General features: G+C 37.9%; 9 protein-coding genes across 10 annotated transcripts; 4 read left to right on the forward strand and 5 right to left on the reverse strand.

Annotated features, from left to right (window-relative positions):
* The first annotated feature begins 841 nt into the window (after nucleotides 1-841).
* LOC134823763 (radial spoke head 10 homolog B-like) lies at nucleotides 842-50855 on the forward strand. Of its 2 annotated transcripts, XM_063835316.1 has the most exons (21): nucleotides 842-1037; nucleotides 1326-1401; nucleotides 1648-1716; nucleotides 2416-2589; nucleotides 2756-2962; nucleotides 3217-3301; nucleotides 3520-3642; nucleotides 11200-11315; nucleotides 24632-24709; nucleotides 33635-33736; nucleotides 37773-37842; nucleotides 38626-38749; nucleotides 40453-40535; nucleotides 42095-42216; nucleotides 44835-45050; nucleotides 45298-45426; nucleotides 45705-45746; nucleotides 46717-46798; nucleotides 46918-47047; nucleotides 47269-47685; nucleotides 50663-50855. In XM_063835316.1, the coding sequence occupies exons 1-20, from the start codon at nucleotides 856-858 to the stop codon at nucleotides 47432-47434; spliced, it is 2376 nt and encodes a 791-aa protein (XP_063691386.1). In that variant the 5' UTR covers nucleotides 842-855; the 3' UTR covers nucleotides 47435-47685; nucleotides 50663-50855. The 2 variants fall into 2 exon arrangements, with proteins under 2 accessions (XP_063691386.1, XP_063691387.1); XM_063835317.1 differs by lacking the exon at nucleotides 45705-45746.
* On the reverse strand, nucleotides 3742-5562 carry LOC134823089 (G-protein coupled receptor 183-A-like). Its single transcript, XM_063834438.1, has 2 exons — nucleotides 5478-5562; nucleotides 3742-5241 (listed from the first exon to the last, which is right to left on the reverse strand). Exons 1-2 carry the CDS (start codon nucleotides 5560-5562, stop codon nucleotides 4262-4264), a joined length of 1065 nt encoding a protein of 354 aa, XP_063690508.1. The 3' UTR covers nucleotides 3742-4261.
* LOC134823647 (uncharacterized) lies at nucleotides 48826-50680 on the reverse strand. The gene is made up of 2 exons (XM_063835181.1): nucleotides 49068-50680; nucleotides 48826-48871 (listed from the first exon to the last, which is right to left on the reverse strand). Exons 1-2 carry the CDS (start codon nucleotides 50678-50680, stop codon nucleotides 48826-48828), a joined length of 1659 nt encoding a protein of 552 aa, XP_063691251.1.
* A 3843-nt stretch (nucleotides 50856-54698) lies between the features above and the next one.
* LOC134822818 (tetratricopeptide repeat protein 39C-like) lies at nucleotides 54699-72961 on the forward strand. The gene is made up of 18 exons (XM_063834084.1): nucleotides 54699-54793; nucleotides 55091-55139; nucleotides 55537-55671; nucleotides 60516-60597; nucleotides 61293-61388; nucleotides 61968-62102; nucleotides 62330-62395; nucleotides 63310-63457; nucleotides 63804-63874; nucleotides 64056-64156; nucleotides 64837-64930; nucleotides 65136-65190; nucleotides 65327-65379; nucleotides 66242-66357; nucleotides 71674-71803; nucleotides 72084-72181; nucleotides 72370-72474; nucleotides 72684-72961. Exons 1-18 carry the CDS (start codon nucleotides 54699-54701, stop codon nucleotides 72786-72788), a joined length of 1734 nt encoding a protein of 577 aa, XP_063690154.1. The 3' UTR covers nucleotides 72789-72961.
* A 9769-nt stretch (nucleotides 72962-82730) lies between these two features.
* On the forward strand, nucleotides 82731-85359 carry LOC134823392 (uncharacterized). The gene has a single exon (XM_063834848.1). It carries the CDS (start codon nucleotides 82761-82763, stop codon nucleotides 84429-84431), a length of 1671 nt encoding a protein of 556 aa, XP_063690918.1. The 5' UTR covers nucleotides 82731-82760; the 3' UTR covers nucleotides 84432-85359.
* Nucleotides 85360-91534: 6175 nt separating this feature from the next.
* Nucleotides 91535-109214, forward strand: LOC134823051 (PI-PLC X domain-containing protein 2-like). The gene is made up of 7 exons (XM_063834401.1): nucleotides 91535-92711; nucleotides 92846-92945; nucleotides 93323-93507; nucleotides 107797-107884; nucleotides 108076-108264; nucleotides 108573-108695; nucleotides 108865-109214. The coding sequence occupies exons 3-7, from the start codon at nucleotides 93491-93493 to the stop codon at nucleotides 108997-108999; spliced, it is 552 nt and encodes a 183-aa protein (XP_063690471.1). The 5' UTR covers nucleotides 91535-92711; nucleotides 92846-92945; nucleotides 93323-93490; the 3' UTR covers nucleotides 109000-109214.
* A 234-nt stretch (nucleotides 109215-109448) lies between these two features.
* On the reverse strand, nucleotides 109449-112425 carry LOC134823309 (transmembrane channel-like protein 7). Its single transcript, XM_063834730.1, has one exon. It carries the CDS (start codon nucleotides 112194-112196, stop codon nucleotides 109815-109817), a length of 2382 nt encoding a protein of 793 aa, XP_063690800.1. The 5' UTR covers nucleotides 112197-112425; the 3' UTR covers nucleotides 109449-109814.
* A 362-nt stretch (nucleotides 112426-112787) lies between these two features.
* On the reverse strand, nucleotides 112788-115635 carry LOC134823335 (transmembrane channel-like protein 7). The gene has a single exon (XM_063834762.1). The coding sequence runs from the start codon at nucleotides 115483-115485 to the stop codon at nucleotides 113227-113229; it is 2259 nt and encodes a 752-aa protein (XP_063690832.1). The 5' UTR covers nucleotides 115486-115635; the 3' UTR covers nucleotides 112788-113226.
* A 434-nt stretch (nucleotides 115636-116069) lies between these two features.
* Nucleotides 116070-118114, reverse strand: LOC134822530 (uncharacterized). Its single transcript, XM_063833630.1, has 6 exons — nucleotides 118051-118114; nucleotides 117785-117897; nucleotides 117340-117425; nucleotides 117131-117219; nucleotides 116842-116909; nucleotides 116070-116436 (listed from the first exon to the last, which is right to left on the reverse strand). The coding sequence occupies exons 1-6, from the start codon at nucleotides 118065-118067 to the stop codon at nucleotides 116273-116275; spliced, it is 537 nt and encodes a 178-aa protein (XP_063689700.1). The 5' UTR covers nucleotides 118068-118114; the 3' UTR covers nucleotides 116070-116272.
* Nucleotides 118115-131530: the final 13416 nt, after the last annotated feature.

The raw sequence follows: 131530 nt of genomic DNA on the forward strand, positions 1-131530 counted from the left end.
GTTCCTTGAGTGGCCGAAAACTTTGCCAATCCATCTTGTTGATGCATTGAATGTGTTCATTAGTCTATAACATTGGAAGTAGGCCATTGAAAATGTTGCAACAACATGCCCTGTTTTTCACCAGTACCTCAGAAGCAGGAACAAGCCAAGACCAAACTCTTTATCTCTGGGTCAAAGTCAGGAAAATTCATCTGGGTAACACTCATGTTGCAGCTATGCAGATTCACTCCATTGTTACCTGACCCATCATCAGTGACCTCAGTCCCTCAGCACCTATGCAGAATGCAAATGCTATCATGGTATGGTACGTTGATGACAGATCGACTAGTTTACTGTAAACTTAGTAATACAAAACATTTGTCAGTCCAGTCTGGCTGTACTGGTCTTTTCTGATTCAGTCAGTGCCCAGTATCCATTCTACGTATCATTCAATGACATAGCATTTACTATTTGACCCAGCAACTACAGCATATTCTAGTATTCTGTCCATATTTTTACCATTACCAACCTATGAACTGAGCATAAGAGTGGATGGCCCAATTTCATAACACCACCTGGGCCTACCAAATGGCTGATCACCAGTAAGGTTGATTTGGAGGTATGGATGACACATATGACCATTGGAGTATGGACATGTGTCAGGGATGGTATACTTGTAAGAATTAAATTGACAGGACTATCTATTGGAAATGGCAAAGATTACAATCTTCCCATGTGCAGATTTTGCTGATCAGACTTGAAATCACCTTTTCTAAAGGTTTTTCTAAAGGTTTCTTAAAAAGAAATCTTTGTGAGAAGCCAAAAGTCTAAAGTCGAAAATTATAATTAATTCAGAATTTCAATATCTTAGCAATTATGGCTAAGAGCAAAGCTTCTAAAGAACCACCAAAGGTCAAAGAAGAAGAAACTGTCACAGAAAGTGAAGAGCCAGCTCCAATTGAACAAGAAGCAGTTGAAGAAGAGCCATCAGCTATCACCCCTCCTATTATCCTTGAGACACCAATTGAGGCTCACTTAGCTCAAATTGTCATTGAAAGGTTAGTCTCTAAGTATAAAGTCGCAAGATTGACAGTCGATAGATGACTGCTCACACATACATTATTATAATAATATATATTATAGATATAATATATTATAAATATAATGTAGAATATACATTCTACTTAAATTATAAACATTTGAATTTGAGTCAACAATATCCTGTAATTGGCTAATTACACTTGTGTAACAATGTGGCTGTTGGAATACTCCGAAGTAAAATAAGTGTGAGATAAAAAATAATATCATAGAATTAGAGAATAATGAGCAAATATTCCGTTTTTCAGTTTCGGAGATGAAGAACAAGACCCTCTCTTCACTGGAGAAAGAACTGTGAAATATCATGGAGGTCATGTCTACACGGTAATAACTAACTGTGACTACTTAAACTTATTGACTGAACGATTTTAATTTGTTTCTTATACCCCTTTATAATTTTTGGTTCTTTTGAAACAATTAATTCAAGTGATTTTCCATAATCATTACGAACGAAAAATTCTTTTAAAATCAAAAGCGATAAATTAACATGTTAACATGGAATTTCCCTTTCATAGTATTATACATTATTGATATCAAGCTAAGACCTAAGTTGTTAAATCCCTCATTCAGGGTGAGTTTGAAGATGGTAAGATGGACGGTGAAGGGGAGTATACCTGGGCATATGGCTTAAAATATAAAGTGAGTTTAGAATTTTACCTATTATAGTTACTAGCAGGAACCCGTCTAAAGTGGTGTCAAGACTCAAGAGACTAAAATAATTATTACCTATTTAATTCGCGTTTTTGACACCACTTGGGGGTCCACATTTTGGGCACTAAAATTATTATTTTTGGGCACTAAAATTATTATTCCTTGGTCAATTTTTTATTTTTTTCATGCTGATTTGAAGACCATTAGAGCATTTGAATCAGTCAAAAAAGTTTAAGTTGTACATATCTTTTACCGTTTTTGCGGAAAGTCGTGTTAAAAAGTTGATGTCGTGGTGTCAGAGTTAATCATCACATATAGACAGCATGAGAGTAGGCCTGGCCATCTCGAAGTGATAAAATGGTACGGATATATATATATATATATATCGTCTCGCTTTATATATAGTAAGATAAGGTACCTAATACCTATTATAAATCAGAACCTCTCTATACCATGCCTCTTTAATACCATGTACCTCGATATACTGGGCCTCTACTTCACCCCAAATTTTAGTCAATTAGCCTGTATTGTATCAATGTATAGAAGTGATTACGGTGTCAATTAAAAACCTTTACTACTAAAGTTAACTCTCAAGATTCTAGAATCTTCTTTTTACAGAAAGTTGAAAAGTTTGCTGCCATGTACTAAATAGTAAATACTGATTACTGACAATAGCATATTATTCAGGGGGACTTTAGGAACAACGTTATTAGCGGTAGAGGCTGCTACATGTGGGGTGATGGTTCCGTGTACAAGGGTGAAGTAGAGGAGGGTTTCAGACATGGCAAGGGTTCCTTTTATTGTGCTGACAATCCCAGTATCTACTCCGGGGATTGGGTACATGGCAAACGGACTGGATCTGTAAGTATTTTTAACCTTTTATTAAAATTTGTAATATAGGTCATCATTGTTTGTTATCCTTAAGCCTTGAATTAGTAATTATTGTTTTTGGTAATTGTTTTCGTTGTATATAATTTTGGTAACTATAAAAATACCGTCTTTATTTTTACATTTTCATGCTTGACAGGGAAAGATTTGCTACGACAAGGACGAGCTATCGTACTACATTGGAGACTGGGTAGACAACAAGAAGTGTGGCAGAGGCTTCAGACAGTACCCAAGTGGAAGTACCTACGAGGGGGACTGGTTTGAGAACCTCCGGCATGGCCAGGGTACCATGCGCTGGGCAGGAACTGGCGAGTCTTATACAGGAGAGTGGAACATGGGCATTCAGGTTTTGAGGATCTCTTAATTAGTTAATTTTATTAGTTACACAATAAGCTAAACCGAGATATTATACAGAACAAAGAAGTAAAATCTTTACAAGTCTAATTCTGGGCTGAAGTGGGCTTGAACCCAGTAGTTCCACGTTAAGTTCATATCTGTCGCAGTCTTTGAAATATTCTTGAATTTTAATTAATTCAATTAGTCCAAACAATTCAGCCGTGAGTTATCATTTTGCTGTACTATTATAAGTTAACTACGCAGCACGGAGAAGGAACGCAAACGTGGGTGGTAGATACTAGCTCACAGCTGCCACTGAAGAATGAGTACAAAGGACAATGGGTGAATGGTATGTATAACAGTGCAGATTGTGGAATTTAACAACACTTCCTTTTAATGCACTAGAATTAGTTGGTTCAAAATATTTCATAATTTTAAAACATTTCGATTGAAGGTTTGATGCGTGTCTTGCCTCTTGATGGTGAGTAATGAGTATTAACTGAACTAACAATATGTCATTCTTGACATGTAACACCAATGATAACTAATTATGTTGACTTGACTCAGGGAAGCGCGATGGAGCTGGAATGTTCAACTATGCTAGTGGAGCGAGGTACGAGGGAGAGTGGAAGGACAATGCCAAGCATGGTTACGGAAAGTTCTTCTTCAAGGATGGAACCGTCTTCGCAGGTATTGGTCCGAAAATAAGCTTCTTGTTAGAGTTTTACAGTATAATTTACTTGCGCTTAGTTAATGAGAGTGGGGTAACCAGGAAAATAGCAAATTTTAAGATACATAATAAAATCGTTATTACATATTATACAGTCATCTAGCGAACTAGAAATATTTTAGAACAGTTAAAACGTTAGAAATTAAACGAAGACCACGGGTATTACATTAAGATAAGAAACGTACATACGGATAACAATTAAATCTACAACCACTCTTATAGCATGACATAATTGCAATTATAGAGTATGATTGACCTCCCGTGAAAATTATTAAGTAGTAGGCCGTAGAGGAGACGATTATCCATTGATGATTTCGCCCTGGCCAAAGGAGCAAAAATCCCAAAAGTGAATCAAATCGTCCCTTATTTGATATCATCTCTACCCCTACATCGTGAGCACTGACCACTATGTAAATAACTTATAGCACTAACCAATGTGTTGTTATATTTATATGGTTTACTTGCGACTGACTTAAGTTATCCTATCTGTATTGCTGTCTTTAAAAAACGTTTGTCTAACTCCGCTCCTTTGATCAGTCATCGGGCTTTTCAAGTATGTCTTATAAAATGTCATATTACCTAAACAAAGCTGCTGTTTCTCCGAAGATTATCTTCAGATTTAATATCCATCTCCACCGTATTAACAACCTTTAAAAAACTCTTTTGTACCTTTGGGGTATTGTACCTTGCCAAAATGGAACCTCTTGACCCGGTGCTGACATACAACGAGTTCCTTTTTATACCTCCACGTTTGAAGAAGATCTTCACTGCTCCCCTGAACTTCTCCATCCTACTGATGTAGATAAAAGGGTTGAGGGTGGCGTTCATTGACACACAGATCACATAGCAGACTGACCAGCTGTAATACTTGGAGAACGTGTCACCTCGTACGTTGAAGTTCTCGTAGATGTACAGAACCCAGATGATGAAAATAGGGAGGTTGAGGACAATGTAGGTCACCGTTATCAGGATAATAGTGATGGTTGCTTCCAGCTTCATGTTACGAACTGCACTGCTCAGAGTGGAGACTTTCAGCGAGGACAGCACACAGTAGCTTGATATGAAACAGCTAATGATGACGGGCACTATGGGGAATGCAAGCAGCACAGCCCCGTTAAATATCTCCAAGTTGGAGTACCAACCCGACCTTGTACTCTCCCAACAGTACGTGTCCTCCGGGGTGTACACAAAATATCCGTACTTGAATATAATGGGAACAGTGGACCACAGCACTAAATAACCGATATAAACCGACACAAATATCACGACCCTCTTAGTTTTGATCTGTCTGAGTGGGGAGATGAGGGAAATGGTGCGGGTGATGCTGAGAACCGCCACCAGGAACACAGACATGAAGGGGATGATGGCCCAGAGGATACCCCACCCGTAACAGAAGATACTGTTACCGTACCACATGGGCTGGCGGTGGTTGAGGTAGGAGATAGCAGTGGGGAGGCAGGTGGAGCAGGACAGGATGTCAACTAGGGTGATCAAGATGTAGAGGATGGTGGGCAGATCTTTACGGTGGTTGTGGAAGTAACGCAGTGCTACTAGGTTACCTGAGTGGATATGTTGTGTTATTGTACACGCACTGGGTATATCAATAATTATAAACGCAGTTGTTGAATTTTAGCCAAATTTTAAATGTTTTTTGGAATCATTGGTCATGTCAAGTTTTGGTATTTGAAATTTATGGATAGACCCAAGCAAATATACAAAAATGTTTTGATTCATACGGAAAATAGTCAGCTATTCCAAGTATTAAAAAGTAAATTTAATAAAAATATTATCATACCTGCTACGCCGACAGTTGCACAGAATATACAAACTGCAGCCAGAAAATAGTCTGCCTCTGTCGAGTGAGTGGATATTGACTCCATCTAAACAAGATAGGGTGGTTAAAACAGTAAGAAAACAGTAAGATGGAAGTGATAACTTCGTGTTATTATTTTATTGAGAGCTTAAAACACTTAGACTAAAAATAGCATTATTTTATGGACTTAGATAATATTATAAACCTTGCAGTCTCTGAATGCTTAAATTGCATGAGTAAATTATGAAGCATTTGATATTTTTTTCAAAAAATTTGCTGCTTATTAGAAAATAATCCAATACCGTACTATAATATTATAGAGTTATAGTAGGAGCAAAAACTGGTGAATAACGATTTTAAGTGGAGAAATTGAAATATAAACTTGAAATAGCAAAGAAACACCTTAATTTTTCGATTAGAGATTAAAAGTCGCTTTTGGCTCTGCTATTTATTTTAAAAGTGAAAAATGATACTAGATATCACGATTGTTTAATGTTTATGATCATCAATAATTGACGGAAGACTTAATATCCAATAATTATAAGTAGTAAAGCAGACATGAGACGGGATTATTCTGAAGTTCCAAATTAGCACAATGCTGACATATCTCATCAACACGACACTGTGAAAAATCGGAATAGTTATCTATAATAATAGATAATAAATAACATAGAATAGTTATCTATAATAATATGTCATAACATTCAATTCTATTAAATTATTTATGATAATGAATAATATAATACAATATCATCTATTATGATAGAAGTATAACATTGCTTTGATTTAATCTAAACAACAAAATTGAGAATAAAAAATCATCTAGTAACATAACTTAAATATATAGGTAATGCAGACTACAAGGTTAATCTGAATTAACGTAATGTCGACATATATCTTCAACACAACACCGCCGGGATTACTAGTTATATAGTAACAAAGTCGTGCAGTGAGCCTGAAATTGCATATTAACCCTGCTCCACGTGGTACTATGGAATACAGAGATTGTTCACGTGGTACTATGGAATATAGAGATTGTTCACGTGGTACTATGGAATTTAGACTTTGTATTTTCATATTATATCCAGAACGTTAGTCATAATATCACGTTATTATTTAGACGTGACTCGCATACGACAGATAATTGAAACGGAACAATTTCATGTTTGAATAACATGCAAAGTTTGCAAGCTAAGTCTAATTACGGAGGTCAGGGGAATTAATAAATTATTAGCCTGATTCAATGCAGAATATCAGAGATACAAGGTATAAATTAAGACTTGCCAGAAATGAGCAAAATTTGTAGACAGCTAAACCCTTAAAGCAACAAACGTCAAACAAGCACAGTATTACGAAGCCTATAGGGGAGACAAGAGGAGAAGAGGAGGAGAGGCTGGAGAGAGAAGAGGAGAAGAGGAGGAGAGGCTGGAGAGAGAAGGAGAGGCTGGGACAGGAGGTATATTATAGAATTAGTACGGTCTATGTCGTTAGTACTGCTGGTGAGCCTAACTTTCTGGGATGATTTCTGTGTAACCTCTTTACGTCTTCCTACGACGTTGATAATCTGTGTATTTAGCATTTTTGCTTGGTCACAATGTCTTAAAGCGGGTTTTATCAAGGATGTCCGTTGTGGCTTTGTGCTCAAAATTTCGCCACAAAAACCAACCAAGTTTACCAAGTAGCTTCTAATGATGATAAATACAGGAGGCCATAATAATATATCGGCAGTATTTTATCAAAATTATTCGAATTGTTATCATAACAATAATGAATCGTCATAAAAAAGTCATAAGATACGCAAATTTGGGGACTAATGAAGCAAACAAATCCTATACCGTAACAAAAATGACGTCAATGAAAGTCACCTCATTGAGTATCGACTATCGAGGAGGGCAACAAAAACCACTCACGTGCTGTTTGTGCTCGCTTACCGAAGAAAGCACACATGTCAAGTGTGAATTGGTAGCCACTGTTTAAAAAGACCCCAAAGGTATGATGGCCTGCATGGCGAATTGCTGAGTGAGTATTGCAGAAGCAGGAATTTGTTAGACAGTGCGTTAACATGCTTTTTGTTTAACAGACGCGGACGTTTGTGACTTCATTTTCCGGGCGTAAATTTTAAAGTTAGTGACCATTAACGGATTCAGAACGGAAAAATACTCAAAAATTGATAATAACGAGAGTTTTTGAATGACCATTGACTGGGCTGAGCTGCTGTATCTAGTTATTCTAGAATAAGAAATAATGCCGAGAAAATCAGCTGAGAGAATTTCAAACGTTTTGAATCTGTCGTCAAGTCAGAGGAGTTTTTGAAGTTAAATGAAACTTTTGGTGAAAACTGTCGTCAGGTCCGAACATCATCGTAAGTTCCTGGCGAAATTTTGATGAACAGGCTCACAATTATTATCACCAGTATGATTTGAACCAATCAGTTCCTTTCTTCTATTAGGTGACGAAAGGTACTTTGCTAGACTACTGCAAAAACTATTAACAAGATATTATAAATCTTGATGTTAACAAGTCTAACACTCTAACAATTAAAATCGCTTTTATCTAGTACTTTCAGCACTTTTCTTGAAAGTATGGTCCATTGTGGGGCACCGAATCTATCTGAATACCTTATACCTGAATACCTAATTCCTGAATAACTGAGTAAGAAGGCTACGTCCACCTACTGGCTGACGTCTATTAAAGTCCCTCTACTATCAAATATCAGGAATCTGACCATCAATATCAGTTAAAATTAAAACTAGGAACGTTATAACAGAGATATTATTGAATTCAATCTTTGCCACAGAAATTAAATATCGATAAACCAAACAAGTAATAAGTCAGTATGCCTTATCAATAGCACATTATAACAGTTATTGGAATAAACCAGTTAACACGCCTTGTAGTTTATATTGGAACGGTCGGTAAATACTCCAAGAAATATCATTTTCACGCGTGATTATAACTTTATAAGTGACGTTTATCAGAGCAAATTTGTCAGCTCAAAAGGGGAAGTATTGTGCCTCGCCGTATTGTTCGTTAGTCACATAAATAATGATGATCCAAATTGTAACGTGAGCGAAATTGCGGCGACTAATTTGTCATTTGTAAAGACTAAAGCGAAATATTGTAGAGGTAATCGATATATTTAATAAACATCATGGGCCGAGGGTTGCCCAGCAAAACTAAAACTTAAACAGGTTGCCCGTGAAACTGTGAAATTAAGTTTGGCGACTCTGCTCCCAACTGAAGCCAAAATCTATCATAAGATGTCTGCACTGGGCTTGTGGCATATTATGATACAAAAATACTTTTTCCTATATTATATTTATAGCAAGTAATCTAGGGAACTTTTGGGTGTTTTAAGCGCTACATTGTCTAACAAAATAGGGGGAGTTTCTGGAAATATCGCGAACAAGACAGGATATAAAGACAAAGGTTTCTCAAAATGCTTACAAGTAATTGTCCATGGTGTGACTATCGCAAACTAATTTGGCCTAGACAGAATTTGTGCGATATCTCGGGATATCTCCGTTATCACTGATTATGATGAATATAAGAAATTGCGTGATCTGTCATTAACATTTGTGGGTCTAAATATGTACATGTTAGGTAAACCTACAAATTCTTAGATTTTAAGTGGAACATCGGCATTTGCTTGCGTATTGTGTAATGTTCATAAAGTAGAACACAATATTATAACTGAGCAAATAAATTTTCCAAAAACCGAGTCAATGGATTTACTACAAACTTCGAATTGGCGTTTGATAAATTACTAACTTTTTTATTAATAAATACTTTACAGAAGAATGCTAGAAAGCAACTCAATCAGGGTTGCGCGACGGTGATTTGTATACAACTGGTGGCGTCTGAATTCATGAGGGGTAGCCAAAATTTAACTATAGCTAGGGTCAAACGTTTTTCATGACGTAATATCAAAAAATAGGAAAGTATAATTACTTTTTTTTAAATCAGGAAAAACACATCATGTTGAACATCCCAGAAAGTTTATTATTATTATTATCAGCTGGCAAAGTGATAATACTAAATGGAGTGACTTTTAATACTATCGATATTCGGGGGAAAAAAAACAAAAGAGGATGAATCTGGCAAATTAACAACTCGCAATCCCTCAAGAGATTGAAACTGAGTCACTTTAGTCACTTAAGATTCTACACAGTACACACAATGTGGTACAATGAGAACAATGTGTTGCAATCTAATGTTATAAAATTACTCAATAGAATACTCGCCAAGATTATATGCTTCACCATCTCAACAAACCCCTGGCTCTGTGAATCTGATCCTGCCCATCTGATTGTAAAACTTTCTATGAGGGTTATTCTACATTAATTATACATAATTCTACATTAATTATACATCTTGAATTGTCAAGAAACTCAGTGTTAGACATTAACCTGAATTATTTGTGAAAGGCAACGTTGTTGAATAGTTCAACCTGAGAGTACCAAAGAGTTTTAGGCAGGGTGGGAATCGCACTATTTACAAAATATTACAACTCAGCTCGTACTTTAAATTGCGCTATACAGTATACACTATACATTATATTATACAGGGTGGCCCAAAGGTAAAACTACCCACACGCAACCCTTTAATAACTCACGTTATTCGTGTCAGAATTTCTCAAAAATTTCAGAGAATATAGATATGGGTCAAACTTAGAATTTCTGAAAGTTTCGCAAAATTTCATTGATTACAGAGACCGTAGGAATTCTGACATAAATTAGAAATTCTGACATAAATTACGTGAGTTATTAAAAGGGTTGCGTGTGGGTAGTTATTTTTGGGCCACCATTATTATAATATAACCTTGCAGTATTGTAAAAAAGTAAAGGCACCCAAAGGAAATCAATGATTAAGGTTAATTGGAGTTCGTTAGAAAGTGGGGGTTTAACTGCAATATGAATAAGCAATGTGGCCAACTTGAATTATTATTATATTGAAATAGATCAAAAAAGAGTACACGATGTAACAGATTAACGGTGCATCAGCATTTCGTATTCGTAAACATAATAAAATTATAGCCTGATAAAAAAGAGGATTAAGAATGTACAGGTTATAACGTTCGATATTCAACCTATAGTCATTTCGGAAAAGCTGACTGATCGTATTATGATTTATTTTACCGCAGTCCATTCTTGAGAAAGACTTGAGGATAAATATTATTATATACCCGGCCAGTTGGTAATCTAGCTAGGCACACTTGGGGCACAAAATTGAAATTCCTGGGGCACAGTTGGGGCAAATAGTTACTTGGGGCACACTTGGGGCATAGTCGGGGCCAATACAGTTGGGGCATTTAAAAATATTATTTATCATCATGACAATGGTTATTCAATTCAAGCAGCAACTGTGCAGCTCCAATAAACGTGATATCCGTTACGATGCGCATAAAAATAAATGACATTAAATATTTTTAGACAAATTAATAAATGTTATTATCTGGCTGGCTGTTATTAACGACAACAAATATCTGAATAAGAATATTTTAAACACAACTGCAACCATGACACAAACAATCAGAACTTGGATTGTTTACTGAAAATTCTATTGAACTAAAACTATAACACTGCATTATGTGAATATCTGCGAGAACAATGAACTGAAGTATTTCCGTTACCTCCCACTGCAAATTGTAATCTACTAAAATATTTCAGTGATAAAAAATACAAGACAATTCAAAATATTGCAGGTAATTTCGAGAACGACAGTATTGTGGGAAGACCAGGCTCTCCAGATGTTGGGAAAATGATGAGAAGTGCTATTGTAACGGGGCGAGTCTCATCTCCTCTACAAAACGCAACTAAGGTATAATATTTTACTTTAAATACTTAGCATATATTACCCTCGGGGGTTTACGATCCAAAATTATAACATTAGCATATTAAAGATAATATAATATATGTTAATTGATATTTTACTGTGGCACATGCTTCGGAGCACATGGACGTTTTCAAGCAACCAAACAAATAATACTTCAAATTGAGTCCCTTAACAAACGGTTAACTACCTAAAAAGAAGCGCTCAGGAGACTGGATAAGCTGAACTTGCACTATACATATTTGTATAATCTATTCTTCTCAACAACTCAGGATGAAAGAACTGTTATAGCAATATCCACATTTACACGGGTCATCCGTCATGGTAATAATATATTCATATCATAAGGCTCACAGTCCTAAGGGTGACTGTATTAATTTGCAGTACAATGGGCCGGGAGGGGGCCTTAGTATCTGTAGATTATCTGCTCCTGGCACGGGAGAACTGAGAAGGAGAGCCTCCAAGATACGGGTCTATAGTTTTAATGTTTATAAATGATACGGTTAACAAAGAGAAACCCTGGCGAGATTATGAAGATACTCTGTCTCTTTGGTGTGGGACCCTCCTGGAAGAGGGTGCCAGGGAAATCTATGAGAATATGATGGGTGGAAAAGTGGAATGAAGTGGAATGAGGGGGAATTAATAAATGCCCGAATGCTGAAAGGATGATAACCAGAGATAATGAGGTAAAACTGTAAAACAGCACGAGAATTGGCATTAAGTCACTTGCACTCCGGTTTGATCCAGTTCCTTAGGCACAACATGACAATTGACAATAAGGCGCTTAGGGTGATTTGCAAAATTGACAATAGTTATATAGTAACTTGTTGGTAATATGTTGGTTGTCAAAGAGCTCGAGGTAATAAGAAAGTATTGCCCTCTTGGTCGTGCAATAGCTGGGCACTGTTCAAGAAAGTGCGAGACAGACGAATTGAGCTTTGTTGTTAGTTAATTCGACAAACATGATGTTCGAGCAACTTCCAATAGGAAAGTTAACTGGGCGTGGAATTTAATTGATTAATTGATTAATCGATTTAGAAACCCGTTTACCCGTAATGAACAATTGGTCTTAGGTTAGAGAGATGAATATTACAGATGAATATTACAATAAAGCTTTGTTCGTGAACAAAGCAGATGACAAAGAGAAACCCTTAATTTTAATTGAAGATGACGAGATTAAAAGAAAGTTCAATGAATCCTACAAAACAGGATGCGTGAGCAACTCAGTGCAAATTATACTTAGTTGATTATGCAATAAAATTAATTAATTGACTTGAGAAACCCGTTTACCCATAACATAAAAGCCATAAGAATTAGAAAAGCATTGGTTGAACTTGGATCATGGGTAGAAAACCTTGGTAAGGGTAACCTTGTTGCCTGCACAAGAGTAATTCTAACTGCACAGTGCACATCCACATTTTTTTATGAAAAGACTGATTTGAATCATATCTGCACAAAATTGTATGTTATCTGCACACTAAACTTTTCTAAAGACATGACTTCAATTTAAGTTGACAATGACGAGATTAAAAAATTTCAGCGAATCCTACAAAACATAATGCGTGAGCAACTTAGTGCAAATTATACTTAGTTGAGTCTAGAATTAATTAACTTTAGAAGCCCATTTATCCATTCGATAGTGTTGAAGAATTATCGAGGGGGCCAGAATTCAACGCTCCTCAATTAGTCGTAAGATTGTACTTGTCGAAATGTCGTACTTAACCCCTTGATAAGATTTAAGCATTTTTAATCAAATTATTATTAACTCATTATCTGTATCAAAGTGATCTAAGCAATTTTAAGGTAAATTTATGCATTTACATTATTTACACCACTCTTGACTCTCGCCCTGATTAGATAGTGATACTTGGTCCCACCCGCTAAATTAGTAATAGTTCACGGGCATCGAATTAGGGGATCAGTATGCATATCAAAAAACGTAGCAGGAAGGCATGGGGCCTCCCAAAAGGCAACCTTTGCTTATATCAACACAGTGGATATATTTTTGATTAGTGAATATTCTAGGCTGTGGTTATCTGTTTGGTGCCGTGTTTTCAGTCAATACGTTTACATTCATTATCAGCTGTATATATATATAACGGGATCAATAGAAATTTACCCAAGAAAACATGTATACTGTATGTAATAAACATTGGCTGAGCCTCCGCTTCCGTCTAATTTTAACTAGTTTTTGTAACTACTTGATCTTGGAAATGTGTTTAACCAAAAAAATAGCGGATTTGTTCCCACTAGGAACCGACCGGATTGGGGTTTTGGCTGCCGGACCGGATTCAGCCGGATTTGGATCTCAAATCCGGCAAGCCGGATTTTGCCGGACCGGAACCGGTGGTTTCAGAGTGAAATAAAAGGCAGCCGGATTTTGCCGGATTTTGCCGGAAAATTTCCTTCCTTTCCACGCCTAATCTTCATCGAGCACTTCTTGCAGCTTGCATAAGGGATCCCATTTTCTTCTGAGTAGAACAACCAGACGGACGATGTTTTAGATTTACTACTACTCGACTCGACTTAGGGCGGCTTCAACGTCCGAACAGATTCGGATTTTTTACAAATCTTCCTATCTACTACTAGACATTGCTTAAACAAGCAGTACGTAGCAGACACAATGTAACACGAGTAGACACGAGTCACGACACTAGACGAGTAATAATCAGAAATGATATCTAATTGGCATATGCTGCCAGACCCCACCCTGATTGAGCGCGTTTGTGCGAATTCCCTTTTTTCATGCAAGTCTGAGTATCATTGGGTCACGTGACTTACAACCAGAGGTGCTTAATAAGGTTGTTCGTAAGCAGGCACTGTCTAGTACAGTACTAATCACCGTCTGGCGTCTAGAGCTGAGTCACATGATTGCAGTAATGAGCTAATTAAACCCTGAACACGTGACCTTCATATTTCGTATTTCATAATCAGAAGATTAAATACTGCCAATTTTGCGATTATAGCCGGGGGCTAGCCCAGGGAGGTGGCCCAAAATATTTTCCGGTTTTTTATAAGTCCGCACCTACCCCTCGATACATTATTCTGTATTCTGGACTCAAGGTTTCCCCCGGTAATGCGATCTCGGAAGGCAGGCCTCCCCTTTGCAACACGAGCTCGGAAGCGGGAGCTCTCGATACAGGAGGTACGTCTCGAGAACGACTCGGACCGAAAACTTTTAAGTTAAAATTTTTCGAAGTTTTTCTGAAAACCACTTTTTTCCACGATTCAGGCTACCCTGTTCATTATTAGCCGAAAATATTTTTTCGGTTTTTCGAAGTCCCCACCTACCCCTCGATACACAATTTTGGACTCGAGGTTTCCCCTGGTAATGTGATCACGGAAGGCAGGCCTCCCCTTTGCAACACGAGCTCGGAAGCGGGAGCTCTCGATACAGGAGGTACGTCTCGAGAACGACTCGGACCGAAAAACTTCAAAGTCAAAATTTTTCAAAGTTTTTCTGAAAACCACTTTTTTCCACGATTCAGGCTACCCTGTTCATTATTAGCCGAAAATATTTTTTTGGTTTTTCGAAGTCCGCACCTACCCATCGATACACAATTCTGGACTCGAGGTTTCCCCCGGTAGTGTGATCTTGGAAGGCAGGCCTCCCCTTTGCAACACGAGCTCGGAAGCGGGAGCTCTCGATACAGGAGGTACGTCTCGAGAACGACTCGGACCGAAAAACTTCTAAGTCAAAATTTTTTTAAAGTTTTTCTTAAAACCACTTTTTTTCCACGATTCAGGCTACCCTGTTCATTATTAGCCGAAAATATTGTTTTGATTTTTTTTTCGGTAAAAAAAAACTGAAATCCGGCAAAAATCCGGCAAATTTTTTTCCAGCCGGAGCCGGAACCGGAACCGGATTTTGAAGCCGGATATCCGGCCGGAACCGGATTCAGCCGGATTTCCGGTCGGTTCCTAGTTCCCACCCATCAAAAAAATTGGATCGCTTTAATCCATAACATATCCTATTGTTGTGGAAGATCACAAGTCACTAACTCATGGGTAAAACCTTTTTACCCGGTAACAAAACAGCAAAATTGTTATTAGATTCAAGAGTGAAATCATTCTCGTTATGATCTGGACAATAATCTGGACAATATGTTCCCAGGTGATATCGTAACAATGAAACTTCAGTTTAAGTTAAGCTGCTCGCTTTTGCTCATTAAAATTCATGTTTAAACGCCAGCTATAATAATGACTACGAAGATCTTGAACTGAAAATCCAGATGGCTGATCTCTGACTGCAACTAAGCATGGTTGTTGCTAGATTACAATTGGTTGGAACAGATTGGAACAGGTCTGAAATAACTTAAATGAAAACGTTCAGAGAGTCAGAGGTAGTTCACTGCATCGGTGATGTTTAACTTCTACAAATTCCACAAATTCCATGTCGGTACGGAGAAATTTGTTGAGTTGTTGGCCATCACTGGCCTGTTTATTTACGACAAAGAGGAGACAACAAGTCAACAAATTTATTTTATTTAAACCGAGACAGTCCGCTATTCGTAATTGACTAATATGGGGATCTAGCAATTTACTATTCACATATTAGCCGATTAGGAAACCATTTTTTATGACGTATAATGCTGAGACCGAGTGCCTTATGTAATTGTATTGATAGAAGACGTGGTAAACTGTTGGTAAATGTATAATGATAGCAAATAATAATAAAATATTGTCGGTCAGTCGGGAAAACGTCAGCAAAGTTAAGTACAGATAATGGTACAGACAGGAAGTCATCTCAACGGACCTCAATCTTTAGCTCAAGTCTCTGTTGATGATACAGAACGTCATGATAGCTTGTAAAGTCATAAAGTGGACCCAGGCTTCCGATTGTTAAGCCAATTTAACGGTGCCTCAACAAGCCACCACAAACTTAGAAGACTAAAAGTAGACGTCCGACATGACATCAATGAATCATAATATATCGATATGTCTACAAACAAAGACTAAAGAAATAGCATGTTTGAAAGGTTTAATATCGATCAATACCGAAACGATAATTCCTCCAATTTAAAACTTCTTTTGCTATTGCACGTGTTCCTTAAGCTGGTACGTGTTCATTAAGCTCTTTTAAGCTGAAGCCGAAAGACCAAAGTTAATGTCTCCAAGACTAATGTTATATTAAAATCAATAAAGCTTCAGTAACTTGTATTAAGATAATATCACAATTAAACTTGTGATTGTCAACGTTTTAACGGTACAGCAACTGTAAGGGCTACAATTCATAGCTTATTTAAATAACTGGAAAGTGAAATCTGACAGTTAGAGTTACTGATCGTGCATTGAACCCCCTCACAACACACAAATAGTTAGTATAACTTGTAAGCAACAAATTGCACTGTCAGAAACAGCACGACAGATCGACGTCTGTCAGCAAGCAGCCGACCCTATTATAAATCTTAGAGTGGATAATAATATAAGATACCCTGAATATTCGATGCATGATACATGAATATATTAAACAGATTTATAACTAACTCAACTATCAGCTTAATATTGCTCTGGTTATGAGCGGACGGTAGCAAATGCGACCAAGGAAAAAAGTCCTGTCTAACGAACTCCAGAACTCTAGTAATTGATCCTGTTTTAATAGATTTAGACGGGATCGGATCACCACACTAATACCCGGCTGGTCTTGAAGGCCAGTTCAGTGTCCACAAAACTTTGAAAAAGAGTTAATGATTGCACACTCCGAGAAAAACATTAAACGCGTCACTGTAAGAATTTGATTTGTATTTATCAAGACAAATGTCTTTTTCAAGACAAGTGTCTTTAAATCAAAACAAATTTCATAAATGAAGGTGGTTGCTAAACATTAAAGTGAATTTAGAACAATGATGCGAGCTTCTTAATAACCGTTTTAATAACTTTTTATGTCGAGCCATGGTTAATCTAGTCATAAGTTTAACATGAAGTAAGATAAACGACTTTCGTTCCGAATGAAGCGTGGCCGTGGTGGCTAATAATTAAAGTGAAGTTAGAGCAATCGTGCGAGCTTCACTCAACTAATTTCTTAAAAACCGTTTTAATAACTCTTAGCTTTTGTCGACTGTCGAGCCATGGTTAATGTAGTCATAAGTTCAACACGTATCTAGATAGTCAAACCGACGCGAAACCCTATTTCTTAGTAATTTATTGATGAAGATAGCAAGCTTGACTGGCGGTCCTTTACTTTAAATACTGTTATGAAACATCGGTCATCAATAAGTTTTCTTACGAATGACCCCCAGGCCTTTTGCTTACCACTGACATGACCCCCATGCCAGGGCTCTTAATCATGCAGGGCCTAGTTAATTAGATTTCTTCTTCGAGATAAACTAGTGAAATATCTAGAATAGCAAGATCAAAACATTGTAATTATCTGCGACAAGACAAAAACTTGGGTAAAATATTTAGCAGCTTAAAAAAGCCAAGTCGGTGGTAAAGTAACGTCGCTAGAAATTTTACGTACAAACTGTGACAAGACGCAACTGGTACAAATTGAAATAGTCCGAAGTTCAGAAAAATGCCAGTATTACTTGCAGTGTAATAATTACACGATACACACTCAAATGGATATATTACTGACAAATATGTTCCATTTTCAGTAGCTGAGGAATTAACACTAGACATTTTAAAATTTGCGAATTTCAATCCGTTAGAAAAATGGCTGATACGCGGAGCCATATTTCCGGGTTGGTTTGGGGTCTGACTAAGAGCTCTCCTACGGTTAATAAGCTAATAATATTAGTAAATAATACTACTTCTACAAGGTACTAAACTACTACTGCTATTGTTCCATCCCACGGTTCTTTGCTATCATTGTTTCTATGTGGGAGTTCTCATGATGGCTTAAAGAAGTTGGATAATTCACACTTCCAAACCTTATGTTGACTCGCCTTTCCTACAGAAATAAAAATAAAACAAAAAATAATAATCCCACGGTGAAGTTAGTGATATAACTCTCTAGACCGTCTGGACTCGACCAATCACAATCCTCCAAACTACCAGCGTGGACAACATATTCCCAGACCTCCTAGTACTTCATCGCTTCTTCAGGTTGTGCATGATTGCACTTTTTATCGTATTAATTAAGGAGGACAGTCCAGGAAAATATTTCATATTACAAATGACACAGCTCATCATTAAGAGCTTCTGAGACAAATCAAATTTAAAATGGTTTAAAATTCTGTTGCCTGATCTGAGGCCTACGACTCTAAAGAGGATTTGTTTGTACTAGACAACTCGACGACCTTTCATATGAGGGATTGATAAAAACATGATAAATTTAGGAGAACTGTGAGAACATTGAATGAGTATTTGCACCTTCCCTCGAAAAAAATTGCAATCAAATTAGATGATGAGAATGCATGGTCATGGCAGTGCTACTGTAAATAGAAAAGTTGTGGTAAACGACAATACCTTATATTGGCTATTGGAATGAATTGAGGCAACTCCCTCCGCCATAGTTGTTAGCTTTTTATTAGTACAATGCTCTCTTTGAATTTTATAGCTCGCTTCAGCAAGCAGGATATATCATTCTTCAAATTAATTATTGTAACACCTAGCAGACTAGCACTATCAGAATGAAGATGCTTTAACAAGCGCAGAAAAATGCTGAAACATAAAAGTCTGATAACTTTAGATTGAAACGTATCCAATTGCCAACGCCGAATGAGATTCTTGACACTCATTCTTCAGGTTAACAATATGTGGGGTTCACAATAACTGCGCGACCTGGTCGTGACCTGCTTCGTGACCTGGTCGTGACCTGGTCGTGATCTGCTTCGTGACCAATACCAGGCCATACTCATTAAAACCACCATAACAATGCATTTAACATAAAAATAACAAGTTAGCATCAATCGCATATACCCGCTAGATGCTAGCACTGATGCATGCAAATACCCCCGCAAAATGTAGCACCCCTGCAAAATGTAGAAATATGTCAAATGGTATGGACGCGATCAAGGACACAACAGGAACCCTCTAATTAATTGCTGATCTTTAGCAGCCCTTCTGCTATTGAGCTATTGGTCAAACGGTGTGCTATTTGTTATACTAATTACTTCAAAAGAAGAAGAGGAGTTATTAGTGGTGCAGCAGGTTGTGGTCCTACAACTAATAATATAATATAGTTTCTGTTTTGAAATTTTCGATACTTTAAGAGGAGAACTGTGCGTGACCTCAAATAGGAATCTACTATTTTCAGTTATCAGAATCATCGTAATGTTAGAATGCAAATCTCCGATGAAAAGCATGAACGTACAACTTGTATCAAACTTTAATCTCAGGACCAATTAAAATTCATACCCAACGAAAATTTTCCTCAGTTAAGTGTAAATAGTCTTGTTAAGTAAATTTCAGTAAAACTAGGTTAATAAGGTCATGGAATTGGGTATTGATCAATGTCGAGATCTAACTGGCCCGTTGATAAATTGAAGCAGGATTAACAGGGCTGAACTTTGGTGTTTCACCGCAGCTACACATCTTACTATATATAAAGCGAGACGATATATATATATATTTATTTATCCGTGCCATTTAAATAATAATTACCTATTTAATTTGCGTTTTTGACACCACTTGGGGGTCCAAATTTTGGCTCTAAAATTCCTATTCCTTGGCCAATTTTTTATTTTTTCATGCTGATTTGAAGGCCATTAAAGCATTTGACCTAGTCAAAAAAGTTTCAGTAGTATATCTTTTACGGTTTTTGCGGAAAGTCCCGTTAAAGTTGATACCGTGGTGTCAGTAAAATGGTACGGATAAATAATAAATATATATCGTCTCGCTTTATATATAGTAAGATATAATGTAGTATAACAATTGTCACATGGGACGAATTATTCTGTAGCCGCTGAAATGCAACAAAATATAAGTTTATAGTGTGGTTGATGCACGAATCTCCTTCATAAAGTTTTGAGGAAGCTCAACTTCTAGAAAGACCATGTACATTGAACATCAGCTCTTCTCTATAATTCCATCCGTATCATGATATTGGGTGCAAAATTGAAAAGTCATTGGAACAACTAAAAAGGAACCTTGCAAGGCGACAGAATATCTGTTAAAACCGGGGTATTAGAAATCTACTCATCTAGCACAAAAAATCGGTCATCAGGTGATCAGAACTATAGCATGTACGTCGTACATCAAATATCTTAAACAATAATCTCAGAATGTGTGTGTGTCTGATCGTCTGTGCGTGTGTAATTTCCGGTCGGTTATATAGTTAAAAAACGGTAAGAGTTACGAGACTGGTTTTTTTCGGTATAGTGTCGACAAAACTCGGCCGCGTTGGTATGTGGTTTAATTGATGGTTTTGTACCACAAATGTTACATAAAAAGATAAAATGGCTTGAGCAGATTAATCAAGAAAACGGTAAGAGTTACGGGGCTCGCTCTCTCTCTCTCTCTCTCTCTCATTACTGCATAATATTATGTAGCGTTGTTATATATTACACGGTCATGTAATACTATAAACTCATTAGGGGAGGGAGAGCTCAAACGATCTGTTTGGACTGTAGAGAGAGTTTATACTTTCATACGACAATGTAATGCATGTTCACAAATATGATGGGCGGGTGTGGTGTTAAGGGTTAATTTCTATTGATTATTGTTTAAGATACTATTGTTTAAGACACCATTGGATACGTGAGCGCACTCCGAATAGAATTGCTCACTTAATGCGGGTTTTGATTCAACGGGTAATTACTCCTACCCTTTTTAACTGCGGCAGTGAAATCCCGGCCGAAGGCCGGGTTACACTAGTAACTCTATAAATGTACAGCATACTCAACAAGTAGATAACCCTTCTTATAATACACGTACTCTCCAGTAATTTGAAGTCAACAACATGAACTTCAAACAGAAAACCACACCCACAATCCAATCAGCCATGACTAGAAACTGATCACCTTACAAAGCTAGCTAACAACCACAAAGACTAACGAACAATTACGCAAAACCTGCGTGTTCCCATCAAATGAGGTGCCAGCCAGACTGTTTCCATGGTAACATGACCAAACTATGAAAGTATAAACTGCTCGCTGTAAACGTTCAAATGCACCTTACTGGCAAGTCTGATCAGTGATCGTGAATCGTGATTGTGCTAGAATTAGAACTGATCATTGGTTACCCGTGTGTGCGGTAGAGAAATGATCAGTTGACGACACAAGTTGAGAAGTTAAAGGACGGTGAGCTAGCTTGGAGATGTGTATTGTGTATTCACGTGGTATTAACACCTCGTGACCGCGAAAACGGGGGTTATATAATATAATATATTGTATTATCATCATGTTCTACTACAACTCCTCTTGCGATGGGTGTCTTAGTTATGTTGTGTTCCTTTTGTTTAATAATGGCTGGATTAGGAGGAGGCGGGGAGTTGTTTATAACTGAGGGGCAGGCTGTCGTGAGGTGTGTGGGGCCGGAACTGGGGGTGAAATTGGGAACTTTGTGACGACATTACCCACAAATAGTATTAGTCCAGCCTAAATAGTGTGGTAAATAGTGGATGACGAGTGGTGATAATGAAGTTTTGTAGCAGGATAATATCTCTGATATTATGTAAAGTTGTGACGGAAGGGTTCAGACAGGGCGGGATCCAGGCATTGTTAGTAGTACCTGGGTTTAGTCTGACACAAGGATCTATCATAATAGTAGTATTACTCAATACTCATAATATCTGGAAGGCTAGTGGTGGAAAATGGATATAGAGCCCGGAACTTAAACTCACTAGAAATCACTGTGAAAATGTGCAAATTAATTAAAATCTCCCTTGTGAGTTGTGCAAATGTGGTGTGGAGATGCGTAAATTATTCGAAAGCGAAGATTAAAGGTTGCAATTACCGATAGATTATCTATAATTAATTGAACGGTATATTAAATTATCACGACGTATCATTAGTGATCTAGTAAACGTCTGTTCCTCTCCTCTTGTGAACTTTTAATGAGAGATCTTCAAGTGGTCTTTACTAAGTTATTACTTATTAGCCTCAATACAAGGACTGTGAAACTTGACGTATCATAAAAAATTGAGGTATCATGACTTAAAGGTATCATGACTTAAAGGTATCATGACTAAAACTTGCCTTATCATGCCTTATCAAGTTTTAGAATTAGAAAAGTCTCTGTTTTCGCCATCATACTTGATCTCATCAAACGCTAAAAATATTAAAATATTGATGGTGTAAACTGTAAAGCGTCCCGATCCTTGGGTTAGTAAAGACATTATCTGTTACGCAGTATTATCAAAACTTCTAAACAACTCTAATCCTCTAATCTGAAATGAAATTTATACAAAATGAAAGTTAAAATATCGTTCATCGACTCATCTGTGTCATTATTTATAGTTACTTAGCTGTTTAATACTTGACTATTTGTCTAATCAACGTCTAATAATTAAAGTCTAATTGAGCCGGAGGATTGATGTATTCATTAGCATATTAACTGTTTACTAAGTTACTACTAGACTGTACAAGGTATTGAAATTTGCACAAAAAGTTCCAATTGAGACGAAATCACAAGAAAATCTATGCGAACATTGTCTAAAATAAACTTTCTGAGCCCTCACTTCACAAGTCTTGTAGTACCGGATGTTGTATGGTTTTTCGGTGATTATAATAATAAAATCATTAAGTTAAATTAATACTTATAACATCTGCAGTGCCCACCAGACTAGACCTAATTAAATAACAAAAAGAGATCCTGGTTCAAGTGAATAAGATACTACAGATCTGACACAGAGTTGTGATTTGTGGAGGTCTCCCCCTCCCTCTCTCTAGCCAGCATCATGTTGACGAAAACAGTTGGACGTATGACCAACTGTGCATTATATACTATTACTAATATAACGCTCATTTGATGATGAATTTCACCACTTATCTCCCGATCTAAAGAAAGCAAAAAGTAATCAAATTTTCATCTGTATGTCGAACAACAGCGCGCTGATCCCCTGAGCTGAACGCTGATTAATTGCTTGCTCTCAAAGTAGGTAGCTAAGTTCAACAACAGAGGCTGCATTAAAATGCGTGATATGACCTGCATATTATATAACACGACCGGCGGCACTGTGGAAATGTTTACTAAATACTAATGCTTTTAACAGCACTGTTAACTATACAGTAATTTTTATCGTATTACCATAATTACGATTCGATGCTCACTCTTGTCAGATATGTCGAAATAAAAGAGCCAATTAGCCAATAAGGGCACTTCCGTTAAATAGCAGGTAAAACAATTCAGAAATAATTGGTCAAAGATTAACTGTGGCAAAGAATTTAGGGCCTATTGACAGCAAATAGTGGAATATAGCCGGAAGCCTGAATGAGGCTTGAATGACAGTTGGTATTTCCAATGACTGCATGTATTAGAACAAGATAATAGACAATTATTACTCATTTAGACTTCTTTAAAGTCTCAGTGATTGTATATTTCAACAAATAGCATTTAATAGATATTTAACGTGAATTGTGTGCATGAACCGGTTCACCCATGCTCGGCACACGGTCCATGCACACAACGTCCACGCACGGTCGTGTGCCGACCGTGCACGGTGCATCGGGCCATTACCAAGTTGCCAAATACTCAATTAAACAATTTATCGAAAGATCGAAGAGAGTAATTTGTATGCCAATGCCTAAAATTTCCATAGTTCTATACATTTGTTGTAGAGTTCTAGTATCTAATATTTTAGTTACAAACTAGTACCTCGGTATTAAAGTGGACGTTCGCGTTATGTCGACAAACAATAAATATTGTACATACCTGCTCAGTATGCACTTCAAATGTCGACCGAATGTTTATTCTCACTCGTAAATCAATAAACTTGAGCCGATCAAATCTGAACGACTGCCTAAAATTTGTAACAGCGCTATTGTCAAGGCGAGACAAAAACAAGACTTAATCTAAATAAACAATTTCCTGACAAGTAGCGTTGTTTAAAAAACGAGAGCGTTTAAATAACAGATTCGAGCAGAAATGACTAAAACAGAGGAAAGAACAGGGGAGAGAAATGAATATATAATTACATCATACCTGTCAGGTCACACATGCCATCCCTTTAGAACTGTCGGCATCGACTGCTTTAAAAGTTATGAGGGCTGTTCTAAGTTGGGACATGATGTGATCACTTGATATTCACATATTTAATGTTAGTTTTCACTGGTAACTGTAAACTGGGAAAAATGGAAATTAGGCTAATGTGAACTTAAATGATATGTACGAGTGCTTGGTGTACGTTTATAAAAACTTTAATTACACCGACATTCTTTAAGCAAACTTCCTTATTATATAATTAATGATAACCCTTTCAGAAGAACCAAAGCTCGTTCCAATTAGACATCAAGAGTTTGATATCAGACGAGATATTCCATGACGAAGAGCTACAACAGGTCAGCAAAATTAATACTTGATAATATTTACTCACTGTATAACTATTGTGAACTTTGCAAGCATTAAATATATTATAAGAATTAAATATTATTGGATACGTCTTGTAAAGTTTGTAATTTCTGAGTTTAATATCAGTTTTTAAGATTTTAAATTTTTAAGATCAAAATTCCCTCGAAATTGAATTTTTAGTTGTTTCTGATAGAAGGGAGTGATATCTATCAGATGCTTTTGGTCCCATGGAAAAATATTATTCCTAGCCAAAATTATTATCGGTCAAAGGTCAGCACTTAAGTGTAGTTGTATTGCGCAAGCGATTTTCAATCACGTGTCCTGAAAATCGAGTCTAAAATCTTCTCCTACATTTTTTGAGCAATCACCTTGAAAAGTTGAAACTTTCAGGATATGTTCTAAGGACCATTTAGAAGATTCCATTCGATCAGAATTTTAAGATAGGCCTTTAGTTAGGGCAAGAGTTGATTTTTCTGTGAACAAATTCGTAACAAAGGTTTGTCTACTGGAATGTGTTGTCCATAGTCCCAGGAACCACAAAAAAAAACCGTCCAGCTGAAACTTTTGGGCAAAAATTTGTATAGTCATTTTTCTCCAGGAACCCATACGCCCCACCCCTAATATTGGTTATTCGGCTCCCGAAGGTCTTGAGATCTCCATAGGGGGTGCAAAATGACCGCAATGGCCACATTATGGCAGGCGAATGATAGTTTCAGAACAATTGGAGCTTTATTTTTCGAAATAAATGGAATTTTCGAAATTTTTCTCAATTTTATTGAAATTTCGAAAAAAAATACACCAAATTATTTTTAACGCTTATTTCAAATCTTACTCGGGAAATAACTTCAATTTACAAATATCAAGGTTAACTAACAAACAACAGATTATTGACCAACCCCCAGACAGCTCTTCGACGGTACATACTACTCTGGTTGAATGTCTTAAGTTATCCTACAGTGAGCCGATGATAATCACATTCGATTTTCCATTGTGGATTAAGGCCACCCGAATAGTACTGGAAACTGGGATGCCTATTGTGGTCAGGGTTGGGGGCTTCCACACTCTCACGAGTTTTCTTGGCTGCATAGGCTATATAATGGCAGACTCGGGTTTAGAGGAGCTCATCAAACTCGTGTATCCTGGAGACGTCACGCATATATCGGATGGAGGATCTTACTATAAAGCGTTGAGAGCCCACTTTCTGATCGACGCCGCTCTTTGTTGTTTCATTATAGAGGAAGAAGTTTACGACGATGAACTAGTAGACTTGGAAGGTTACATCAACAAATGTGTGAACGAAAATCTAGGTGTTAACTTTAAGACTAAATCTATTCAGGATCTATCAGAGAAAATAACTCTGCTTCTAAAGAACCTGTTTTCCAACAGTAGAACAGCAGCTCTATGGGTTACTTACCACAACATGATAACACTAGTAAAGGACTTCATAAGAGCAGAGAGGTTGCACGACTACAATATGCATTTATCAGCAGTAGCTTTGAAGCTGCCCTACTTCGCAGCAGCTGGGAGGGGACAGTATGCAAAAGCTTTAAGACTCATGTATTTGGAGCAGGATGTTATTTTTAAAGTCAAGTATGGGGCGTTTTTAAAGACCTTTAAAGTAACTGGGCTTCACACGGTTTGTTACAACGACCACGAGTGGGCCGGGGTGTGGACTGACCTCTCCATAGAGGGCAGCTAAATCTAGTGGTGGATTAACAAGTGGAAGGATGAGTAATCGTGAGTCCGCTCACAAGTTATGGGTGGCCACCCTGAATCAGATGGCTTTAATAAATCAGTCTTTTGGAGATTCATTAGCTAATTCATCGAAGCGAGGAGTACCAACTAAAGCTGCCATCCACTCAGATCTTACCAAGTCATCAATCAAGAAAAACTGTGATGTATTTGGAAAATTATTAACTTGGTTTAAAGTTACTGTCGACTTTACAGAGTCCGAAGATAAGACTAAGTTAATATCTTTTTCGACTGGTCTTATATCACAGCCTGGGAACGATGAGGTGAATCCCGAGGAATGTTTGGCCGTTGGGGCTGTCCTTCAACATGAGCTAGATGGGTTGACATTCATCGATAAGATAAGTATCAAAGGTAAAGCAAAGAACTTGACACAACTAAGAAAGCAGGTTAAAGTGAATAATAAAAGCGTTGCAGTCGATCCGTTGAAGTGTTTTAACCGTCTAGTCTTGGTTGCTGATAGAGAGACTTCAATAGAGGAATGCCTAACATACGAGTTAACTGTGATGCCGATGAGCTTATTTGATCAATATCAGATGATGAGGAAATCTAATAAGGCTGCTCTTGGTATTTATAAACCAATCTACACTTAAATCTTGCAGCTTCACGATCCCACTAGTCATTGATGGAGGTTGGCTAATTCACCAACTAAGCTCATTTAAAGGGTGTGACAATTATGGTGAGGTAGCAATGGAGTTCTTGAAGCTTATCCCTAAAAATCGGGATGTTACTGTGATTTTTGATGGATATGAGCCTTCTACTAAAGATCACGAGCACAAGAGGAGAGTAAAAGCGTTCTGTGCTAATATTGCTGTAAAGAAATCCACCTTTTGTACTGTCACCAAAACAACATTTCTGAGCAACAACAATAACAAAAAAGAACTGATCGACCTTATCTCAAGCATTTTTACTGTAAATGGTATTGAAGTGATCAGAGCTTGTAACGATGCTGATACTTTAATTGCAAAGAAAAGATTGGTAATGTCATTCCTTGGTGATGTTGAATTGAAGGCAGAGGATACCGATATAGTTCAAGTCTATTAGTACATCATTTCAACAGTGACCATCACAATGATATTTATCTAACAACGAAGAAGGGTACATATTCAATCAAAGAAATATCAAGTCATCTAGATCATAAAGAAAAGGAGATACTTCTTCTAATTCATAGTATTTCAGGTTGTGATAGCGTCAGTGGAGTGCAATGTTTGGTTTTAGCAAGGTTAAAGTGCTAAAGAAAGCTCTCGCCTTTGATGAGCAAGGTCAGTTGGCAACATTACTTTCGGTGAGAGAATCAAAAGAAAAGATTATTGAGGCAGGCCTCTGTTTCTTGCAGTACATTTATGGTGACAAAAAAAGACTCTTTCTGCTTTGAGATTCCTAGCATACAATAGGATGGTAGCGAAAAAGAGTCTCAATCCGAATAGGCTACCTCCAATAATAGCTTCAGCAACGGAGCACATCCTTAGAGCTTACTTACAGTACCATAACTGGGTCATGCTTAACGCTGACAGTCTGAATCCCCTTGACTACGGCTGGAAATTGGCTTCTGGTGGCACTTACGAACCAGTTGCAACAAAAGCTATAATTGCTCCAGAGTCTATTTTGAACCTTATATGTTGTAACTGTTCTGTCGATGTGGAACAGGCCTGTTTGACTTTCAGATGTTCATGTAGGAAATATGGCTTCAATTGTTTGCCAGCTTGTGGACGATGCCATGGTATGAACTGCACAAACATTAGACATGATGAACCTGAAGAACAAGCGAATTTTGATTAATATTAACTGTGTATTAATATTTGTCATGGTATTTACTGAGAATACACATTTTAGATTAACTGTATTTGTTATTTGTAGATGAGTTTTTAAATAGATTTGAAATAAGCGTTAAAAATAATTTGGTGTATTTTTTTTCAAAATTTCAATAAAATTGAGAAAAATTTCGAAAAATTCCATTTATTTCGAAAAATAAAGCTCCAATCGTTCTGAAACTATCATTCGCCTGCCATAATGTGGCCATTGCGGTCATTTTGCACCCCCTATGGAGATCTCAAGACCTTCGGGAGCCGAATAACCAATATTAGGGGTGGGGCGTATGGGTTTCTGGAGAAAAATGACTATAAAAATTTTTGCCCAAAAGTTTCAGCTGGACGGTTTTTTTTGGTGGTTCCAGGGACTATGGACAACACATTCCTGTAGACAAACCTTTGTTACGAATTTGTTCACAGATTGACCCATAAACAGCAATTCTTGCCCTAACTACTTAGAAAATTTTTTATTCGATTTTGAAAATCTTGGACCTCGTTTTTTGACGATTTTTCCAGGTCCAAGATTTTCAAAATCGAATTAAAAATTTTCTAAGGCCTATCTTAAAATTCTGATCGAATGGAATCTTCTAAATGGTCCTTAGAACATATCCTGAAAGTTTCAAGGTGATTGCTCAAAAAATGTAGGAGAAGATAGAATTTTAGACTCGATTTTCAGGGCGCACGATTGAAAATCGCTCGCGCCATACAATTACACATGAACGCTGACCTTTGACCGGCAATAAATTCGGCTAGGAACAATATTTTTCCATGGGACCTAAAAGCAGCAGATAGATATCACTCCCCTCTATGAGAAACAACTATAAAATCAATTTCGAGAGAAATTTCATAAAGACCCCCCCCCCCCCCCCCCCCCCTGCCCCCTTAGCAACTTATCTTGCCACGAGTATCGCCAGTGCTGAAAAGCAACACGATGGGAGTCTGTAGAGTAAGAAATGAAAAAACTACTTTAACAATCTTATTTTATCTGAAGGCCCTCGACCGTTTCATTAGTGATAAAGTAATAACGCTCTCGCATATTATGATGATATCAACCATTCGATACCTCGATGGTCTTCTAATCCGATTGCTTTCAAATACCCTGAAAAATATGTACTTAAAGCTAGAAAAGGAAATGCTCCATTTCGTACATATTGAAGCGAATACGTTTAAAAAGGCGCAAGAAACGCTTTTAACTTGCCAATGACTGGTTTAATCCTGAATCCGAAACTGAGCTTTTATTTGTGATTATTACCATGAAGTCATACCACTGACCGGAGACAAAGGCAGTATCCAAGAAGCCTTGCCCCGATTAAGGAGAAGGAGCAAAGTTAAAATTTTCTCTGGCGTCAGAAGCGGTCATATTCATAGGGTCGTATGCGGAGCTGAATATACGGTATATATAGGTCAACATGAACATTGAACATGTCAATTAATGTTAGTCGAAACTAACTGCATCCAAACTACACGATATCTGCTTACCATCACGTCATAAGTAGTCCGCGGACTGGGTTGGCTTTCTTGGATACTGTCGAGACAAAATTATAATTCTTAGTGGGTAAAGTCAGTCGGAAATTGGTTAATTTTATATTAAGATTTCAGCTCTGGAACTTATAGCATGAAAAGTCAAATGTTTTCCCTCTAATCGGCTAGTGTAATACCTGCAACTGACAATAGCACTAAACCGTCTATGATATAAAAAGCGATTCTCCAGAAGAAATAAATTTCTTGAATTTCGTATAACTAATTTTACCAAAATACTTCTATTCATAAACCGCGAGTGAAAGGATAATTATTCTAATTAATATTTTATGTCGTCATAATTAAAAGCTGGCACAACCACCAGCTGTATCACGCAGAAAATACCTCGTACAACACAGGTACTGCTACGTCACAACATTTCACAGCTGAGTGAAATGTGACGAACAACAAAAAACAACAAAATTAGGATTCATTAGCACTCTTATATATTTCAGTATGAAATGAAATGAAATAATGTGCTTGTATACCGCCCAAATGATTAGCAACTTACACAATTGTACTAACCACGTCAGAGCGGTTCTAAAGGGTGAAAGATGCATTATAGACTTTAACTTAGTTATCCGTAACTTGAAAATTGAATGAACAATGAAATGGAGTTACATTTCGTAATGCTGTAATGCAGTCGATTTGTAAGTTTTGCTATCAGCGGATAAGTTTTTAGCTAAATATGTTCCTGATAGAGTGACAAGCTAATAGTGTAAATCTAAACAACAGCTGTTTCCACAATATTAGGTGTATATTGGATGAGTCCCGCCCTATTTGATCGTTCAACCAAACCTATGAAAACAGAGGTAACGCAATATCTTATCACTTCTTCTCCTATAGCCATATAAATCCAATAATAAAAAATAATAGTACAATCCACGTTAGGAACAGGTACGGATGTACTAATATCTGTCAAAAAACTAACCCATAAATAGGCCACTTAATCCACCAACCCACATGAAACCTGATCATTTGAACTGTGAGATTAGCCGTTTCAGATATCACAATTTCAAGTTGTTTCTGGTGATGTGATTCCATTTCTTTCAGTAAACGAGGCTCTGCAAGTTTGGCAACAATACGGTAATCAAGCGCATCCGATTCTTTCTTCATAGAGTTTTCGTTGACAATCGGCTATTGTTGGAATATATTTTCATCCTGGTAGTTCATATTGATTGGATTCTTTCGAGACTTCTTACCCTTCTTTGGCGTATGTGGTGCATTTTTCTTTATTACTATTAAGTATTAGGTGCTTCATTCTTTCGTTCACCTTCAGTCTCTCGGACAGGTAAGAAAATACTGCCTTGCTGCAAACTACAAACAACAACCTTTCTTCTTCGGTGAAAGACGTCTTCTTAGCATCATGCACTAGTTCATCCCTAACCTCAATTATTCTCTTAAGTATCATATGTTTCACTGACTGATTTAATGTGAATGCTTTAAGCAGAGTCCCCAACGAAGCGTCATCTTCTAATTTTCGGTTAAGAAAATGTCTTCACGTAAACAATATTCAAAATATTTTGTAACAGAGATTGTTTGTTCTGCATCATTGTTCATATTTTCAAAGATAGGCGGTTCTTCTATTCCCATCATTGCAAGACTGAGATCTTCAGATCTCGGGGGAGGCAACAATCTAAAAAGCGATGCAAGCAAAAGGTCTTTATATCAAGGAAAGAATTTCTCTAGTAGAAACAAACAATATACAGGGTGGGCCTCAAAAGTCTACCCATCCTTATCTCTTAAAATTGTAACAGCTCGCTGAGATCTCACTAATTATTTTATTTCAGAATGGAAAAGCGCCATAACTTACGTTCTGATTAATATTTTTGCTTCAAATTTTAAGAGATAAGGAAGGGTAGACTTTTGAGGCCCACCCTGTACCTAAAAAATGCGGGTTCAAGCCTATTTTGGTATTTAATAATAATATTGATCTAGATAATATTATGTTTTTCATACTGTCAGAAAATAAAAGTCTCGGATCCTATGTACATTAAGATTGTTACGGGATTTTACCTTTTAAAAGGATATTTTGATTTGAGCTGTGTTCACTGATGGCTTGAGTTTACCTCAGTAGCTGAGTAGCAGGAGAGGTGAAATTCTAAGACTAGATTTAGTCTACTACAGTAGTCTAGATATAGTTTAGATGCAGTCTAGTTTCGGCACGATCCTACACATATTATATCGTAAGGGGACGACACAGTAGAATGAGGACAATTTTCGTGAGATGTCCACGATAAGATTAAAAAGGAGATAACACCTGTACCTAGTGATAAGGTAAGACTGGAGGTGCCCCTTTAACAGTACGTGTTGTACTACGTGACTAACGTGACTAATGATACAGAATATCTGCATTAGTCACGTTGGTAGAGCATGATGGTAAGAGCAAGCAGCTCTGTTTTGCATGACATTGCAATCGCTCCCCGCATATTTGGCACTCATTAAACTTCATAATTTCGTCTCTTTCTCTAGATTTTGGTCTTGGTTATAAACTTACAACAAAGTAACGTTAAATTAAGAGTTGGGATTTATGCCGTGTAGCACATCTAGGATGCAGGAGGAGGTTACAAGTTTAGTAACGACTCCAGCGGGTCTACTGCGACAGTACCTTTTGCCTGCTTCTTCAATGATATAGGAGTATAATATCTAATTCATGGTTTTATTTTATGCAGGACTCCGACTAATTTGTCAAATCATTAAAATATTACTTCATCCGAGGGCTATGATAAATAAGCCCGACTCCGACCTGCGGCAGCAGTTTAGTAATTCAATAGATAATGACTTAGTACAGTAGATAATGATTTAGTAGATAAAAGATAATTGTTCTCTACGCCCAACAGCAAGGTAAGTTTATAAGTATACGTAGGTATATTAATATAGAATTAGTATATTATATAACCGTCTCTCTAAGACAGATCTGTCTGCAGAGCTTGTCTAAGAGAGTCTGTTAGACAGGCTCTAGATAAGCTGGTGAGCGGACGATGAACATGGGTTAGCGCACGTGTGTTACAATATGCTATACGCCTCTAGCCAGGGGGTCCAGCAGAGACGACTTATACAAATGTATCGAATTTTGAAGGTGCACATCGAGAATTTTGAAACTTTGGCTAAAACAGTAATATAGTGCTATGTTTCGTAAAATAAGGGGGGGGGGGGGGGGGGGGGGGCAACCATATTAAAGTATATCCCCGGGTAAAAATCGGAAAAAAACTTTGTATTTTGGCCCATAAATTGGTCAAGTATCAATATCTTTGAAAAGACTAACTTTACATGAAAGGTAAATTTGATCTATACATTAAAGGCCTTTAAAGAAATTAAGCGGCCAAATTTTGAATCGAGATAATATAGGTATATTAAAGTATATTAAAGTATATTAAATCCACCTACAATTAGTAGATTTATATTCTTCCTTATATGCCCATATTTGGGAATATGCACCAAATTTGATATACAAAAAATTTGTATTTTGGCCCATAAATTGGTCAAGTATCAATATCTTTGAACAAGACTAACTTTACATGAAAGGTAAATTTGATCTATACATTAAAGGCCTTTAAAGAAATTAAGCGGCCAAATTTTGAATCGAGATAATATAGGTATATTAAAGTATATTAAAGTATATTAAAAGTACATTAAAGTATATTAAAGTATATTAAAAAACCTACATTTTAATATACTTTCATATGGTTGCCCCTCTCCCCCCAAATTAGCAGTCAAAGTTTTCGCTTCCTATGCGTACTTGAGATTCTCGCAATGTTCACCGTGTAGAGGGCGGCTAATTTTTTGTGAATCAGACATTTACAGTTAACCTTATGAACGTCACTTTATTTTCTATTACAGGTGCACAACGTGTTACTACGTCACATCTCAGATCTGAGGAAGATTTACAATCACTACTGCAAACTTGCAGACCAGGAAAGCGGAATCCTCGCAAGAATGGAGGTTTGATCTTTATCTTATATTAATTACTGCTTTTCTTATTATATTATCAGTTTTCTTTATTATATAACAATATAACTTATTATATAACTTACCTCTCACTTAAGCTGCGTATTTTTATTAACTTTTGCGACTTTGTCACTCTTAAAAGCATCTGAATAGAAACATGTATTCCTTGAAAGAGCGAGATATTCTCTAATACAAAATTAATTCCTTAGGTTCTATAAAAGCTTAAAAATCTTGGAACAAAATACAAATATCGAGTCAAAAGCATAAAAGCATGAAAAAATCAAATTAGGCAAAATTAGTCGCTTGTCGAACAGCTCAGGAACATGTATTTTGATCACTCTGTAAAAGTTCACATACAAAAATAACGACTGAATGGAATTTCATGACTGAAAGAGGATCCAAGACGAAATTTCTTCAATTCTTTGGTGTTTAATTGGTCAATATTTTGTCGCTTCGGTATGTAATCAGAAGACAGCAAGCGGTATAAATTATGATTTGAATTGACTTCTTTTTTTTTGTAATAGAAAATTAATTAGGCGTGGGTATTGGATTGTCTTAAAATTAGGATCTTAAACGCCTAGGCATAAAACCCCGACGGACAATAAAACCCCGAAGGACAATCATTGCGCAAAGATAAAGATCAAATAGGAACTAATGAGTAATACTAATGACCAATCGGTATCTCTTCTAAGATAATATTTATTAAAAATAATACATTGTTAGAGAAATTGCTAGATCTAGCATAGAAGTCATAGAGATCATTCTGTAGAAGTTCATATTATATACAATATCTGTATCGACTGAATACTTACTTGTACTTTATCGACTGAATGAAATATTTAATATAATTTCATTAGTGGAAGTAGAAAAAAGAGAACTTGGGAGTCGGAACTGGAAGTTCTACAATTCTGCGGATCTAAGGGCCCATGCTTGTGCAGGAGCTGCATTTGCACTCAATATCTGTGTTTTGGTGACCCGAAGTTAACCATAACCCTTACCACAAGCCTAACCCTAACCCGGGCCCTAAACAATCGAATTCGTATTTTACTAGCCTGTCAAGTGACCAAAACGGTTTTTTGCCCATAACTCTCCAGGGAAGCATTTTAACCCTACGTCATGGGGGGTGATTCGGAATCAGCGTCCAAAAATACACCGATATATAACAGTATCACTTTCATGCCCCAAAGGGCCTTTTCACAAGAATTTCCTTAAAATTTGGGCGAGCGATTTAGTAGAAGCGGTAGAAAAGCGATCATAAGCGCCTATAAGCGCTTTTAAATCCTGATTCTGCCGGTGACCCCAGGTTGCACAGAAAAGCACTTATAACTATAAGCAGGCACACTGATTTCCAGTTCTGACCAGGTTAAGGGGAATTGAGAAATCGCTTATAAGCGCAGCATTAAAAAAGCGCTTTTTAATTCCGGGCACTCCCCCGTTCCGACCAGGTTAGTGGTAGCATTGAAAAAGCGCTTATAAGCGCTTTTTAATTCCGGGCACTCCCCCGTTCCGAACAGGTTAGTGGCAGCATTGAAAAAGCGCTTATAAGCGCTTTCTAATTCTTGCCAACCAGGCCATGGGTGATAGGAAAAGCGGTAGAAAAGCGATCATAAGCGCTTTTAAATCCTGACTCTGCCGTGTACCCCAGGTTGCTCAGAAAAGCACTTATAAGCGGGCACTTTGATTTCCAGTTCCGACCAGGTTAGGGGCAGCATTTAAAAAGCGCTTATGAGCGCTTTTTAATTCCGGGCACTCCCCCGTTCCGACCAGGTTAGTGGCAGCATTGAAAAAGCGCTTATAAGCGCTTTCTAATTCTTGCCAACCAGGCCATGGGTGATAGGAAAAGCGGTAGAAAAGCGATCATAAGCGCTTTTAAATCCTGATTCTGCCGGTGACCCCAGGTTGCACAGAAAAGCACTTATAACTATAAGCGGGCACACTGATTTCCAGTTCTGACCAGGTTAAGGGGAATTGAGAAATCGCTTATAAGCGCAGCATTAAAAAGCGCTAATGAGCGCTTTTTAATTCCGGGCACTCCCCCGTTCCGACCAGGTTAGTGGCAGCATTGAAAAAGCGCTTATAAGCGCTTTCTAATTCTTGCCAACCAGGCCATGGGTGATAGGAAAAGCGGTAGAAAAGCGATCATAAGCGCTTTTAAATCCTGACTCTGCCGTGTACCCCAGGTTGCTCAGAAAAGCACTTATAAGCGGGCACTCTGATTTCCAGTTCCGACCAGGTTAGGGGCAGCATTTAAAAAGCGCTTATGAGCGCTTTTTAATTCCGGGCACTCCCCCGTTCCGACCAGGTTAGTGGTAGCATTGAAAAAGCGCTTATAAGCGCTTTTTAATTCCGGGCACACCCCTGTTCCGAACAGGTTAGGGGCAGCATTGAAAAAACGCTTATAAGCGCTTTATAATTCTTGCCAACCAGGCTAGAAAAAGCGGTAGAAAAGCGATCATAAGCGCCTATAAGCGCTTTTAAATCCTGACTCTGCCGGTGCACCCCAGGTTGCTCAGAAAAGCACATGCAAGTGGGCACTCTCCAGTTCCGACCAGGTTAAGGGGAATTGAGAAATCGCTTATAAGCGCTTTTAAATTCCGGGCACCACCCCGTTCCGACCAGGTTAGGGGCGGCATTGAAAAAGCGCTTATAAGCTCTTTTAAATTCCGGGCACACCCCCGTTCCGACCAGCTAAGGGGCAGCATTGAAAAACGCTTATAAGCGCTTTATAATTCTTGCCAACCCATGCCATGGGTGATAGTAAAAGTGGTAGAAAAGCGATCATAAGCGCCTATAAGCGCTTTTAAATCCTGACTCTGCCGGTGCACCCCAGGTTGCTCAGAAAAGCACATGAAAGTTCCAACCAGGTTAAGGGGAATTGAGAAATCGCTTATAAGCGCTTTTAAATTCCGGGCACTACCCCGTTCCGACCAGGCTAGGGGCAGCATCGAAAAAGCGCTTATAAGCGCTTTTTAATTCCTGCTCGCCTGGCCATGGATGATAGGAAAAGCGGTAAAAGCGGTGAAATAGCGATGAATTAGCCGTAATAAGCGATTTCTAAAAAAACGCTTATAATCGATTATAAGCGGTTATAAGATGTAATATAGCGTTTTCCTGACTCAATTTTAAAAGCGCTTATAAGCGCTTTATTTGCGCTTTACAAACAGCTAAATTGCACCCTAATTATAAGCGCTTATAATCGCTTATAAATGGTTCAAAAAAGCGCCCACGAATCGCTTATCCGGCCAACCGCTTATCCACCCGTTCTTGGCGCCAATCCTACTGGAAAACCGCTTTCAAATCGCTCAGCAACGCTAGTAAGCGCTTAAAAGCGCTTATAAGCGCTTTTAAATTCAAAAAAGCGCTTTTTTGAATTATGACACCAATTATAGTCGATTATAAGCGATTTTTTTTTAACCGTTTATAATCGTAAAAAAAGCGATTGTAAACGGTTTTTTTTTTAAAAAGCGCCGAAAAAGCGCTCAATAAGCGATTATCGTCGCCGATCATAAAATATCGTTTATGGAAACTTGCCGACAATCCATGCTTAGAGGACAATATTATATTTAACTAATTCATTGTGTATATTTAACTAATTCATTGTGTAAACTTGTATATATATATATGTAAACTTTGTATGTAATTGACTGATTTGAAAGATTTCAATAAAAAATAAAAAAAATTGGTCAATATGTTGAGTTTAATCAGAGGAGAGCATTCAGTGTTACTATTAGAATATGAAATTAAATTGGCACTTTCGTTGAAGTAAAATTGATTAACCAATAACCATGGTTAATGGTTATTTATAATAAACTAAGGACAATAATACATAAAGGATAAAATTCAAATGACAGGTCTATCATAGACCTGTCATTTGAATTTTATCCTTAATACGTCTTCTCAGAAAACTTTTGAAAATATATTAAACAAAGATATTTTAATAATTAATGAAATTATTTATTAAATAAAAATCCCACGACCTACTGTACGATAACTTAACCATGTTAAAATTAACATCTGACAACCTTTTCAGTTCTGGAAGTTTGTCAAAGACACGAAGATTTATCTCAAGCTTTCCATGCCGCTTGCTGACTCCGTTATATGTAAGTTCTTTAAAAAGTTAATAGTCAAACGAGTCAAGTACGTGACTGACGGTTTGACAGGTTTCTAAATACAAAACAAAGAGTTTAAATCCTATTCTATCAACTTATCAAGAGGTGCGGTAGTGATATAGGAAGATTGCTGACGAACACTAAGACTTAAAATCCGCAGACTTACGCTTAATTAAACACTAGATCTCCGGGCTTTATTTCAACTAATTTGATTATCTTTAATAACATGAAACATGGGCGACAGGAAATTTGGCTCAGGAAATTTGACTCTTTTATAACCGTACGAACAAAACAGCGCTTAGAAATAAACCTCATCTATTATAAGTTAAGAGGCAAGGAGGCGTGTGACTTTCTGATATATATATATCAAACCAGATCATTAGACACAGTGATGTTTCTGGAAAATTCCGACTGGCGTTTATCGTTAAAAGGTTAAACACTTCAATATGCCAGCTATGATTGCTATAAAATGGCCTGCCAAAGATGTCAAATATCAGATACCATTTAATAGAGTCATTGGTTTTTAAATGAAACGCGCATGACATTTATCTTTGTTGTTCTGATAATGGTTGAAAGTAATCAAAAAATTGCTCACAGCAGCCCATTTGAAACTTCCATTAATCCGATCATTATCTTAAATGGTCATATATAAGATAAAATAACGTTTGAACAAGACTTGAATCAAGAAAATCTGTCTAAACGTTCAGTGCCTGTTCAATAATTTCATTCTGTTTTACCGAGAATAACTTTGCCATAAACACAACACTTTTTCAGCTGACTCGCTGGAATTGGAATGTGAAACAGAAAGAGAATCTCCCTTCACGAAGTTCTTGTTCAGAGAGTTCCTACAGGCTGTAGTGTTCTTGGCTGTCTACATCTACCAGGATCAGGTCACGCGGTATGCCGTTTGTGTCGCGTTTCTTTTGATCACGTGACAGAGAAGTTGTTTGTATATGATCACAATTAATCATAGTTGCCATTCAATCGAGACACAACAAAGCTTTATCATAACCTTAATTATCACTCCTATCTACAATATTACAGCACATCGTGACCCAGGATTGTACAGGGACTATTATTATTATCATTACATTGGGACTAACAAGAATTTTATAACCTCATGAGATGAAATAACTTCATATTTTGCAAATATTAATGTCATTGCGGCATAAGCGGCAAACCTTATCTGCAGATCTGTTATAAATCATCAACTCTCTTGAAATTTTTGTATACTAATAATAATTTAAAATGACTAAATCAGTAAATTGAATGTTGCAACTGGCAATGAGCGTTAATTCCAATAGAAGGGTATCACATGCTTCATCATCTCATGACGTAACGCTTTATACGTTGGAACTAGACAAGAACAATACAATTTATACAAATCACCTAATTTCGGAACCTGTTACCTTCAATTTAACACTAGCTGCAAACTTGAAGATAGTTCGTTGAACTCTCCTCATTAATTTGTCTGGCAAAGGACACAAAAGACAGTAAAATAACCGTTATATATTAACTAAAGTCTGGAATGCACCATAGCCTTCTTAACACAAGAGAGTCTGAGCCATGGTAGCAGCTACTCAACAACTAGTCTCTAAATTAAAACAGCCGGCTAACTCACTAAAGTAGTCGTCTGAAACTCTGAGAGACTCTGATCACCCAACCTTTTGTATGGCTAAAGCCTAAAAATATGACGTATTTAGGACGTAATCTATCCTCTTCTCCTTTGAGTGGAACTCTTCTTTTCCATAGGACTACATTGGGATTTGGGCCGATTATGGACGGACCTAATTATGAGCTGATATTGGCTAATTGGTTAATTGGTTAAATAAGGTCCGCTCATGAGTTCCATTCGGTAACTTTTTAATAATTTCGAGTCCGAATCTTAGTCGAGATGTTTAAGTATGCTTTTGTTAATGATAAGTAAATATTTATGTTATCGTTTTGAAGCCTAAATAGATTCGAAATCTCCCAAATCTTACGATGTAGCCAAAGCCACTTAAACTATAAAGCAATGATTGTGACAAGAGCTAAGTATTATCAAGTCAAATGTTATTAAATTAAAGCTCAATCAAACAAACAAACGAAGAGTTAAACGAAGTACGAAACACTATAATACAGATTGAACAACACGTATCCCAGTGCTTCTAGAGTTAACAACAGGATTCTGAAATTTGCTTAGTTAACAACAAAAGATTGTATACACTCATATTGAAAATAGACTCATTCAATATTAAGTTGTATTATGTATTTGTTAGACTGCTTCTCCTTTGTTTCTGACTAGCCGGCTATGAGTTAATAAATAAATATCATTAAAACATATTATACAAGAGATGATACAATAATATATAATATAAGTAACAAGCTCGACTTGGTGGTTGGTACTACATTTTAACTTGTAACTAACATGAGGATTGAAAACAATGAGCAGTCCAAATTGTAAGCCAATTCAATAAACGACCGTTTTTATTAGCAGAAGATGGCGACTTCCTCAAATTTTACCGCTGAAGGACCGTCCAGGCGTCCCTGAAACAGCTAATAAGGTTAAACTTTTACGTATTCAAGTCTGTAGTAATTGGTTTCATCAGACAATCGTTTCAGAGAGAACGGTAGTTTCGTGTCAAAGTGTTTGTCTGGCTTGCTTCATGATCACGTGTTACCTCTCGATCTGGACGCCAATACAGGTAACTTACCACGTTATTCCATACATATTACATATAATATTAATGCGGAGAACCAATAGCATAATTTCCATTTTCCAGTTCAACCTGAAACTCCTGATCATTTTAACTCTGTGTTAATCGGGAATTTTCCAGAAATATCTTAAGGATCGAACTCTACAGTCTACATACGTTAACCCTGCCATTTCTAGCTGATACAAAATGTTGTGGCTCAGTTGTTAACCATTATGGTGTAACTAATTAATAGCATGTCTCAATACATGTCCTGCCTCAATGTAACACTCCTGTAAAACACTCTGTTACAGCTCACTTTTCTTGTCATGACTTTTATGTTTGTTTATTTTCTGTTGAGTTCCACTGTCTTGCAACTTGTTTCATCTCAAGAAGAAGACTCAACTGTAGAAGGACCAACTGTACCTCAAAATGAGGCCAACCTTCTTCTTTATGAACCCTATAGTTGTTCTTCTGAACTTGTTGGAAAAAGCCGTTTAGTCGCCCATACAAAGCCTACAGAATACGATGAGGCAGATAAAACAGCACTAAAAGGAAGAGTTGAGGTATGTCTCCCTGCGCCTCCTAGCTACAATATAAGGCTGAACTTGTGGGGAACTGTCTGCTCTGAACCAGATATGGATACCGCCAGCGCCATGTGCGCGAGTCTGCACTACAACCAGTTTGGGAGGATTAAGAAGATTTTAGAAAAGGAGATCAGTAGTAGGGAGTATCGTAATGCAGATGAGACTCAACCACTATTCATGAACAACGTAGTTTGTGACGATGGCAGTTATTCTGACCTGACAAGATGTACTTACGATTTGGAGAATTTAGGGGAAAATGCGTGCAAGCGAAAAGATAACGTTTACCTGGAATGCGATGAACGAATAGAATGCAATGTCTGTGACACAGAGTCCTGTTCTTTTATGAGCTTAATTGAAAAGAAACAACGCTGCACCAAGGATGAGATCTACTGTGTCAGACAGCAGACTGTTTACAATGATGGGACGTTACCTGATATCGTGAATATGGGCTGCTCTGAGAAGGATTGTGGGACTTGGTTGGAAACTTGCCGTCAGAACGTGGACAATGTATCATGTTTTTGCAATGATTGTATTGTTGGTAATTGTAATCTTTTATTCCTTGATATTTTTAATGTAGTTCTGCAGACGATTGGCCGGCCTTTTGTGGATTTTATGGCACAGTTGATGAAGTCATTGAATTTTGGAATCAGACTTTTGTTGTTGGATTTTTCAGCGTTGATGACTTTGTTTTAGCTATTTTAGGACTATATTTTCTCTCTTTCAAATTAAGATATTTATTTGGGTTAGTTAACCGGTATTAGATGTAAGCAAACCATAAAATTAATAGTTTTCTTGGAACTCTAAAAATTGAAACAAAATTATATGCATAGGCCATAGTTTTATTTTGCTTCGAAAGTACTAGACCTTTAAATAGTCAACAACAGAAAATCATATTGATCGAAGCATCAAGCATGTCAAATCAGTGCCTTCCTATTTCATTTGAGCATTTTTTGTTGAATTTCTGACAGAAGGATATTTAACCAGGTTACTCCCACTCTCATCCAACAAACAAGCAGTACATAGAACGATGCTGGAAGATCTATCTCATCCTGAGTAAACGGTCGTCTCACCAGTTTACCATACGGGATACACTTTTCGTACTCAAGGTCAGTGGAGTTGCTTCTTGGTTAGATTGCAATAATTCGGCCGGTGTACCCAAATAAAGTTATAGTTGGAACGCGCAAGTAGTCTTTCATGATGTAAGTTTTCAAACGCTCTTGCTGTGTGTTTTTCATTTTCTCAATTTGCGCGCGTCATAGTTTCACAATTTTTCATTTCTATCAATCGAATCTTGTTACGTTGCCATGCACAAACTTTTAGAAACACTCAACTTCAGTCCTTTCGGTTAAAATGCGAATGAGCAAATAAACTAAGGACTCAAGCCAGGAGATTTGAGATCGCGGTATTGCACCCAGTCTGTTTCAGCCGAAATGCAGGAAGCTTTCGAAGCCTCGTCTATAACGTGAATAAGAAACAAAATTAGAAGACAATGATGTTTATAATGATAATGTGATTTTTAAAATACATGGGGAAGGAGGCGCCTTTATTTATTTCTAATTTTATCTTAATGGTAACCTTTTCTTTTTTTCCATATTAATTTTAGAAACAATTGAGATACTGGAAGTTAGATTCATGGAGAAATCATCACAAAATAGGGACATTATATGATCGTCATATTTTTTGTCTCATTTGGGCTTTGGCATTTTGAACGATGGAAGATGACATTTCCTGGACCGAAATTTCGCAGTTTTTACCTAATTTTTCTCTAGTGACCAATGAGTCAGTTAACTATGGATTGCATAAGATACAATCGGGGTACTGGAAGTCAATTCTCTCCACTATCAGTCAACAATAATCTCAATAATTTAGACTGAATGGTACTCTATTATGGGACAAAATATGTCGAACAAAATAGAACTAATAGAGAGAAGATATCTGATTCCCTTATTTCAATAGTGGAATAGTTTTAAAATTAAATACTAGTCACCAACTCAGTATGTGACATTTTGCCTAATCAACAAGCCTTGATTTGGCACCCGTCACAATACTCAATACTGAACTTTATCTATAATATTGACCACCGGAGATCCTTAACAATGCCCTAGAAAATCAAATAAAACCCACCAAGTCTCAAAAATCGGCTATCTTTGGAATTTTAATCAGTGAACTATTACCTTCTCTGTATTCAAATTAAATCTGCGTCTCCCTTTGTCAGCGAAAATTAGGGAAATTGTTTTCATGTGACTCCCTTTATTCCAGAATAACGAAATAGTTATTTTGTCTCACACTGGTCAGTAGATTGACCATAGAGCTTCCAATTCAACAATGATCCATAGATTATAATTATGATCTTTATTATATGAAGTCAGACATGGCGGAGTTTAGGTAGCATATCAGAGCAATTTGAAAAACGTATAATTTATAGTAGCTGCGCAGTACCAACGCGGTGAAGTTTATCTTAAATCGGTAAAATCATAAACTCCATTTCTTCTCATCAGTATTAATCCAATTAAATTTTGCCCTACTAAAATCTAAGGTATGAAGTAAGAAGCATAGTAGAGCTCAAGATTAAAGTATTCCATTTGAAGTTTCTTTATGCCTCCTTCCCCTATATATTGTTTAGACTGAAAATGTTATCCCTCATTGGATAAAATACTAAGATTAAACAAGAATACTAACATGTTCAAAGTCAACCTTAACCCACGACAGTGTCAGGGAAGTGAACAAATTTCTTCCGAACTCTAAATATATAGCCAATTGATAATGTGACGCTGTGCCGTAAACAGCGTGGCTTTATTGATTAATACCAGCAGAATATTGAAGCCTAATGAATTCTCCTCTTATTTGTGGTTGTCAAATGAGCGCGTAAACGATTTTGTAGAGACACTATTCTGAGCTTTCATTCCGTAATATCATTACATTAAGATAATCAAACTATAATATACTATATTTGACAACATATTTTACGAGTAGTATTAGCTGAGTTTACTCTTGAGCCTGGCAAAACCTCCCATATTAATTACTTATCGCTTGGGCACAGCTAAGTGAAAATGAGTATTCCTACCCCAAAAAAATGAGAATATGTGTCACGGAAATTTAGAGGAAATTGAGGGAACTCATCATTATTCAGAAAACGGGTTCAACAGTTTTAATAACGCGCGTTACTTAACATCAGCACAGCTGATAACTAGTTTGATAAGTTACCACGTGATATGCTCGTCATATTTAAAATAAAGGATCTTGAACACTTGACCGGTGAGCCAAAAACAACCTTTGCCTCTACCGAGATTTTAGAAGAACCCCCAAGGTCACAATGGCACTAAGAAAACACGAACAAATAAAATGGAACTTTTCCAATTGATCTCAAATAAATAGATATGGGCATTTGTTGTTGGCAACAATCAACATATTCCAAGAAATTGTGACGTCTGTATCTCGATTCATGGAACTGTCCAAGTAAAGCAAATACCCGGCGCAGTAATTGAAACATGGTATGGTTCCAGCTTTATGGCACATACGCCCATATTACGGCTTCCTGTTTAACTTCCTGGTCAAATCCTGTTTAATTAATTCATTTTTACGACCGGTCTTAAACGAGCAGGTGCCGCTACTATTGGCAGGACAGTGTCAATTTGGCACTCACGTGTACGTCAGGCCTCTTCATATCATAGCTTGTAAAAGAGAAACATCAGTAAAACTTCATTTTAAAACCCCTGTATTTCAGGATTTGAAACTGTTGAGTGGCTCATACCCCCATCTCGACGTTAACTCTGTAATTAACAACATAATGCTGACCATAAACGAAAACATGCAAGTAGATGAGGCGCTCTACTTGGATATTCCGATAAACTTCTACGACTTCTTCAATATACTGTGCGGGTGTGCTCTGGTGATCAAACACTCTTCTCCTAATGCTTACAACCTCCACAGCCAACTGGGGGTAAATCAATTGGTCATTATTACTATAATATAGTGTTTTTATGTTTTATTATACATACATTATGTATATATTAAATATTTATTATATGTGCTATAATTGTGATCATATTAAAAGTATTCTACCGACCTGAAAGCCTTTTTAAAATTCAAATATATCTATTTCATGTATGAACTGGACGTGTGCTCATGTCGTCGAAGTAGTTTGACCGAGTAGTTGATGTTAAACTTAATATTATGTTATTTATCAGACGGAGACGGATATCTCTAATGGTGGAGGTATCCTACTCTCTCCTGATAAGACTCCCTTACCCCCTGGATCTGAGTCTCCTACCAAGTCTCTTAGTAAAAAGAACACCCCTTCTGAGACTCCCATTCAGGTACATTATAAGATTATAGCATTATTATTACTATTCAGGTAGATTATTTAATAAACTCTTTATCAGGCTGAATTGTTGATCAACTTTGTAATTTATCATGTAAATTTATATCTTCTCTTGTAATAAAAAACAATCAAACTTCATGTTGAATAAAGAAAACTATCGTCATCAACCAATAACCTAATTAACTAGTTAACAGCGAGTAATTAATTAATTAACTAATTAACGGCAAGTAAAACTGTAAGTGATTCTGTTGATTTATAGTTAGTTTTCCTCAGACCCCGGCACCCTCTGCACCGGACTCTGATGGCAACGACGGGGTGAGAGTTAATCACGCATCTCAAGCCTCTCCAAGCCTGCCATTTCACTCTTCACCACATCTCAGTCACATTCACCACAGCATGGAAGTTTATGCTTGTTCTTTTCATTTCACGTTTTCCTAAATTAGCTTTATTATTTGAAATATAAAATTGGGTGCAATTTTCAAAAGATTTATTCAGTGGGTGGATGCCCCAGCATGAAGCTACTTGTAGTTGTAGCGAGTGTGATATATGCCAAGATTAGGATTTTTCATCTCCAAAGCAAAATATTTGAGGGATACATTAGCAAAAGCAAAAGCAACATTAAACTAAGAATATGGTCTATGGGAGTAAATTTTCAAGCGCTGAAATATTATAAACTTTACCTAAAGTCAATAAAAACAAATTGTCGTGACTGGCCGGCGTCTTTTGTCTAATTTTGCCAAATTGACACGTGATATGACACGTGATATGTGACAATACATCCAGACAACCCGTACTAGTCACCCTAAGTGACCCCACAAATCACGTACTCCAGTGCGCATTCCACGGATGAAAGGCGATTATGAAGTCAAGTCACCACCCTTCATTTCTAAGTGCTTATAAACACCGTTATTGTCATTTTCCTTTGGTAAAACAAAGGAACAATGATGGACACAATTAATGTCCACTTTAAGGGAAGGATTTGATTGACAAAATTGTGTTGCATTTCTGAGGACTATTCCCATTGATTGCTACGCTATTTAATTAATATCACTTGCACTAATAAATGTATAATGTGAAAAATGTAAATGTAAATGTGCAGCAAGCTGATTAATGACATTAACGTCGTTAAAATATCGATATGTCACTAACAATTATTGTCACTTTTGATTTGCTGCATGTTTAATTTAGCTTCATGTTTATCTTATTCTTTCTTCATAGCCAATCCTCTTGTTTTTCTGAATTCCAATTATTGGACGCTAAGCTGGACATCCAGTATACGTTTCAGGAAGGTTCAACTCCAATGGTAGACAGCGTGGCTAGTTTGGATAACCTTCGAGAACAAAGTATCCTTATTTCTCCTTCTATTGGTAAGTTAAACGATTTAGAATAGTTAGATTATTTTACGATTGACTTGTCGTGGAAACCGTCCGCTTGAGTAAAAGATTTTGTATTATCTTATCTACCCTTACCCCGCGTTTTATCACAGACGAGAGATGTGGAAGTTTCGAAGACTGGGATTCTCGAGTGGAAGATTTCTTCGTGTGTCACTTCTTCCCTGCTGCTGATAAACTGATCGAGGTGGAGGCTAGAATCGCCGAACAAAGGGAAACAGAAAGGTTTCAGCAACTAAGATATTACCTAATATGTTCAGAACTCTTAACTTATATCTTGTCGTGCTTATAATTATGCGACGGCAGGGAGAGAGGAGTTTAACGGTTACAACACTCAACCATAAGCTTTTCTTTACATAACATATCAGCAAGATATCTTACTGCATATTAAATATGATGCTGGGTATATTATAATTTATATTTCAACTAATGTAAATAATTTCCAGACTGGAGCAGGAGAAGGCGGAGGAAGAGAAAGCTCTGGCCCCGGAGTTACCACTTATACAGCTCAAATCACCCTCTGTTGCAACCAACCAATCTGATATTATCAATCAAGAAAGTATGGACACCACGATGACCGAACAATCAGCTACTGTCACAGTGTCTGGATAAGAATATCGGACTAGAAATTAGAGTCCCTTCTCGTTAAGGGGAATTATAAGCTTCACTTGTACTTGTAGTAATAGTATATTGTAAATAGTGTTAATGTGTTATGTTAAGTTTCAGTACCAACAGTTTTACAGACATTTTTATATCATGTATATTGTATAACTATATAAAATCAATTCTTTTAAAGAAAATATTCCACTTTCACGAAATTTTATAATTTTTGTAGTTACCTAATAGTAATTAAGTAATACCTTGTATACATACATACATGTTACATGGTAAGGTCTCCTCCTAGTCGTTGGAGTGGCCTGCATCACACACATCGCGTTGGCGGCGTAACATATGTCTCCACTGTACTCGGTTGGTAGCCAAAGCTTCTGTTGTGTCGTTGTCGATGTTTTCAACACCTGTAAACTTAGCAGCATCTTCGAGTACGCAGGACTTCCAGTTCTTACGGGGTCTGCCCCTTGACCTCTTTCCATAATTTGGCTTCCAGTTCAACAGAAACCTCGGTAGTCTAGAGTCTGGCATTCTAACTACATGTCCATACCAACGTAGCCTGGCAGCACTGATGAAAGTCTCAACTGACTTGATGCCAGCCCTCCTAAGAACTTCGTCGTTGGTCACATGAAAGAACCATTTAATCCTAAGGATCCTTCTCAAGGAGGTTTGGTGGAAAACCTCGAAGCGTTTCATCTGCTTTTTGGTGGTGTTCCAGACTTCAGCTCCATACAACAAGATGGTGAGGACAGCAGCCCTATAGATCCTGATCTTGGTTCGAGTCTTTATAGTTCTGCTATTCCAAATGTTCCAGAGCTGATGAAAGGCGCCATTAGCCTTCTGGATACGGACATCCAGGTCTCTGTTGATTGTCCCATCCCCACTGATAGTTGCACCCAGGTAGACAAAGTTGCTAACCTGCTCGACGGGTTCACCCTCAACCGACAGCTCAATACAATCATCCTTGATGAAAGGTCGCTGGGAGGCGCACTTGCTTACAGCCATGCATTGGGTCTTCTCTGCATTTATTCTGAGCCCAGCGTAGGAGCTGTAATGAACTAATAGATCAGTTGACTCCTGTAGGCCTTCCCCTGAGTTGTCCATAATAGCCATGTCATCGGCATAATCGGTGTCCAGAATGACCTTTTCCTCGACCGTCTTCATCTCTTTCTGCAGCACTGCGCCTTGACTGATGATCTTGTTGGTCTCAGCCAGAAATGCAGAAAAGTTTAGGCAGAAATTAAAGACAGGAGGTGCTTGAATGTCACCCTGACCTGTGCCTGAGTTAACATCAAACCAGTCTGTCAGCTCCCCATTAACCCTCACGGCACTCATGGTACCCCCAAAAAATGACTGAAATATTCTGACATATTTTTCAGGCAGCCCATAGTGTCTCATACTGCACCAAATAAAGTCCCTTCTGATAGAATCAAACGCTGCCTTGAAATCGACAAAATTAATGTAAAGAGGAATGTTAAACTCAAGACAGTTATGAATAATAGTTCGGAGAGAATAAATCTGATCAATACATGAGCGGTTCTGTCTAAATCCGCACTGATTCTCCCTGAGAAGACACTCCATACCAGCATGCAACCGCTTAAGAAGAATCATCTGAAAAAGCTTGGATGCTGTAGACCTTAAGGTGATCCCTCTGTTGTTCCCGCAGACTGAAGTGTCTCCTTTCTTCCCAATAACAATGATCACACCCTTTAACCAATCTTCAGGAACAGTCTCTTCTTCCCACACTTTCTTGAATAGACACTCTAGTTGATCAACTAGAGCACTCGCACCATACTTCAGTTGCTCGTTAGTTATCCCGTCCACTCCTGGGCTTTTGTTGTTCTTAAGCTTTGTCAGGGAATAACTAATCTCGTCTCTGGTGGGTGGTCCATCCGAACAAGAGAGAGAGTTAAAGTGGGGTTGGGGTGGTACTGTATCAAGGTCGGCAAGGTCGACACTTGATAATGGAGGGTTCAGAAGTTCAGTAAAGTGCTCCTTCCACCTATCCCTCTGCTGTTGGGGATCCGTGATCTTCCTACCGTCCTTGTCCCGGACACAAGATGCTTGAGGCTTCTTGTTCTTACCAGAGATCTTCTTGATCTTTGCCCATACCTCACGCTGCTGACCTTTGCTCGCTGCTTCCTCAAGATCAGTAGCTACTCTAACTGCCCAGTTATTGTCGTCTAGCTTGCTGCTTTTCTTGACTAACTTATTAAGTTTAGAATACTCTGACCTGTTAGCGTCCGAGTTTGGGTCTTTGCGCTTAAACTGTGCCCGCTGAATCAATAAATCCTTGGTCTTCCGTGACAGGTGTTGCTCCTTTGCCTTCCGGGGTCTTTTGCCTAGTACCTCTAGTGAGACATCAGTGACGGTCTGACTGATATTACGCCACATATCCTCGAGGTTGACCTCATTATCCAGACTTGCAAATCGATTTTGAAGAGCCACATTGTACTCTGTAACCGTAGTACTATCCCTCAGGCGCTCAATGGCAGGCACATTGGGCCTGTTGGCGTTGATCTTTGTCACTGACTGAAGTTTGATTTTCAGCAGTCCTAGAACCAGATAATGATCGGAACCGATGTCTGCCCCGCGACATACCCTAACATCAAAAAGTGACTGACGAAACCGCTTTCCAATGCGGATATGATCTATCTGATTGACGGTGAGCCCGTTGGGGGACCGCCATGTTCCCTTGTGAATGTTCTTGTGCTCGAAGAGAGTTCCCCCGATGACAAGCTGGTTCGTCGCACAGAAATCCACAAGTCTTGTCCCGTTGTCATTTGATGAGCTGTGGAGTGATTCCCCACCGATGACCGCTTCACTTCCATATCTGCCTGATGTTACTTTTGCATTAAAATCGCCGAGCAGTAACTTGATATCGTGACGAGGTAGCCCATCAAATGTATCTGTGAGTGTCCTATAAAACTTATCTTTCTCACTCTCCTCTGCACCCTCAGTTGGAGCATAGGCCACAACAACAGAGATGTTGATTTGCTTACTATGCAGCCTAGCAGTTAAAACCCGCTCCGATGTGGGAGTGAACGATATCAGGGAGTTTCTGATTCGTTTTGAAAGACTGAGACCGACTCCCTGTCTCTTGATCCCGTCGACTCTACCGGAATGGATGAGTAGACTGCCATTGTCCAGTAGAGTGGTGCCAGATCCAGGCATGTGAGTCTCGGTGATCCCCAAAAGATCTAATCTGTACTGATCAATGTTTTGACTAAGTTGGTTGTATACATACATGATATAAGTCCTAAAACCAAGATCAGATGACCTGTCATGTAGTCAATGCAGTAATTCGAAAGAAATTTGATCATGATGTCAGAGTGTAATTAATTGTAAATGATTTCGGCACTGCTCAATTTTGTTTAGAATGTTTTGTTTCTGGTGTCTAATATAAAGGTATATATGATATAACAAAATTCTGTTCAAATTCAATACTACTACTACTACTAGTCTATGTAATAATATAAGTAGGTAGTGCGCCATCAACAGTGAGCCGCGCGTGCACCGACTGTATAGGATGATTTTTGGCATAATTCATAATTATATAGCTACATTAACAAGGTAACACATTATAATTTACTTGGTGGCGCTCAGCCTGTCATTCCACCGAATCTTTATGTTTTATGAACATAATAGCCTGGGGTCTCCAGCTAGGTAAATTATAATGTAATAATATAAAACCTGTAATATTGAATATGTATAATGAAAAGTTGATATTGAATATGTATAATGAAAAGTTGATAATTGACGATGTCAAATTGTCAACCCTCCCAGATATTGTCATACGTTGTTATATGACCCGCCGCTAGCCCCCTGTATTATATTAGGGGGTGCACGATAAAAATAAACTTGTCCGGATTTTCAAAATTTTTGTACCATGCATTGTTTTCTATAAGAGACTGTGAGAATTTTCACAGAACCAAATTTGTTATACCTTTTTGGAATGATCAGTAAGTTTCGCTTAAGTGCCATATTTTATGGTACGGGGCTTTTGGAGCAAAATAAAGTAGGTGTAAAAGTCGCGTAATTTGACGAAATTCGTTGATTTTTGTCGTATTATTCTGTTATATCTTCGGTTCCTTGAATGAGATCATTCTAAAAATTTGTGAGGACTTTCCAATAGGGCTTTCACAACTGTCCGAAAATGGGACAAAATGGGGCAAAATACGCTGCTTTTAGCTGTAACATAGTGTCTGATCATGATGGTTGGATATGCTTTAAATTTTTCGGACACTTTCAATTGTAAGTTTATGAGTAAGCTTACCTATTTTTATTAAAGTTGGATCAATGATCAAGGTTACTCAATATAATACGCATTTGTTTCAAGAATTTTGTGCTGGCCGAAATTAGATGAGAAGTAAAAATGATAATTGATAGTTTGCGCGTCGAAGCGCGGCGAACGGGCGAAGTCCGTACATCCTTCAAAATGAAAAAAGACAAAAGGGTAAATAGTGGTCTCCAATAACAATTATTTGCCTTAATGCTTAAAGAATAAAAATCGAACGAACGCGAATGCTTTGATCATCTGTTCATTTCGAAGCAGGGAGCTAGCTATGGCCTATTATACTTAATAGGTAGTACATTACCCCAAATCTTTTTCATGTACGTACGTACAGATAAAAGTAAATTAATTTATGACATCACATTTATTCACATCATCAAATTGTCACACATTATCAATTATAGACCTAAAGTTAAACTTGCTTTCGCCATGATACATGGTGGCTTTCGTTATACGATACTGTACTTATAGTTACTGGGCCGGCGGCGCTCAGCCTGTCATTCTTTGTATCACGTTGTGACACCCATGGTCGTCCTGACGATACAGGGGAGCCGCGCACTCGTGCGCGGCGGGTCATACAACGTACGCGCGTATATGTATATGACAACTGACAAGTCATTCTGTCGAATCTCTATTATTATATTATTATGAACATAAATATAATAGCCTGGGCCGGGTCCCTACATGGGTTAGTGATATTTCGTAGCAATTACCGAGCGTGTTGTAGCGCGATGCACTACTGGGTCGCGCGCGCATCAAATAATGCTTAACTTCTTGCAACCGCAGATCGGCGAGATGCGAAGGATTGACATCGTGAATCAAGGTCCCCGACAGTTGAAACCTAATTCAATCGATGTATATTCAAACGCTGATTCTGAATCACCCTCATGACATTAGGGTTAGGGTTTCAGCATATATTATGTTAAGGATTGGGTTAGGGTTAGTATAGGGTTGCAGTTGGGATCAGATTAAAGGGTTAGTTATAGTTTCGAATAGTCGTTCAGGACCAGCTAGAGAACGGGTTAAAAAAGTCACGTGACAGTGGACAGTCGAGTGTAGAGTGATTAATTATCATCCAGCAATTACCTCGGCCAGCCATTTTGTGAAGAAAGTGGTACGCGCTACTTCGAAAAAGTTTAGACAAGTAAACATGTCGGTCAACATCGGTCAACATCGCACTATTTATAAAAATTTACAGTATATATTTCCTCACTTACATTAATTATTTATCAAATACAATATCTTTAAAATTATCAAAACATTATCCTATTTTAAAAACAAAAAACTTAATCAAACTACCCAGTAGAATAAAAATTTATAAAACGCTTATTTGCCACACAAGGATGAAACCAAAAATAATTGTTATGTTTCTTTTTATTACTGCACTGATATAACTGGATCCCCCAATTTTTATCAATACTTAATTAGAAACTGGAAACATTCTAAAAAAGCAATAATTTGTAATACTTCTAGAAATCATATCTTTCTTAAATCATTCTAATTTAATTTTAAAGCCTAAAACTGTTACAGAGTTCTTGACGTTCGGAGGGAGTTTGTTCCAATATGAAATATATAACTGGCTCCGGGAGAAAATACTTCTGGATATTCTTGATTTTTGTTAAACTTCTACTACATCTATTGGTTAAAAAAAGATTAAGACCGGATCTGCCAATTTTAAACATCCCGATCCATAATTAGTCAAATCACTTGTTACTTTAGAAACTTCTATGAGGTCCCCACGTATTTCAAGATCTACACCATTTACCTTATGATTTAGATTTACCTGGGAACCTCAGGCTATAATGTCCATAAATATAAAGATTCGGCGGAATGACAGGCTGAGCGCTGCCCAGTAAAATTTTGATTAGTAAAACACTGAAAATTATCTAAAAATTCGAAATTGGCATGGCAAAAAAGCTGCAATAAATTGCATGTGTCATCAATTTCATATGTAAGATGTCAAAATTTCACCCAAGCTAGTGTCAGTACCCAGAAAGTTTTTTGAAGCTACTTCAAGAGCCTGCACATCACATGGTACATTTCCTTTTTGAACGGCCACTTTAACACAATATTTTCAATATATTATGTATTGAGAGGAAAGACAATTTTTTGAGAGAAAAGACAATTTTATTATTTATCGCCAATTCAATACATAATCAATAAATATATAAATCAAAAATAATCAAAAATTAAATGATACAAGTATGCTAGCAGCTAGCGCGCTTGTATTTCATCAATATACACGCTGTTAAAATGGGTCTTACTACACCGCCACTCACATTAGCACAGTTGGTGAACGGACCCAGGCGCTGTTAAGCTTTTATGAGCCCTTCTTGACTGCTGAGAGTGGCGACGAGTCTGACATTAACTTTATCTTAGTTTTCCCTATATTCCAGTAAAATTTTAGTTTTGAGTTATATGATTTTTATGCGATATTTAAGTTACAGCTGCTCGCAATACATTATTGCTTAAAATTTGTTAAATATGCTCGCTATACACTTAACTTTTAGATACCGTATATATATGTACATATTAGCTCATAATACCAAATAACAATAATGAATAAATCAAAAGCATGAAGAGGTCCAAAACCAATTCAAGCATGACACCAGGTTGAACACATTGTCATCGGAAGCAGGAGTTGAATAGCCTGTGTCACTACATTTATTCTCCTTAAAGTGTCACTTTTGCATACAAATTTAGCAACAAAAGTAAACAAAGGACAATTGTATTATTGTATGATGAATATGCAATAGTCTAAACTACAGTGTAATTTTCCTCCATTTTACTTCCTGTGTGACAGCTTGTGGCCAGAAACATTTATCAACAGTCAGTTTTGTGACATGTCAATGTATTCAAGCATCGACAATGTTTCATATATTGTTACCACGAAAAGAATGTATAATGTTATAGCATCATATATGTATAGTGTATATAAATGAAGGTGTTCTTAACAATGATTTTCCAAGGTTTATGGAGGAATGTGAATCAAAAATAAAAGATGTTTTTGTGTCTTTCTTCAAAGAATGTGGTCCTCAAACCATTGACACCCTCTACAAGAATCATGGGTAAGTAATTTCATTATATTTCATGATATGTCACACTGTAAAATCGAAAAGCTCAGTCTCATTCATCCTCATCTGCAAATCCAAGCATTATAATAGCCGGAGCTCGAAGAAAAATAGTTGGAACTCATTTATACGGCATTCTTTACTATAACTGACGAGCAACTTTAAAAGATTTTTCACCAAAGTTACTAGTCTCAGTAGTAACAGTTTTAATAAAAAATGTATGGTAATTAATCCTTTTGATAATTACCATATTATGTTGATAAGTAAGGATGGCTAAACTGTATTGCATTTCAGGCCGTATAATCCAAAGACATCAATCGCTTGCTGTTACATGAAATGCATTGTGAGTTTTAAAAACAAGGATAGTGTTCCAGTTTGCCCAGAAGTTATCAAAAATGAAGATACTTTCAGAAGACCCACTGCTCTTATTTGAAAACCCCGAACCTAATTTTAGCCTTATGTAATGGAAGATTGTCTGGGCCTTTTTGATTGATGCATTTTGTTTCATTTATTATATATAATACATTTTATATGTATGTCAGATTGGGAGGCAGATTATCATTTTGAGTACTGTGAATGTGCTATTAACACAATCCACTTAGAATCAACAAGCAAGCTAGACTCCCAAGGGTGTTTGCAATGTGAAATCAGTTTGATTAGTTTTTGTTGTAATTGTGTGTACCATATTATACATGAACAGACATGTGAATGGACTCAATTTTCACTGGTTTAATTATCAGGTTGCAGTAAGCTGCTGGAATGAGGAAGCAATAAAGGAATCATACAGCTATGTCAAAGAGACACATAACATGCTCCTCAAGCTCCAACTGGAGCATCAGATGTTTGGTACTCCTGTGGAGAAACTAGTCCTCAAAGTGAGAAATTCAAAGAAAACCGTTCAAATCTATACTATTTTTAAATTAAACTGGATGAAATTTCCCTGCAACAGCTTTAAGTAAATACAGTCACTAGTCAGAGTTCCTTGGGGTTTAATATAACTATTTGAGCTCTGGTCATGCAACACGAATGGCATGGCATACCTAATGTTATTATTATACAGGGTGGGCCAAAAGTCAGTGTGCAAACGTTGGCCTTAATAGCTCAGTCACTGAGTGCCCAATTGGTTCGAGGAATTTGTCAACTCGAAAAATATTCGCGTTCATTTTTTTCAAATGGAGGGTTATTTTCACATTTATTTGATAGTTTGGATAGTCGGATCAAGCTAAATGATATTGAATTGTGTTTGGCCATTCGAATTACGTTTGTCCTGAAAGAATTAGAACTGTAGCTTCTCAGATGACCGAGATATGAAGCATAACGAGTTTATTCATTACGTGTGATCAGGTGATTGGTTTACCTAATCACGTGATAAGGTGACCCCGTTAACTACCCCGTTAAACATTATGGGAATTGTTAAGGGTGCCCAATTAAGGTGTCGTGTCACGGTGTCACATAATCACCCAGTCAATTTTGTTAACGAGATACAGAAAATGCTTGATAACTTCGTCATTTCTAATCCGTTTTGCCTCATGTTTTCAGATCATCTGCAACATTTAATAATCTACCGTCTCTGAAAAAATTAGGTGTTCAGCATGTTCAGAGAAAACAATATAGGTGTTTTAATATTGAATGGGCGTGGTCTAAAATATTCGAATTTTCAAATTTTGACGACGGAATCCTCGAACCAGTAAGTACAGTATGCCATCTGCAAAGCAACAGCTCTCAAATATAAAACACGGCGGAGGTATAAGACCCAACGTTTGCACACTGACTTTTGGCCCACCCTGTATAATAATGAAACAAGTTCAGTGATGGAGAAGAAATTATCGAATGGAAATAAGAAATACAAAAAGTTACAACAAAGATAAAAACTTCTGTGCAAAACCTTTTGACTCGATTATAAACTCACTCAAAGGAGTTTATAGATTATCGGAGATTATGTAAGGATTGCCTAAGATGAATTATAAACGCCGGCCAATTGATATCCTTGAGATTAGTGATCAAGGACGTAAACAGGAAGTCTCAAACACAGAACCACAGTTGGTCTTGGATCCGCAAGCGTGAACTCTCCCGAAAATATTCCCTAAAATCATATATTTCCTCAAGTAACATTTCCAAAAATCAAAACATACCAACTCTTCAACATTTAATACAAAATTTTACAGTATATAACAGTAAAAACAAAAACTTGAAAAATTCAAAAGAAAAGTGAACATAGCTCATTTTGTCCTAATTTTGATCTTCCTCAAAAGAAATCATAATAATTGTACTTTTAATGTAATTTAATGTTTTTCCAAAAGTCATTGCCAGTCATCCCAGCCATAGTTTTATCACCATCTCTCTCTCTGAAGGTTATTTTAGAATGGAGCGATGCTGGCAATGGTTATATTGAGAGCTTAAGAGTTTGACATTTAATTTTTCTTTGTTCTAGCGTGATATAGGTATTTGATTTGGTGAAAATCTGCCTAGCAAAGTCATAGGTGCAGATTTCGTTTTGAGGTGAACTTTTAAGTTCCCGAGAAATCTTCTTAGGTTTGCTTTTTTTCTCCTTGGGCACATTTGTATCCTACGGGCCAGGTAAACCTAAACTACATATTGACCGTTAAGAGGCTCATGGTAGTCGGGTGGCGCGTACGTCGGTATCTGTCAAGGAGCCAAATCATCTGAAAAGCCCTAAACATATATTTTGCTCAGGCACGTAGCCAGGATTTTTCTTTGGGGGGGGGGGGGGGGGCTGTCGGCGAGCGAAGCTGCATACTGTGGCAGGGGTCTGGGGGCGCAGCCTCAAGCGGGGTCCAGGGGCGGACCCCATTGGCGGGGGCTTGGGGGGCGCAGCCCCCGGTAAAATTTTGCGAAATAGGGTGTTTTAGGCTAAATTGAAAGTTTAATGAATTTACGAAAATGAATGGTTTGGCATAATCATTGCCTACAATCCTGACCTGAGTAATTTTCCCCTTTGAGACTTTATTTTGGGTTGTAAATTGAGTTTATCGAGAGGAAGTGAAAAATCTCTTGTTCAAATTTGGATTTGAAGCCAATTGTTTGTGCAGAAAGCGCACGATTTTAAGGGAAAAAATGTATGTTTGCTTTTAATTTTTATGGTCCTGTCGGCACCTGAAATCGACGAAATCTGCAGGGGTGAGCAAAGTTGAAGCAGGACCAGTACCTCTCAACAGGAGAGTGAGTGGGGTGAGGATGGAACAGATCAGTGCGCAGGTCGACAGGGAGAAGTATGTCATTACCAGATCACTCCAGGGTGTGGAGGTTCTTCCCTCTTCCATCAAATCTTCGTATTCACTCTTTGAGCCTAGGTATCCTCTTCTGCCATCTTCTATTAGCCATGTTATAATGGACACAGCTGCTGTACTCACGTAAATGCTAGTCAATAGAAAGATGGTCCAGCTAGCCTTTCCCACGAGAATGCTTTCTTGGCATGTGGCACAACTGCAATATCATGAGAAGAAAGCAAAGCACCGTCGGTAAAGCAGTCGGTAAAATATACTGGATAAGATTTCCAAGTTGATAAGCGGTATAGCTTGCAGCATACTGCTCGTTATGCATGCTTAGAAGAACAAGCCCAAAACCCGGCTCACCTTTTAAAACCAATGTCTTCATCAAGTTAACCTTGTTGTCCATCCTCCTACTTTTAGTGAACTGCCACAAGTCTGTTGCAACAATAATCATCCATGAGACCATGTAACTAACTGTGCCCAGGGTAAGAGCTTTTTCAATTTATTCTGTGTAGCGGTCTTACGATTTGTATGTACCGGACGACACCCAACACACAGTTCATGAAGACACTCATCCTGATAGCAACAGCCAACAAAAAATAGCTGATGTAGGTTGGGACCGTTATGTAGGACATTCCACTTCCCTCCGAGATCATCAGATAAAGAATGGGGCTTTGTAAAAGAACTCCTAATCCTACAAAGAAATCTGCCAGTCCATTTTGGAGATACAAGACATGCACTAATTTTTTGTTGGTGTGAGTTTTAACCCTGAAGTATGCCATTATGACGCTAAGCCCTAAGGACAATACAACATATAGATAACAAGACATTAGCTGTGGTGAGGGTCATGAGGCTGGCTTTGTTCAGGCTTTCTGAATCGGAGGAGTTCAACTTTATCCCATTTTCCATCAATATCATCGATTTAAATGTAACTACTGGAATATATATAATACATTCTCTTCCGATGGAATCCCATGATACATCCCATTGCATGCTCATTTTCGGTGTTAAGAACTGACTATCAGAATAGGCTCCATACATCTCGTTTGTTGGGATACAATATTCTACGGTTACCAGTAACAGTCCTAACCTTGTAAATTAAAAAAAATTAACAACATTTGAAACGAACAATTAATAGAAAGTACAGCTCAGATAGTACAATACTAGATTCTATTGAATCACTTATTTGTATGAAGTTTGTTGGGAATGAAGTAAGTCTTACAATAGAATTTTATTGTATTGTTACCAACTTTAAACCAGGCTTGTCCGCCGTGGCTAAATGGATCGGCGGCGGCGTTTCACTAAAATTACACCGGCGGCGGCGGCGTACGCCGGCGTGAGCCGTGAAATCAAGGCCAACTAAATTGAGGTCTATGAAATATGAATATGATCATGTACTTAATTTGGGTAATTTAGACTTAACTTCGACAAATGATGTTGGTATATTGTTATGGTATTATCTGCTATCAAATAAAAGTTGAGACAAATTGATACAATTATTTTAATTAAGGTAAAATATATAAACAATAAATCATTGCCGAAATCAATGGATCTCTCAATATTTTTTGTTGGAAACAAAATCATAGTTTTTAGAACAAAACAGTGTATATTTGAAATTCTTAACATTCATTCTAGATCGCTGACTAGAAAGAATTAAACCTGCAGCCGACTAGGTTCTTTCAATTTCCGCACTACTGGCAGGTATACAATGCACTATTCTTACTATGTTTGAGAGTATTGGGAAAGTTTTTTGCCTATCGGCCCAAAATCTTAAAAGTTCGAATTGTAAAATTTCTTCTTCAGTCAAACTTATGAGTAGGTATCTGCTCAGTTCTTCTGATAATCAATATTGTTAAGTTAGCTAAAGGTGTGTATCATGTGTTTGTTGCCCCTAGCCGCTAATCGCTATCAGTAACACTGATATCTTCAAATGAAGACAGAATTATTTTGAAGTCAGAAAATGCACGCCGTACGCCGATGTACGCCGGGGTGTATCGGCGGCGTTCGGCGTGGCAAAATCACCCGGCGGCGGCGGCGTTCGGCGGCGGCGGACAAGCCTGCTTTAAACAAAGCAACGATTTATCTGGCCAAACCACGACTCGTGAGACAAAGACGTTTGTCTAAATTTCAATGGAACTATTTGATGAAACAATTGTTTATTTTCAATTTGACCACTTACTTAATTATTGTATTAATTTGTACAGTATCGTTGTGGAACACAACAAGAAAATTGAGAATAATCTTGTGCGAGGGTATAAGGGACCCAGATGTCGTTTCTAACCCAAATTAAAACGTTAAGGCCAGCATATCTAAAAAATACCTCAAACTGATTCCGCCTTGTTAGACACAGGGGTGGCATATAAAAATATAAGTGGGGAGGATGTGGAATCACGCTATTAGCCGTTCTCCGCACATAATCGCAATATTTTCCGCATTCAAAAAGATTGTCTTCCGACATTCATCAACCTAATTTGATTACACTTCTCCAGGTCCTGACTGCAGAAGCATTGCTGTTGATTGCTGTAATGAAGATGGCGGTTAAGCGCTGCATCAAGCACTACTTGAAAGCAGGTAGATAACACTGCTATAAACTTATCATTTTCTGTGATGTAAACGAGGGAGGGGGGATGACTGAATCACAAACATATCCTGATTTATCCCAAAACTTTCTTCCGTATGAGACAATTTGATATTAAACAAGAAATCAAATTGTCAGTATAAATGATAGGTCAGGAATTTGATTAGTAACTCAGGAGTTTGATTAGTAACTCAGGAGTTTGATTAGTTACTCAGGAGTTTGATTAGTTACTCAGGAGTTTGATTAGTTACTCAGGAGTTTGATTAGTTACTCAGGAGTTTGATTAGTAACTCAGGAGTTTGATTATTTACTCAGGAGTTTGATTAGTTACTCAGGAGTTTGATTAGTTACTCAGGAGTTTGATTAGTTACTCAGGAGTTTGATTAGTTACTCAGGAGTTTGATTAGTTACTCAGGAGTTTGATTAGTTACTCAGGAGTTTGATTAGTTACTCAGCAATATGATTAGCAAAAATATCAGCACTGCTACTAATATAACTGAAGTTGCATAATATTTTTAATAATACCTATTACTTTACAATTTACATGTCATACATAGCGAAGCTTTTATGATTTTGAGAATACACCTCAATGTATACCTCCCAGGGAGTGCCTCCCTGTTAAGCTGTTGTTGCAGTTTTAAACTTAATTTTAATTTAGAATATGAAGGGTATATCTCACTTGTTTCAGGTATGAATTTGAGGAAGTCCTGGAAGATTCTAGCTGCAACACAACTCAAGATTGTGGAGTTGTGTGAGAATGCTGGCATCAACAGTACTAAACTAGGTTAGAAGAAATTCATTTTAATAATCCTTAAATTTAAAGCCTTAGTCCCTCGGACACACTCATTCTCGAGAGATCCACAATTCGGAGAAATCTCCTAATTTTAGCCGTTACATTTATTTAGCTGTGTTAGTTAACGTACTTGGCTTACTATTGTTCATATTATTAGTGCTTATTAATTGTATGTAGTGCCTTCTACATGATAGAGTACTGTATCAATCATTGGGATCAACTCAATATCCACGGTGTATTTATTGACTTATATTTATATCAGGATAGTTGTTTGAAAACAATCCGATTGAGGAAAATAATTTAAACTCAACCTAACTGCCAAGTTTTAGTGTTGGTTGTATTTGTAATCAAACATGATATTACATAATGTAGGGGAAGATTTTAAATAATTAAATTGTCAAACTTACACTAACTTACAAAAACAGGCCGATGGGTGACCGACAACTGAACCCAATTGAACCTAGTTCCCACTAACCAATCAGCTTAATTACCCTATAGTGTAGACACTGTTCAGACCTGTCTTATTGAAATGTAACTGAAAGTTGAGACGAACTAATTTCCCTTCTCTAGATGACTTGATAGCAGAGGAATGCGATGAGGAATGTGATTCCACTACAAAAGACACTTCCCGTCCTTATCCAGCTGAAGATAACTTCCTACAGTCTTTTGATCTAGTCGAGGACTTCCAGAGCTTCTTTGACAGCAGTGAGTTGAAATGTTTGAAGTGTTTGAAATGTTTGAAATGTTTGAAATGTTTGAAATGTTTGAAATGTTTGAAATATTTGAAATATTTCAAGAGGAGGCTATGTATGAACATGGGTTAAATTCCCAATTTATTACAGTTTAATCTGATATTTATAACCCAGACACATGAATGACCATTGATCAATTGACACTATAATTTATCACAATATGCTAACATTTTGTCTCAGAAGACACATGTGTGCCAGCTATAAAAGATCTCAAACAGCTAAAAGTAATGTCTCTATTTGGATATGGTACGTTTTATAAATTATACTCTTATCTTAACAAATCCTAAAATTTATCGTTAGTCGTGATATTGTAAATTTTAACAACAAAAAGCTACAAAATTTTTGTTTTTATTCTTCTAACAATTATTGTTATGGAAAATGGAAATTACTCCATGTTATAACCCTCAACCAGAATATTCCTAAACACATAATATTATTTGTAATTGCGTTTTATGTTACCGAAATAGTGAAATGAGCAGTTTTGCGTGTAATCTTATTGTCCAATAATCCAAAAATACAACCTAAAACTAAAAGTAACATTATCAAATTTCTCCTTTTATTCTCTTGCAGAATATCCAAAGTGTTGAACTTATACATGAATTGTAAAAATATGGGGGCAGATTGTATTACATTTGCTGCAGGTAATTTGGTCCTAAAAAATGTATCAAAGACGGTAAAATACCGCTGTTATCTTTACAAATGAGGAGATTATACTCTTTCAAACATAATTTAATTCTACAATTCTGTCTACTCAACCTCTTTTTCTAACGAATTTATGTATGACCATCCGTACTTGATACATGAAACTAACTTTATCAGTGATGAGTTACTTACTTGTTTACTTGAAATTTTTACCTGGTTTTTGTTTCAAATGATTATCTTCGTCGATTAGTCACGTGACTGAGCAATAGAACACCCTCCGTAATATATCTGAAAGTTCACAACATAACCATCTAAATTTTTGAGTCCGGGAAGGAAATCTGAGAATCTTAAAAAGTTTAAAATATCGAACACTGTAGTCTAGATCCCATCTCTATCACCACTAATATCATGTGAACTGCTTACTCAATACACAGACTCATCATGTGACTATTTAACTTATCACGTGACTATTTAACTTATCACGTGACTATTTAACTTATCACGTGACTCTTACACAGGATTGTTCCACCTGATCTTATCCCTGATCCCACCTACTGTGTTACGGGTAGTTAACCTGCTTGGTTTCCATGGTAACAGATATCTGGGTCTTACTTCTCTCCGAACAGTCAGTAAATCCTCTCCTAACTTCAGATCTACCTTAGCGAGGTAGTTCTTTCAGCTTATTCTGGGTATTTAGTGATGATTCTGAGAATCATTTTTGATAATGATAGTTGGGGACGAAGTGAGAGTCACAATTTATTTGTATTTTAAGAGAATTTGTGGCTTTTTTAATGACGAACCTGTTTAACAACGTACGTGAATCTGGTGCTCTTAACTTTGCGACCAAAGTTAATTAGTTCAATGACAACTGTAACTCAGGAGTTACATTGCGGCGGTGTACTATTATTTTTAGTTATTTCAAGCAGTTTAGTTACGTTGAAGTTAAGGTTTCTCAATGATAAACAAATATAGTGTAATAACGGTTGATTTATTCCAGTCTTTCATTTCTCAGTGTAACGTTGCTATGGTACCACGTCTCCCTCAGACCTACCTTCATCTCCAACTCTCAGCTCCTCGTATCAGGTAAAACAACTCGTACTACTATAACTCAATTGGCTACTATTTCTTTGTATGAACCGCAGTTTATCCGATAAACTATAAAGAGAGACCTTCCACTGCAATATTCGCTTTCCTCCTGAAGGCTGAAATGTCGCTCCAGTTATACTCTTAAACAAACAATAACACCAAACGTGTGTGTACCTAGGTATAAACCAAGGAGAGAAGATTATAGATCAGACTTTAGGACCGGAACTGCGGGACACCTGGATAACTCTTTACTTTTCTGGAACTATGACAAAACTTCAGGTACACACAACCTCTAACTCTCTAACATGACAAAACTTCTGACCTGAAGTGTACCTGTACAGTGTACACTTCACCTGTAATATGTTTCATGCTTTGTACTTTTTATATCGTTCATATTTCGTACTTCTTATGTTGTTCATGTTTTAGCTGTTTAACTGCACTCGTATGAGTCGTAAACATGACTGCACTCGGTTCTCTTCAGTGTGCCTGGTTTTATTTTCTCATTGGAAATTCTGACAAGTTGCAGTAATCACACATTTTTTAGTTGCAGTTATTGTATCGTTAAAATGGAATTATGGAGAATGTATATTGTATACTCAGTCCAAGTAGTCATTGGGGTTATGTTACACATACATATAATAAGGACTGTACATTATGTAGAAAGTGCTTCATGAACATGTTAAATTGACATCCTTCTTGTTTGTAAACCGAAACCTTTAGCTTAACAAGCTAAGGATTAAATATCATTTATATAATGAACTGATGTACTTTTCTGCAAAACTCCCATATTTCATTACTCCATCCAGTATTCAGCCTTATCTTATCTTATATATAACATTGTCCCGAGTACTGGGACATAAGTCAACCCAATTTTAAAATACAGACTTAATGACTGAACTCTTATTTTAGCCTGTAAAATTAATTGATTTCTAATTGATTTCTAATTGGCTGTTCATCAGGGTAATGTGGAAGGTGCTCTAGAGCTGTTTCAAGCAGCAGCAGTGAAAGCGGCACATCTTAGAGAGTGCAAGTTGATGGCTTACTATGAAATAGGTAACTTAATCTTGTTAAATTATCATTTTAAGTTAGCTAGAATGTTAGATAACACGATATCCTTACCTTATTAATATGAGCTAAATTTTTTGCTTACATTTACTGTAGGCCATTAAATTACTCATATAATTCACATGTCCGATTCAATGTTAACATTTAGTTAGTTAGTAAATTTTCTGCTAATCCTGATAAAGCTTAATCTCAGGCTGGTGCCAGCTAATTATTTGGAACTGGACTCAAGCCTCAGAAATATTCCTAGAGTATGTGATAATTTACAGTTGGCAAATATCCATTTACTCATATTGTTGATATACGTAAATTTTGTGATCACAACAATTTTCTTGATTTTGCACTTGATATATTAAACAAAAATGTTTAAAGAATGTATATTTTCAGTTTAATGGCGGAAGCACGGTGGTCGAAAGGATTTTACGGTTACCTAGCCGCCAGTAAGTTACACAATACACAATATGCATACAGATAAATATGTAAGCTTATAGACATATAAACTGTTTATATATACATGTAGCTGTTATTAAATCTTACATAACATGAACATCACATAAATCTTAAAAGAAGCATTCGCAGCGTAGAAATGATTTGTAAATAACATGAGCCAAATGTTCTGAATTGGTCACAGGATCTATTTACCTCAGTTCTCAGTTTAATCTCCAATTTATTTGTACTTCCTTCCGGTACCACTTCCCTCTTAAGTCCTAGCTGGTAGTCTTTGACGTCAAATGACGTGCATGTACACCACTGCTCATAAATTATTTGTCTGTACTCATTTCAAGATTCTAATGCACAACCAAATGCAGTTTAGGTATAACTTCGCTACTTCCTCCTCGATTTCAGATTTGACCTCAAATCTGTATATTTGTGGGGATAATATATCGCAGAATTTCCGGTGATAAAACGACGTCAGGCGCGGTAATAAATTTTATACATGTCAGCATAAGAGAAACGCACATGGTGGAGCGCGCGCATGGTTGGTTTCACGTATTATATTATATCATGCATGCCGCGGGAACTAAAATTTTCAAGTGCTTACCAGCTCACTGCTCTAGATAGCTAGAATCTAGATGACACAAACATCTTACAATCACGTACTATACATTTTGTGAGTGCTAAATCTTCATCCCTGTCTTCTGAGGTTCGAAACAATATTATCGGTTAGATTGTAGAACTGATTCACCACAGTGCTGTTTCCGTCCACCTTAAATTAGACAAATCACTCCACTCCTATAATAGTCCTATGATACATGTAATCTATTATACTATTGACTGATTCTGACATTATGTATATTTCAGTATCAATGGGAGCGAGTGGAGGTTCAGTTGCTGCGTGTAGAGCGATACTAGCAGGGTTACCGGGCAGAATCAAGAAGACTGTAAATATCGAGCTAGACACTTACTGCTCTAGGAAGGTACGTGTTTTATGAGCTTGATAATCAGTTAGTGCCTCAGCGACAATTCGGAAAGTTAGTCTTCTTGATCAATAAATTAATTGTTTATAGTGCTGTCAACTGTTATATATCGCAGGCAAATCAGGGTTCAACCAGTGGCGTAACGTTGCCTGTTGGCGCCCCCCCCCCCCGCCGAAAATGCGCCCCCCTGTTGGCGCCCCATCCCCTTTTGGCGCCCCCTTTGCCGCCACTCCCTAAAATTGAACAAATTAGGTGATTTTAGAGGATACGCCGGTAAAATCTTTAAAAATGCGTGTTTCTAGAACAAAACGTGCAGTTTTGCTAGTACCTCAGTTAAGTTTTTCAAAATTGTCCTGGCACATTCTAACGACGATTTTGCGCCCCCCTAAGATGCCCCCCCCCCCCCCCCCCCCCCGCACAGCGGGGTCAGCGGGGCCCTTCGTTACGCCACTGGGTTCAACTGTTACTAGTTCAATACTGTATCATTTTTCTTGTATGTAAACGAACTAGTATCCTGCAAAGCTATGCCATGTACTAAATACACTTGAAGTTCTACTTGAAATCTTATGTAGGCCCCGTTTAGCTGCTTCATTTCCCTTCGTGCTTACAAGTTTTGAGCTCCCGATGCCTTAACTAATATCTAAATCTGATAACATAATTTGATCTCTTGCAATTTTGCGTGAACGAGAAAGTAAAAGCCCAATCACCAGGATAATTACAGAGAGTTTTAATAATGGGATTCTTCAGGCCTTATCTCACTATAATACCTGGAACATCACGTTTATGGACTTAATCCGGCTCTGTGGAGGACAAATCTCACTCCCTCATTCCTACTCTCATATTGTGGTAATCGTGGGCTGGTTTGCACCTGGATGACAAAGGAGCAGTCCTAGATCGTATAATCTCCCCATTTATCTTGCATGAGTGTCATTGTCCACCTTTGCTTATGTGTGTATAGCATTATCATAGCAGAACGCAAGCAAAGTTTTTGGGCGTAGCTATAAGAAATCGGGGATCGGGATATCTTGTGAATTGGTTTTGTTGAAATGGCAAAATAAACAGTATTTTTGAGGGTCCTGTGATGTGATTCTCTCAGCTACTTCCGTAAGACCTGTTTGTTAGGCTGTCGTGTTGGGAGATAACATTTATCTGGGACTACATTAAAAAAGGCTGAACTGCAACGAATATGCAGCATTGATTCACTGAATACGACACATTTCCAATTAGAGACATGATCTGAATTATTACTCGGTATATTTTCATTTTACAGTTCAGTATTACAAATCAGTTCAGTATTACACAAATCAGTTCAGTATTACACTAAACAGTTCAGTATTACACTAATTGCATACGTTGCTCTTTTCTTACTCTCTTATCTTAGTGCTTATCTCTGTTGATTGTAACGTGCAGCTACAGTGGTTTGTGTATCACCGTGTTACACGACCATGACCATCCCGCCCAGCGAGTATGGTGAAAAGGAGATCAACATGTTAAGGGGTGACTCAGTTGAACTTCTCAGCAAGGCTATGTACGAGATGGAGATCACAGCAATGAAGCAACTATCCCCTTCGTGCGTGAAGAAGATGAACAAGAACACTGCGTGTGACTTGTTGCACGATGCATTAAGATATTTGGAGGAGTTCACTGGTGTCGTATCCACGGACTACAAGATGGCCTCAAACTCAGTTAAACATCTTATGTTCGAGACACAGGAGACCATCATTAAGCTGCAGTCAGAACTACTAGCCTGCAAAAATGAACAGTTGGAATCGTTGCAGACGTCAGTTAAATCGTCAGTCGGAGAGTCTGTCAAGGCTGAATTCCAATCCTTCAGCTCGGTATTACAGGCGAATTGTCCAGAATCTCAGAAGCCTGTCAGTTCTGAAATGATCAAGAAAGCTGTGAAAACTGTGGTACAGGAGGAAGACCGAAACAAAAATCTGATGATTTTTGGTTTATCGGAGCAGGACAATGAGGAGCTCAGCACCGTGGTCAGTGAAGTGTTCTCAGCAATCGGAGAGAAACCCAGAATCGAAGCTAGTAGAGTCGGAAAGCTCAAACCTGGCAAGGCTGTGAGACCAGTTAAAGTGACTGCGGCAAGTGCAACAATTGTTAATCAGATTCTCGCTAAATCGAGAAACCTGCGAGCAACGGAAAAGTTTAAAACTGTTTTTATCAGCCCAGATCGATCTCCAGAACAGAGAGCCAAGCAAAGAGAACTCATCAGGGACATGAAAAAACTGGTAACTGAGCAGCCTGATAAGCTACACTTTATCAGAAACGGTGCTATAAAGAGTACTGATAAGACTAATAAGACTGCAGAATGAGCTTGTGTGTTTTTAATAATTGATTATTATTATATATATTATTAGTATATATTACTATTAGTGTATTCAAGTTTTTGTTGTGTGGAGGATGTTTTAACTCACTCTTGTGTGCCCAGTCTTGCACTGTCAGTATTTCTCGACACTTTGAGCACACAAAACTGTCAGTTTTCGCGACAATTGTCAGATTTCGTTTTCAGTTCTGTCAATTTCAAGCGCTACTAGCTCTTCTACTAGTAGTCTACTTCAGCTCACATTAAAGGGAGTTTTCGTCGTGCGTGTAGCGCCCTTCAAGTTTAACTTGGACGGATAGGATTTATAAAACTTCTGATTATAATATTTATACTATATTGTATTTTGTATCTATGTATTTTAGTAAATGGTCATTAGAACCACCGGCACCGTCCGGGCCCAAACAAACAAACAAACAAACATTGATAAATTGGACAATAGTGTAAGTAATTGAAGTAAATTGTATATAAAATTGTCACAAAAAATAATTCAATCTCATAAAATCAAATCTAAAGCATAGTCAAATGTCCAATAGCTTTCAGGAAATCCATGGTGTTGGTGAAGTTGTCGTAATCGTCTACAATTCTCTGAAGCTGCTGATCGTAGCGGATCCATTTAGGGACACGGGGGTCAGGAAGCTCTCGTCCTTCTCTCTTGGTCTTCTTCCCGTCGCGTCTGTAAGGGCCTGCTTTTAGGCGATCGAGGAACTTCCAAATAGTGGGCTTCGAACAGGAAAACATTGAGTGGAATCCACACTGCCATCCTTCTGCGATGATGGAAGAGCGGGGAATCATCATATGGGCGGCTTCGTGTTGATTTCAAAAGTGGAGAGCGAGATTAGGATTTGTGGTTGATATCCAGCCATGTCGAATGTTATTAGGTAGGAGGGGTTTCAGGTGTCTCCAGGTTCGAGGGATGTCGGTCTCTGGTACGTAGGCAATAGCTCCAGTCATAGCGAAGTATTCCCGAGCAGGTGAGTTAGCAGTTAGATACTCCACCCAGATGTTGGTCTGCTTTACATGCTTCCGGAGGGCTTTCTTGTAGTGAAAATTGCATCCTTGTCTGATAGTATAGGGCCACACGGCAGCAACAGCGTTGTGAAATGTAAATGGCGAACTCGTAGTCCATTAGGATGGACTACGATGGACGACCCTCTAACGAACAAGTTGCGTTAGAGGGTCGTCGTTTTGCCAGGAAGGAGTCCACAGCAAAGGGGGAGGTGCCAGCCGTCAGGAAAGAGACCGTGGACAGTGAAGAGTTGGTGGAAGGGATTAGGTGCTGACTTGAAAGTACCGTCGATTACCCAGGTCACGAGGGTTAGAGGGATGTCTGTTCGCTGCCTTTCTGCTTCTTTGTATCATTCTGTTTAGGGAAAATAGCTGACAACTAAGTTTGGCTCTGGATTCGTAACCCATACCACGAACTGTTTCAGATATAAGGTACTTCGTCGGTTGATCTTCACCGATATACAAACTCAGAAATAAATTTACTCGCACATTTATCTTTCATGAGGCCTGGTACTGCCTTGTTAATGTTACTAAATAAGTAATTTTCTTTGGGATAATTGTCAAAGTGACAACCCATCTCTTGAAAATCTTTATGCAGATTGCAGATCTACTGTTAAGAAAATAAGAAACTATCAGTATCCGTAAAATATAATTTAAGGTTACTATATTTGACCTTGAGTGTATCATACCAGAATCTATACATTAACAATTTCGATGAATCTAAATTAGCTGCTCATAAATATATCGGTTTATCTAAAATTATCCGGGGTTTTACAAGTTCTAACCCAAATAATGCTGGTACTGTAATACGAATCTTATGCTTTAACTTAGGAGACAGATTAAGAGCAAGCTTCTTTTGAGGAGCAACGAATGGTATTTCATCAAAGCCTAGTCTGTCTACTGAGACTAACTGATGGTATTGAATCCAGCGTGCGACTGCTCTGTTTCCCGTATGAAATTGTTCCATCATGCCATCCAAAGACGTTGATCTGTACACCATTCTGCTTCTCCACCTGCCCAGTCTGGTAATGAATTAATGTAATTCTAATACAAGAACCGTTCGACCACCTTTTTTTTAAGAGAACCGGGGCAGGAAACGATAATATAAAAGCTGACAATTAAAATAATATAATTAAAGATCAGGAATCAGTATCATATAAGTTTATCTAGCAGTTATTCTAACCTCATGAATAGGAATTGGGAAGCTGCTTTTCAAGTGCCGCAACAAGCGCCCATTCCAGACATTCGGCAAACACACGCAAAGCCTAACTCACGTCTCACGCTTTCACGGTAGCAGAAAACTGAACGATAAACTAACTGATAAGCGAGAGCAGCAGTTTTAACATATGACCTACACACAAATTTAACTATTACAAAATCACTTAGCACTACTGTTAACTGTATCGTTATGCAGATTATAAGTTATAATCAGCCGGAAATCTATACAGCTCTGTAACAAAACCGTTGGCTGCACTCTTCAGAAAATGTTAACCCCGTCTATGATGCTGTCATTGAAACAGATGTCAACGTGTTGTTCAGATCAATTACCGGGGTCGCCACATAACATAAAATATGATATTTTTAGTTCGGCTACACACGCCCCAGAAACAATGTTGAAGGGATCGCTGCTTCTGTAATTATTGTGGTCGATACTTTTACCAGCTCAAAGCTTGTTTTCACAGCTTACCTCTGATATAGGACGGAAGTCAAACACAAGTTTTAGTTTTATCCCTGATTACATAATCTCGTCTGGACCCTAACTGTAGCAATAAAACGTAATTTTTGGCAGGCTCCTGCGTTGTTTCCTTTCTTTACTTCTGTAAGACCTATTAAAGGCTGTTGTTCTGAGGGAGTATCATCCTGCTGGAGCCACACAATAATACAATGATCAATACTGTCATATGTGTTCGTGCCATGTTATAATCATAGTATTATATTCGTAGTATCAAACTGGCTAAGTTGCTATATTTCAGAGCGAGATGTTAGCAAGTTCTAAGAATCTTGAGTACGAATGTAAGCTGGCTACTCTGGAAATTATCTACGTATGGAAGTGTCTGACCCTGAGTGAAGCTCAGGCTGAAGAACTCATTCAAGCTGTTGATAGTGAGTTGATATTTATCTTTTTCTATAAAAACAGTCGATCAGTTCCACGTGCTGGTGGGTCTGTTTGGTTTTTGTTCTGTAAGTATCTACAGTTTTGGTAAAATCTACGTTTAAACTGGATGTCTAACTCTAAACTAAGCCACCGCAAGGAAGGCTTACAGTCGACGCCGACCAATCAAAAGAAAGAACTCTGAAACTAATTAGTAATAATTAGTAATAATTAGCAAGAATTCAGTACATGTGATATAAGTGATAAGAGAAATACCCAACCTTTTCTCAGATCGACCACAACAACTCTCCCCCTCCTGCCTGGCTGTTAGTTATCTACTGGCTGGCCTATCATGGAAAACCTTACACAATCCTCATAAAGCTGAACAGGTTATTTTCTGGAGCTTTCTTTTTTCCCTAATAGTCTTTTAATTGGATATAATTGGGGGATGGGGATTATTTCGGCGTTGAAAATTCTATTTATTTTCTAAAAGTAGCGATTAGAGGTATTCTGAAGACCCCTTCCGGGCCCTCTTCCCATTAACTTATCTCACTTTTAAAATAATATCTGATTGCAGGCGTTTAAGATATCAGATACCATTACCCAGCCAGACCAGCGGGACAACTACATCACCGTGTGTGTTCTTAGTGAGATGGCGGAGTTGTATCATCAGTTAGGACAGGTTTGTCAAGAATCAATAGTTCCCACAGTCAGACAACGAATGAGTTTAAAAATTCCAACAAAATCTTTGACCTGGTTACCAACGTCACGTGCTATTCATCCCAGTTTAACTTATCACGAGACTTTAGATCAAACAAATCAAATTTGAAATATTACCATCGGTACTTTATATCTTTAATGAATCATGGTTTTAACTAATCTCTTCCTCAGGCTGAAAATAGTATTTTGATGGCAGAACGAGCCCGAACCGGTTACAAGGGATATCATCTAGAGAACAGACTTTACAACAGAGTTCATAACCTGGACATCAGCTGAAATAGTTCATAACCTAGACATCAGCTAAAATAGTTCATAACCTGGACATCAGCTGAAATAGTTCATAACATGGACATCAGCTGAAATAGTTCATAACCTGGACATCAGCTGAAATAGTTCATAACCTGGACATCAGCTGAAATAGTTCATAACATGGACATCAGCTGAAATAGTTCATAACCTGTTTTCATTACCTGGGCATCACATTTTGTATACCCTGCATATCAACCTACCACGGCCTGTTAACTCGGATGATAGGGTCTTCATTAACAGCAACCCTCTCGAAGAAGTCCACGACTTTAAATATCTAGGATCCTACATCGCTTCAACCAGCAAAGACATCAATGTCAGGAAAGGCCTTGCATGGAAAGCACTTGAAAGTCTAGATGTTTTCTGGAAATCTGGCATGTCTAGAAAGATCAAGACTAAAATTTTCAGAACTGCAGTCGAGCCTGTTCTTTTATATGGCGCAGAAACATGGACTTTGAAGAAAGCTGACACTAAAGCACTAGACGGTGTTTACACACGAATGCTACGAAGGGTCTTTGGTATCTCATGGAAATCCCACACACCTAACTCCGTCCTCTACGGAAATATCCCATCGGTGACTGATACCATCAAAACACGAAGACTTCGTTTTGCAGGGCATGTCTACCGTCTACAGGACCAACCTGCTCAGCAACTCCTTTTCTGGCAACCATCTTACGGCAAAAGGTATCGAGGACGACCACACAAGACCTTTCCGGACGTCCTTCAAGAAGATACTGGTTTAGAGCCCCACATGATACGTCTGCTCATGAGTGATAGAGATAAATGGAGACATGCGTTGACACGAAACTCGTTCCAGATTTCATCTGGACCGACCTAGGCAGGTAGGCAGGCATATCAAGAATCGACTGAAATTGTTAATGTTCGGTTTGTTTGATTTTTTCAGAAATGTTTAACAAAATAAAGAGGAATAAGATAAGTTTATGTAGATACGCTGAGTAAGCTTAAGCGGATAATTTATTTTGATAACTAAACTGCATTCAGATTAACATTATTATATGCTGTCCAAGAAAATATACATTTGAATATATAATAATACGATCCTTTGTATTGGAGCTATTTATATTTTGATAGGGAATTATTGTGTAAAGAACCTGTGTCGTTTAGCAATCTGCTTTCACCCAATTTATATTTTACAAAATGTGTAACTATTAAGTTAAGGGATGTTCCTTAATGTGCAAATTGAGTGGCTTACTGATTACTGATCAGGTTGTTGGTTGGTGAAGGTTGATACAGTTATATAAATTTTCGTGAATTCAAGTTTTACATATTCTACTCCAAATTGACACGTCCTTTAAAAATTAAAGTGTTTTCTACCAAAACCTCAGCTGAAAGTGAACGCTAATATTTGCACTGGTAGAACATCCTGTAGTACAGTAAAACCCTGGAGTTTAGGGACAACTAGAACGCGGTAAATCGGGAGTTTCATTGCTCATAATATAATGGATGTTAGTGGATGTTTGGGGTGGAAATAGCCGTGGTGAATTTGGGTTTGCGGTAGTTCGGGGTTTTACTGTATATAACTTTACAATTATCTCATGAAGCACTTTTATTACCTGAGACAGATCACATTTTGCACACCGACTGTATGATATTTGCTAATTTTATAATCTGTGTTGTAAACTTTTCAATTTTCTGTAAGAAATTTCGTGTTTACCTTGTATTGTATTGTATGTCTCTTCCTATGCTACACTACCATTAACGGGCGTATTATATAGTAAATTCTTCATGCTGAGCTCTTGAAACTTATGACGGTATATTTGCTCTAAAATGATATCTATTAACTATTAGGTCAAAGCTTCAGCTCGACAAAATACCGGTGGAAAATATTTCGTACGCCCCGAGATGACTCCTCAAGATTCAGTCTTCAATTAGACATAACTCACTAGCTGAAGTAGCTCTGATACGTCGGATTAGAACCTGTAAGAGTGGCCTCCAGAGTCCAGCTCGCCATTTTTGAAGTTCAAGCAAATCGAGGATGTTCAAAGGGTGCAAGATGTTCAGCTCGACAAAATACCGGTGAAAAATATTTCTTAAGCCCTAATATTCACCGTCAGAAAGCTTAGCCATACTGCTATTAGTATTATGTTCGTCTCTGAGTCTGATGTAGCAGTCTTTTAGTTTTACGAGAGGTATGAAATATGAATACCTTACGGGACCTATAATAATAATACTGATATTTCGTGGGCACTATATGCTATATGGGCATTTTACGCCTGTGATAGTATTAGTTATGTCTTGTACGTAAGTGTAACTGTAAGGGGCCATCTACTTACTCTTAGGAGGTCTGCCAAAATCGCAGATTTTCAGACCACCCCTCCGATCCCCCTGTCCGGGTGTATCCGAATTTTCGAAACCACCCCTCCCCCGGATGTCCGGATTTCTAGCTACTTTTAAGAGTACAAATAAAACCAACTCAAATTAATATTTAATAATTAAATTCAAAGAGTTGAAATAAAATTCAAAGAGTTAAAATAAATGATACTTTTTCGTTAATTCTGCCAAAATTTCCGGACGTCCGGATATGATTTTCAGAAACCACCCCCCTCGGCCCTCCCTTTCTGAAAGGGGGCCCCTGTCCGGATTTGTCCAAAATTTCAAAACCACACCCCTCCCTATTTGCCGGACGTCCTAAGTAGATGGCCCCTAACGTTATTATATCCCCATGGCAGTATAAGCTAAGAAGTTTATCTATAAAATTAAAAGAGTATATTATTCTTTAATTGTACTACTAGTACTACTAGCAGGAACCCGTATAACCCTAAATTGGTATCAAAACTCAAAAGACTAAAATAACTATTAGTATTACCTATTTAATTCGCGTTTTTGACACCACTTGGGGGTGCAAACTTTGGGCTCTTAAACATCTATTCCTAATTGGCCAATTTTTTATTTTTTCACGCTGATTTTGAGGCCATCAAAAAAGTTTCAATTGTATATCTTTTCCTGTTTTTGCGGAAAGTCGCGTTAAAGTTGATGCCGTGGTGTCAGTAAAATAGTACAAATAAAAACATCCATATAAATATAATTATATACCGTCTCGCTTTATATATACTAGCAGGAACCCGTCTAACCCTAAAATGGTGTCAAGACTCAAGAGACTAAAACAATTATTACCTATTTAATTCGCGTTTTTGACACCACTTGGGGTACCAAATTTTGGGCTCTAAAACTCCTATTTCTTGGCCAATTTTTTATTTTTTCATGCTGATTTGGAGGCCATTAAAGCATTTGACCCAGTCAAAAAAGTTTCAGTTGTATATCTTTGACGGTTTTTGCAGAAATTCGCGTTAAAGTTGATGCCGTGGTGTCAGTAAAATGGCACAGATAAATATATATATATTTCATGGCTGGACTTCTACACAATAAAAGAAAGCGGTTGTGATTAGATCTTCGAAAGTCTTTGCATCGTTTATTTACATCAATTCTGAGAAATTATATCATTAAAGTAACTACAACAAATACGAATCATATACAATTGAGAATAAATACAAACTAAAAGCAGTGGGAAAATCTGATGAACTGAAATTTAAAAAAGAAACTGAAAGCCGTTAAAAATGTACTCTTATCTTATCTCTTATCTAAATACTGATAACTGATTCTCGGAAAATCACTTAAAATCACAACAAAAACCTGTAAAATTTATACTTAAGTAAAAAATGTAATATGCACGTCTCTGGAATAATGGTATAACTAAATAAAATCTACAAAATATACTAAAACTAAAACTAAGCTCCGGCAGATTTAAAAAGTAGATGGTTACTATCAAGGGTGTTCATACCCCCAAACCGTTCAAGGGTTTTCAATTGGGTCTGGTAGAACCCCTCTCTAGCTTCCATAGCCTTTTCTTTGTCTGCTTTACTAATATTAGGCTCAAATACTAAAGCGTCTACTATAATGACAGAAAGGTGCTTACTAAGTGAGGAATTATAGCAGGCTATGGTACTAAAATCTAAATCATGATCAATATCTAAAAAATGGTTAACTAATTTACAACTTCTTATACCTTTCTTTATGTGACTCTTATGGTTAGAGAATCTCTTATGGAGATTTGAGGTAGTATAACCGACATACGACTGTTTACAAGTCTTACACTCCATTAAATAAATGAGGTTATAACTCTGACAAGATATATACTTAGTTATAGGGAAAACTTGTTTAGAATGGTGACTACTAAAATTGGAACAGGGGGACAGGAAATATATATCGTCTCGCTTTATATATAGTAAGATAGTAAGATGTGCACCGAGATAATTACACTTACCGCACGGGGCGGCCTGATCATATGAGTATGACACGGTTTTGCTTTTATCTCTAGAACTAGAAGTAGAACTGAAAGTGACTCAAAGGGCAGCACGACTCACGAAATTGAAATAAAACATATTTCTTATCAACAAATTGAGTTTAGAATAGTGCAAAGTTCTAAAACAATGTCCGTCTCCATTATTTTCGCTCAAATAAGGTTCGATACGATCTAAATTCTAAATCAGTGGCTAGCTCAAGGTGAGAAACTGATGACAACTACACACAATGATTGTTACAGCTTTTGACCACACAAAGTTTCAGTCCATCTGCAGTCTCACAAGTCACATCAGAGCTGAGAATTAAGCGTACATCTACTACATAAGTACATAATAGTAGTACTAAGGATCAGAAGGATTCAGAAGTTCAATCTCCAATTACACAAGCTTAATGAGTTAATGTCTGACTGTTTGAGTGTTTGATGTTTGCTAATTTTATCATTATGGTCTGCTTTGTAAACTTTTTCATTTTACGTCAGAAAATTTGAGTTTAGCCTGTATTGTGTATTTCTCCTCGACCTACTCTGCCATTGATAAGCTATTATTATTCATGTTAAACCCTGAATGCTAATCATGACAGTCCGCTTATAACAAACTAGCGGCCAATTTGGTTTTTAAAAGCTGATAATGGAACATGCTGGACTGTGTGATGTACTAGCATATGATTTTCATAGCTACTTATAGCTAAGATGAACAATAATCGTTCCGCATTGAGTTTTACACATTGTTATACAGATGAAATATCATTGACTTTAGCAAGCCTTATATTATAATGGCTTATATTACAATTTACAAGGACCGTTAACTTTAAGACATGGGCCTCAGTGTCTTGTCTCATCTCTTTTGGTTGAAATACAGTTTTGAGTAAAATAAGGAATTTAGTAATAGCACCATTCTGAAATTTGAGGAAGTTCTCTGATTAGACAGTTGGTGTGATTCGGAGCTTATGATTGGAGGATTAAACGCCCTTCAAGAACTACTATTACATTCTCCTTTGCAGATATTACTTATTGCTGGTGACCGATATTACAGCTGCAGCTAATTTTTTATATCGTTCGTAGTTCGTACTTCGTGTCGTTCTTCCTTTGCAATAATGTTTGGCCGCATATAATTCGCTCCACTGTTATTCTATATAAGTATATCGTACTAATTGTCATGCAATGCTCCATAATTTCTTGCACTTGCTCGAAAATTTACTATTGGAAATTAAAACATTTTGAACCGGAAAAATTAGTATAAGGATTTGATTTTTCATAACTTAATGTCATTTAATAACAAATTTGAATAACACGTAAGCTTGTACAGGAGCCGTCACATTGTTTAATGTTTAAAAGTTAACAACATTTTCTTTTATTATTTCAAAGATAACCAGACGATGAGACGATGATAAAATATTACGACATATTATCGGAACAAGTAGTACCCTCGTTAGCAATCATCGTCAACCGCGATGGCATTGATAAACTTGAGGAGGTGTTGCAGAAAAGAATGTTCGTGTACAAGAAAGAGTTTCTCATTGGACCTAATGCGGTTAAAATCCCGGATATCACAAAAGATCGTGGCGACAAAATAACGAATTTGCGAGTCTCTGACATGGAGCTGGGTCGTCCTGGTATTGAGATTGTTCCCGAAACGGGAATTAGGATGAAACAGATGGTCACAAAAATTGTAGTGCAGGGTAATTTTGATAAAACAATTTTGTTCGTCCCTATTAGTAGAGAGTTCACTTTGACCGCATCATTGACTGTAGAGGTGACTGTTGGACTAGATGGTTCTACAGACGAAGAGAGCAAATTGAAAATCGTTATCAGAACAATCAAACTGGATTTCCATAAACTTGATTTAGATTTAAACAACGATCCTATCTTGACGGAAATTATAACATCGCTTATTCCATCAATCCGTGGGGCGATTAAAAAAGGAATCGAGAAATCCATCCGAGATGGTATAAACAAATCTCTTGGTGACATAGACATTATGGAAAAAATTCATTTTCGAAATGAGTGGGATAAAGATAATATTCATCCGAGTGCCATTTTCGTGGCGGATAGGATTGAGTTGAATACCAAACTTCCGGGGGAGAAAAATTTGAGTTTTTTAGAGTGGCATGATCCAAAAAATGTGCGCACACTGCCGAATAATGGCACACATATGATTTACCTGATCATATCGAAGAAGTTTATTGAAATGATTTTAGGAGGTCAATTGAAAAATAGACTGAGTCGCTTGATGAAGGTCAAAAGTTTTGTGCCAAGATCATTTTATCAAAAAGGTGAAAAATATGTCACCAAAAAGTTTTTACCGCCATTTTTAGAGAATGCTCATTTGAAAAAGAGAGGCGAGTTTTTTATATTGTACTTTGATTTACTTATTGATGGTTTAATTGACAGAATGGAGGATGCTGTGAAGGAAAAAAACAACAGACAATCTAAATCACCAACTGATCGCTTAATTACACAAAAATTATCCCCGATTTTAAACGATATTTCAGTATCATGATATTTCCATCCATGATCCAACCTTCGATCTCAAATAGTTGTGCGGGGACCTGTTGTTTAGAGAAATTAGTTTATAATTGAATAATTATTGATGAAACACGAACTATGATACAAATAGGTCAAATCTGAACAATTTTATTCAGTAATGAATGAAATGATTTATAAAATCGTATGATTATTTTAGTTTTTTTTCTCCTTTTTAGTTTTTAATCTTAGTACTTTAGTATTTTCATGTCGTACAGCATACAGTTACCATTTTATTTTCAATATTCAAAGATTAATTCGAACTAATTATTAATTTACATTGTATAGTACCACAGTATATAAGGAAAAACTCCCTTTTTATTCAAATTTTAAGGTAAATCGTCTTTTTATAATTGCTCGAACACCAGAAATAAGGGAGAGCTCGAACATGTATAACATGACGTGACTGCAAACCTCTCTAAGTCTAGACGAAAAAAGTGTTAAGTGTTCGCAATGGTCCGGCTGACTCGTCTAGAAAACTACACAGACACTAGAAATCTAATGATCAGTTTCTTATAAGATGATGTAGTTTACCAACATAACAGGAAATGTACACCACCACTACCCGCCAGCACACCAACGTGCCAACTAACTCGTTACTTTATGGGTTCAGGGCAATAATCTTATAATAGTATTTGGCTGTATTATGGGTATATTACAGAGAGTTACAGGGGGTTAGCAGTGTTTACCTGGTATTATCTCATCTTGTATGGGACACGTCTATAACAGGGTGAGAGATACAATAAGGATATCTAATTTCATCTAGATATACATTCCTAAAGTCTCGTCTCGCTCTCTCCATTCCCAGTTTAGCTCCTGTTTAGTATTTGTACATTACAATCCTCCCGATCAGCAATAACTCCCTCTCATTAACTCATTACGGAGAGGTTTTACGGATTACGCGCTTCAGTGTGTTCAGCTCACAGTCTAATTTAGAGCTCCTCAGACACGATAGATTCCTTTTAACACAATGTCTGATGGGTATTACCTGCCAGCTACCCCTGCTGTGGGCTGTAATAGCATTTCTCTATTCATCAACATATCGTGTGCGCCCGGTCCGGAGTGAGACCAGACTAAATTGTGTATAAATTTGTTACGTTTGACATTTCTTTCCGGAGCTGTCTTGGGTATTTGTATAGTTTATTAATTAACGTGAACAGATAAAGATGTGATTACCGTTCTGTCCCTGATGATTGCTATGATCAGTTTTAGATCGGTCGTTCGCAGTTCGCAGTGCTACGTTTTTGCTCCTAACTTTGTCGGATAATCATGAAAGCCATCGACTAATAGTTATTAATAAGCAATAAGTTTTGAATCAGTCTAACATACTGGAATCAATACATACTATAATACTGCGGATTCGACATTTATTAGACTGAGGATCGCGGGTTTATAAAGTTATAATTAACCATATCATTTCTACAATACCACAGAAATTAAGCAGTTATCATTACGTTATGTTTCGTAGTACTAGTATAAATTCCTAGGCGGATGATAAATATTCCGAGGACATAACTTTATGCATTCTTCGGTGGATCGGCAATCATTTTAATTCGTTTTATTTTGCGATGAATTTTAATTAGAGGAATTTCGGTACATGACGCCTCCAAGTAGATACATGTATCAGCAGCTAGTTATTACACTGCCGTCTCTTACAGCCCTCTCTAATTTCACCCAAAATTAGGAAAAAATGTTAGCGACTCCAGGGTTGATCTAGTGCTGCTACTGCTAGGTACCTACGGGTCGTTATGTAGATTTCTGCTGAAGTTGGGGCCACATTGCACTTAAATATTTGTATGTCACGTGGGTATATCTGCTGCACCAATACTGCACGTGCAAGTTTTCACAGTGCACGTGTATATGTTTGGGTGTGCGTGACTTTAAAACGTGGTGTACTTATTATTTACTTTATCCCACAAAAAGGGTATTGATATGTGTCAGCTATATAATACCTGTCGTAGCGTAGAGTGAGAGAGAGAGAGAGAGAGAGAGGGGGAGAGAGAGAGAGAGAGAGAGAGAGAGAGAGAGAGAGAGAGAGAGAGAGAGAGAGAGAGAGAGAGAGAGAGAGAGAGAGAGAGAGAGAGAGAGAGAGAGAGAGAGAGAGAGAGAGAGAGAGAGAGAGAGAGAGAGAGAGAGAGAGAGAGAGAGAGAGAGAGAGAGAGAGAGAGAGAGAGAGAGAGAGAGAGAGAGAGAGAGAGAGAGAGAGAGAGAGAGAGAGAGAGATTTGTCATACGTCTCTAGGTTTACGGTGAGTGATGATAATATCGACTTTATATTTGTGCACAGTCATTGGGCGTTACGATTCTATTATTATGATAAGATCAATATCGGTACAGATCTATGCCGTTACCATAATATAAATGTTTGCTGTTAAATGCGTTCTTTCTTTTGTTTGTAGTTTCTGTAGGAACTATCCCCGAAAAATATTCTGTAAAGCTCGCGTCCTGCTTGCTATTTCCTTGAAATTTAAGAATTAAGGTACTTATCATCATTACATTCCGAAAGGAGTACTCCCTAGGAACGCCATATAAATCTATTTCCGTGACATCTAGATACTGCGTGTTAAGAGCTCGGGATTTAGCAAAATTGATATATCGAATAATATAATAAAACTATTTTATAAATACGGCATAGCTGCGGTGCCACTCCACATTCAACTATTCTAATATTTGACTTTTGAGCTACAAGTACAGAGCTTTCTAAATTTTGATCACTCTTTTTTCATGTCGTTTAAAGATCGCTTTTTTGTTTTGTTTTTAACTTCCCTGACTCATAATCATATATAATCGAATTTAGGTTTCATAATTCCTTTTAATTTGTCTATTTTTATAACTGAATACCTTTGTGTGCGTTTTTCTGAAAGCTTCAATTTGCCGTCACATTTACGTTTCTATACTGTTAATGTTTTGATTGGCGGTTTACAATTACAGATTCAGAAAATTAGGCACGAATGAAACGTTGTCAGTGATAAATAAATCAAATATTGAATATGAATTAAGAGTCTTACTGGAGACAACCAATATAAACTATGATTTCACTACCCTAAACACTACCAATACTTTTATAGGACCGGAGAAGCTCATCACATTCCGGGCTAAACAATGTGGAACCCCCTGCTGGTGCCCCCAAACACCCCCGAATACGGGGGTTCCCTGGTCTGGCTGTCTCTAGTGATCCTGACAGGGGTTGTCTCCAACCTGGTGCTCCTGGTGACGGTTGTGAAGACTAAGTACGTGTCCGGGCATGCTAGTGGGGTGCTGCTCTTGGCTCTCTGTCTGGTGGATCTGTACGTGGTGTTCTTCTCCGCTCCTCTTTATCTTATCTCTACCGTGTACCAGCAGCACCTGCTCGGAGACACTGGATGTTTGGTTACTAGCTACTTGGATAACACTGTCTCCTTCATCGGACTCTGGTGCATTTCGTCCTCTTCTATTGACAGACTTGTGGCGGTGTCCCAGCCACTCGTTTACAAGCAGATCGTCAAGAAGGGACGATCTTTAATTGTGCTCGTCAGCATTTGTGTTATCAGTGCTGCTGCATCATCCCTCATATTTTTTGCTAATAAAAAGTTTCTCATGTGCGATAACATTGATCAAACTGAAATAAGTACAATTATTAGTTTAAATAATCTAAACAATTTGAACACTACGACTGAACAATCTCCAAAACACTATTCTGTGTACGTAAAAATCTATCAGATAATTCACTCAGTGGTACCCCTGTCCGTGTCCCTCCTTGCTTACATAGGGATCTTTCTCTCGGCCAGAAACTTGAGAACTAGAGAGGTCGCACGGAAGAAAGTTTTGGATAAAATGAATCGGAGGAGGAGGATTGCAAGGGAGGAGGAAGATGATGAGATTGTTGAGATTTCATCGTCAATAGAGTCGGGTATTGATATGGAGGGGTCCATGACATTCTCTGATCGATCTGATGACGAGGACCTACCCATTGAGAGACGACCACGGTCTACCACTTCCAGTGGGAGAAGAAGCATGGTCGTCAACAATGAAGTCAGGAGATCCAAAGGATCTATCAAATTTTCAAACACAACAGTTTTCATGGAGAGTTTACACAACACTTTCTTTAACTCGAACCTTATGGAGGAACTGAATAAACTTCACGAGGATTACTTTTCCCTGTCCCAATTTGAGACTGAGAGAACCGACACAACAGATTTAGAGACTCCCGACCTGTCGCCGGAACAGGGTCTACAAAACATAGATCCTATTCTGATGAACTTCCCAAATAATGTAGCACAAGTTTTCCGGTGGAAGAAAAAGGAGAGAAGCGTCACTGAACGACTTCAAATAAAAACAGCGATCTTGTTAGCTGCAGTGGTTGTGATAATTGTAGGTTCTCATGTACCCACTCTTATATTCGAGCTGTCTGGTTCTCCGTCCCCAGTCACTGGTTGGTTCTCTCTGCTTCTCCCGCTCGTTGTTTATTCTGTAAACCCTCTGCTCTTCGGCTTCCTCAACAACACTCTCCGAACGAAAGCTGTGGAACTGGTCGTGGATATCTTCAGAAAACCAGAGAGTCAGGTCACCGCGGAAAGTTCGAATACGATGAGAAGGAGGGACAGTATGGCTGCTTTCAAGCGGTTTGGTAGGAGGATCAGTCTGCAGGCTGCACTTCTCACAGAGTTTAAAATAAAACGATTAAATACTGTCGGACCGTTGGAGATGTTGCGTTCTTCGGATATGTCTATTCTTAGTCAGAGGTCAGTCATCCGAGACCAAATGACTTTAAAGTACTTTGAAACAAACTTATGATCCATGGTTTTATTGATTACGTGATCATTTTGTTTGATTCTTTGATTGTAGTTTTGTTATAGCCATTTAATAACATATTGAAATATGTACTTTCGATGCTTTAATTCTTTAACCTTACTAGATCTTTGATAAAAACCTGAACCTTATTCCGATTTTATTCTGATGAATCCATATTAAGATATCAATAGGTTTAGCTGTTACTATTAGCTATTATTATTACACACTAGGTTTAGCTGTTACTGTTAGCTATTAGTATCACACTCTCTGAGGAATGTTCTGCTAAAAGAAAAGTTCGAATTTTATTAGGTACTGCATTTTTAGGACAGTTAATTGCGTGTTAAATTATTTATAATGAATTGCTTGAATTTCATAAAAGTTCTATAAAAATACCTTTGTTTAATTAGCTTTCATAATTAGGCAAATTTAACGATTTTATTTCAAAATTCATAAGAATGTAAATGTAGAATCCGTACGTCCTCCTAATTTGGATTTAAACAAAAAAGCTAAAAATTATCATTTCATTGCCTTTCCATAAAAGCTAAAAAATAAATTTACAAATTTTAGAAATGACGCACGCGCAATTCTGCTCAATTCCCGCTTAGCAATTTCATTATTTAATAAATGTGTAATTTCTGGTTTCCAACTGTGAAGAACTGTTTTCTCACTTTATGATTACGCGACCAAGAGAATGCAAGCAAATAACAAGGTGTAAGTTCAGAGCGAAGATAAGCGCTGGATTCATGTCTTTTATACGCGACGTGCATAACTGTTCTACTATCACTAATTCTAGTGATCACCAGGAGGCAGTCATAGTGAAGTTAAACCTTTAAACAACAGAAATTGATCGTGACGTCGATCCAGCAACTTGCAATGAGTCATCTTCGTCAGCCTATCTGATCTATATCAGGCAAATCTATATTTGCCTGATCTTCTGTGCAATCAATCTTTTCGCTTGTGAGTTGATATCAGTTGTCTCTTATCAGTAAATAGGTAATTGCACTGCCTTTTACTGTGCAGCTTTGCTATACACGAAGTATACACAATATGGAATTTTCGGTCAGTACACTTCACGAACTGGAGAAACAGATTGAGGACTTATCAGACTCGGTTTTAGCGAATCTTAATTGCAGGAAACTAGAGGACCTCACTCATGACTTGTTCAAGCCAAAAGGCGTTACAAAGGATGTAATAACCGAAATAGTTTTGAAGATGGGGTCTATGATATGTAAATCGAGAAATGTTTTGAGATCAGCAGCAGAGACGCTTGACCAACAGAAATCAGAACAGATAAAAACTCAGAACGAGCTCATCCAATGCAAATCTGGTAAACTAGCTTCAGTGAAGGAGACAGTGAAAACAGAAATGAAACTGTTTACAGATGTTGTGAAGAATAACAGCGTAGCTTCTGATATCTCTCCAGCTAAAATCAAAATGGCTGTGAAATCGGCGATTACAGAAGATGATCGGTCGAAAAACTTTATCATCTTCGGGGCCCCAGAACAGCTCGAATGTGAAGAGCAAGAAATGAACGAACGGGATCTCGTGGGTGATATTTGGGGTTTTATGAAGTTCATTGGAAGGCCGACTATAACAAACATTGAGAGAGTGGGAGTAAAGAAGTCTGACAGCCCTCGATCACGGCCGATAAAAGTTACTTTGCGAGATCCTGAAATCGCACGTGAATTTCTGAGCAGAGCAAAAGTCTTGAAATCGGTTGATGTGGCAGACTACAATTTCAACTACAACAAACTCTACTTATCTCCAGACAGGTCGCAGGATGAGCGAATCTCTCGCCAAAAGCTCGTACAGGAAATGAAAGAGGGAATCAAGAAGGACCCGAGCAAGAAATATTACATAAAAAACAACAAAGTTTGTGTCGCTGAGTGACTAATTATTTGAGAAAGTCAAGCATTTGTGTATGTGTGTGACGTTAATTTCATGGAGTTAAAACTTTTTGTATAACTGAGAACAGAGGTTAGAGGAACTACTGATAAGAGTATGATTAGACTGTGTTGCGTTATCAGTTGACTTTTTGCATCACTCTTCTAGATTATACGTAATAGGGTAACTTAGTTATAGAATAGGATTTTAGTTGTTGCAAGCATTGCACTAAGGTTTTAAGTTAGGTAAGTAGGCCACGAACTGTTGAGCAAACTGGGCTGGAAGCCCAAGCAATATGCAGTTCTGGTCTTGAGGCTATTTTACAATGTTTTATAACATGTGCTTGCAACTAGATCTTGAATGTCGCGTGCCCCACGGGGATTCGATTTATTCATACAATTTATTATATATTGGTTCCAAAGCCCTTATGGGTACCAGCAAAAACTGGTTTTCAAACAAACATTCTGGATCAGGCAAATGTCACCATTTTACCTTCACACAGACATCGAACGCTGTAAGAAGATGACGATCAGACCTCGTTATTGATGTAGATCCCGCTCGTCGGAGAAGATAAAGGCCTTGCTCAGCAATGGGTAGGGTTTGCAGTTTAGATAGCCATGTGGCACGCTGCAACTAAATTATTCTAGATTCTTCTCGAATAATTTTCAAGACTTGATGTCAATTTATTATCGGAGAAAAAGACGATTTATGAAGGAGCAACCTTACATTGTACCTACTACTATAATTTCTCAAGATGTCCACTACACGATGTTGTCCTACCACTTTAACGTATGTCCCTTAAGCGCTTTTAACTACCGTTCACCGAACCTTGACTGCGGCTTTCGTTAACAAGGTTTGGCCGGTAGAGGGTCCGCAGTAGTCCCATTGCCTTAGTATTGCTGTACAACTACTACAGAATTAATCACCATAACACTAGACCTCTGCCTGATCCAGAGGATGTCACCATTTTACCTTCACACAGACATCGAACGCTGTAAGAAGGTGACGATCAGACCTCGTTAGGGTAAGGCACATAATTTTGTCAGGGTACCTAATTTTGTCATTTTGCTCTGAAAAACTGCCTCGGCTCGGAATTTCAGCTTGAAAGAAAAGGATTGTGTATAAAAAGAAAGCTTAGACTTTGCTGAAACTGCTCGTACAAAGTTTAAGTTTCTAGCTCTTTTGCATCTGTGTCAAAAATGAAGGCGAAACTGTTAACCCGAAAAATAAATAAGATCCTTAAGGTTTTCTTAAGGAATTTTCAAAATTTTGATTAATTGCTATTTCAAAAGTAATTGAGCTAGCTTCATGCCATTGCATATTTCAAATATCTTCTACATCAGAAGTATACGTACAAATTTTCAAGTCTCTAGCGCAATTATTGTTCAAGTTACAGAGGGTGACAAAATTAGGTTCGATTTTGCCAGAAGTACCTAATTTTGTCAAAAAAATCGACCTTTCTCAAATTTCTTGTAAATCACAGATTGTGTTGAAAATGGCCTTATACAACTATTCTGAAGTTTTTTTGCCCATAGGATATGTATAAGGCACTTAAATAATAGCATAACACTTATAATAGCATATTTTCGCCGAGAAATATTAGGTGGATAATCTGATTTTTTCAATCTAAAATGACTAAAAAAATATTTGATGAAATTACTAAGCAAGTGATCTATCTACAGACATGAAAATTTCAACCTAGGCCTAGAACCAATCGTTTTTCAAGATGCCAGTGGTTTCAGGGGCATTTGGGGCTATTTTCTAAGATTAGATACCCAAAAAGTGTCATCTTTTCATCAAGCTACAAAACTATGAAAACATCATATCTTTGGGATTTTTGAGGTCAATGTTGGTAAAAAAGCGCTCGAATGATGCATCCAGGTAGTCTAAAATACCGAGAAACGGTTACTTTTTGCACAATCTTCAAGTGACAAAATTAGGTTCGGGGTGACAAAATTAAGTAAAGTCACCTAATTTTGTCATTTTTTCAAAATAATTTTTTTTAACATCTTCAACCCCAGCAATTTCGATCATTTTTGTGTTAGAACTTGCCTAGACTGTCTACTATAACATGGTGGAGGTTTCATCTAAATCGGAATTTCAGACGAGGTTAAAACCCATGGTTTATATCAGGCAGTCGGAAAATTGCCAAAAAATGACAAAATTATGTGCTTTACCCTATATAGGTGATATATTGAGATTAACCTACTCTTAGCACCATGACTACCTATCCGTATCCATATATATACTTTCAACTATCTATTGTCCTTAAATTGTCTGTAATGGTGCAGGTGATATTTATGCTTGATCAATTAGGCTGTTGATAGAGAAATCGGGGAATTTTAAAGTGCCAAATTCAGAAATTTCTCTATAAGTTTTATGTGCGCACTTATTGCTTGTAGATAGTGCTTGTACAATGTATATGGTGCAGTTGGTGCTTGTATACAAGCGTAAAAATGGGGTCTGACTTAATAACTAAACAACCTGAATTCTGTAGACTTTAAAGTTTAAAACCATACTCTACCCCACTCAATGTGATGATTCTGACCATTTTAAGGGGGGGGGGGGGGGGGATAGCAGTTGACCAACAAACTAGGACCAGTGACCGAACTTTTGAGGGGGTCCCGGACCCTAACCGCCAAACGGTGCCCGCGGGGCAGCCACGCCCATATTTGGTCCAAATTAGGCCCAATTTAGCCAAATACCCTGAACATGCCCAAAATCCAGATTTTAGGTGCTCTACTTGTAGCTAGTGGTTCCCTGAACTCGTATATGAATTTTCATCAAGATTGTACAAAAAATGACTGAGTTATGAGTTAAAAACCATATGACCATATTTGGGCATACGCACCAAATTTGATCGATTTTGGCCCATAAATTGGTCAAATATCAATATTTTTGAATAAAACCAACTTTATATGGAAGGTAAGCTTATACTACACATTATTTATGATTATCAGCTCTGTATCTACCTAACTGTGGATTCTGTGTTCAAATAATCGCAAAAAATGAACAAAATTGCCCATATCTCAGTTCGCGATATTTGCAAAACTGACTTCGCTCAAAACAATAGAACTCAATAGGGTTTCAATATTTTTTCATGAAATTTTCAGAATCAACGTAGAATTGTCTCATGACCTTAAGCTTTGGGACAGAATTTTGAGTTAGACCTTTAAAAAAATTTGGCGGCCGAATTCCAAAATTTGCACTGCTAAATTTAGAATTTGGCCGCCAAATTTTTTTAAAGGCCTAACTCAAAATTCTGTTGCAAAACTTAAGGTCATGAGACAATTCTACGTTGATTCTGAAAATTTCATGAAAAAATATTGAAACCCTATTGAGTTCTATTGTTTTGAGCGAAGTCAGTTTTGCAAATATCGCGAACTGAGATATGGGCAATTTTGTTCATTTTTTGCGATTATTTGAACACAGAATCCACAGTTAGGTAGATACAGAGCTGATAATCATAAATAATGTGTAGTATAAGCTTACCTTCCATATAAAGTTGGTTTTATTCAAAAATATTGATATTTGACCAATTTATGGGCCAAAATCGATCAAATTTGTTGCGTATGCCCAAATATGGTCATATGGTTTTTTGCTCATAACTCAGTCATTTTTTGTACAATCTTGATGAAAATTCATATACGAGTTCAGGGAACCACTAGCTACAAGTAGAGCACCTAAAATCTGGATTTTGGGCATGTTCAGGGTATTTGGCTAAATTGGGCCTAATTTGGACCAAATATGGGCGTGGCTTTTGGGAACCAGCTTTGTTTACTGGTTAATGTTTACTCAAGAATTTATACATACAATAATATACAATAATTATATACCTAAATCTGCTAATATAAAACCTAAATAACTCTAAAAATATACTCCACACGAAATTATGGACCTGGTAAGTAAGATTAAATACATCAGCTTAATACACAAATCAAAACAAAATTCTAGAAGACTGACAGTCTTGTGTTGAAAGACGAATATGATTTAGAAGCTTATCAAAAAAAATTAAAATCTTAGCCAACCAGGAATCCATAAATCCAAGCAAAACTCTGTCATAACACATTTCAAACAACAATTTTGTCCACACTACACACTTTGCCTCCTTTTATGTAGTGTCTCTTATCTGGCTCGTCGTTTGATCTCTTCTTGAGTTCTAAAACAAGCTTTTGCTGTTCGGCACGTTCCTCTGGAGACCTATCTGGACTGATAAAGACTCTACTGAAAAGTTCTGAGCTACGGAGATGCCTTGCTCTAGTCAAAATCTGCTGCACGATTGTGGAGCTCGTCAAAGTCACCTTAACAGGTCTGTCAGCCACTTGTTTCTTATCCTTGGGTTTATTCAAACCAATTCTGCTAGCTTCTATTTTTGGCTTTTCGCCAAGTTCCAACAACACTTGAGCGACCTTGTCGCATAACAGCTCACCTTTCTCTTCTTTAATACCAAATAACATCAGATTCCGACTTCGGTCTCCTTCTGCCACAACATCCTTGATGACATTCTTCAAAATGTTTCTATCCGAATCCAACAAAGGACCTACTGCTGAGGTTTTTGATGCCTGTACTGCGGCGCTGTATGTCTTCAACTCTGATTTCACAGTATCCTCGACTGATGCTACAACCACAGATTTCAAGTCATCAAGCTGCTTGTCTTTGGCAGCTAGCAGCTCTTTCTGCAATACAACTACTGTTCCCTGACTGTCAATTACATCGGAGTGCAATTTCTGATTATATTTCTCTAGCTGATTAATGTACAACGACTGTCTATACATAACTTTTAACGCAGCGTTAAGACTCTGAGCCATGACTTCCCTGGAGATTTCTCTTTTACCACTGAAACTCTGAGCTGCACACGCGTTAACATGATCTGCTTTAGCAAGCCCAAGAGTTTTCCGGATCCATTCAGCTGCATCATCTTTCACTTCATCAAGCTTATAAGCCACGTATTTCTCCGATTTATACATCACACAACCACGGCACCGGTTAAACAAGCAAGTCTTATCAACGTAATGATAAGTAACTGATAAGCGAGCACAAACGTATTGAAAAGTGTAATTACTGAACGCGGGCACCGTTTGGCGGTTAGGGTCCGGGACCCCCTCAAAAGTTCGGTCACTGGTCCTAGTTTGTTGGTCAACTGCTATCTCGAAACCAAGTTTCACAAAAAAATCAGGGTGAACCCCCCCTTAATGCCCAACATGAGCGTTTAGCTACAATTAGAAGTTGAGATATCCTGAAATAAGTGTGATAATTGTTACTCGCGAGACCACAAAAGGATGTGGTTATATATCAACCTTAAGTGTGAGGAGTCTTAAGTCTTCAGTCAATACATTTTAATGTTGCCATGGTGTGGCAAGTCCCCATCCATCGTAGTCCGATAGTTTCACTGCGTCATAATATACTCAACATATTACATTAATTATTCAACATTCAATAGAATTTGAAAATGCAAAAGTATGTAGTTTTGCAAAATTATCTTATTAAGTTATGACGAGACTGAGAGTGTGTGATCAATAACGTTTACTTCTATCATTAATTTGTGCCTTTGTTGTTGTTGTTGTTGTTGTTTTTGTTGTTGTTGTTGTGCCTTGACTTGGTTTGGTGGTAGGTTTGTGTCTTGATCAGAGAACCTCTCAGTTCTAACCTATAGCTTGTAAATGTTCCTCGTAAGCACCAGCAAAAATAAACATAAACCTTGAGAAATTGCATTATTGCTTTCTATTTATATCGGGTATGCTTGCGATAGTACTATAGTATTGGTATATTAAATTTGTTGAAATATTACGTAATCCAGCATAGTAGCTGGGGAGAGGGGGGTTTGAAAAAAAAAAACCATTAAAACTGTAATTTATACATATACAGAAAAAGATATATTTGTTAAGTACTTAGTACTACTAGTAGTAGTACTTAACAATTAGACTGAGCAGTAGTACCTTATGCAGGGGGAGAGGCCGGTCTTACTTTTACGATGCCAATAATAATAGCTGACGTAATATGTGAAATATATGAACGATTCCTTAACGAAACAGATTGGACGCTTTTACATTTAGTGTAATGAAATAATTAAAAATTGGATTTTCATCAATACAAAAATATTCAATTTCTATATCCACATATCTTGAACCAAATTCTCAGATTTATAGCCGTAAGTGTATCATTTTTCACAAACTCGGGATCGGTTCGTGTCGAATCATCAAATTCCCTAGAATATGGCGTATATAATCAAATTATGTGTTTAGCGACAAAATCAGGGATGGAACATGAAGAAATTGAAAAGGTGGATCTTGCAAATTGGATGGAGGATATGAAAGAACGGATTAAAGACAAAAAGTTGAACGAAATTGTTATACCAGGAAGCCATGACTCTGGGACTTACTGTATCAACAGCAAGTCAAAGTAAGATTCTGAAAATATTTGCAGATAATTGCTGTATATAATTTTTGACGATTTTCACTTATAGGTCTTTATCAAAAAATTCGTCGTTTTACACTAAATAACCTCTGGACGAAAAAATGAATTTTACTCGATAGGCAAACATACCTCTTACCCAACCTGAAGTTGCACTGCTTGAAGTCTTTACTAGGCAGATACGGATCCCGTTAGGCAAAAACGCAAAAGTACTCGATTGCCGTAAGTCATGAGTCAAAGTACGAAAAAGTACGAATTTGTAACAGAAATTATTATATTTTGACTCGTGTTTCACGCCAAGAGACCTATAAACCTTTCCACTAAACTGTTGGCAGCCCCCCACTTGAGAAACAGTGACATGGGGTAAGTGGGGTGATATAGTGATTCTGTAGGTGGATCCACTTTTTTCTATTGACGATGGCTCACTGTTTTGATGGATTTACTCTGATATGGTTATTCCCTGGCACTTGTGTCAGTTGCTAAATCCATATGTGCGGTATGCAAGCACAGTGTTATTTGAAGGTACGCAGTGAGATGAACAAATTTTATTAAATCTATTCTTTCGTTTAAAATTAATCAAGTAATGAACTGTTACCTAGGAACAACTAAACATAGGTGTCCGATACATAGACTTGCGAGTGTTCTGGGACAGTGAAACTGATATAAAGTATTTGATACACGATTTCGAAGGAGCAGAACTGCTGAAAGAGTTGGCGGATATTGCTCAGTTTGTGACTAACCATCCAGGCGAAATCGTCATTCTAGACATGAACCATATCTACAAGTCAGTGGTATTATACAACTCTACAAGTATATCATTTTATGAGGCATCGTACTTTATCAATGTCTTGTTTAATGCTTAACAAATTATTATGCAACTTCATTAACTACCTTATCGGACCTTATTTGGACGGACATTACTTGAACGCTGGAGGCCCTAGCGTTCATCTTAATGTCCGGTTAAATAAAGTCCGTTCAATTAATGTCCGTCCAAGTTAAAGTCCGTTGAAATTTTTTCAAAATTTTTTCCATTTCGAACTTTTTACCCAGAATATGACAACTATGAGAACTTTATTGTGCCAGAAAGACCAAGGAAAGGTTCTCCTTGGTCTGCCGGAGGCACAGAAAACTCTACTAGTATATGATGTTTTCAAGGGTCACTTGGCAGAAAAAGTCAACGAAATCATGGCACTCAACAACATAGTTCATGAGCTTATAGTCCCCGCCAACATGACAAACTTGTTCCAGCCTCTAGATATTACGGTAAATCGTGTTGCCAAGGATATTGTCCGACGTTTTTATAGTTCATATTACTGAGGGGAGGTAATGAAACAGTGCTAGGAAAGCTCCAAGTGATGTTAAGGTTAACCTAAAGTTGTCTAAGATAAAACCAATTCACGCCGAATGGCTTGTAAAAGTTAACACTGAAATGCAGGACCGGAATAGTTTGATAAAAAAGGTTTCCACAAAGCTAGAAATCACTGATGCTTGTTTAAGCATGGACTATTTCATGCACGAAAACCCATTTAATGAAGTCTAGGTAAACTATAGGTAAAAATATAATATTAATCATAAGCTAAAATGTACTAATCTTTGTATTCTAAATGGGGAAAAAGAAGAGACATTGTCAGTCAGTCGAGAAAATTGTCAGTCAGGCTATATGGCAGCTTTGTAGATGTTGTGACTATGCTAGTAGTGGTCCCAGGCTTGCGACTGGAATTGCGGTGTTAAATCGATTTAATGGTATACCAACGATCCACCTCCCACTTGTTGTTTGGTACTTAGCATTAATAGTGTTAGCTGTAGCCATTTATAGCAAGAATCTTAAAACTAAAGGGGATGACAAGGAAAAGAGGAAGGAAAAAGAAAAACGGGACATACAATTAATTAAAGTATTTATAGGAGCATTAGATATTGTAATTACAAGCTTCAATAATAAATCACTGACTAAAACTTCTAATTAAAATGACACTTGGTACGCTCGCCCATTTTCACTGGTCAGTCTGAACTTCGGTTTAGCACGTTGTACACTTATTCACCTAAGTTTCAGAATTTGTTCAGTTTAGCAGAGTTAGTACCCGTGTTTCAATAAATCAAAAGATATCAGGGGAGTTCTTTAATAATGTTACGGTCATCTAGAATACCGAACTTCCTGAAAACGTTATCATATTTCCTCAGACAACGTTTAATGCCTTTAATCAGTCTATCACGGCTATATCCTCTATCAATTAGAATTTTGAATATTTTGTGAAGATGGGAGGTAAAGATATCCAATCTAGTGCAAACATTACCATATCTAAGAACTTGACTTGAAAAAACGTTGTAGCCAACCTCGGTTGGGATGTTACTGTGAGGAAATGTAAGGGATACAACATGAAAATTAAAATCATCAGTTTTGTTATACACTGATATTTCTAGTCCTTCTGTGGAAATATTAATATTTAAATCAAGGTAGTTAATGATTTTATTATTGGAACCAGCTCGCTCCATCTCCAATGAATTAGGATAAATATCTTTAATCAATTTATGAAAGTAAAGGTAGTTAATAATAGATAAATCGTCAACATATCGTTTATTATTGGATAATATCTTTGCTAATCCCATTTTCTTTTCCTGAAGTAAACGTTTCATATAATTAAATTCCTTTTTGCCAACAGTGAGATCAGCTATAGGGGAACTTGAATTTCCACCCATAGGAATACCCTTGGTTTGTATGAATACAATCCCACCGAAGACGACATAAGTGTTATAAATAATAAATTTAACGGCCTCTTTTAGGTCATCTTGACTAAAGCAGGCATGAGAATCATAGGTTTTATTGGAAAAGAAACATGTATTACTGTCTCTTTTAGAAATACAAATATATCTATTACGGTCTGAAAATATTAAATCAACAACTTCATTAATCATATTCTCTACTTCAATCAAGTCTAATCTGGTATAAAGAGTAGTAAAATCATATACTTGTATATTATAAACATCGCTATTTTTGATAGCTTCAAGGAATTCACTTGAGGAATCTATGCTCCAAAACATGTTTATACCGCTGTTGTTGTAGATTGCCTCGTTTAGAATGCTGCTAGTACAAGAGAAACGATCCTTTCTCTAGAAACTAAAATAAGAAGTCTTCAACTCCCGGAAACAGAATACAAAATAGTTCTACAAATGTAAACAAAAGACCTGGCCAACGTAACGTGGCTCACTGCCGCTCCTGTTCCAAACTACCGTACCAGGAGCGCAGTGACCCGTGAATAAACATGAAACAAACCGCCGCAGGAGGGTGAAATCAGGGTAAGTGGCATGCAAACTAATTCTAAGGGACAGAGGGCGCCAAGGAATGTAAAGCGATCCAAAGCAGGGTACAACATCTCACCCCCTAAAGAACTGGAATAATTTAACTTTAAAAATATTATGACAAACAACTCTTAAGTTGAATCTTAAAGCAGGAGAACACAAAAAAAACTAATCATAATCCCAAGTATTCACCGTCCGAATAACCGAAATTTAAAAAACCTCATGCGATAATAAAGTCCCCAATAATAATTCGTGTCCCTGATATTTGGGTTAATTCTAACTCTCCCCAATAATAACATATCATAATAAAGTTCATATAACTCTGAACGCTCGATAAACAGTCCACGATCTGACTCTAGACTCTTGTAGTCTCGTAGGTGCCAGTCTCTTTGTCGTAGCCAGAGGTTGTAGTGTGTAGAATATGATGATCCTTCTTCCCTCCCAAACCTGAGTTTTTAGAAAAACTCATCCATCATGATGCAGTAGGTGCGCAGATTGCCTAATGAGGTAATGAGGTATCTGCTTGAATTCCCTGCATAATCACCGTAATCCACAGTGACTTACGTCATTCTGAGATATGTGTCCAAAGTACTTCCTGAGACGTGTATTAAGAAGTGCATCAACTTGCCCGGTTAAACCAATCAATGACATAGTTATAGCTGGGGCTTGTAGTTTAACGACTTACTTCCCCAGTGCAAGGTCGGCACATACTAACGCTCTATCCGTAGCTCTTCGTACCCCTAAATAGCTGTAGGAAGTTCGGTGCATTTCTGGCTCGGGTAGGATTTCTTCTGGGAGGTGCTCTTGTTGATTCCGAAGGGTCGACCTCCAGTGGAGCAACGATTTCAAACCCGCTGTCATCCATCTCTTCTGCATTGTCTTGCTCTGTAGGATCGTCCTGACAGTCAGCTGGTTGCGGGCTACATTGTTCAGTATCTTCTGTAGCCTGATGTGTGGTCGTGGTGCTGTCCCCCATGTGCTGGATTTCTGACTGGGCCGTCTCTGGTACTATCTCAACTTCCATACCTACCGTGTCTTTCTGTCTGTTCTCTGGAGCGTGAATCCTGTTTACCAGTCACTGAGGTGTTATTCACATCTTCGGTAGGTTCGAACTGGCTGGCATTAGCGTTGAGCTGTGACGGCGAGTACCTACTTTTTACGTATCTCTTTAACTTACTGATGTTTACTAGTTTATCCCTCGATCCGAGGTCAACTACATAGAGATGATCATCGATACGTTTGGTCACTTGGTATGGCCCCTGCCATCTCTTGGCGAACTTATGGCTAGGGCACTCTATGAGAGTGTAAACCCAATCCCCCTGTTGAAAGTATGGTCCGTGTAAGTTCTTGTTGTACGATGTGTCTGCATAGGAAAAGTCTAACGCAGCGTGACGTCTCGCCTTGAGACAGATTTCCCTGATGGTACGATATAACTGGTAAGCAGTAGTTCCTTTCTTCGCCGAACTGTCTAGTTGAACGGGATCCCCGTTTATTTCCAGATCAAGAGGCGTGTTCAGGTGCCGCCCAAAAAGCATAAAGTTTGCCGAAAATCCGGTATGTCTTGACTTCAAGGAGTTGAGTGCAAAGGTGACGTAGTTGAGATACAAATCCCAGTCGCGGATTTGTTTGTCTGTTAGCGTGACTCTCAAAGACTGGTTGATTCGTTTGTTTGAACGCTCTGCTTTAGCTGTACTGGAACACTTGTAAGGTACACCGTGAGTTACTCGAATCTTGAAATAGCGGCAAACTTCGTTGAAAATTTCTGCGGTAAAAGAAGTGTCATTGTCCGCTAAAATTTCTCGAGGATATCCGTATTTCAAGCACCATCCGTGCTGAATCAGTCGTATGGTTTCCTCGCTTCTACGTGTCTTGCATGGGAGGGCAACTAAATAGCCGGTAAAAACATCCGTTAAGGTGAGAATGTAGCGGTATCCCCTCTTGGTAACTCCCTCCTTCTCTGGGACGATGTGGTCTATTGAAATCGCGTCTCCGAACTCATATGTGATTACGTGTCGCAGTGGTGCCTTGAGATACGCTCTAGGTTGCTTACAGCTGCCGCATGTTACACACGATTTTACGTATAGGTCGATTTCCTCTCTGAGCTGAGGCCAGTAGTATCTCCGCAGTATCTGATTGTATGTCTCGTCCACTCCAGGATGCATGGTGATAAGAGAAGCGTGGTGCTGATCCAGCACCGTCTTTTTCAAATACTCTGGAATCAATACTAAGTAACGCTGTATCTCTATCTCTTTACTGCCTTTGTTGTGAAGTATCCACTTTTTGCAAAGCAGTCCTTCTCGAATTACAATCAGATGGAGCTGTTTCCAGTATGTCAGGAGATCACGTGGTAACCGCAGTCTTTGAAGCTTATCAGGCTTGCCCGTCTCCAACCATTTCTTGACTTCGACGAGAACAGGATCCCTGTTCTGCTCTTGTATTAGCCGATCCTTTTCTATGATTTCGCCAAGCTCCAATTGTTGTGTGATTGAACTTCCGATGGTTGATACCTTAACGTCAACCCTTTCAGTGTTGTTTTGTGCCAACACATCTGTACCGCAAATACAGGCGTCTCTCGTTCTGACTTTGCTGAAATCAACCGGTTCTGAAGATGTCCAGTCTGCAGTCAAAACTTCTTCATTGATGAGAACATCCATCTCATTGTTCTCCGTGACAAGATCCTTGTCGGTGTTTATGGTAGTGCAATCCTGTGTGTAGCTGACCTCTTGCACCCTGGTCGTGTTGGCTGATACACTCTTGACCTGTACAGCACTTTCTGCATTACGATCCTCGGCTGTCTGCGTGCTCTTGTTCTCTACTCTGGTCTTAAATAGATACCTCGAGAAGAAGTCTGCTATTTCATTTTCCGAGCCTTTGAGGTGTTCTAACTCGAATCGGAAATCTGCGAGCTTGTTCAATCTTCTGATCATTGTGGAGTTTGCTTTAGCAAAAAGTTTCTCTAGTGACAATAAGCTGAGGCAATCAGTCTTCACTAGAAAACGTGTTCCCTTCAGGTACAAGGCAAAATGTTGCAAAGTTTCTACCAGACACTCAAACTCTAACTTACTCTGGCTCCATCGCCGCTTATGTTTCGGCACACGTTTCGAAAAGAACGCAATGGTTTTAAGCTCGCCATCCTGTCGCTGGGCCAGTTCAGCACCATAGCCGTGCTCTGAAGCGTCTATCGTGACAACGTAACTCTGCTCAGGGTCATCCACCCTTGGCAATGTGAGATTAATTTCTTGTGCGATGCGTCGTTTTATCTCCTCAAACCCCTCTTGACATCTGTTGTTCCAGAAAAACTCGTGTCCTTATCTAGTAACTCGTAGATAGGTTTTGCTAATCCAGCAAATCCCTTCACGAACTTCCGATGATAGCTGAGAAATCCCATTACCTTTTGTGTTTCCTTGAAGTTCTTGGGAGCTGGTAGGTCTTTTACTGCCTTGACTCTCTCATCATTAATGCTTACTCCCTTGTCCGAGATTGTCCATCCGACAAACTCTACTTTTCTGCGTAACAGCTTACACTTACTGGGCATGAGCTTCAAATTTGCTTTAGACAAGCGCTCTAACAACAACTCTAACCTGTCAAAATGGGTCATCTTATCCTCCGATGCTATCATTAAATCATCGAGAAAGTACGCAAGTTGATCTAGAGGAATGTTAGCCAGGAGCTGGTCTATCATTCGAGCAAACTGGGAGCTTGATGAAACATGTCCCATTACCAGTTTGTTGAAGACGTAGCGTCTTCGATTAGCAGTAAATGCAGTCAGCTTGACCGAATCCCGGTCGTAATCCACCTGATAAAAGCTTTTGCTGAGATCAAAGGTTGAAAACCATTTTGCCCCCGCCATCTTGTCTGTTACAGTATTAATTCGTGGTAGCATGTAAGTGTCAGGAAGACATTGACTGTTGAGTGCACGAAAGTCCGCTACAAATCGAAATTGACCGGGTTGGTGGGGTTTGGCAACGAGAAATACTCTCGAATTCCAAGGGTTGTCCTCTCCAGTGATCTCGCTGATGATACCGTTGTCCAGCATACCATCCATATGCTTTTGCAGAGCATCCCTCTGCTTGTACGGTGTTGGTATGGGACAAACATACTGTGGTTCCGCGTTTGGTTTTAGCTTGATAGAGGCGGTGTAGAAGTTGCAATTTCCCAAATCAAACTCATGCCTGGAAAACACATTCCTGTATTTCCAAGTGATCTCCTCCAAACGACACCGTTCTTGCTCTGAAATTTCAAGTTCTGTTACGCGAAGTTCTTTGAACAACCTGGACTTAGTCCACTCTTCAACATCATGTTTTGCCCGATGCTCTGTTTCACGTGGGATGTCAGTGGTAGCGGTATTGATACTTTGGACTCCCTTCACGTTAGCAAGCTTCTTGGTTTGCGGCGGAGGATTGAGAAAACCAAGCAATTTCCGTTTGTGAAGTACGACTGGTTCATCGCTAGGATTCAGAACTCTGATAGGTATTTCATTCTCTTCGCTATGTGACAGAGATTCTGCCGCAAACAACCCGTTTCCCGAAAGATTAGCATAGGGTTCCAATCGACCACTGTAAACTGTCTTTTTATCCAAATTCTGATTTTGCAGCTTACCTTTAACAAAGGTCATCGAGTTAGCTGGGATGATAACTGTGGACGATGAGCGGACCTTTATTCTCCTGATGACACGAGTGGGTGCAGGTAGAAATTTTGCGAAGCCTTTACTGGATTCCAGCATGTTGTCCTTTCCATTCACACATAGCCCTCGCGTTCTGATGAAGTCCATTCCCAGTAGAATATCGCATTCCATATTGTCTTTCACTACAATGCAAGTCTGATATGCTTCTGTGTCTGCTATCCGCAGTAGAAGGTTTACCTCACCGATAGTGTCGATCTCATTCTCAGTGAAAGAAGATAAAACATACTTGGTCCGATCCACTTTATCAATGCCCAGCTGTCTCAATAGTGATGCATTGACGAGGGTGACATGGCTGCCTGTGTCCACCAGGCAGTTAACTTCATTGCCTTCCGCATGACCCCTCACCACTACATCACTGCCTATGCCTCTAACTGTCCCGGGCCGGTAGTCAGTCCGGCCCCCATCTAGTTTAAATTGTCTCGGTTGATACTGCAGTTCCTGGCGATATGTCCGACACGGTGGCATCTGAAACAGGTTCTGGTTTCTGGTCGGTTTTGGTATCGGTTGCTGGAGCGATCCGTTCTGCCATATGTTCCCCTTTGGTACCTCCCTGTGTTAAAGTTGCGAGAGTTTCTTTGCTCTGTGTATTGTTCACGAGAGTTTCCTTGCTCCGTGTTCTGGTCGCGAGAGTTTCTGTCATTCCGTTCGATGTCACGTGATCCACGTGCCCTTTCGTCTCTGAAATTGCTACCTCTGTTTTCACTGCTTGTTTCGTCGTTGATTTTCAGTACTGTCATCTGGTTTTCTAAGTGTGTACCAGGTATTCTACTCCTTTTCATTTTCTCGAACTTCCGTCCAGCCGAGACGGCTACTTCAAAATCGTTTTCAGCTCCTGGGGTGGCTAAGATTTTATCATAAAGCTCATCGTTCACCCCGTGCAAAAACGCATTTAAGCAGGCTTCTGATCTTTCATTTATATTACTATAGGCCGCCCTATTCGCAATGTTTCTTAGTCTACTTGCAAAGGAGTCAACGTCCTCATCCTCCCCTTGTTTTGTGCAGCCAGCTGTGAGCTGCTGCCGTAACGCCCTCACCTCCGATAGAGGGTAGAGTTCTTCATGACACTTGGCTAGCAGGATATTTAAGTCTGCTTTCTCACTGTCCGTGAGTTTCTCTACCATTGGAGCGAGTTTCTGTAGAGTGTTGTCGTCCACGTTATTCAGGAGCAAATTAGCTTGCATACTTTTCGGTACCCTGGCACTGTCCACAAACATTTTGTATCTGTAACTAAAGGTCGAAAAATCTTCACCCCTCTTGTACTCCCGTGGCTGCTGTACTCGCATTCTTGTTGTTGGTAAAGTAAAACCAGAATCCCTGATTTCTGTTGAGTGAGCGACTTCCTGTTCCATTGCCTGTAGCTGTGGTGTGGGGGAATTAGCCAATTTGATAATTGGTTTATGCAAAACCAGGCTTTCCGACATCAAAAGTTCCATAATCTTTTCAGCAATGTCCGACTTGGCTTCGTTTGCCGCATCTAGTTGTTCTTGTATCTCCGTCTTGTCAGCTTCCTCCGCTTCCAATATCTGTTGTTCAAGTGGAGCAATCCGTCCGTTTGTTGTCTTTAGTTCCTGTCTGAGTTCGTTCAAGCTGTTGTGCTCCTCCATGGCGATCACAACTCAATACACTAATTGATCCAATTCGTGCAGTCAACTATTATAATACACAGTAATCAATCCGATTAGTGTGAGCAGGTCTCAATCCGAATATCTGACAAAAGGAATCAAAACTGAACGGGGCACTGAAAGTACTAAAACAAGTTAACCCTTATCATACTGGGGTGCTTGGAGCTCATTCATTACTGGGGGTGGGTTGAAAGGACCCATCCCTAATAACTTTGGTTCTAGACGGTATTCAGCCACCACAAAAAGTGGAATGCTCTAGTTATACTTAGTTCTACAAGACTCATTATGTTCTAAAGGGCCAGATAGTGCACAAGTGCACAAGATAGTCTCCTGCGTTAATTGAGAAATCACGTGGGATATCACAAGTTTATCACATGATACAGGCCTCAAAGTGATCCATGATCTCCATATAAGGAGCGGTTGTTGATCTAATTAATCCTCAGGTTACTGGGGGTGGGTTTAATCAACCCATCCCTAAGAAACGATTGTTGATTCGGATTAGTCCTAGAATACTGGGGGTGGGTTGAATCAACCCATCCCTAAGAAACGACTGTTTATCCGATTTACTCCTAGAATACTGGGGATGGGTTGAATCAACCCATCCCAAATCAGCCCGTATAAGGAGTGCTTGTTTTATAAATTGAGTTAAATTTTGCAGAACGCTGCAGGGATTGGTCAATCGCAAACATGAGTGTATGTGTGTAAATTTGAAAGTTGTGAACTATGCGACTTTACTCCAAATTTCATTATCAAGGTAAATAAATTTTAGGAAAGACTCAAACAAACGAAATTTAAAAATAAGGTCAATTTTTCGATCATAATCGGTGTAAAAAAAATTGGATATGAGTATTCGTACGAAAGAATTGATGGTTCATTTACACGGGTCACATTATGAAATAAGATGAACCTTCGTGCACATTCTAAGTCCACAACTTTGACACTGACTTTAGACCTTCGACAAACCGCAGACCTTCTTCTTGTAACCAGGTCCTGATGCGTCCTTTACACACTGAACACACCGACTAGGCAGACCTGGACTCACCAAGGGAAGCAATGGTGTGTTTGGGTCACGACTTGTATCATGATCCGTACTCCTCAGAATCTTAGGGTCTTCGGTCTCTAAGTAGCAGTTGGTAAGGGTCCAGGTGCTAAGGCCGTGCAAGGACCTGTTCCTAATAGCAGGAATGAAGAGGGCACGGGCAAGGTCTAATGGGCTTGATAGGTGTACGTGTATATCACCGAGTTGAGAACTTAAAGTGATTTGAAGAGAATACCATACTTTGCTGGTTTGCTCTTCATGCACTGGAGAAAACTGATGCGCTTTCTAGTCGGATACAGGCATTCATCAACTGAGAGGTATTGTTCAGGTATTAGTGCCGTGGCGAAATTAGCTTGGCACTTTTCGTAAAACTTGCGAATTGCCGTGAACCAGTCTTTTTTCCAATGCTCTGCTCTATCGTGTCGCAACTCTTTAGTTTCAAATGTTATTTTCGTCGACAGAAAGAAGAATCTGTTCCTAGACATCACCGCAGGAAATGCTGGAAAGTCCGTCAGAAAGTGAGTAAATAGTCCGCAGATCGTCAAGGGCAGCTCCTCTCCCCGAAAGTAGATAAGGTCAATGAAAGCACACATCTCAACCTTGTCAGTTATGCTAATGTAGGTGTACTTGTTATTCATAAGAAGTTCAGGATAAGTTTTCCCATGAATTCAACGATTCGAGCGTTGGTCATGGTATCCTTGACGTTTCAGGTTAATCTGTAGGTACATTGATGTTATTGTTGTTGTAACCCGTTCAAATAATTTACAACACCACTTGCAGTTGAAGTTAAACATTCAGACGAATTGGAGATATTTTTACTGGCTAACAATAAAACCTTTCAATAGAAGGTCGAAAAGATACATAAACTTTAGGTTGCCATTGGTTCTTCTACTAATTAACATTATTTTAACAATTTCTTGAAACATTTATTCAAATTTTTAGATTTGTCATATTGTTTCTCGTAAACTATAGGTGTTCAAGCGGTCGGCTCAAGTGTGTTGAGTTGAGTGTAAGCTTGATTGGATTAGCCATTGACGTGCATGAAAGGGTGAAGTGCTAGACCCACTATGCTGTTCACTAGGAACCTCAATTTGCTCCCAGAGCTCCTGTATCACGTGATGTGACGCAGTATACCACGTGTTCAGCTCTAATATAGGAAGCAAAATCACTAATAGGCTAGAGAGCAAAAATTGCACTAAAATGAAGCAATTTCGGCATAATTATGCTAATAGCTCTCCGGCCGATTGAAACTTGTCGATAAAAATAATATGGCTGATAGAGGAGATGATGCTGATAAAAGTCATATAAGTCAATCTAAAATTGAAATTTATTAAGTAACATTTATTTGTTACTGAACAGGAGGGATGGACGAATCAACCCACCCCCAGTATGATAAGGGTTAAGTACGATGGTTCAAACGCTCGAGGCCTCCAGATTTAGAATGCTGCTAGTACAAGAGAAACGATCCTTTCTCTAGAAACTAAAATAAGAAGTCTTCAACTCCCGGAAACAGAATACAAAATAGTTCTACAAATGTAAACAAAAGACCTGGCCAACGTAACGTGGCTCACTGCCGCTCCTGTTCCAAACTACCGTACCAGGAGCGCAGTGACCCGTGAATAAACATGAAACAAACCGCCGCAGGAGGGTGAAATCAGGGTAAGTGGCATGCAAACTAATTCTAAGGGACAGAGGGCGCCAAGGAATGTAAAGCGATCCAAAGCAGGGTACAACACTCGCAGTATTTCTTGAAGTATTTCCTCAAAAGTTTCAGACAACAGTTAACTTGGACGTTAAGTTGTTTCGTAACGCAAAAACGGGCACCTGCAATGAACCTCGCCTTGTAAGGGTTCTTATGAAGCTTAGGGTTCCAGAAGATGCGTGCTAGTCGCAAGTTTTTATCTTCAACTTGTACTCTCTCCTTTAGACTCTCAGATATTTTATTGACATAATGAGTCTCGTCTTCGCTACAGGGTTTATATGTATCATTACCTATACATTCTAGAGTATTAGGATCAAAACCCATTTCATTGACAAGAGTTTTTACATAAAACTTTTTACAAATAAATGAAAAATTACCAGAAGCTCTGTCGATACTGCAAATAATGTATTTACTTTTCAGCAATTTAAGACTTCTTTTAACATCATCTTTTTCCAGTGTGTTTTCTTTTATTTCAAATGTTTCAGGAAAGTTTTTCTTGTAATATTCAATACGATTGGAAACTATTGATAACACTTTTTCCTTCCAATCGCTGAACTTTACTTCTTTTTGACAGTACTTTCTACTTTTTGATTTTATAAATTTATCGACAGCTTCGGTAACTGACATATATATCTCATCTGGAGATTTAAATGTGGGAATTCTGTATTTACAACCGTAGGAAAGTACTTCCCTAAGTTCAACATTATCAACAATATCTAAATTACCAGTAACTACATGTCCATGAGGAGGATAATTGAAAGGGGAGGAGTGACAATCGCATGGACTACCTAAAATAGATTTAATATCAGAAATAGAAAGTTTCTTTAAGAATGAAGCAAAGTTACAAATAGAAAGACTTATAGGATCATTATACTCATAATAAATCTGTAATGGTGTAAAAGACTGAATCAAAATGGGAAGCAAATCAATGACTGAAGTGTCAGAGAAAATAGATTTTAGGTTAAGATTATCAATGAATTTGCAATTAAATGGAACAATTATAAATTCTCTATTACTGGATTCAGATTTGTTCTGATGGTATTTGGGGGAAAATGTTGAACAGAAAGAGGAACATACGTTGTAAATCAATCCTGAATTATTTTGACTCAATATAATATGTGATATTAAACACTGATCATGTACACATATTTTAACATTTTTACTGCTTAATGACTGCTATTTTTACTTACTGTATAAAAAATGGATTAAAAAATCATTTGCTGAAATTAAAAAACGTCAAAAATTGAAAAAAATTCGGATTTTTGATGGTTTTGAATGCCTTCGAGCGTTCATATTAATGTCCGTTCACAATTATGTCCGTTCATGTAATGTCCGTCCAAATAAGGTACGATAAGGTACCTGAACATTGCCAGAATAATGAAAACCAACAAAAAATGTTAGGCTCATAATGATCAGGATAGCATGAACCGTGGAGAAAATTTGGTTTTCAGGAATCCACTTTCACAAGCATTTCTTAACCCACTTCCACTCGCCTGCTGAATGCTGACGTACTATATAATATTAGACGAGATTAAGTCTAAAGAGTTTCTCCAATATAAAATTGATTTATAGATTGCAACGGCCCTTAAGCGCTTGGTACATCGACTTTAATTCTATTTTAAGTCTATATAATTATCTGCACCCGGAAATTAAAAACTGCAAAATTTTGCAGCTTCGGGAAATTGAATTACCACAATGATATTAGAGTTCAGACTACGCAATATGTAAGTCAACGAAAATAAATCCCATGGAAAAAGCGCTCTTGATGAATCGCCAATGAGAGCGGGAACTGGAAAAAGGACAGTCGAGCAAAACCCTTGCAAATCTGATCGAAGATATTCCCTCTAAGAGTTACTCCCAAGCTCCCACACTGTAAAACACTAAATCATGTCAAGTCCTAAATAATGGTGATCAGTGCAGACCAAACAGCAAAGCCACAAAAAAAAAGAAAAGGGGGGGGGGGGGGACCCCCAACCCATGTAGGTGTAGCTGAGACACCTCACAGCAAGTAGACCAATGTGGCTCCTGCTTGTGAAAGGTGTATTTACTCCCCGCTTGGTTCAGCTAGGCCTGATGGAGTTCTCTTCCAATTATTCAATTAGACAGTTGTATACAGTATTATAGCCTTCTGAAGCAGCCCACAAGTGAGCCAGAAAGGAGGTTAACTTATTTTATTCCAGCTGTTGTGAGCCTAATATAATGATCATTATGAAAGTCTGGAAATAGAGATCAAGTTTCTAGCTGACTCGTTGAAACTGAAAAGACGTTGAAACTGGGATAAAAAACATTACACGAACGCCCAAAAAGATGAACCAATTGATATGAGCAACGTTTAACGTTGTATTTAATTTTAGATTGTGAATGAAAAGTTCTTAAACGTTTTATAGGCCAACGTTGGTTTATTTTAAAGGTTAATTTTTTTATTAGACACTGATCATGTACACTTCTTTTAACATTTTTACTGCTTAACGACTGCTTTTCTTACTTACTGTATAAAAAATGGATTTAAGAATCATTTTCTGAAATAAAAAACGTTTAAAAAAATTGAAAAAATTAGGATTTTTGATGGTTTGAGTGCCTTCTAGCGTTCATATTAATGTCCGTTCATAATTATGTCCATTCATTTAATGTCCGTCCAAATAAGGTCCGATAAGGTAGTTAATATTAGAATTCACGAATTGTACTATATATGAGCTCCATACCCAGACTAAAATTGAATCAATATATTTTAGGTGTGCCGACATTCAAGTATTTAGTATGTTGAAAAAAATTGAAGAAATGTTTGGAGATAAACTGTGTCCACCACCACCTGAAAACGGTGTACGTATAAATTCATATTTCAACTGGTGAAATTAAACGACTTTATTATATCATTGCAAAACCATCGAACAAATTATCGAACAAATCACTCAACAGTGCTACTACCACTCCACTTCCACCAAATACCCCTCCGGCCTCCTAGTCCTCCCCCCTCAATCACCATGAACAACGTTAGATATATTTTGTTTCAGAGCGTTACGAAGTATGCAGAGATGATCGAGGCAGGCAAACGTGTCATTGTAGCCTTTACAGAGAGACCCAACGAATTCTCTTCCACCTACCAGCCCAGTGATGTTAGGAGTAACTTTAAATGGATATGGACCAGTGAGACTAACGTGGTGTCACATTGGGCTAACACTACTAATGTGGATAAACTGACGGTTTGATATTTTTAGGCTTTTCAGACTGCTGATCATTCTTACCACTTGATAACAAATATACAAATTGATAAGTTTATGTGTAATGAAAATATCTCACTGGGCTTCATGAATGTGGCAAACATTTTGCCCATGCCCAACGAAGCTTGCTTACCAACATGCTGGACGTTAAAACATATAAATATTAAATATTATACTTCATGATGTGGTGTAAACAGTTATCCGGTAAAGTTGCGTGATTATATAATAGTATAATATATATCCAAAATAATACTAACGCTATACCGTATCTTAACACACTGATATATCAGAAGAAGTTGATAGAAGAAGGACCTCCCAAATCATTCCAGTTGCACGTGACGCAAACAATCCTTACACCACGCACAAAGAATGTTATACATGGACTCTTCTGGCGTCCCCACAACCTCAAGCAGGTGCAGCTTTGATTTGTCGATTTTGGAATGAAATTTTGGGCTGTTTATAAATGCAATACCATAAATAAAGATATGCCATTCTTATTCAGTTCGCAAATGACGCCTTCAGATTTTAATATGAAAAAGTTGAATAAACTCTTCAATATAATCGATGTCGCTTGCATTTCAGATGGCACAGAAGTTAAACCGACACCTGCCCAATTTGTTTGAATCCGGGGATTTAAACGTGAACATCGCGATTGTTGACTTTCTGACTCCGGATCTAACTACTGTTCTGGTAAACCAGAACAAGGTATCATGTTAAACCGTAAAGACGTTAACATGGTCAATTCATGATATGGTAATTAATATGCTTTGCATGAATGTGGGTGGAAGTTTATTTTGATTTTTCCCGGCTTTTCAAGTGTATCAGTGATCAAAAACATTTCAAAAACTTGTGATCGGGTATTTTCCTCTTTAAAGATTTTGTTTTCATTTTATGTATGGTTTTAGCCCAAGGCAAGAAAGGAACAAATTAACTTAGCGTTTTTTTTCATGATTTCTCTTGGAGAATTTCTCTTTAGACTCTTAACTTGCGAACAAATTGAAGCAGCAAACTTTAGGCTAGAAACTAGAAAATTTCAATTCAATAAAGTTTCTAGCCTAAAGTTTGCTGCTTCAATTTGTTCGCAAGTTAAGAGTCTAAAGAGAAATTCTCCAAGAGAAATCAAGTTCAAATGCGACTCATAAATATAGCCCCCTTGAACTGTTTTTTTTTCAATCATATAATTTAAACAAATTACATTTATTTTTGCCAATATCAAAATTCAAAATAAACCGCAATGCATTGAAACAAATATCTAAAACCGATGCATACTAAAGAAATATATTGAAAGTCAGTCAGATGGCAAGATTTTATTTCGTATTTTAATTAAGAGAAATCTGAAAAAGTCTAAATACTCACCGTTTTAAAGTCATTTGGATGACTTCCTGTATAGCTGATTTCCTCGACGATTGGTTTAATTTTAAAACGTTACCATATTTAGCTTTAAATATTTTTTAAATATATTTAGCTTTAAATATTTTTTAATTATGGAAAATTGTGAAATTCGTTTATTTAGATACTAAATTAAACATTATTTAGGCTAAAACTGGGTTTGCAAAGCCGTGTATTCTTGAGCTCTGTCGTCTTAAATTGTTCCTTTTATCTTCAGTTGGCTTCCCTTTGGCTTTGCTTTCAGTAATTTCTTGTGGTTTGGGTCCCTTATCTTGCGCCAGATCAAGCAGGAACTTCTTATCAGCAATCTCATTTCGTACCTGCTCTCTCAGTAGCCTAATGGTAACGTTTCGTGAATTCGCCAGGGAATGGTAGTAATAAACCACAAGTGCAACCAGGATGACCAAAATGATGAATACAGATGTTGTCCTGACGTTGTCGATGATGTACCTTTTAAACACCCCAGATTGGTCGATGACACTAGAGAAGGAATCAGTGAAACTTGCCTGTCCTCTAAATGGCCCACAAGTCGTGCTAGGATGGAAGTTGAAGATGATCAACCCAATGAAGACGAATACTATCAAGAGTGAAATGAGAAAGAGAGCATTAATAGTGAAAGTGCTTTGGTTGTTTAATACTACAGTTTTGGGTGGTATCACGTTCGATATTGCACTCCATTTCTTTAAGTAAAAGATTACCGTGACTTCAATAACTGCCATCACTGGCAAAAGTGGAGCAAAGTAAAATGCAGACCAAAATATCATCTGCTTATAAACGAGATTCAAGATTTCCTTTGGTATATTAAACTCGGATTTGGTGAGCCCTAGCTTATCCCTCAAAAATGATACTCTGGTGACGAGGACGCTTCTCAGCACCTCAGACAGGAGAAGAGTAGTGCAGAAGATGATGAAATCAATCATGATGAGCTGGTAAAGTTGAGATGCAATGTAATCCTCCCAGCAGTTGTAGAACAAGGTGTTGTTAGGAGTCTGCCAGTTCTCTGTGTTACCTCCGCTGGGACCTGCTGCTTTGTAGAGGATGTAGAGGAAGGTAGAGACGCTGAACAGCTTCATGATGAACATCCTGAAGAGTGTGACTCCAATTCTAGTGCTTTGAAACTGGTACATCTCTAGATTACCTACGAGCTGGAAGAATACAGGAAAGACAACGTTGCTTCCGGAGACGATGATTGATGCAGAGTACGTATTCCAGACAGCAGCAAATTGCTCTGTTACGTTGATGTCTGAAATGTTACCGATATCTATGGCATCCACAACTTCATGAACCAGCTTACCGCAGCTATTTGTTTCGTTGGCTCTTGACTCGTTTCCATCCGTCAAGATCTCATGAACGTACAGATAAACGGTCCCAATCATCGCTGCTACGCAGATAGCGTTGGTGAATATTCTGAGAAAGAAGAGACCAATCTTTGTTTTGAGATCCCTCTTAATGTGCTCCTGGGCATCTTCATCCAGGTCTTCTCTTAGAGACTGGATAACAGTGACGCTCTTCAGTCGAGTGGTTTCTATGTTATTGAGGCTATAGTCCCATGTGAAGACTACATTAGAGTAAGGTTTGGATTCCATTTGTTCAGCTGCTGATTTGTTAAAGAGCTTAGACAGATTTGCCAACATCAGCAGAAGGGATATGAGAAAGTACGAGATTCCCACGGTGAAATATGCAAGGGAGAAATTGTAGAGTGTCTTCTCTTTCCCTTTTACATTTCTGGTCAGGTTGCTTGTTGGATACCATCCATAAAACATTGCTGTACTCTCCATCCATCCAGTTCCTGTTAGAAGTTGAAGCACCGAATTGACAGCATCGACATGGAAACCAGTGCCGTTCACAAATTTGGGGTTGGTACACTTCAAGTCATCTTTGTTGAAAAGATTATCCTCGGTGTGACCATGATGATCAGCCATGTACCAACCCGGTCCCACGACCAAGCCCAGGCCAAGGAACATGCACAGGACATTTATCTTAAGCAACCAAACTAAGACTTTAAAATAAGTGCTGACCCCTGATCCAAGATGACCCTCAACCTGTTTAATAGATTTACCCCAGACTCGAAAATATGTCCTCTTTATCTCGTTTGCTCGCTTTAGTTGTTTTTCCACATAGTTGACGCACTGGGAGGTCATTTGAGCTCTTCCTTTTAACCCACTTTCAAGTTCTTTAAACTGAAGTCTCTGTGTGTGTCGAATGATTCTCCTTTCATCCAGGCTAAGGTGCTTTGCAACAACTGAACCTGTTTTTGCTGGTTTAAAAGTTCCATACGACTCCGTAGACGATCCTACATCGGGTTCTTTCTTTACCAAACTTGTTTCGAGCGAGGATTCGTCATCAGCAACGATAGAATTAGAATCAGCATTATCAGCTCCAAGTTCTTCTAATTGAACCGCTTCTTTATTTGCAAAGAATACCTCGTCATCAAGACGTGATTCGCCAGCTCCTCCCCCACCATCAAAGGCCAGTAAGCCTACGGAAGGAGACTCCTCCACCAAATCTTCACTAATAACGTCCATCAGCAAGCATTAAAATAGTAAACGTATAACCTTGAGCACTCAATCAAAACATCATCGAGAATTATGAACTAAAGAGCTACGCAAGGCTATCGAATTTCAGTCCCAATATTCGCGTGTAAATAACAGAATTGAGGTTATTCGTAAATTGAGCCAAAGCTTCAGATGAATCACACGTGTTACCCGCACTGTTGTGAGTGTTGGTGCATGTAATAGATAAAGTAGTAACCGAACCCAGTTGTGATACACAATGAGGCATTTGAATTACAATTAAAATAATTGTCTCATTGAACATACGACTCTGGAGGTGTGTATCATGGAATTGGTACAAACTCATTGTGTACCACTCTTCAATTATACTCGTCCCGGTGTCAAATGATGCAGGTGTAACAATATTCTCTTGAAAATGGTGCTCAAAATAGAACTTATAACTGGTGCTGATGGGCGCTACTATCGTATAACAGTAATTTGTTATTGGTCGTACAATAATACTTTATTTTAGTTATACGACCTTGTATTCTGTAAGTGCAGGTAATTATTATATTATTGAGAATTACCTGCTACGTGAAAACAACAAATGAAAATTGTTCGCCATTTCAGAAATTAGTAATGATATTGTTGCTTTTGCTTTCAATGCAATTGTATACTATATGTACATTAAACAAAGAAATTAAAATTGTAAAACATACATGCCAAAGGGCCTACAGAGGTAAAAAATCTTCAGTGAAAGCTATTTATTTCCTTGCATTAAATTGATTATTGTATAAAAATAAACTTGTGACAGTTTCAAAGGAATCTGCATCTTTTTGACACTGATCACACTCACAGCAGTCTTTCTATTTCGAAGAGTCCGAAGTGCTTGTTTTCCTTAATCCTTAGATGCAAAAAAAGGGCAGAAAAGATTTTTCGATAGTCTAATAAGTTGTCCAGCTTGGTCGACACTAAAAGGCATGCATCCCATGATTCATATATTGCACTATTTATCCTTTGTACTTAAAGCCCGTCTTTAAAGTGAACAAATTTAAAGATAACACTAGCTCGCAAAACCATGTGCCCTTGATATCTTACGTTGAAGCTCCTTTTTCCTTAAATTTGTGGATTTTTTTAAGTCCTCGATCTTTGTCTCATCCTCATTATTGTTGGAATCTTGAACTTTAACTCTATCCAGGAGGAACTTTTTGTCTGCTATCTCATCTTTGACTTGCTGTCTCAGCAAGCCAATTGTAACTTTCCTTGAGGATGCTAGAGACCGGTAGTAGTAAATGACCAAACAAACCACGATGACTAAAATGATGAAAACCGATGTTGTTTTCAGGCTGTCGACAATATAGCTTTTAAACTTTCCAGAATTTTTGATGACATGAGAGAAAGGGTCACTGAACCACGCGCTTTCTCTAAATGGGCCACAAGTTTTGCTCGGATGGAAGTTGAAGATGACCAGTCCCATGAAGACAAAGACAATCAAGAGCGAAATGAGGAAGAGGCAGTTAACTGCAAAAGTACTCTGATGATTCAAGACTACCGTTTTAGGAGGAATCACATTCTTCAGAGCGCTTATCTTTTTTAAGTAGAAGATGGCGATAACTTCAAGCACTGCTACGACCGGAAATAGCGGGGCAAAGTAAAACCCTGACCAGAATATCATTTGTTTGTGAACCAGATCCAAAATTTCCTCGGCAATGTTAAACTCTGGCTTAGTGATTCCAAGCCTGTCTCTCAAAAAGGAAATATTGGTGACCAAGTAACTTCGGAGGACTTCAGAGCAAAGCAGGGCGATACAAAAGACAATGAAATCAACCATGACCAGTTGGTATAACTGAGAAGCTACATAATTCTCCCAGCAGTTATAGATAAGGGTATTGTCAGGGGTTTGCCACTCCTCTAATTGCCCTCCACTTGGCCCAACTGCAATGTACAGAATGTAAAGATAAACTGAGATGTTGAACAGCTTCATAATGAACATCCTCACAAGAGTTATGCCTATCATAGTGCTCTGGAAGCTATACATTTCAAAGGTTCCTACTAGCTGAAAGAAGATCGGCAGTATGACATTGCTCCCTGATACTATGATAGAAGCGGAATAAGTACTCCAAAAGGCTGACAAATTTTCTTTTATTTCAGTGTTAGTCAGGTTTCCCAGATCAATATCTAGTCCATCATCTAAAGGTTGAGTGAGCTTTCCACAACTGTCTGTTGACTGCAACTCAGAAGAATCTGTGAGAATCTGGTTTACATAAAGGTAAACAGTTCCTACCATAGCTCCCAAACAAATTATATTGGTGACGATCCTGAGGAAGACAATACCTACTTTTGCGGAAAATTCTCTTTTAACACCCTCCTGAGCATCCTCTGTCATTCCTTCTTTGAGAGACTGGATGAACCTTACGCTTTGTTGCTCACAAGCTCCGGTGTCTGTCACGCCATAATCCCACGTGAAAACCTTCGAAGAATAGGGCTTTGTGTCAAATTGCTCAGCAGCTGACTTGTTGAACAGCTTAGACAAATTGTAAAGCATGAAAAGCAGAGAAAGGAAAAAGTAAGAAATTCCCACGGTAAAATATGCTAGGGAGAAGTTGTAAGTAGTTTTTTCTTTTCCATGTACATGCATGGTCAGGTTGCTTGTTGGATACCATCCATAAAACATAGCTGTACTCTCCATCCATCCAGTTCCTGTTAGAAATTGTAGCACCGAATCGACGGCATCATGATGAAATCCAGTACCGTTTACAAAGTTAGGGTTGGTGCATTCCAAATCATCTTTGTTGTAAAGGGATTCTTGGGCGGGATGTTGAGCATGATTGTTAGCCATGTAGCTTCCCGGTCCCACGATAAAAGCCAGAGCTAGAATCATGCAGAGCAAGTTGATCTTCAGAAGCCAGACAATAACTTTGAAGTAGGTGCACACTCCAGATCCCAGATGTCCCTGGATATGTTTTATCGAACTGCCCCAGATCCGGAAGTGGTTTCTTTGAATCTCATTCATTTTTTTCATTGAATCGTCAATAAACTTTGTAAACTTAGTCGAAACCTGATCTTTCCGTCTCAGTCCACTTTGAAGCTCTTTGAACTGCATTCGTTGTGTCCTACGTAGAACCCGTCTTTGGCTTAAGGTAAAAGTCTTTGGACCTGGATAGAAGGTTCCATACCTGTCTGTGGATAAGTGCGCGTGATCATTCGACAGTCCTTTGTCGCCGAGGTCGTCTTCTTTAGACAGTATAGGCTGAGTCTCGTCATCTGTATCCAGCTCGATCGCCGCTTCGTTAGAATGTACGATTCCCTCCTCACTGTCCATGTTGTAATTTAATGTAAACTTTTAACTTATTCTTCTGGTAATTTATTGAATGGATGTGCTCAACAAAACGCATAAGAAAACAAGTACAACTGTAGAATCAATTCGCATCCCCCGAAACGTGCTGGGAAAATAAACACAAAACATCTACCCTCATATAACTTCTATGTAATGTGTATCATAGAACGTCTGCTACCTCCATCTTTTTTACATTTTAATCACTAGCTCCTAGTGTGCCCCTCACCAAATAGTGTTATAGTAGGAGTAGTCACAGTGTTAGAACACCATTACACAATATCTTAATTAGCAAACTACTACAGCTACACTACTACGCTATTCATTATCTGGAACGTTGATTGCTCATTATCCTTTGTCCTTGGTAACGGTCAAAAATTAATTGAACCTTTAAATGATCTGTGGGCCGGTCAATTGTTTTGCATATCATCCTTTTTTGTTCAGAAGAAAGGCTTGTGTCCGCGCAAGTTTATATATCATGCGACAGTTACAACCTTATAATAACAAAACAACAATTCAAATCGTTTATCTTTTTGCTTTATTTTATAGAATCGAATATAAATTGAGGTTATACATATTTTAACGAAAAAAACTATCAAAACAGAAAGAATAAGAATATTTACAATAAAAACGATGTCGACCAAACTTCAATTATAATGATCTCCTCACTTCAAAAGAAGACGAAAAACATCGTGGTCACTGAACATTAACTGGCTATCAAAAAGATACGTAAGATGCTAAAATCATGCTTTTAAGTTTTACAATTACACTTGTCTCAAAGTCGTCTTATAGTTTTGTCTAGGCTGGCAAGTTTCTCGAGCCACATGGGGCTGTCCGTCAGAAAGAATTTAAGAAATTCGGCTTCACTGATAGTTCCGTCTTGGTCCTTGTCCAGAAAATCCATAAGCGTCTTTAGTTCACTCTCGGAGCATTTTTGTCCTGAATAAGAGTAATTTTATGATGGAACAATTGAAAATAGGTTGCAGGTTAATTTTAATTGTCCGCCTCTAGATAACTTATCGACAGGATTTGCGTTCAGCTAGCTCAAGTTGTACTTAAATTTTTGACCACAATGATGAATGATGTACTTGATATTTTTTGAAACAGTTCCAATAAAAACTCCGGCTCCGGCTTCTCGATATGAGATTGCTTCCTTTTGGAGGCGCATAAAAATATAGTCTCGTCTTAGGAAGAATTTTAGGAATATGCCACATTCATCCGGTCTTCAAGGACAAACCACAGCCCCACTTTTAAACCTTCCCCGCAGCTTCACAACACCACCCTTGCTCCAATGCAAAAACGAATTTTAAGGTTAGACAAAAAGTAATTATGTTCAACTCTTACCTAAACTAAATATCAGATCTTTGAACTCTTCTTTTGTTAGAAAACCATTATTGTCGCTATCGAAAACTCTGAAAGAGAAAAAAAAGAAAGATTCCATTGTTTATATTTGATCGAATAGTGGTTATGAAATAAAGCAAAGTTGTATATGTTCTGGTCCATTATGGATAGATTCTATAACGAATCAACTTTCGGTATTAATCCACAAAGAATTTATTCAAACTGAAAGGGAAAAGGTAACAGAGAATTATACGTATATTGATATATATAATACGGATTAACAACTATTTACCTGAACACGGCTTTGAATTGACTATTTGGAGTGACGAAGGGGTTGTGCTGACGAGACATAAGGTTTATAAACTCGCAGATATTCAACACCTAAAAATTTGTAACTTGTAGTATTTAGAGCTATCTTTAAACTAAAAGTTCTTTAAAAATGAAAAAGTCAACATCAGATTCAAACTTTCAATTATAATGTTCGATCTGGGTGGAATATACCTGGTCGCCATCAATATCCACAGATTTAATCATGTCTGCTATCTCATCTTCTGATGGTCTGAGTCCTACTCCACACAATAAGGTTCCTAAAGAGAATAGCGATATCAGCACTATCAGCACTATCAGCACTAATAAAGTAATAACAATATTAACGATATTGAAATTATGTTATCAAGCGCGGGCAGTTGTTGAGTGGATGCCGACCCAGCCCAGCCCGATGACCCCGATAAAGGGTTTTAGTGGAAATGAGTTGATACATGTTGCTATATGTTTCTACATGTTGATTGTTGGCGTGTGTCTAAGAATGAGTTATACTGGAATGCAACTTTATTATTTTTCGATTATACAACCCAAATTCGTTTCATTTATTATTTATTAATTATAGCTAGATGTGCATTATATAAAATATTATATATGTCGCTCTAACTCTCTATGAACAACTAACCTAACTCTGATACATCTATATGACCATCTCCATCTAAGTCAACAGCCTTGAAAGCCGATTCGTATTCTAGTATCTCATCATACGATAACGTTACCGGCAGTAGAGGTTTTGTTCTGTGGACGATGTCATGTTGAGATTTGAAAAAATAATAACTTCATGTTTTGTAAATATTGTTTTTATTGATTAATTTACTTTAATTAATGGCCGAGGAAGCCTCTTCATCAATATTATTCCTTACTTTGAATAAACCACGTCGTATGGGATACCTGTTAAAAATGTTCATAGTCTTTGATGCGTCCTTTCTGACTGGCTCGCTCTTTTCTAACCTGCAATTCGGTGTGGACTTTGACTCTTGCAGCCACCTGGGTGTTAAGCATTTTACTTATTTTAGGTACTTTAATTTAACGTGGAACCTTCAGGTGTTATTATGTACATAATGCACAATGCAGAAATCACTCACAAACATTGCCACATGTGAACTCGAAGTTATAATGAATGCAGTTTCCTCCAATATTAAACCCTAATACGTGACACGTGTGCTTACGTTTATACATTCGATTATGATCCCCTAAAACGGTACCATTTATACCAGGCCACCACGGTCACTTTCAGTCAATAGAGCTATTAGTATTACTTGCTTACTTCAAACAACATAACAAGTGTTCTGAGTCGAATTTATTTAATTAAAATGCCATATAAGGGGCAAAAATTTACTAAATGGCCAAACAAAATAAAAAAGAAACGTGTTAGTGACTATTTGGACTACACCGTTCGCAATAATAACTGTTTCACCCTACCTCTTCCTGCCTCTCCTTGACACAAACATGCCCTAGGGTGGATGGTTTTTTAATCGTATTTATGGAATTGGTACCGTTGTAAAGCTTACATTATGACAGTTCAGATGGCGAAAGTTTTATCGAAAATGGACCAGTCATTGTTCTGGAAATAACAATAATATCAATTGAGTAAACAATAATATCTATGACCAATTTAACCATATTAAGAAATGTGGTCGACGATCCAGTATTGAGCATATGTGCAATTGTGCGAGTACAGTATTCTAATTGCCCCCTTCGAGCAGCTAAGGTGCGTCTTACTAGCAGTCATGTGACCGAGATCACGTGATAACACCTTTAACTAACTTATAGCCCTGAGGATCAATTGGTACAATGTGTATTGAGGTAAATTGGTCGGGGTATGTTTTATTATATAATATCAGTATTTACACTGAAACATTCAATAGCTTTCCTTAGCTGTTGGAACAGTGAAAGACCAAAATATTAGATGTTAACCCTGAGCAAATTGTAGCTTGTAGTTGTACATTTAATATAATCAATAATACTACATACTACCTTGTCGGACTTTATTTAAACGGACTTTAGTTCATAGTTGGATGCTAGAAGCCCAAGTTTACAATTTACCTCGGAAATTTATCTCGTACCGTTTTAAAACCAGATCTCGGAGAAAGGTTCACCTTAGAGTATTTTAAACCTAATTCTCGGTCAGACGTTTTACAATCTCCGAACAGTGTGACTATAATTATTTGGCCAGTTGGTAGATCACCGACCGGCTATAAGCCGGCTACTAACCGGCTATAAGCCGGCTTATAGCCGGCTACAATTTTTATAGCCGGCTATAAGCCGGCTTAGTAGCCGGTTAGTAGCCGCTTACATTTGATGTTGAGCGACGGCTATTAGCCGGTTATAAGCCTGCTATTAGCCGTTTTGGTATTAAAAGTGGTTATAAGCCGGCTATAAGCCGGCTTATAGCCGGTTAGTAGCCGCTTACATTTGTTGTTGAGCGACGGCTATTAGCCGGTTATAAGCCTGCTATTAGCCGTTTTGGTATTAAAAGTGGTTATGTTATAAGCCGGCTATAAGCCGGTTATAAGATATTAACTCAACTATGCATCGTACTGAACGATAGTCAGGAGCCGGCTATAAGAAATTCAGTGAAAACGGCTATTAGCCGGCTTATAGCCGGCTTATAACCACTTTCGATACCTAAACGGCTAATAACCGGCTAATAGCCGTTTTCGCTGAATTTCTTATAGCCGGCTCCTGACTATCGTTCAGTACGATGAAGTTGAGTTAATATCTTATAACCGGCTTATAGCCGGCTTATAGCCGGCTTATAACCACTTTCGATACCTAAACGGCTAATAGCCGGCTTATAACCGGCTAATAGCCGTTTTCACTGAATTTTTTATAGCCGATACCTAAACGGCTAATAGCCGGCTTATAACCGGCTTATAGCCGTCGCTCAATAACAAATGTAAGCGGCTACTAACCGGCTATAAGCCGGCTTATAGCCGGCTATAAAAATTGTAGCCGGCTATAAGCCGGTTTATAGCCGGCTTATAACCGGCTTATAACCGGCTTATAGCCGGTCGGTGATCTACCAATTTCCCAATTATTTTATGTACAATCTCCGAACAGTGTGACTGTATTATCATGTACAATATCCGGACTTCATTTTAACGGACTTCATAGTTGGATGCTAAAAGCCCAAGTGTTCATTTTAATGTCCGTTCATTTCAATATCCGTTCAAATTTTGGAGGACATCCTAAGTAGACGGACCCTTCCGAGTAGTACAACCTATTTCTTGGGCAGCAGTTTGAGTTTAGCTCGTACCGTTTTAAAACCAGATCTTGGAGCAGAGTTCACCTTAGAGTATTTGAAACCTAGTTCTCGGGCAGCAGTTCAGCACTTTTAATCAGAACCCACGAATTTATTTTTCCTGGTATTACCATTCACCAATTAGTGTTAAATTCATGCCATATTGAAACCAACGGGGTGTTATGATTATGTAACTTGCGGTTTCATTGAACAAGTGGCTTTGAAACAATTTGCACTGCAATAGCCCCTAAGCTTATTTAACAATATTCCTCATGAAGGCCAAGGTTAGCTTGCTCAATGGACACTTTTAACAAATTTTTCAGGCCTCAGGGTAACTTCATGATTACTGTAACTGAAATTCCATGTTCTGCAAAATATTGATTGATGTGCCTAAAATCCATGCCCCAAAATTACCATCACATATTAGTCTCAATATTCGATAATCGTATAGCTATAAGTACAGCAGCGCCATCAATAACACCAATTTTATAATTTTTTGAGCACCACCATGAAACTTGAAGATTTTGTTAAACCAGATCGTTTAAATTCATTTTGTCGTCCAACTCTGCTACGTCATGTTTTGTCACATTTACTTTTTCTCGTCGAAGAAGCCAATATAGGTAGGAAGAAAAAACTTTCGATTTTTGAGTTCTACCGTCCTGTTGCTATTGACCTGCTTGCTTTGTACGATGTCACAGAAAAGTCCGAAATTCGTAGAATTGCACCTGGTATTGCTAAGTAAGTACCATATTTTTATGTTCTCATATTTGGCGTCATACTATTCGTTGATATTTAAGTGCTTTTTCCGATCTGTTTTTATTCATTCCGTTTCTATTTATTTATGCAGTTTGTATTTAGCGTTCATATCCGGTGTGGATAATTGCCAATCGTGATTCGTGTGACTGATATTCATAGTCCATTCTAGTTAATATAATGCTATTTATAATTATATTTCTTATAAAATTGGTTACGCTATTTGTAATTTGAAAACTATTGCAGGAAAATAAGAACCATTGATACAAAACTCCGAGATCTCTCAGCTAAGGCGGCACAGTCCAGGATGGACAAGTTCACTAACAGTCTAAATGAACCTTTTGATGTCCTACCCAAAAAGAAACTTGAAGTTGAAGCCCCTGTGCAAGTTAATCTCATCACTCCTGCTCTCAGCGATGTTACTACATCAGATTTATTGCCCGTAAGCACTTTTCAATACGAATACATAATTAGTTGTTAAAATAGCCTAACTGAGATAATATTGATATAATATCATTGACCGTCAAATGATCAATTTAATCTCTGCGCCGACATTGTGATAATTGATAAAGGGAGCTGTTGTAATGAACAATTTTTTAAATGCCCTGGCCATCTTTAATAAAATCACGGACAACAATACAATTACTTGTTAACGACAGGTTGTTTATCTAAGCGATGACTCAGCAAGTCAACATAGCTACATTGACCCAAGAGATGAAAAGGATGCTGATTTTCATCCAGCCTCGTCGAGTTCCTCTACTAGTACTTCGGAAACACCGAAAATCACGGTTTCCACTTACCTGAACTGCAGTCTGGATGGTATGGCAGCTGAGTTAGAAAGAAATTCTGCCGGCTTGGAGTCGACGGCACGCACGTTAACATCATTTTGCAGGGAACTATACAAAGGGGGTCATCTACAGCAGCCATTTGTTGTTCCCCGGTCAAAACTTCAAAGCACATGTAAAAGAGATGGAAAGAAGAGGCTTGAAGCACTGTCAACTCGTTCTCCGTTAGGTTTGTACATATAATGTCTTAACGTTAATCAGCTTAGTTTTTGTCTTTGACTTTTGGACATATTTATTACAAAAAAAAACTTGTAACTTTACTATTAGAATGAGTATGCTATAAATTAAAACTTGTTATTTTGCAGCAATATTCTTTGACGGAAAGGAGGATAAGAATATAAGGATGAGCCAAAAAGATGAAAAAGGTCACATACGACATAGTGTGGGGAAACGGAGCCACTACTCTGTGGTAGAACAGCCTGGTGCGATCCCTCTTGGGATGTTTGTTCCAGAACAATCGACTGGTAAGCATTACTATTATTTAGATTAAACTTCGATTGAAAGTACGTTTAAAATTGTTCTTCTCCAGATTAGTGGTATAATGAACGGTTTAATGTTACAATTATATGTCTCATTCCTGCATTTTAACGTTGCATCAGATTTCCGGAAAGGCTCTGCAGTTACACTGTAACATTTATGCGGATTCTTTGTTGATTACTTAATGTTTATATAGGTAGAGGCATTGCTGTTGGATTGTATGACTACTTCCTAAGTCGTGGCATAACCACGGACAATACATTGTGTATAGGTGGAGACAACACTAGTGTTAATTCTGGCTACTTGGTAAGCAAATAACTCATTTTTCATTTACGATTAGAAACTTTTTATGTTATAGCTGAGCATTGGACACTATCAAACAGCGACACAACCATTTCGTTCTCATAAAAATGTTGAAATAAATCATTTTCAGGGAGGTGCTTTTCGAGAGTTTGAGGTTCTGCTACATCGAGCACTCCAAAGAGCCCTGTGCCTCTTACACCAAGTGGAACTCCCCCTAAGGAAATTGTACTTTCACTATGGAGGATCGACCAAGGGTGTGTTATTTACTTTAAAATTGAAGCTCTGTAGTCTTTTAGAATAACAGTTCAAAATTTCCACAATATTAAACATTCCTTACTGTAACAATTGCAAGGATTTCCTTGATAACTAAACGAATAAATTATAATTGTGATTAATATCATCATCGTTAATTCTTACTTTCTAATACTTACACTTAAAGTAAAGTATCTATATTATGTATCATTACAGCACCTGGTGACTTTGACGGACCTATGGGGCCTTTCATTATGTCCAACGAACTTTGGCTGAAACCAGTTAGAGTTTTCAAAACGATCGGTAAAGATTTTCCTCGACTGCCCCAAGAGGTGATATATAATTTAAATTGTTATAACTAATGAATAATCTTATTTTTGGATAGTTAGTACGTTTCTAATTTGCTAATAAGATAGTGCTGAACCGTTTTCCAGTTCCATGTTTGTCAACCATTGCGATAATTCTCGACGAAATCATAGAGCTCTTCCCAAGCAATATTAAATTAATTGCCATCTTTTTTTCAGACATTGAGTAAGATGTCGAATGATGGCAAGTTGATGTATAAGTATTGCATCACTGTCGAGACTGGTTTACACGACGACTTCGTATACAATGCAATCGGAAACTGCTCTACTGCTCGGTGGATTACGTTTGGAGCCAGAATCCTCCGATTTTACATATCGGGGGATCTTTCCTACAACACCCATATTTCTGAGTGTTTAGAGAGGATGGTGAACTTTATTGTAAATGTATATTACAAGGTACAAATCAGAATATAGTGCTGGCACTTGTGAATTGCTTGCTAATTTTTATTGAAATAAATGATTTTAGAATATTGATTGAAACTGTACAGCATATGTTTTCTTTGTACCAAAGCTGCTCAGAGTTTCTATTAAATCGGACTTAAATAATTACTACTAGCATTTGATGGTTCTAATTCAATAGGTGTTTGCCAACATTAAGATGAGGAGCAGCTTAACAGACGCCCCAGCCCATATTTTCGATCAGATACGACTCACATGGAAACACTGCGAACCAGCAGAGCGTAAGGTCGTTTTTGAGTCGATACAACAGAACGGCTATATGGCTCATCCCGAGAGCGTGATACTCGCCATGCTAGGTATGAATGACAACGAATAGTGAATATTATTTAAAAACTATAATACATGAAGTATAAGCCGCTCGTTTCCTTGCCGTGTGATCATCACATTTATGTCTTTATCTGTTATATCTCCAAATAACATCATAGTAATAAGAGTATAATATCATCATAGCAGTAAATATTCAACTTATATTCTGTACTTACGTCCGAATTCTTGCAGTTATAAATAAAATTAATAAATGCACAATTGCTCCTAGAATCGCTTGAATTTAACACATTATTCAACCCGCAAGATTTTACATCTATAATAGTATAGATATACTATACCTATAGCATATTTTTACCCAGGCGATCACAACAAAGACCATCGAGAGAAAGGAATAGGGATTGTAAAGAATATTCGTCAATCAGAGGAGTGGGACAAGCACGTCGAAAGAGAGTCTGGTGTTCAGCGACCTAGACGAATCCGACATTTCAAGTCCCCAAAGATATTCTTCGGATGTAAAACATATATGGAGATGGTCAAACTGAAGGTTGTGGTGAGTTTATAGATTATGTATAATGATAGCAAAGTCTGGCAAACTAAAAGTGAGAACTCTTCGTGGTCATTCTACTGAACTAGTAGAATGCAGAATTTGTTAACTAATTTGCTTTACCAACTCTGTCAAATATTCCCATTTACCGGTCAAATAAATAATTTTCCCTTCAATCAGAAAGAGAACGGTCCGGTTCCAAAGAAGATAATCTTCCAAACGTACGACAATGAGTGGGAGCCAGTAACTTGCCCTCCCCTCATCTCCAAAATGTCAACTGCTGACCTGGAAAAGATAGGGGAAGCCCCCCTGGTTTGTAAGATTCCTTGCCATAGTCAATCTGTGGAACACACTGTTGCACTTGTGTCCCACGCTGCTCAACGACGTCGGACTGAAGACACTCAGCTGATGAGTGTCCTTCAGATAGGAGCTGCACGGAAAGAGTTTTCGGGTAGAGTAACGCACAAGCGGTACAGAACTGAAACAGACTCGACTCCAAAGTCGAAGAAAGTTAAAGATACGCCCTTTAACAGGGAACTATTTAAGGATTTCGATTAATAGACTTCAGATTAGTATAATCTATAAACTGAAAGTGGATGGTAATGAATTGTTGATAAATAAGTACTTTTGGAAAATAGTATTATTTATATTAAAATACTGTAATGAAAATCGAAGTTTTACAAATATATGAATTATGAAAAAAGAAAGTTCTGTTTTTAATTTTGTCATATAAGTATTAAGTGTTGGCGAAAAAATCATGGTACATTTTGTTGTAAAAAATTGGAACTTCGGTAACGCTAACAGTAATTATGAAATTGCCCTGAAAAATGTGTTAAAAGTGTCCATTGAGCAAGCTCACCCTCATGAGGAATATTGTTAAATAAGCTTAGGGGCTATTGCAGTGCAAATTGTTTCAAAGCCACTTGTTCAATTAACCGCAAGTTACATAATCATAACACCCCGTTGGGTCTAATATGGCATGAATTTAACACTAATTGGTAAATGGTAATACCAGGAAAAATAAATTCGTGGGTTCTGATTAATAGTATCTCATAACATAGTCATAGTATAATTTAGTATTAACTAGTTGCAGTGTTCAATGCAGATCGAAAAATTAAATTCAAAACCAAGTAGTATGAATATGTCATGGTTTATTCAATATAACAGTAGTAGTACAATATGAATAATAATTTAATTTAAAGCGATACGAGCTAAACTGCTGCCCGTAATTAGGCTTCAAATACTCTAAGGTGAACTCTGCTCCAAGATCTGGTTTTAAAACGGTACGATCTATACTGCTGCCCAAGAGTTAGGTTCCAAATACTCTAAGGTGAACTATGCTCAAAGATCTGGTTTTAAAACGGTACAATCCGAACAGTGTGACTATAATTTCACAATACAGTATAATATAGTCGCACTGTTCAGAGATTGTAGCCGGCTTATAACCACTTTCGATACCTAAACGGCTATTAGCCGGTTATAAGCCGGCTATTAGCCGTTTAGGTATCGAAAGTGGTTATAAGCCGGTTATAAGATATTAACTCAACTTCATCGTACTGAACGATAGTCAGGAGCCGGCTATAAGAAATTCAGCGAAAACGGCTATTAGCCGGTTATAAGCTGGCTATTAGCCGTTTAGGTATCGAAAGTGGTTATAAGCCGGCTATAAGCCGGCTATAAGATATTAACTTAACTTCATCGTACTGAACTGAGTTAATATCTTATAACCGGCTTATAGCCGGCTTATAACCACTTTCGATACCTAAACGGCTAATAGCCGGCTTATAACCGGCTAATAGCCGTTTTCACTGAATTTCTTATAGCCGGCTCCTGACTATCGTTCAGTACGATGCATAGTTGAGTTAATATCTTATAACCGGCTTATAGCCGGCTTATAACATAACCACTTTTAATACCAAAACGGCTAATAGCAGGCTTATAACCGGCTAATAGCCGTCGCTCAACAACAAATGTAAGCGGCTACTATCCGGCTATAAGCCGGCTTATAGCCGGCTTATAACCACTTTTAATACCAAAACGGCTAATAGCAGGCTTATAACCGGCTAATAGCCGTCGCTCAACATCAAATGTAAGCGGCTACTAACCGGCTATAAGCCGGCTTATAGCCGACTATAAAAATTGTAGCCGGCTATAAGCCGGCTTATAGCCGGTTAGTAGCCGCTTACATTTGTTGTTGAGCGACGGCTATAGTAGTAGCCGGCTTATAGCCGGTCGGTGATCTACCAACTGGCCAAATAATTATAGTCACACTGTTCGGAGATTGTAAAACGTCTGACCGAGAATTAGGTTTAAAATACTCTAAGGTGAACCTTTCTCCGAGATCTGGTTTTAAAACGGTACGATCTATACTGCTGCCCAAGAGTTAGGTTCCAAATACTCTAAGGTGAACTATGCTCAAAGATCTGGTTTTAAAACGGTACAATCCGAACAGTGTGACTATAATTTCACAATACAGTATAATATAGTCGCACTGTTCAGAGATTGTAGCCGGCTTATAACCACTTTCGATACCTAAACGGCTATTAGCCGGTTATAAGCCGGCTATTAGCCGTTTAGGTATCGAAAGTGGTTATAAGCCGGCTATAAGCCGGCTATAAGCCGGTTATAAGATATTAACTCAACTTCATCGTACTGAACGATAGTCAGGAGCCGGCTATAAGAAATTCAGCGAAAACGGCTATTAGCCGGTTATAAGCTGGCTATTAGCCGTTTAGGTATCGAAAGTGGTTATAAGCCGGCTATAAGCCGGCTATAAGCCGGTTATAAGATATTAACTCAACTTCATCGTACTGAACGATAGTCAGGAGCCGGCTATAAGAAATTCAGCGAAAACGGCTATTAGCCGGTTATAAGCTGGCTATTAGCCGTTTAGGTATCGAAAGTGGTTATAAGCCGGCTATAAGCCGGCTATAAGATATTAACTCAACTTCATCGTACTGAACGATAGTCAGGAGCCGGCTATAAGAAATTCAGCGAAAACGGCTATTAGCCGGTTATAAGCTGGCTATTAGCCGTTTAGGTATCGAAAGTGGTTATAAGCCGGCTATAAGCCGGCTATAAGATATTAACTTAACTTCATCGTACTGAACTGAGTTAATATCTTATAACCGGCTTATAACCACTTTCGATACCTAAACGGCTAATAGCAGGCTTATAACTGGCTAATAGCCGTTTTCACTGAATTTCTTATAGCCGGCTCCTGGCTATCGTTCAGTACGATGCATAGTTGAGTTAATATCTTATAACCGGCTTATAGCCGGCTTATAACATAACCACTTTTAATACCAAAACGGCTAATAGCAGGCTTATAACCGGCTAATAGCCGTCGCTCAACAACAAATGTAAGCGGCTACTAACCGGCTATTAGCCGGCTTATAGCCGGCTTATAACCACTTTTAATACCAAAACGGCTAATAGCAGGCTTATTACCGGCTAATAGCCGTCGCTCAACATCAAATGTAAGCGGCTACTAACCGGCTACTAACCCGGCTTATAGCCGGCTATAAAAATTGTAGCCGGCTATAAGCCGGCTTATAGCCGGTTAGTAGCCGGCTTATAGCCGGTCGGTGATCTACCAACTGGCCAAATAATTATAGTCACACTGTTCGGAGATTGTAAAACGTCTGACCGAGAATTAGGTTTAAAATACTCTAAGGTGAACCTTTCTCCGAGATCTGGTTTTAAAACGGTACGAGATAAATTTCCGAGGTAAATTGTAAACTTGGGCTTCTAGCATCCAACTATGAACTAAAGTCCGTTTAAATAAAGTCCGACAAGGTAGTATGTAGTATTATTGATTATATTAAATGTACAACTACAAGCTACAATTTGCTCAGGGTTAACATCTAATATTTTGGTCTTTCACTGTTCCAACAGCTACCCCGACCAATTTACCTCAATACGCATTGTACCAATTGATCCTCAGGGCTATAAGTTAGTTAAAGGTGTTATCACGTGATCTCGGTCACATGACTGCTAGTAAGACGCACCTTAGCTGCTCGAAGGGGGCAATTAGAATACTGTACTCGCACAATTGCACATATGCTCAATACTGGATCGTCGACCACATTTCTTAATATGGTTAAATTGGCCATAGATATTATTGTTTACTCAATTGATATTATTGTTATTTCCAGAACAATGACTGGTCCATTTTCGATAAAACTTTCGCCATCTGAACTGTCATAATGTAAGCTTTACAACGGTACCAATTCCATAAATACGATTAAAAAACCATCCACCCTAACATGCCCCTTTTCAAGGTCATCGTGAGAACGTTGAGATTATCAGCAGGCGTTGGTAACTTAGACTGAGATGGGGAACTACTGCCACTGGTGGAACCAGAGTGGTCACTCCAACTAGCAGAAATAAAGCTCATCGTTGAAAACTCACCGTGTTATACAGACAAACGAGATACAGCAAGTGAGAATTGGGAAGTTGTGGCAATATAATATAATCTTATGTTCAGGAAGTTTTAGTGTAATTTGGAGCAGTTAAGGGATGAGGCCACGTTGCCGCTTAAAGTTATTAATTTATAACGTTAAGCATGTTCATATAAGCTATGGAGTTCACCATTTGAGGAAAAAACGAGCGGAAAGATAGAGCTGGGACTAATTAAAAGTTGTATCATAACGTACTCATTTAATTACAGTCCTTTTTTGGCAAGATTCCAGTGTCACAACGATTCTTTTGAAAAAAAAAGTGATCGTACTAAATACTAAAGACCCGATTTTACATGATTTCAAGAATGAAAATCCTTAAAATCGGAGGTTTTTGTAAAATAACGTTCGTGTAAGATCGTTCAGCCCTTCGTTTCTATGATATACAAAAATGCACGAGCTTCCATACTTAAAAGTGCTGACATTAGACATACACTAAACAGGGATTTGTAATGAGGGATGAAATCTGGACTGAAGTTATACAAAATGGAGATATCCTGCAACATCAGGGCTTGTAAATCGAGATTACGTGATTTGTTATCTACCTATCTGAATTCTTGGCCATTATTAACAACGCATAAAAGCCGCATCTGCTTTCTTTAGCGAGATGCGACCGCCAGATTTAACTAAGCCAGCTGAATTATTCAACAGGTAAGTCTTATATTATCAAGCCAAGGGCAACTTTCCCGACTACCAAGTCGAGGGACAGACCACAGCAATGTTAGTTAATCTTGATCTGGTCGAGATCATAGCAATTATAATCTTCCTTTAACTTTAATAATTGCTCCGTACAGTAAAGTAAGAGGGTTATAAGAATTACACTAAAACACAGATCTTGTTATTCCGCAGCTAGATGAGCTAAATAATGTAATAAATGCGCCCCGATGACGTTAAACAAAAGTCTAAAGTGACCTGGACCTGTCTCTTGGACTATCCCCGACAGAAAATCACGTTGGAGGAAAGGTGGCAGCAACTAAGAACAAGGTGAAGGTTAAGCGAAAAGTTAATCGTAACGACCATTTAACTAATTAACTTATTAACTAATTAACGAGCTCAACGTTGTGAAGTTGCTAATTTCCAGTATATTGAATCAGGATCAGTGCCATGAAACTGTGAGGTTTAAAGTTTTTGTTGTAATGATATAGTGTCAAAACGCTTTCAGGGTGTTCCATGGCCAATCAGTCTGTTCGTAATTTGATGTAATGAACTGGGCAAGAGTTAAGTCCTGGTGGGATCTAAAGGGGTCAGCAAAAAAGTATTTCACGTAGAGAAATAGGGACAAAATTATTAAACGAATGATTGCAGGTGGAATAATTTCAAAATTAAATAATTTTAGTCGCTTGATTAGTTGTTAGATGAGTACTCCTAAAAAGTATTACTAATCTGGTTCTTAAAAAGTTAACTAAGCTGAACTACCCTTGATTTGGTGAACTAACCTTGATATGGTGAACTTGCCAACTTTTCGATCCATGACAGAGCGAGGTTTCAATTGTGTTTCATCTCTGCAGTCAAATTTACGCATGAATCATATGTTATATAATTGAATAGTGAATATTTTCATCGAAATTCTTCAAATCTTTATCATAAGCAAGTCATTATAATATGTACAATTGTGACATTGTATTTAACAGTCTTACACCCTTTTTTCCTAACCCGTAAGGGCCGAGAGGTCTTTACTGAAAGATCTCGTTGATCTAAATTCGGTAAAATTGTATTATGAAAATGATTTTCATGAGGCCATGTGCAGGTCTAAACAAATGTTTTTTAATGTTTCGAGTTGTCAGCACGATTAAATCTTTAAGTAGATTTTATAGGTTAGGAAACACTTAAGCGCATACTCTTCAGTTTGCTATACAAATCGCTTTAAAGAAATTCATGTTCTTAGACCTGTCCAAACAACTTGAAATTAAAAACTGGTCTATAAACAATGCAGATTTGAGACAACTAGCTGTCAGATACATCTATATTATATTTTAAACTTGACGAAATCCCCCCAGCAACGGGGACCCAGACATAGAAAAAAGACGCCTCTGGCGTGACCGATTTCTGCTCGCAAATGGAGTTGAAACCTAGCCATTTTTAGCAGGGTTGTAAAAAAGGAAAGGAATAGAATATAGCATTCTTAGAATTTTGATTAAGGCTTTAGATTTTCTATAATTAACGTCGGAAGTGAGGTAAAATAAACGTTAGAATAATGGCGTTATTTTAGCAAAGGAATTACCTGCGTCATTGCTTAGCAACATCAAGAGATTGCACGTGCGCGAGCAACCACAGATTAGCAACGCACGTTGCCATGCTTTGTGATAAATCATGACTAGCTCACATTTACGCTCAAGATTATTACTAAGTTACTATTCATAACATTGGTTGTGATTGATATTTTTTGATGCAGTAAAAAGTAT

The sequence above is a fragment of the Bolinopsis microptera genome, chromosome 11, assembly GCF_026151205.1.
Source record: "Bolinopsis microptera isolate Bmic1 chromosome 11, MBARI_Bmic_1.0, whole genome shotgun sequence".
Lineage (NCBI taxonomy): Eukaryota > Metazoa > Ctenophora > Tentaculata > Lobata > Bolinopsidae > Bolinopsis > Bolinopsis microptera.

Bases quoted from the DNA above. Each gene is read 5' to 3' on its own strand.
- LOC134823763 (XM_063835316.1), top strand. From the start codon at position 856: ATGGCTAAGAGCAAAGCTTCTAAAGAACCACCAAAGGTCAAAGAAGAA. The intron at 3,643-11,199 runs GTATTGGTCCGA...AAAATATTGCAG, and splicing joins GGATGGAACCGTCTTCGCAG to GTAATTTCGAGAACGACAGT. The intron at 40,536-42,094 runs GTAACTTACCAC...ATATTTAACCAG, and splicing joins CGATCTGGACGCCAATACAG to GTTACTCCCACTCTCATCCA.
- LOC134823089 (XM_063834438.1), bottom strand. From the start codon at position 5,562: ATGGAGTCAATATCCACTCACTCGACAGAGGCAGACTATTTTCTGGCT. The intron at 5,242-5,477 runs GTATGATAATAT...ATATCCACTCAG, and splicing joins TGCAACTGTCGGCGTAGCAG to GTAACCTAGTAGCACTGCGT.
- LOC134823647 (XM_063835181.1), bottom strand. From the start codon at position 50,680: ATGTATGTATACAACCAACTTAGTCAAAACATTGATCAGTACAGATTA. The intron at 48,872-49,067 runs GTCTACAGCATC...GTCGATTTCAAG, and splicing joins AACAGAGGGATCACCTTAAG to GCAGCGTTTGATTCTATCAG.
- LOC134822818 (XM_063834084.1), top strand. From the start codon at position 54,699: ATGGAGGAATGTGAATCAAAAATAAAAGATGTTTTTGTGTCTTTCTTC. The intron at 54,794-55,090 runs GTAAGTAATTTC...ATTGCATTTCAG, and splicing joins ACCCTCTACAAGAATCATGG to GCCGTATAATCCAAAGACAT. The intron at 63,458-63,803 runs GTAGTTCTTTCA...TTCATTTCTCAG, and splicing joins TTCAGATCTACCTTAGCGAG to TGTAACGTTGCTATGGTACC.
- LOC134823392 (XM_063834848.1), top strand. From the start codon at position 82,761: ATGTGGAACCCCCTGCTGGTGCCCCCAAACACCCCCGAATACGGGGGT.
- LOC134823051 (XM_063834401.1), top strand. The intron at 107,885-108,075 runs GTACGTATAAAT...ATTTTGTTTCAG, and splicing joins CACCACCACCTGAAAACGGT to AGCGTTACGAAGTATGCAGA. The intron at 108,696-108,864 runs GTGCAGCTTTGA...CTTGCATTTCAG, and splicing joins GTCCCCACAACCTCAAGCAG to ATGGCACAGAAGTTAAACCG.
- LOC134823309 (XM_063834730.1), bottom strand. From the start codon at position 112,196: ATGGACGTTATTAGTGAAGATTTGGTGGAGGAGTCTCCTTCCGTAGGC.
- LOC134823335 (XM_063834762.1), bottom strand. From the start codon at position 115,485: ATGGACAGTGAGGAGGGAATCGTACATTCTAACGAAGCGGCGATCGAG.
- LOC134822530 (XM_063833630.1), bottom strand. The intron at 117,426-117,784 runs GTTAGTTGTTCA...TATTCTCTTTAG, and splicing joins TATAGATGTATCAGAGTTAG to GAACCTTATTGTGTGGAGTA. The intron at 116,910-117,130 runs GTAAATAGTTGT...TTTCTCTTTCAG, and splicing joins CAATTCAAAGCCGTGTTCAG to AGTTTTCGATAGCGACAATA.